Below are 116,187 nucleotides of genomic sequence, written 5' to 3'. Positions count from 1 at the left end.
AGCGAGCGCGGCCCCGCCGTGCCGGAGCGCGCCGCCCCCGCCCCCGCCCCGCCGCGCCCGGGGGGGGGGGGGGGAGGCGGCCGCGGCGCCGCGCTGACGGCTCGGTGGGCACCGCGGGGCCGCGATGCTGCGGGCCGCGGCGGAGCGGGGCTGAGCGGCGCGGGGGGGGGGGGGCGGGCGGGCAGGGGAGGGGAGGGGGGGGGCCGCGGCGGCGGAGGGTGGAGGTGGGGGGGTGGGGAGGGGGGGCGCGGCGAGCGATGGATGAGGACAACATGACGAGGAGCGAGGAGCAGCAGCTGAGTCTGCAGAAGGCGCTGCAGCAGTGCGAGCTGGTCCAGAACATGATCGACATCAGCATCTCCAACCTGGAGGGGCTCCGCACCAAGTGCGCCGCCTCCAACGACCTCACGCAGAAGGAGATCCGCACCCTGGAGGTAGGGGCCCGCCGACACCCCCCCCCCCCCCCCAGTACCCAACACCCCCCCACCCCCACCCCCCCCCCCCCCCGGGCCGCGCCGGGCTCCCCCGCGGCGCTGCGGTGCGCCCGAGTGAGGCTGCGCGCTCTGCAGGTGGCCCCGAGGTGGGTCCGGCATCGCCAAACCCTCCTGCCGGTAGCGCCCGGAGGGGCCCGGTCCCGGTCCCGGTCCCGGTCCCCCGGTATCCCCCCGGCCCGGCCCCGGCCCCACAGCATCCTCCCGGCCCGGCCGCATCACTCCCCCCCGGGCTCCTACCACCCCGGCGGGCTGCATCCCCTCGGCCCGCCTGCATCCCTTCCGCCGGGCTGCAGCCCCCCGGCCTGGCCGCAATCCCTTCCATGGGCTCCCACCTCCCCACGGGGCTGCATCCCCCCGGCTCGGCCGCATCCCTTCCACTGGGCTCCTGCTTCGGCCGGGCTGCATCCTCCTGGCCCAGCTGCATCCCTTCCATGGGCTCCTACCTCCCCACCGAGCGGCATCCCCTCAAGCCCACCTGCATCCCTCCCCACCGGGCAGCATCCCCGCCGGCCCGGCCGCATCCTTCCCCCTGTGGTCCTACCTCCCGAGCAGGCTGCATCCCCTCGGCCGGGCTCCGGCCTCTCGCCGGGAGGCAGGCCAGTGTCCTCGCCCCCGGTTCCTCCGCCGCGGCGATGCAGCGCCTGCTCGAACCCTCCAGCCTTCCCCGGCAGCAGGGAGAGTCCCGGTGGGAAGGGGAAGCTTTGCCAGCTGCAGCCTCGATGCTGCCGGGGGCAACGGCGGCGAGGCCGTGCCAAGGGGAGCAACAGCTGGATTTATTTATGTTTCATAGATGGGAAAAATACGTATAAGTAAAAGCTGCCGAGCGGGGCCCTGTCTGTTGTAGCCCCAGAGGAAGAGGTTCCCCATAGGAAGAGGTTCCCCTTGGAGCGTGCTGGGACTTGGCTGGGGATGGATTTGGGGTTCAACAGGAGGTTGGCAGGCCGGGATGGGCAGGGAAGGTCTGGGCGGGCTGGGATGCCCCGGGGGTGAGCAAGGCCCCACACCGGTGGCAGAGCAGGGAGAAGCGTGGCCGCGACGGTGCCGTGACCCCTGCGGAGACGCCGGCAGGGCCGTGGTGGCGTGGAGGTGGCTGATGCGGAGCCGGGGCTGTGGGTGGGGGGATTTCAGAGCCCGGCCCCGCTCAGGCCGTTTGGCTGGTGCTTTCTAACCTGGCCGCGCTCACCGAGAACCCGAACGTGGTGGCACAGCGGTTCCTGTGCTCGGCTGCACAGGACCCTGCTGGGGTCCCGCAGCCCCTCTGTGGGGTGGCTTTCATCTCTGGCCCACGACCGAAACTCCCCATCCCGCTGCTTTCGCTCCTGAAGGTCCCGAGCGCTGCGGGAGCAAGTGGGACATCGCCGTGCCGCTGCTGTGCCGCTCACGGGGGGGGACCCCGGGGTTGGGGTGCAGTTCCCACCTCTACATCCCAGGCGCTGACTTGCGCCGCGTTCCTGCACCAATCCTGCCGTCGCCTCTCCTTGATCCAAGCCCTGTCCCGTCCCACCTCTCAGCACGAGGGGCTGCGGGCTCAGCCTGGAGCTGTTGGTCCACGCGTGGCCCCGGAGCAACCTCGGAAGAGGGACAGGGAGGCGGGGATGAAGCAGCAGCGGTTTTCGGGTGTGCGGGAGACTTTGCGGGGGGCAGGCAGGCTCAAAGACCCCCCCAGAAGAGCCGATGCCCGGAGGTGCAGGACTACAGAAGTTTATCCCACGTGGAGTGACCTCCTCGTTAGGGTCAGCACGGCTGACGAGTTACTGCCTCCCTCTGCGGACGGGAGCAAGGGGAGCTGAAGAGCGTGGTGAAGCCATCCTGGTGGGATGCTCCTTCCCCGCATTCCGTGACGGCGTGTGGGCGAAGCAGCGTCCTGGTGTCGCTGGGGCAGCTCAGCTTGGTCCGGCCGGAGGGTTCGGAGGTGGCTGTGGGGATGCCACCCCGCAAATCCCGGGCGCTCACAAGGGAAGCATCTCTCCAGCCCCTATGGATCGTGCTGCGCCCGCCACGGGGAGCCCTGGCATCGCCTTCCCTAAAACACCCCCAAACCGGGGCGCCTGCTGTGTGTCTCAGCGATGGGCATCCCTGCTGACGCTAACCCGTTGCATTTCAGCACAGAAACGGGGCGATTCCCAGGAGAGGAGTGACAACGGGTGAATCCGGGGCCAGATTCCCGATGCCGGCACATCGGTGTAGGTCTGGACCGGCTCTCAGTGGCGTTGTCCTGGGTTGCCGCCAGCGTAAGCAGGAGCCGAGCTTGGCCCTGAGTCCCTGCCGCCACCGCCGCGTCCCAAGGACGTGATGCAGACGCAGAGGCCCCACGCTCGGCACTTCTTCCCTTCCCATCTGGCGGCAGCAGAGCCGGGCCAGGCACCGGCAAGGTGAAGGGGACGGTGGCCAGGGACGGGTGGGCTGGGAGGGCACCTCACCCTGAGTGCCCTGGGGAGACTTTGCACGGCCCTCGCATCAGCGCGAGCCTGGAATAAAACGGGTGAATCCACATTTTTTGCTTAATCCTCATATGCTAAGCCCTGATTTTGCCAGATTAATAGAAGTTTTTCCATTCTTTCTTTTTTAACCCACCCTAAGGTACACACGAGTCCCCATCCCTTGTGTGCTGTGGTTGCGCGGGGAGCTGGTAACAGCATCCCGTGATGCAGCATCCTTCCTTTGGGAGGGGTACCGCGGGCTGCAGCCCGGCTTCGGTGGCAGCCCTCGGGACTGGGAGGCTTTTAGGTCCTGCTTGCGCCTCGGGACAGGCTCCAGCGGAAACCAAGGCAGCGGCTGGGACCAAAACGCCGACCGACACCGCCTGGGGTGGGAGTCGGGGCTGGTTTGCTTCCCACGGGGGTGGCAGCGGATCTGGGGCTGAGCATCGTCGGAGCAGGAGGGTGGGAGCCAAGCGGCCGCTCCCGTTAGCCCTGCCTGGTCCTGCACGGGCGGTTGGGACCGTCTCTCCCCGTCTTATTCCCCGCCTGAGCATGGCAGTCAGGCTTTGCATCTCTAAATTTGGGTTTCGGGGTGTAAATACGGAAGAGCGGCGCTGCTACCCGCCTGTTTGCCAGAGGTGTGGGGGCAGCACGGAGTAAAAGCAAGAAGGAAAAGTCGCTCGGCGCTGGGTGATTTTTTTCCGGCTGTCCTGTGCCGTGTTGCTCTCTGTGTTATCCCAGCGGGGTCAAACCCCCACCCCATTTCAAAGTGTGGGACAGGGCTCCCAGAAACCGGCGAGTGGCTCCAAGGATAACCCAGGATCGGCAGTTCCCCCTCCCCGGGCTGCCGTGCTTCCGCCGGGAAGGGGGAACCCTCTCGGGACGCTTTCGGCTGCCGCGTGAACATGCGAGTGAGGATGGGAAGAGGCACCCGGCGAAGAGCCGTGGCCGTTTCCAAACTTGCACGGGCCGTGGCCAAAGGATACGCTGCCCCAGCGCTGGGATTTTCACTGCCTGGGCGTGTGGATTCTCTGGTGTCTAATACTGTGGGTGCGCACAGTGCTTTTCTCCCTGCGGCATGGTGTCTCTCTGATTGCAGCCGCGTTGTTTCGGACCGACCTGCAGCCCCCCAGGGATGATGGCAACCCCATTCGCCCCGTGCCAGCCGGGCAGCATTGCCCTGCCAGTCCTGGCTCAGCCCTTTGCCAGGGTGGCCGGGAGATGGCAGAGGATGGGCTGTATCCTCCCGGAGAGCCAGGCATCTCCAGGATGCTGGGTTGAGCCATTTCAGCCCCTGTACTCCCGGACAGAGCCCCGGGGACCATTTAGCAGCGCTTGAAATAAATGATGCGCAGAGCCGGAGATGGCACGTGAGCCTAGCAGGGCCTTGAAAGAGCCCTGAGAGGGAAAATATAACCGCGGCGAGGTATTCCCCAGCCTGAGGGTGCTCCAGGTGTCTCTGGAATAACGAGCCCCGTGGTAGGAGTCGGGGAAAAGTCGCTCCGGTTGCAGCTACGCACTGTGGGAAAGCGTCCACTGCGGCCCGCTGCAGTGCTGGGAATATTTGGAGGCACAGAGCAACCTCTCCACTTCACAGCACGAAGGCATCCAGCACAGGCACATGCCGATCCTGCCGTGCCGAGCGGGACGGGCACCCCGGCAGGCGCGGGCTCCCTCTCAACGGCTCACCGAGTGCCGGCGTTGGCGGCGCATGGCCCAGCCCGCCTGAGGTTAATTAACTTTCACCTCGTGCTCCTGCAGGTGGATTTTCCGCCGTCTCTCCCCGGTCTCCAGGCAGGGCTCGGTGCCGTCTCCAGCCCAGCTGACGTCAGGGCGGGCGCAGGGTGCCATGCCGGGGGGTGCAGCCGCCCTCCCGCTCCTTGGAGACCGGCTGCTTCGCTCCCCGTGCCTGGTGCCTGCTCTGCGGGGAGGGGGTGGGGGGTGCGGGGTGGGCAGCGGCTCACCACCGTGCCAGGTTTCGGGGCGAGCGCCTGCCAAGGGGAAATCCTGCTTGGGGTGATGGGAGGAGGCGGGAAATCCCCGTCGGGGGTGTGGAGGGGAGGCAGGGTTTGCACGGGCGCAGAGGGGGCTCCAGCCTCGGGTGTCCCCAGCTCCTTGCCTCGCCGGGGTCGCCCAGGGTCCCAGAGGAGCGACATGGAGTGGGGACATCCCTCCTCTGCCTGCGCCCATCCCCGCTGGGCAGCAGAGACCTGCTGGGGTCTTGTTTTTTAGCGGAAGGTCTCTGCCTCGGGGGGGGACCCAGGAGCCACCAGCCCCTCGCCATGGCCAAAGGGAAGGGGCTGTTCATGGCTTTATCCCCTTTTGTTGGAGCATCGCACCCTCCCTTATCCCCTTGCAGTGCCGGAGGGGGGAGAGGTGCTTGAAAGGGCATGAAAACCGAGCCCCAGCTCCAGGGGAAGGTGTGCGGGCCACCCCGCGGCCCCAGCCCCACCGGCAGCGTATCCCCCCAAAACAGCGAGCAACCCCCCGTGCTGCCGGGACTCCGACCCCGCTTGCACACCCGCCGTCACAGCACTCCAGGGTGCCCCCTGCCATTTCCCAGGTGGGTAAACTGAGGCACCGAAAAGCTGAGGGGGGGAAGGAGGAGCGCAAGGCAGGATCTGGCCTTTGCAGCAGAGCAGCACGTAGCACGTTTGCAAAATCTCCGTCCCGCGCAGGGAGGGCTGAGCAGCGGTGAGCGAAAGCAGCTCCGCAGCCGCGGGATGGGGCTTTCCCTGCGGCATGGGGCTGTCTCAATCGCTTCCCTTTCCAGCCCCGTTGGTGAAGCTCTCAGCAAAACAAGAAGTGCTTTTGGACTTCACGGAGGTTTGGTGGGCTTCTTTTCCCTCAGCTTGAGCAGACCCATGGGCCAGAGCATCAGCCTGCGCCTGGGGGTCCCGTCTGGGTCCTCGTTTGCGCTAACGATGGCCCCTCTGGTCTCTCCAGGGCTGGGTGGGGTGAATTTCTCCCACCTGGAGCCTGGAAATTAAAGTACCTCCCTCCACTTCCCCCATCCTTGCCCTGTTCCCAGCTCGTCTCCGTACGGTGGTGGAGGTTGCCCAGTTCCCCAGCTTTGTCCCCATTCCAGGGTGCTGATTTTCGCACTGGAGAGGCCGTTGTGGCTCTGGCATCCCCTTTGGTTCCCCCTGGGCTCTCAGCCTGGGGGGGCTGGAGGAACGGATGAAGAGCAGGCTGGTGGGGTTGGAGGTGATTTTTTTTTTAAAGAGGGTTTTTGCTGGTGTTTTGCTGTGGTTGTGTGTGGGGAAGGGTTTTTTTTTGGGGGGGGGGGGGGGGGCAGGAGCTGCATCTGTGTGCATTCAAGGTGCCTGCTGCTATTTCTCCTCCAAGGGCCTGGGGTGCGTTTAGGATGTGTGCTCGGGGCTGACCCCGAAACCTTTCGATGGTCTGCGTTAGGAGAGTGGTTTTTCTTAAAAAGCAGACCTGGCAGCTCGTCGGGGCGCAGCTGAGCCCAGTCAGCCCCACGGGGCTCCCTGCAGCCTCCCTGGCCATTCGCTTCGCTAGCCCCGGCTCTCTTCTGGGTACTAATTTTCGGTAATTAATCTCCGTGGCCGTTAGCCATGTCGGGAGAAGCCGCCTGGTCGGGGTGTCTGGCTCCTGGCAGAGCTGTCACCCGCTTGGGTGATGCTGGTGGCGATGCTGGTGGGACATCGCGGCGGGGACTCGCTGCTTGCGAGGGGATGGGGACCACTAGCCTCTCCCACGTCTGTGCCGCCTGGTCCCCCCCCCCCGCAGCAAGGAGAGGGCTGGTTTTGCCTGTTTTTCATCTCTCTGGGTGCACCCAGCTCACCCCAACCACGATGGGTGGGCGCGGGGGGGCTGGTTTTCACCCCCTCCACTCACATGCGTCTCGTCATGCCAAGCCCCGTGGCCATCGCCGCTGGGTACCACCGAGGGAAGGGATTCAGGAGAGATGGGAAAGCTCTCCCAAACGCCGCGATGGCGCTTCTCCCCTTGCTTCTTTATTCCAAACCATTGCGTATTTTGCTCATCTATTTTTGGGGTGCGCGGGAGCCGGCAGTGGGCAGGGGCACAGCACCATCTAGCGCTGCCGGTGGCGGGGAATCACCCAGCTGGAAAAGCGGGAGCAGGAAATCCCAGCAGGTTTCCAGCGAGCTGGGCTCTGCTCTATATTTCCGAGAAAGGAGGCCAGTCGCTCAGCGTCTTTATTTTGGGAGCTGTCAGGCTACGGTTGCTAACGCGGCGTCTTTGGCCTCGTGGTGGGAGGGCTTGGGGGGGGTGGGGGGGGGGCGGTTGGTGGAGGGATGGGGGCCACAGCTGAGCAAAGAGGGGTCGATGGCTCCGGTCGTGGTGATGAGGAGCAGTGGGAGGAAGGAGGGCTGGGGCAGACGCGGGCTGGTGGGGGTGGAATAAGGAGCAAATGTCCACGTCCCAGCCTTGGCACTGTGCGATGCTGTGGCTGCTCCCAGTGGGGGATGCTCGGGGGGTCCCTTTGCACCGAGCCGGGGTATAAGAGAGAGGAGCGTGTCCTTTGGGTGCTGGGCAGTGCTGGGAGGGGGTGGTGTTTGTGTTAGTGTGTGGGAGAAGCGATGCCTCTGTGTCCCCTGTCCTCTCTCCTCATCCACCCACCCTGGGGTCCCCGGGGTGGCGAGAGCTGTCCGTTATCTGGACAGCAAGACCCCAGCACTGCAGCACGCTGGCCTGGGGATAAAGGAGCTGAGAAAGGGCTTTTTTGGGAGGGAAATGCCCCCCTTGGACACCCAGCTTGATGCCAAAGGAGCCTTTGGCTGCAGAAGCTTGGCAGCAGGTAACAGGGGGGGTGTTTTGAGGGCAGGAGGGGCTGCGTGTGCCCTGGGGATGGGGCAGAGGGAGGGCAGAGCCCAAGCTGCCTGTGGTCACCCCCTCCTGTGTCCCCCTCTTGCCGCGGGGTGGGTTGAGGGGGGGGGTCACAGCTGGGGGTCCCACGGGGCTTTCACCTTCTCTTCCAGAGCAAGCTGGTCAAGTACTTCAGCCGGCAGCTGTCCTGCAAGAGGAAGGTGGCCTTGCAGGAGCGTAATGCCAAGCTGGAGGGCTTCCCCCAGCTCCTGCACTGGTTCCGCATCGTTGACATCCGCAAGGAGGTGATGGAGGTAAGGGCTGGCCATCGAGTGTGCTGGTGTGGGAAGGGAAGGGCCCTGCTGTGGGTTTGGGTGCTGAACCTCTCTGGTAGCGTTTTGCCCAGGGGGTTGTGGGATCCTGGAGCAAAACTAGGCAAGGGGGGTGGTTTTTTCTGAGATGGAGACTGGCTTGAAGCCATGGGTTTGGGCCCTGGGGGCAGGCTGGAGGGGACGGTGCTGGTGGTGGGGAACAGGGTGGGAGACCAGAGCAGAGGGACCAGGTTGTTTTACTGCATGGAAAGATGCTGCAAGCCCGTGGTGGGACGTGCTGGCCAGGGTCACCCCACAACTCTCCTCCACCCACCCGTGGGGACACCCCATTGCTGTTCCCAGTGAAGGACGTGGGTGGCAGGGGGACCTCGTTGGGTGCTGCCCCCACCCCCAGTGGGGGTCCCCCATGTCCCTGTCACAGCGTGGTAGTGCCACGACAGGTCGTAGCATCCCTCTGCCATGTCCTGGGCTCCTGCAGGCGATGGGCGCAATGAGGGGGTGGCACCCCGAGGTGCTCCCATAACAGGCCTCCCCCCCCGCCCCGGGTAAGAGGAAAGCCTGTGCCGAAGCTGCCAGTCCCCATGTGCGCTCAGGGCAGGGGCAGGTTTTCATGGTGCCCCCAGATGTCCCAGTCTTGAGCTGGGTTTTGATATGCCTCAGACTGTGCAAAAACTTGAGATAAAGCTGAGGCTCAAGCTGTGCCCTCCGGGTTTTCATGTGGACTGAGATGGGAAATGAGTGGTTTTGGGTCTGTGACCCGAATGGGGCAGCAGGAGGGAACGGCTTCTCACCTGCGTGCCCTGAGGTGCTGGTTTAGAGGATGCTCCAGGATGGTTTATTCCTCCCTCCTCACTCCTGCCCCATTCCTCCCGTCAGGAAATTGCCCCCGGGCAGCTGAGCCTGGAGGAGCTGCTGGACATGACCGACGACCAGGTCTGTGAGACTGTGGAGAAGTTTGGGGCCAACAGCGAGGAGTGTGCCCGCCTGAACGCCTCCCTCTCCTGCCTCCGCAGCGTCCACAAGTCCGGTGAGTCAGGCACCCTTGTACCTGCTGGCTGGGAACCCTCGAGCCGGTTGGGGTGAGTGGCACCGTCCCGTTGCGGTGACACCGGGAGCACGGCTCTAATGCATTGGAGGCGTTTGCAGAGTCTTCTCCATGGGTTGCAGAGTTCCTCTGTCCCTGGGGGATGGCCGGGTACCCACTGCCCGCAAGGGACGTCTTTGCTCTGGTGCATCCCTGGGGCTCGGGAGCGCACGGGAGGGCTCGCTTCTCTGGGAAGCGATGAGTTGTTAGTTCTCTGCAGGGAGGCTTTGCCCAGGGAGGGCGCAGCATTTCTTACAGGGTCCCCCCCGACCCCTCTTGCTTGCAGGAGCACAGCCAGCAGACTCAGGAAAAGCCCCTGAGACTCAGCAAGCTCCTGCCACTCAGCATCGCTTCCCGGCTGGCTGCACCCCCGCAACCCAAAACCCCTTCCCAGGGCGCGCACAAGCCCTGCTTCCCCTTTCCCCAGGGGTGGGTGCATGGGTGCCTCTCCGCAGCGGACGCCCCGGGGGATGCTGGCGGATGCCCCGGGGGATGCTGGCGGCCCCAGGCGAGGGTGCTGGGGTGCGGGTGCTGGGCTGGTGGGTCCCCGGGCGGTGGCAGCAGAGCTCTGTGCTGCAGAGGCAGCTGAAGGAAGCAGGAGCTGCCGCGGCTTTATCTGCGCTCGCAGCCTGCGAGCGGAGCGGGGCTGGAGCGGGGGGCTGGGGGCTGCAGGAATGGCTGGGTTTGCGTGGGGAAGGGGCGAGCAATGCAGTCGTGGCTGTGCAGGATCCGGCTCTCCCGGCGTCTTGTCCCAGGCCAGCTGAGCCTTGCTGGATGGTGCTGTCCAGAGGCCGAGGGTTCCCTTCCTGGGGCCGCTGTTGGTGGCGTCTGGCCCGAGAATTGGGGGGGCTCTTCTCTACATGTGTGCCCACCCCTCACCCCCCCCCCCCCCCCCCCCCGCCAAGGAGAGGCCCAGCCTCACCTCCCCACGTGCAATGGGGACTGTATCCTGCTGACATGGCTCTTCCCGCGGAACCGGTGCTTTGGTGCCAGCTCGGGGGAGCGCTGCCAGCACAGGGTGCTGCCCCGCGGGATGCGTACAGGCAGCAGCAAGGTGGGGGGGATGGATGTTCCCTTTCGGAGCAGCTGGGGGGGAACAGTGAAACCCCATTTCACAGGCTGAACCCCCCGCTGTCCCCTTCCCAAGGGCTCCCTTCCTGGTCTTAGCCTGGGGTGATGGTAGCGGGCTGATTTAGCGGTGGTCCCTGCTGGGAATCCTGGCCTGGCAGGACCCTTCTGTAGGAAGACCCCAGTCCTGCCAAACCCCTGGGATTTGGGGACCCCAGACCCCTCTGCCTGGCTCCTGCCATCTCTCGGGGGCTTCTCCAATGTAGCTGCATCCCAGGAGCTGGGGGAGATGGGAGATGAGCCCTGCTGGGGTGTAGCTGCTGGGTTTTCGGCTGGGCTTTGCAGGTCCAGAGCAGCCCCTGGGGACAGGGCTGGCGGCGAGGAGGGTGATGTGACTGTGGTTTCAACGAGGGGCAGCTTTCGGGGACTGGCAGTGTCCCCGCATTACCATTGCTTGGCGCAACATGTCCCAGGCAGGGGGTTCCCGGCTCCTGCCCTGGAGGGGTCTCGGCCTCATCCACCCGTTGTGGATGGGCTTTCCCTGGGCTTCCCGCGTGGCGTGGCACGGCGTGGCGGTGCCAGTGGACGGCGGCAGAGGGGCCCCGCCACCGCACGCTGCCACCGGGCTGGTGCAGCAGCCGCTTCCGCCCCTGTGCCGGAGCAGCGAGGTGGGGATGGCTGATCCCAGCCTGACATTTCCTGCGGAGCACATGTCCCCCCCCCATGCTCTTTAACTCCCTAAATCCGTCTCCCGCCTGTGCTCCTGCCCTCCTTCCCTTTGGCATTTTCACTAAGTCTCTCCGCTATTTGAGGAAGGGCATCGATGCCTCCTTCGGAGCCCGGGGAAAGCTCTCGGCCTGCTCTTTGTTTAAACACCTTTGACTTTTAAAAGCCCATTGCAAACAAATACTGCTTTACCCGCCGTGCTGCCTCAGCCCAGCCCCTGCATCCCCCCCTCTGGCCCCTCCAATCGCTCTGCAAAGGGAATTCCCCTGCGCCCCGGTGGGACCCGTGCTTTGGAAAATCCACGTGAGCCTTCAGTTCAGCAGCTGCAGTGAAGACGCTAAAACACTTTCTGCCCCTCTGGTAGTTTCTAGCTGGCAGAGATGGGGCGGGTACCGGGGGGGCTGCGGGATGCTCGCTGCTCGATTTGCCTTTTAATGGGGCAGGTGATGGGGCTGCCAGCCCTCCTGGCGGGACGTGGTTTGGTGGTCCATTGGGTCCCTGCGGGAGGGAGTTTGCCGCTATCCAGGCACCGCGTGCGTTTGCCTTCCCCAGAGCTCCATTTAACTCCATCCGTCATCGCGCCACTCCCGGGGGTGCTGCGGGCTGGGCTTTGCGGCGAGGGCTGCTGGTTTTTTCCCCTCTGGCGTTGCGGAGATGCTGCAGCCGCCGTCCCTGCTCCGTTGGGGCCAGAGACTTGGGCTCCTCGGTGCAACGGTCCCTGGCATTGCCGGCCGGCGTGAGTTCCTGCTGTGCTGGCACCGTGTGTGCTGCAGCGGAAATCCTTGGCACGTTGTCCAATGGATGGCACCAGCCTTGGGGACAGGGAGGGGACAGGCAGCTTGGGGCACCGTGGAGCCCCTGCCAGCCTGGAGGGATGCAGGAGCTCCCCGGGCAGCGGAGGGGACCAAACGTCCCTGAATTTCCAGAGGATTTGCGTGCAGAAAGCGCCACCCGGGTTGGCAGATGGTCTCCTTGTATCCCGCTCCGCACAACCGCGTGTCCCCTGCCTCTGCACTGGTGTTTCCCTGCCTGGAAGAGCCTTTGCCAGGTCAAATGGCCCCATCTCAGCAGTCCCCCTGCTTTTTGCCCCCCCCTGGGAATAGGGGGACGACAGCCCCTGCCCCTCTTCTGCAGGTGGGGAGATGAGAGTGGTTGGTACCTCTGGCCGGGTCAGGGCGAGATGCTTGCTGGCTGCCCCAGGCTGCGGTTAGGTGGTGGGAGCAGATCGTCCCATCCGGCTGCTCAGGGCCGGGTCTGAGATGCACCATGGTCCAGGCAGCGCGTTTCGGTGGGCCGCGGGGATGGGGAATTGGCAGAGCAGCATTTCTGGTATGTTGGCAACGTCCCCCCCGTGCCGTTGGGGGCAGCTGGGAACGAGCAGCGATAGGGCTGTAGCTCTCCCATCCGGGGTGCATTAAGGCAACGCCGTGCTGCTTCCGTCCACCCGCCCATCCGTCCCTCCGCTGCATTTCGGCAGATGCTGAGCTGCTGGCTGGCTCCACGTCTCGCTGACTGGCCACCAGCTTTGCCCTGTCTGCAAGCTCGGGCAGGGAAGGTCTACGCCGGCTTCGAGAGCTGGCCCGGCTCCTGTAGCGCCTGGCAAGCGTTACGTCCCGCTGGTGTCCCCTTGTCCCCTGGTGCTCCATCCGACACGCCACCAACCCTCCGTTGAGGGTTCTAGAAATTAGCTGCTAGACATATTGCCGTGATCCTCGCAACCCCTGGGAGCGGTGCTACGCCTGGCTGGGCCCCGCCGGCCGGGTGCCTGGGAGGTTTGCACGGCCCCGAGGAGCTGGCTGGCTGGGCGGGGGTTTGAAAAGCGTCTCAGGAGGGCAGCGATGAGCTCTCGGGATGCAGCGCTGGGATCTCGGGTCCATCGGGTTATCGCAGCCCCTCCGGAAGGAACCCCAGATGTACCACGCTACAACGGACATGGCTTCTTAGCGGCTTTTTATCTCCTTTTAAACCAAGAGTCGGTCCTAGTCTGAAAATATAATTAACGAACAAGTTGCTGCCTCTTTAAAACATCATGTAATTTCTTCGCAAGTGCGGTAGTGGTCGATTTCTAGAAGCCAAGATTAGTATTAATAAAGCAGGAATGAGGTACAGTATTAACCTTTTCCATCAATCTCTATTTATTGAGTCGTTAATTAGAGACATCTAATTTCCCAGACCAATTCTGCCTGGCCATGGGGGCTGGGGAGGAGGCAGGGAGGAAGCAGGATGCTGTTTTATTGCTTACACGCTGATGAATCTTGCCAGGACGGGGTCTGACGGCGGGGAAGGAGCCCTTTGCATACCGAGCGTCCTGGGGGCAGCTCCAGCAGCAGGGAAAGCCCCGGAGCAGCTTATAAACCAAAAGCACGTTATATTTATCAAATACAGTGGCAACCCGATATTAAACCCCTGCTTTATTGTGTTAACAAGTCTGTATTGGATTTTTCTCGGCTGCGAAACCTTACACTTGGCAGCGGTATTCTATTAGCAGCCAAAGCGTCAGTTTTGAACTCGAAGCGGGATTCATTTATTATTAAGTAAGAGCTGAGTGGGGCCGCTGTGGATTGAGGAGTTGATGGCGTGTGACTAGCGAGTTATGCGTGGAGGTTATTAGCTGTCCTACGGGGCTGAATATTTATGAGTCGTCCCGGCTGCGGGTGGCTCGGGGACAGCGTGGGGTCAGGCAGGGCGAGAGGAGCCCGGGGAGGCTGCGTGTACCAGGGATGGGGTGCGCGGGCTTGGTCCCGGCCTCGAAGAGCTGCAAGGTCCTGCTGGGAGCTGTTAGGTGGTGGGAGAAAAGCTTTGGCTTCGGCGGGGGTGAGCTTTTTCAAAAGAAAATTGGATGCAGGGTGGAGAAGGGCAATGTAAATGATAAAGTGGCGGGCGTCCTCGTTTGGGGCAAATTCGAAAGCTGCGCTGGCCACGGTGTAAAGGTTTGCAGAGTCGGTCCCTCCCGGTGACCGGTGTCCCCATGCCTGCAGAGCCTCCCCTCCGGCGCGGGATGGGGCCGAAGGGCTGGGTGACGCCGGGGTTTATTTTGCCCCACGGCGAGGGTGCGATCGCCGGGACGCCGGCGCTGGGAGAGGCGGCTGCAGCCACGGGGGTTTCCCTCGCTGTTGAAGCAGGCCAAGATCTTGCTCTGGTTTTGTGCGTGTCTCCGTTTGGTTGGAGATGCCTTTGGGGAAGGAAAAAGAGCGATTGGAGCATCCCCCAAGGAGCGGTCGGGGTGCAGGGCTGCTTCGGGTACGGCTCCTCCTTTGGACGGGACCCGCCGCCCCCAGCTCCCTAAGGGCAGCAAATTATTCCCAGCGTTTTGTTTTAGGAAATCAAAGCAAAACTTGCTTTTTGTCTTTTGGAACAGGGGGAACACGGCTTTTCTGGCGACATTTAGCCATCTCTCTGCATCCCTCCATCTCCGCTGCATCCTGACGGCGGGTGCTCCTCTCCGCCTCCTCCCAGGAGTTTGTTTTCTTGTTTATTTTAATGGAGTGGGTCAGAAAAAGCTTCTTCCCTAATGAAGCACGGTGGAGTGAAGGAGGCTGAGCTAAGCGGGGAGGCAGCGGCAGCACCGAGGGGATTAATAAAGCCAAATTCGGCCGAGGGGAGCATCTCTCCCTTTGTGCCGGTGACCGGGGGGCTGGGTGGCAGCTGGGAGGGGAGAGGTGGCCCGAGGGGTCGGAGGGGCGGTGGGCAGCCGTAGCTGGCGCTCGTTTCAAGACGCAATTAATATTTGCTCTCTAAACAGAACAAATAGGCTTTTATGAGCAAACAGGCAGCCTTGCAGCGCCGTCGAGGCAGGCAGAGCTCGGGGAAAACTGGGCAAAGGGGAATTTGCTTTTGTGCGAGCTCTCCCCTTGCTTTTCCGGCTGGGAATCGGCTCTGGCAGAGCAGCAACACCCGGGGGAGCCCTGCGGGGGGGGCGAAATCCGAAAGCGTTTAACACGCTTTGCAGAAAGAAGAGCTTGGGGATTTTTTTTTGTTTGTTTTTGTTATTTTTGCTTTCAAGTGTGTTCTCGGTTTAAGCGTGTCTCATCAAGCGGAGTGCCCGCTACCTGCAGCACGCCTGTAAGCAACTGTGTGTTGAAAATACATTTCCCCAGCTTATCCGGGATATTTTTAGCCCTGACGCACCCACCAGCCCCGTAACGGGTTATTTTCGCTCTCGAGTGCATCAGTCGTGTTACGACACAGCCGAGCGTCGAAGGGGACAGCAACGGGGCGGGGGGGGGGGGGGGGCGATGCGGTGGCCGCGATGCCACAGCCGAGCTTCGGGTCGCGGGGAGGAAGCAGCCTCGGCTCTTCTTCTTCATTAACTGCTGCTAATTACCGCTGGGAGTGGGAGCGCGGGGACGCTGCCAGGCCCGCAGCATCCGGGCAGTTTTGAGTTATGTAAATCTATGCATGCCGAGCAACCAATGGGGGAGCACCTTGACTGGCGTACGCGCCTGCTGATTTGCAAATCCCTGGGTGCGGGTTAATTAACCGGAGGGGTCGAGGGCTTGGGGGCGGATTGAATTCCTGGCGTTGCGTCCTCCCTCACCTACGCCCCTGCACGGCCACGGCTGCACCTTCCCCAGCCCCGGGCCGCGCGTGAAGCTGGGTGCCACCGCCCCGGGGTGGCCTCGGGGATGAGGAGACGGCCCGGCTACCCGGCGCTGGGCCGAGCACCCAGCTTTGCTGGCAACGTGGGTGCAGGTGCCGGCAGGCAGGGTGGCCTCGCTGGAGGTGACGCGTCCCCGTGCAGAGCTGTGTTTCGGGGGAGCGGGGTGTGTGTGTGTGTGTGTGTGTGACACGCCCCAACCTGTCACCCGCCGTGTCCCCGCTCGGCCTGGGCTGTTTTGGTGAGGAGGGGGCTCGTGTGTGCCCGCGGTGGCTTCGGAGACGCACAAGCGTCCTGGCAGAGGCGAGGCTTTCCTACGGCAGGACTTTTTCCTTAATTAGTTAAAACATGAGGAAAGGTGTGAACTTTTTTATGAGCTTCTTGCTGGGTTGAAGGGCTTTTTGTGGCAGCTGGAGAAGCAACTGTAAAAGCAGCTGGATAGGACTTGCTTTATTTTTTTATTTTTTTATTTTTTTATTTTCTGCTTTGGGAGAACGATTCAAGAAAACTTCTCGCTCCCCTTTTTCCCCAGAGCTTTCTCTTCAATCCAATCCTAAAGCTTTCATTTCCAAAGCCCCTTCCTCCTTTACTTTTCCTCTGGAGCTTGAAATAAAACATTCCCCTTGAAAAGGCTGGGGAGAGAAGAGGCCAGGCAATTAATAATCAAAAAGGGATGGGGAAGGAGCCTTTTTAAAATAAAGAGATTACGGTTTTACGTTGGTTTTCTTAGCGGAGGCGATCAAAAGGAGTCGGCGAAGGGACCTTGAATTGAGTCTATCACTTCGGTGCTGTGAAGTTGCTGCCGACAGCCCTTTGCTCATCTCTGCGCTGGTGGAGATGAATAATTAGAAGCGGAGAGGGGCCCCACTTAATTTCAACCCCCCTCCTTTATGCAAATGGCACAACTGGCTGGCACGGAGGGGTTTTGCAGGGGTGAGATGGGGGCATCAGCCTTGGCCAGGCAAGGGGTGTCCCATCCCCGTGCCGCGTTTTGGGGTGATGGTGGGAGGACACGCACGGGGGGCTCAGTAGGTGGGGAAACACGTGGGCAAAGCGCCTCTCTAACCCTTGCAAAGCGTTCGCTTGGCTTTGCATCTGCATAACGTGGAGAAGCTTCTTGCTGGTGTTTCCGGGAGGAATGTGGTGCCGGGGTGGGAACCGTGTGGCTTCTGCCGCGCCGCATGGCTGTGTCTGTGTGCTCTGTCGCAGGTGGCAGCCTCTCCAAGCAGGATTGGACCATCCAGTGGCCCACAACGGAGCCGGGGAAGGAGAACAGCCCCGGGTGCCAGCTGGAGCCAGGGCAGTGGGGCAGGACGCACCTCTCGCAGAGCCCCAAGGTCCAACCCAAGTGTGGGCAGCATCACTGCCACGCGGGCTCGCCCCACGGACCCATGTACACCCACGTGGACCGGCTGACTGTGGAGGGTCACCCGGGGCTGTGCCCACCCGTGGAGTCCGGCCACCGCTCCCTGCCGCCCTCCCCGCGCCAGCGACACGTCGCTCACACCCCTCCGCGTACCCCCAACATTGTGACCACGATGACGCCGCCGGGCACGCCGCCGGTACGACGGAGGAATAAACTGAAGCCCCCCGGGACGCCGCCGCCCTCGTCGCGAAAACTGATCCATCTCATCCCCGGCTTCACCGCGCTGCACCGGAGCAAGTCCCACGAGTTCCAGCTGGGGCATCGCGTGGACGAGGCGCACACCCCCAAGTAAGTGGGTGCCCTGGGGTGCCGGTGCGGTGATGAACCCCATCCCAGCTCCTTTGGAAAGGGGTTTTGGTGCCTAAATGTCGGGGCGCGGTGTCTTTTTTTTTTTGAGCTTTGAGGTAGAAAAGCCCTTTGCAGCGCTAACAGGCAGCGGGGATGCTGCTGGGACAGTGTCTACTTTGCTCCCCTGGGATCTCATTTTGGGAGCGTGGGGTGGGTGGGGAGCACCGAGGGGCTCCGGGGCCGCTGCTCGGCAAAGCCCCTGCGTGCCGGCGTGTGGCCCCGGTGGCGTGGGTGGGTCGGACGGCGGGATTTTGCAGCCGCAGCACGGGGCTGCACAACCCGGCCGTGAGAGCTGCGCGTGGGTGTGAGCGCGTGTGAGAGAGAGATGGGAAGAATCCTCTTTCAGCTGAAACGTGGGTATTTTATATACCGTGCTTTATATTCTGGAGACCTCCCCAGTACCTTTTCCATCCCTGCTGGTGTTTGCAGAAGGCTCTTCGGTCCCTGGCCATGCCACGGCTCCTTCCCACTGTTCTTGCTCTGTGGCTCCGGTGCCGGCAGAGGCTGCTGCTGTGCAGGGAAAGGGCTCCCTGGCACCAACATGCTCCCTCTCCATCTCCTTTGGGCCCTTTTGGTGGCCGTGCTCAGAAAGCCCTTCTGCTGCCTCAGCGTGGGGTGGCAGAGGGGGACCGGTGGCCACATTGGGGCATCATCTCCTCTCCCTGAGGATGCATCGGGATGGAGCACGGCTGGTCCCTGCTAGTCTCCCAGAACAGGAGCCCCAGGACAAACTGCACTGCTTGTCCTCAAATTTGGGGTTCTTGGAAAACAAGGCCATGCCAGAAGCCCGGGCAGACCCCCCTGATGGATGTGGGTGGGAGCAGGGGAAAGCCTGGGCACCCTGGCACGGCGGCGCAGACCCTCCTGCCCGGCCCCGGAGGCAGCTGTGATGCTCAGGCAGCTCTGGCAGGGGCACGTGAAGGGTTAAAATCCGCCGCCTGTGCGGGGTGCTCCTGGCTGCCAGACCCTCATCTCCCCCTGTTCGGGCAGGGGCAGACCGGAGCGGGGTTTGGGGTGGCGGATGTTTCTGGTGGCCGCAGCATCACAGTGTCACTTGTTTCCCCGTCGCGTCCCCAAGGCTGTGGAAGCCACCGGGCTGCGGTCGTTACATGAAATGAGGGCGGTCGTACTTCTCCCCCGGGGCTGGGAGCTTTCGGTCTTTAAAGGCTTTTAGCTTTTGGAAATTAATTTATTTCAGCTGGGCGATGCCTCCTGTAAGGCCACCCTCCCCCCCGTGCTTAGGCACCGGAAAGTCGTATTTACTTTGGTCCGTCCCCAGTGAGCATCACCACGTTTGCGGGAGCAAAGCCCTCGTGAGCAGCCTGTCTCCTCTCATACTTTTATTTGCATTTCGGCATCCGATCCAACGCAGCGAGTCTCACCGAGGGCAAAGCGCGCCTTTGGTTCCCCCAAGCCATTTGATCCCCACCGTGGTCGTTGCACACCCCGGGTCACCCTGACATGGATCTGGGGCGAGGTTTGGACACGGGTGTCTGGACCTTATTCCAGCAAACCCTTCGGCCAGTGATTCCCCGAGCCAGCCGGGGACGGGATGCTTTGACTTTCCCGCAAGGGGAAAGAGCAGGGCAGGGCGTGGAGAAGGAAACCGTAAACAGGGTTTGCGTGAACACGGTCACGTCCCCTCTTCCTTCATCGGTCTCTGCTTTCCTTCAGTCCCTGGCCGACGGTGTCCTGTTTGCCCAGCATCTCTGGTGCTCCCCTTACCGGCGGTGCTGGGCCACCTTAGGTGATGCAACTTGAATTCACGGTTACTGAATTAATAGAGGAAAGAAAGAGCCAATATTAACAGGGCTCTGTTGTGCTAGCATCCTACCGGGGGTTCATCGTGTTGGGGCGGAAGGACCCAGGCTCCCGAAAGCGGCTCGGAGAACCGGGGTGGTTAATTTTCTCTAATGGCACTTAATGATTTTTCAGGAGGCAACCACTAAATCCTGCTTGCTAATCCCATTAGTGTTTCGGGATAGTAATTAGTGCATTAAAGGCGGCTTCTTCTTTTCTCTAGCAGAGGCGTGCTGAAGTTTTAGCTGTTTATTAGCCTGAATGCGGTGGCTAATGCTTTGCCTGGCGCAGAGAAAAAGTGGCTTTTTGGGGCTGTTATCAGCTAATTCTTGTTTTATGGCAGGGTCCGTGCAATGCACGTGTTGTAGAGTAGGTTTTTGTTTTTAGTGTCATAACTTCTGCCGTGTCCGAGTCCTCTGTGCTCTCTGCAGGAGGGAGGTTTCCTCCTGACCTCAAACATGAAATGGAGCTCATCCCTGAAAAACTATTCCAAGCCTTCTCTGATCAACCCCTTCTGGTTTTAGCTGTGCCAGTGAGCTCTTGGTTTGCTTCGGATCCTGGCTTCCTGTTCCTTGTATCGTGTCCCAGCGTGGAAAGAGGTGCTAGACCTGCAGAGCTGATAGTCTGGGGACACTGCTGGGGACCCCAAGTGCTGGGTGGGATCTCCTGGGGCGATTTTGGGTCTAGATTTACCCCCATACTGCATCTTTGCAGACTGCTGTCTGGCCGGACCCGTCTGAAAGTCTCCCAAGGGGGAGGCTGGTGTCCCTCAGGCTGATTTATCTCCTCACCTGGCGTCCTTCACCACCTCAGGATGGGGTGAAATGGGCTCTGGGGAGCCAGGGATGCCCTTGGCAAAAGCAAAAAGCTCTCTCGCTATGAGCTGTGGGTCAGTATTGACGGAGGGAAGCTGTCAGGGTGCTGCAGGGCTGCCCCCACAGATTTTTCCATCTCGGTGCAGGCACAGAAGTAAACCACCACCATATACCTGGGAGAGCAGCAGCAGCGACCAGGTCCTCTCTGGAGCAAGGCCACCGCGTACCACTTGACTCTTGATGACAGCTCATAAGTTTGCTTGTGTTTTGTGTTTCGGAGCTTATTTCTAGGGTTTAATCCATCGTTTTTGTATGCTGAAATCTTCTGAAGCAGGGGTTAATTTTTTTGAGCTTACAGCCTCAGATTTTCCTGCACGGAGCCTCCAGCTGTTGACCGTAACTCTGGGGTACGGAACATTACTCCTAAAAAGATCCCCTGGCTTCCATAAATCCACAATCCATAAACATCTCATGAATGGTCTTGAAACGGAAACAAAACATTTAGAGTGGTTGATAATATAATGCCCATTTAATACCTCATGAATTCCACGGGCCATTTAAATCTTTCATGGATAGTTAATGATTATTCATCAGCAAGAAGTCAGAGAAAAAACAAACTCTGAATGGAAGGTCTTAAAAATACATTAGTTGGGGAACAAAAGCCAAGCTAGTTAAGAGCGAGCTCAAGAGCATGTGTTAACCCGTGGAAGGGTGCGTATAAAATAGCCCTCCGGAGGCAAGATCTGCCCTGGGGTGTCCTGGCCCAAAGCGGTGGTTGGGTGGTCTTCATCCTTAGACCCATGCGAAGGGGAGGTGAGCCCAAAACCTCCTCCGCTTCCTAGTCGTGGTTCCTTTTGCCACTCTGGTGTCCGGCCAAATTCATGAACTCCACGGCCTTCAAGGAATAGCCTCTGGCAAGCAGCTGGGGAGGGAGGATCAGAGCGTATCGATGATGAATTAAAGCAGTGTGACCTGACACAGCTGAGCCCCAGAGGAAATGCTGGACTCTCCCGAGAGCTAAAGTGAAGCAGCTGCTGGAGAGGACGTGCAGTTTTTGTGGTGTACCTAGGTCAGGTTTGGGCTGGGAGGAGGCTCCTCCAGCTCAAGGCAGCTTTATTTTAGTTAAATTTTCAATGAAGTCTCCTTGTCCTGTATCGTTGCAATCGCATTCGAGGCGTGGATGCAGCGAGGGTTAGGTGTTCTGGTGGAAAAGGCTGTTTATCCAAAGCCTTAGATGGTCATCTTCCTTGCCTTTAGCCTTGTTGACGCTGAGGTGGTTTTTTGGTACTGGTTTTCAAAATCAGGATGAGGATATCCTGGATGGATGAAGTCAGATACGAAGTTCACATCTGATCCGGTGATAGAGCACGTACCTATTTTCTTCTTTTCCTTTTCCCTTGTATTATTTCCAACTGTGAACCGACTCTAACTCGACACTTTCTCTGTTGTGGGGTTGGTTTTTTCCATCCCACATAACAGAAACCCCTAAGAACAGGGTATCTCCTGCGGCACTTGGCCAAGTCTAGTGTAAGATCCTACTTGGGGCATCTAGGCGGAGAGGAGAAAGACCGAGTCATAGACTTGCAGAAACCTAGGACCAGAGGTCTTCTCCCCCGTCCCCACCACACCGAGCAGCCTGTGGTTAGAGTGTCCTTCAGAGTTAATCATCTACGCTGGTCTTAAATGCTACTGAGTGATAGGTCATTTATTCTGCTGCTCTGCAACCTTTATAGTAATGATGTTTTCCCTTGTATCAATTCCAATCAACGCTTCTACCAGGTAGATCAATTATTTGATATTCTGCATGGGCTGGATTTGATAGAGCGGCACAGAGAGAGCTCTTGTGCCTGGTGTCTCTCTGACATTTCCCAGGCTTGGAAAGGCACGTGGGCTCTCGGGCTTTGGGGACGAGCAAGAGATTGATGTTTGCAGAGCAGGTGGATGCAGCGGGACACTACCAACAAGTGCAAATAATCCATATGCAGCATCTTCAGCCTTGTGTTACTCATCCTGTATGGTGTCCAAAAACGCAGAGACCCGCCTGGTACTTCTGCAAGGGGGAGAGCATTGAAGTGAGGGAATTTGGAGAGCAAAACAAGCAGCATCTCTCCCTCTGTTTCCAAGTAATCTTTCTGATTAATCTCAGTGCCTTTGATGGTGAGTCAGGGCTGTGGAGTTTTGCACAGGTCCTGGATTGTCTCCAGCTCTCTCAAAGTATGGTCTGCACACCGCATCTTGACAGTGATGGGTAGCCTCCATAACAAACTGGCGCTCTGCTGCAATTATCCCACTGCTCTGGGCTGCGGCTCTCCTTAGGTATGTCATTAATGTTAATTACTGCTGTGGTATTCCATCAAGAGGAGCAGGAGCTTTAACATGCTTGGAGGAGAAACTTTCCACCGTGTCCTTTAATGAGAAGTTGAGCCTCCTTTCGCCACTTTGAAAGCAGAGAGCGTGATTATGAATTTAGATAAGGATTAACGTCTCGGGGGGGGTCGGTGAGAGGCGACAGAGCTCTCCTGCTGCTGGCACCATTGCCTGATTTGCTGCCTCCGCGGTGTCCACGCGGGAGGGGAGGGCATGGTGAGGGCAAGTGCTGTGGGCAACGTCCCGGTTGGTGACCAGGAGATGGATTGACCACTGTTGGTCATGACAGCAGGACATGCTTGAGCTCTTCTCAGCCCTCCCAGCTGTAGCTGTGCAGGAAAGACATGAAGCAGCTCCTCTGTCCTCTTCTTTGTGGCCCAAGAGGTTGGTGAGCGCATTTCATCACCATCCTGCAAGCCCCCACCGACCCGCTGCTGTGGCCAGCCCAGCACCCAAGCAGGTGGTGGGTTGGTCAAGCGCTCCGGTGGCTTCCTTGGCCTTCTTCCGAGAAGGCAGGGAGAGCAGGCTTCCCAAAAAGCCATGAGACTGCTCTGACTTTTTTCTCTTTCAACTAAAGAGCTGCCCAAGCCCACCACGCATCAGCAGCCCCAGATCCAGAGGCAGCCTGCAAGCAAACCGCAGAGAAAAATTGCCCCACGTCTCCGCTGAGATGAAAGGTTTGCAGAGGTTAGTGTAATGAACCTGCACCTCAGGGCTTTCCAGCCACGGGCAGTCCATGCTTTTCCCTCCAGTGGTGTAATTTTTTGAGAATTGCCTCCCAGAACAGGTCCGGGTGTTGGGCCATGCGGGCGTTGCTCTTCTCATGTTAATGCAAGTGGTGTAGGCAAGTGCTTGAGTGGATCGCATCTCTTTTCTTAGTTGAGTTTTGCAAGCACAGAGTTGATGGTGGCTGGAGAATGGGGTCTTAGACCGATGGAGAGCTCTGTGGTCTTCAGTCCACTCCTCTGCTATGAGGACAGGCTGAGAGAGTTGGGGTTGTTCAGCCTGGAGAAGAGGAGGCTTCGGGGAGACCTTATTGCAGCCTGTCAGTACTTAAAGGGGGCTGATAAAAAAGATGGGGACAGACTTTTTAGCAGGGCCTGTTGCGACAGGACAAGGGGGAATGGCTTTAAACTAAAGGGGGGTAGATTTAGACTAGATATAAAGAAGGAATTTTTTATGCTGAGAGTGGTGAAGCACTGGCCCAGGTTGCCCAGAGAGGTGGTGGATGCCCCATCCCTGGAAACATTCCAGGCCAGGTTGGACGGGGCTCTGAGCAACCTGATCTAGTTGAAGATGTCCCTGCCCACGGCAGGGGGTTGGACTAGATGACCTTTAGAGGTCCCTTCCAACCCAAACTGTTCTATGAGTCTATGATTTGATGGGGGAAAAAAAATTGCCCGGAGCTGGTCTGCCTGGCTGAGGTTGTGCTGTCTAGGGATGGAGAAACCCACTCATCTGGGTGCAAAGGGGGGACACCCCAGGGCTGAACCGGTGTGGAAATGGCTCTAGCAAAAGGAGACTCAACCTCACCATCGTTGGTTGGCCGAGTGGTGCTCGTCCACCAACGCCCTTGTGTGTCCCTCAAAGAAACGTAACGGTGGAAACAAAGAAAACAGAAGGAGTTTAATGAGAAACAGGACCTGTTTCAGGATCCTGGCAATTATCTCATCGAGCTCCTTCCACGCAGCAGTCTATGTCTGCTCCGAGTGTCGTTCCTGCTGCCCTCCTGTAGCATCGTCTCGTCGGCGCACGAGTCCCGGGAGGGGGAAAAAAAACCTCTTTGGCTCGAGCTCCCTTCAAAGAATTTCCTGGCTTTATAATTTGCAGCTGTAATAAAAAGTTACGCTTTGTGCTACAAAAAGAGAATAATAGATCAGTAAGACTTGAACCTTAAAATTCAGCCATCCAGGGAAGCGGGGACAGGCACTTGGATAAATATTTAACTGTCGAGACTTTGATATGAAGAACCTGCTTTTCCTCCAGCCGGAGGAGGAGGGGTTTGTTGCCTCTTACGGTAATGAGGAGGATAAATGTAACATCTGGGGGATATTCTCTCTTTTTTTTTTTTTTTTTTAATATCAAGCTAGTATTGCATAAAGCTTGTGCAGATCTGGGTGTATAATGAAGAAATTTCATCTGCTCAGACAGGTTCAAATAATCCACTGGCTTTACCTGTGTGTTTGCCTTGAACCCTGAAAATGCTAAAGCAGCCGGTGCCATCCTTGCTGCACGGGGAGGGATGCGCGACGGCACCGGGCATGGATGCTGTACGTTTATTCTCGTGCGTGAAAGGTGACCTGGTGCCTCCTTTTCTGGCTGTGATGGCTCCAACCATGGTAGTTTTTGGTCCAAACTCCCCAGGCCTGTTGGTTTGGGGATGCTCGTGCTGCTTGGTCAGGGAAGTCGCCTGGATTTTTATGGGGTGGGTTTTTTTTGGGGGGGGGGAATCCCTGAGGAGAGGAGTTGGGTTTTGCCAGCCGTGTGCCAACACGGGAACCCAACAGGAAGGGAGCAGAACTGGCAGCTCTTCTTGCATTAAAAAAATGCAAGAGTAAATTTGTGGGGTTTCCGCCTTTTTTTTTGTGTCATTGCACATGGATGCTGCTGGCTCAGGCTGGAGGCGATTGCCCGGTGCGGATGGGCAGAGCCTCGCGGGCTGCCGAGGCGTGGGGGAAGCGCCTTACCTTCTCCTTACTCTGATTTAATACAGAATATTGTACAATTAAGCCAGTCAAAAGGCCATAAATCTTCTGGGCTGAATCCTGACCGAGGCTGTGCACTTCAGGCCAGGCAGCAGTTATCTTTAATCCTTTGCAGAGAGCTAACTGAAATACCGATGAGAGGATTTTTTTTTTTTCCCCCCACTCTATTTCCCCTCCTTTAAAAGAAACGCTTGCGTTGAAATTGGAGTGTGCTGGAGAGGAGCAAAGCGGTGAATAAAAACATAGTCTGGTGCAGTCAGCTGCAGGGTCAACTAACCTGTTTCGGCTAAATTTTAATTTTAAACCTCTCAATTTTTTTTTATTACAATAATATTGGCAAGTGACAACAAATGCCTGCAGAGCAGATAGTTATCTACCCGATTTCCATCTTCTATTTAAGAAATAGGCATGGAGAAGCAAACGCTGCCGGGGTGCAGGGGACCGGTTGGTGAGTCCCCTTCGGGATGCTCTTCGGGATGGCCGTGGGTCAGCCGTAGCCCTGGGCAGAGCCGTACGCCGGGAGCATTGCGAGGCTGACAGCCCTATGGCCTTTGCATCTCCGCTCCCCGTAACGTAGGTTCCCCCGTGCTCATCCTCATACACCAAATTCTGCTGGCGAGCGCTCGCTTTCCCAGCCCATCCCACTCTTCCAACCTGTGAATCACCTGCGGCCATCCCAGCTGCTCCGTGCTTTTGCATAGCAAAGCTCCGCGCATCCTTGCCGGCTACCTTTCTGTCAGGGACCCTATAGCATCCATACCATCCCCGCATCCTGGCTCCCGCCGCAAGGTCCTGTCAATCCCTGCCCTCCCGCCGGCCTTCCATGCACGTAGCGCCTTGCTGGGGCTGAAAGGAGTGACGGGCCCTTTGTCCTGGGTGTCTGCTCGTGTTTTTCACCGCCTGTTGAAACCCTCTTTTGTTTTTTTTTCCCCCCACGCCGGTGATAAGCATTTGACTGATTCCCCAGAGCAGGCGGGGATGAGCCATTCAGTCTGGGTTGACACCTAAAGGGATTTGCATTAAGCGCTTCAAACTAGCTGGGATATTTTTTTTTTTTCTTTATTTGAAAACCATCATCATATATTTAGCAAGTTCTTGCATGAAATTACGTCCCTAATAGTTGGCATTTACCTATCTGTGCATGGAATCGCTCCCAGCGAGCGGCGCTGACTTTCCTGAGCACCCATGTCAGCCTGCGGCAGAAACGAGCCGGCTTTCGGGGAGCTGGGGTGGGGGGTGCTGTGTCTGGTGTCCCCCCCGGGAGATGCACAGGGAAGGCAAGGATAAAAATGAGGGTGTTTTGGGTTTTTTTTGGGCCATGCGGAGGGTTAGGGAACTGTGAGAGGTAACGGGGCGGAGCAGGCTGACAGGGGATGCTGGGGAGGGTCTGCAGGTCCAGGAGCAGCCGTGGGGCTCGCAACGTGGGGAGGGCTGAGAACCGGTGATCTCGGAAAGGGTTTGGGGAGCCGAGGGCTGCGTGGGGCAGGGTCTGGCCCCGTCTTGCCGGCGGGGAGCCCGGCACTCCTGCAGCGAGGGGGGCCTGGTGCTTACAGAGCCTCCGGGGCTGCCTGGCTTTGCAGCCTCTTGCGGTGGGGACAGGGCTGGGGCGAGCGTGGAGAAGGGACCTGAGGCTCCCGGAGTGGCAAAAAAAAATAGTCGGGATGTTGAGATTTGGGGATCTGCTCTGAATCTGGCAGGAAAGGAGCCCTTGTCCCTGCGGTGGCGCTTTTCCTGCCATCCCTGGGGGTGGCAGGGGCTGGCCGTAGTCACCCCAGGGTGTCTCCTAGATTTTGGGGAGCTTCAAGCTTAGAGGTGGCCCTCGCGTAGTCCTCTTCGCTCCCCGCAAACCCTTTAAAGCACAAATAAAAAAAGAACTGGTATATGACTAGCTCCCTGCTCCCCCTGCCTGGTGCTTCGCAGCCTTCCCCCAGTGCGGGCTGGAGTCTCATTTCGGGAGTTGTCCAGCTGTGACTGGAGGAAAATGGTCCTTCCCGGAGGCTTGGAGGTATCGCCACCATCTAAATAGCCCCTTCCGCAGCCCCGCGGCTTTGCAGAGCTGTGCTGCGCTTTCCCTTCTGCCGCGTTTGCTTCTCCATCAGCATTTCTGTATAATCACCGGGATGTTTTAGGGGGAGTGCTCGCCTTTTCCACACCCCCCCCCCCCCTCCGCCCCAGCCAAGCAGCTGAGAACTTGCCAGCTTCTGGAGAGGTCTGAAATGGTGCTTAATGGGGAGATTAGTGTGGCTGATCCCCCCCCCGCCTCCCCGAGCATTGAAGCGAGCCCGGCTTGCATTGTGCGCTGGACTTTGCTGGTTCCTTCCGATCCATCCAGGGCTTGTTTGTCTGAGATCCCCAGCAGCGAGGTCCAGCCTGGCCCCCATCCAGTAAGGGGGGGCGGGGGGGTGTCTGCTGCTGTCTCGGGGCTTTATCCCTATGGAAAATTGAACTAAGCTTATGTTCTTCCTTGTTTTTAAAAAAAAAAAAAATTTAAAAAATCCCCTTTTTCTCTTCCACTGTCCTTGCTGGGTTTGGGAGCCCGGCAGAAAGGTGATGCCTGGTGAGGAGGGGGCTCCTCCTGCCCCCGGGGTGTGGGGTCCGGGCTGTGCTGGGGGGGTTTAGGCTGGGAGGACCGCAATGCATTTCCAGCACACGCTTTTCCCCCCCTCGTGTGATGCTGGCTTGGGTAAATGAGGGAAAATGGAAATGTTGGCCAGAGATGGGCGAAACCGCTCCCGGGAATTGGAAGTTGAGGCCGGCAGAGGTTAGGAGGTATAGCCTCCTCCGCCCAGGGGATTTACACCCTTATCTCCGCTCACTACCTGAAAAGCGAGAGACCTTTCACTCCCGGAGCGGAAAAAGCCTAATTTAGGAGCAGCTTAGTGCTTGTGGAGGAGGAAAGGTTTTTGCCGTGGGGCCGGGCTGGCGCAGCCCCAGCTGCGTCTCTCCCAAAGGGTGGCGGCTGCGTCTTGCACCGAGCTGGCACAGTCACCGGCCGAAGTGCATCCCTCTAAGAGCCCTTTGAGTTTTACCGAGTCTCCTGTCGGTAGGTTATGGGGAGGGGGCTGTGGCGTATCGTCCCCGTCCTGGTGCTCCTTCCATGGGCTGAGACGAGCATGGGTGGTGCAGGAGCACGGGGTGGTCTGAACGGTTGGACTCGATGATCTTAAGGGTCTTTTCCAACCTAAATGATTCTATGAAATAGCATTCCCAAAAATGTTTCCCTCGGAGCCCTCTCCAAAGCCCCTGGGGAGGACGCCCTGATGGGTGAGGAGATGCTTCCCATGGGGATGGTTCTTGTCCTGCGGCCATGGCTGGTCTTGGGCGAGCACTGCCGGTGTAAGGCCAAGGGTAACCGTCCTGATTTCACTCTGGGATGCTGCAATGCAAACGGGTGGGTGTAGGAGGTTGGTGAGGACTGGGCTGTGACCCCCGCCACGGCAGCAAGTCTCTTATGTGGTGCCCATGGCCGACCTCGTCCTGCACCCCTGCTCTCGCCCATGCAGCAAGGGTGGTATTTGACCCTCTTTTTGCACAAGCAGCCCCAAACGGGGCTTGGTTTGCACAGCAGGGAGGGGTTTGCTCCGTGCCCCACTGGCACCCTGGGTGTCTTGTCCCCAAATTGGTGGTCGTGGCCTCAGGGCTGCTTTGGAGTGGCCAAGAGGAGTTTGCAGAGAAGCAGAGGAACTGCGTCGCGTCTTGGGATGTCGATGCAGCTCGTTGTTTGTGCCCTCTGCCGCTTGCAGGACCCGTCCTCCTCCGGCTTTTGGAGTATTTACCGCTGCCTTTGCTGGAGGACGGGGTCGGGGTTTGCTCCCTGGGTGCACCACCTGACCGTGCACGGTGCTGGGATGCCCGCTGCCAGTCGGGGGCAAAACCAGGGGGAAGCCAGCAAGGCGACAGCCGTGTCCTCTGCAAGCCAGCCATGTGCTTGCCCTGGCCCTGCAGCTCTTCCTGGGCTCCCCATGGGTGCTGTGGGCCCTGTGGCCGTATCTTGCCCCGGCACTGCTCTCCCACGGAGGGGCAAGCTGCCGTTTCAGCCTGTTCGAGAAGGACTCAAAGCTTGGGGGGGGGAAGCACCAAGCGCTTGTGCGCACCCGGGGAGGTGAAGGTGCAGGTTTGCTCTCGGTCCCCCAGCACCCCAGGGTCACCTCAGGGGTCCCTAACAGGTGTGGGACACTGCTGTCCCCAGTTTTGGGGGTGCCTGCAGCAGGATACCCTGTCCCTGTGATCCCCCCCTGCAGCAGGGGATTTGCCAGGGGTGAGGATGCTCCTGCTGGAGCATCCCGCTCCTCTCCTTGGTGGCAGGGAGGCTTCAGTCCCTGCTCCCCCTCTTCTGGGACAGGGAAAGGGGTCGAGGCCACGGCAAGACAGGCAGCCAACCCTTTGCCGGTCACCCAGCTGGATCATGGTGTTTGTGTGTATTTATTAATTTTATTTTTTTTTTTTCCTGAAGAAACAGGGAGAGAAAAATATCTCTCTGTCCAAAATCACTCATCCTTCCTCATAATGAGAGCTGTCACCAGCCCTGCTTGGCGAGGAAATGATGCTCGCAGTAAATATTTGGTCTGGAACTGATTTATGGGTGGAAAAAAATGAGATTAGTGGTTAATCACTGTGTTGCAGGAAGCGCTTTGGGCCAAGTGCCGGGGCCGAGCTCGCGGGGAGCTGGGGCCATGCCCGCGCCGGGGGAGCTGCGCCGGGGGCTTTGGCGGAGACGTCGTGGTTGTGCCGCTGGGTTGGGATCAAGCGGCAACAACAGAGGGGTTGGACCAGCTCTGGGGGACACCAGGCTTCTCCTCACCTTGGTGCTTTGCAGATTTGCTTTAAAGACCGGGGGTTTAGGGTCAGGGGCAGCTCAGGTCCCCCTGGCAGGGCATTGCCCGGGGGGCTGCCGGTGCATCGGACCCCCGTGGGCTCCAAGCCAGGAGGGTTGTGCTGTTGGCTGCGGCTGGAGGCAATCATCCGCCCCATCCCCGAGCCCAGCGCACCCAAAGAAGTCATTACAGCCACCCTCAAGGCAGCAGCAGCTTTTCCTGTGCGAGGAAACAATGAGCTTATTAGAGGGCGGTTTAATTTTCTTCTGCTAAAGCGGGCTGGTGAGTGCGGCAGGATCATTTCCTATCGACTGGCAGGGCCAGATGCCCCTGGGCGTTGCCGGGGCCCGGGGCAGCGGGAGGTGCGTGGCCCCGGGGAGGACGGCTCGCCTGCGGGCAGGAGCGGGTGTCAACCAGAGGTGCACCCGAGTTCGGACGTTACTGGAGCGATGGCAGCAGAGCAGGACCCGGTGCCTGCGGATAAGTGTATAGGTGTTTGCAGGAAAGCAGCTGTCGGACACAAAGAGGAAAGCTTCGAGAGGGAGCCGTGCCTGGGTTTATACTCTCCTGATTTCCACTGTACCAGTGGAAACTCGCGGCGCTGCCCGGCGTTGCCCGGCGCTGCCTGGCATTGCGTGCCATTGCACAGCTCTGGTTTGGTTTCAGGGCCAGATGCTCTAGGTTTCCCTCCCGGGCTGCGGCAGGATGGGCTCAGCCGCTGCTGTCGCGGCAGTGCCGTGATTTGCTCGCCTCTCCCTCTGCTCCCGCGTTGGTTTTGCCTTAATTATAACAATATAACAGGAATTGAAGGCAGCAGGTTGAATTAAAGGCTGTAATTCAGTTGTGCATCGGTGCTAACTGTGTCACCTGCGAGAAAACCATCTCCAGCCATTCGTGAGCTGCGCTGCTGGGAGGGCAGGATGGTCCTTGAAGACCGCGAGCTGTCGCACTGCCCGCTCCATGCTTGGATGGGGATCTCTGCCCCAAACCCTTCAAATCTCCAAAAGGGCTGAGCTGCCTTTCCCAGAGGCTGCTTTGGGGCAGGGCAGATGATGCTCCTCTCTGCCTCGCGCTATTGCGATGTGGCCAGGGCGGGAGCGGCTGAACCAGCAAGGCTTAGCCGTGCCAGGAACCTGCAGCCCAGCCCCTGTGAGCTGCCGGTGTCAGTCTCCGTTGCAAATCTTTCAGATTTGTGTGCTGCTTTGGGCCCATCTGAGCCACCAAAGCGATGGCTGGTCCTTGTCGCAGCGCAAGGCAGGTGGAAAAATGGGCTGATGAGTGAGGGGTGGGTGTCTTGTACCCCCCTGCTCTGCAGCATTTCATTTCTGATGAACCTTCCCCAGTGCTTAGGGTTGTCCGCACCACGGTCCTGTGCCTCGGTGAGATGTTCCCCAGGTTTCTACTGGGGTCACTCACAGCGTTAGCCTTGGGTGACACGCTCTGCTGCAGTCCACCCCTCAGTCATACACAACTGCTTGGGCCCTAAAATGGGTGTAGGTGATGTTAAATGACATTAAAATTGGAGCAGGTGCTGAGTGCTGGTGATCTGGGTGCCAGTGCCTCGCTCCCAGTAGGAGGGAGCCGGGACCAGCGCTGCTGTGCCGCACAGATAGCAACATCCCTCGAGTTTAGCAGCGTCGCGAGTGCCTAAGTCCATTGTAGGTGCTGTAGCAAGCGGTCTGAATCTGCTCCGTAATCCCTCCATGCCTCTGTTTCCCCCATTTGAAGCAGGGCTGGTAGTAATGGCCGGTGTTTTGGGATGCGGATGAGCTCTGTGTGATGGCTGCCTCGGAGAGCAAGCCTTACCCTGTGCTGGCAGCCTCTGAGCCGGTATAAAGAGGAGCCGTGACGGGCACAGCAGCACATCCAGCCCTCCTGGCCCCAAATGGGACAAGGCAGTTACCTGGGGTCTTGCGCGAAGATGTTCGAGGGCTCGGACGTTACCGCAAGCAGGCCTTTTAACCATCAGCGAGGTCCACGCAGGCGGGTTTGCGTCGGAAATCTCTCGGATTGATGCACTGAGGGGTGATGCAGCCCTGCGGAGGGCTGGCGGGCAGTAGGTGATTTTGGGGTTGCAATAAGGCCCAGCAAGGCTGGGGGTGATGGGGCTTTTGGACCAACTGACCCTATTCAGCCGGGTTTTGCAGGAGGAAGAGCTCTCGAATGCAACGTGTTCCTTAATGAAATTTGCCTTTTTTTGATGATGGGGAAGGATATAAAGTTCTTGTAGGGATACGGGTCTAATTATCACATAAGCTCACAGGGCCGTGCAACATCTCCCTGCATGAGCAGCCATCCTACGGATGCCACCAGTCCCTCGGTGCATCACCCCCTCCTCCCCGCCTGTGAGCAAATTCCCCCGCCCCCGATTTCTTGCCCTTTACTTTTCTCTCCTTTTTTCTTCTCCTCTTCCTTCCAGAGTCAAGAAGAAGAACAAGCCCTTGAACCTCAAGATCCATAACAGTGTGGGAAGCTGCGAGAACATCCCTGCGCAGCGCTCCCCGCTCCTCTCCGAGCGCTCCCTGCGCTCCTTCTTCGTGGGGTACCCACCTTTCCTCCCCTCCACCCCTCCTGTCCACACCGAAGCCACCTTCTCAGCAAGTAAGTCCAAGTGGCCCCCTCAGGTCCCCCTTCCATGGGGTGGGTGATGGTTGATACCAAGCAGAGGATGTGACCGTGGGAAACTCGGGGCGTCCGCCTGTGCATCGATGGTCTGGAGGACATTGGGCGAGTGTTGTGCAGTGAGCACAGCCCTCGGGCAGGTGCCTCGCATCAGTGTTTAGAGACATGTGGGTGCTTCTGGGCAAAGATAAGCCTGGAAACTTGGTTATATATGTCTGTATATATACAAAACCACTGTCATATTGAATATTGGTTTATGCAACCGGATATGCTCCCCTATCGCAATAACACGGGTGCAGGAAGGTGGCCACCGTCATTTGGGAAAGCCGAGAGCCTTTCCGTGCTGCCTGGGTTGGTGCCGCCGGCTGGCTGTCACTTGAGAGTGACTTTTCCAAGGGCTCCTTTTGTAAATCCAGCCGTGGTTTTACCTTCACGCACGGGGGCTGCTTTTCAGACCTCTCCTGCTTGCAGGGTTTTGAGCCGATGCAGAGTCTCGGGTGAAGCCGGCCCCGACGCAGACAGCTCTGGTGCAAACCCAACGGAGCTTGATCCCAGCAGCCGGCCCCGGTCCTGCCTGCGGGTCTGCCCGGGGTGGTTTGCCCTCTTCCAGGAGATGCTGGTGGTGGGACTCGATGGGTGGGTTTGGGTCGATGAGCTCACCCAGCGCGTTGCTGCTGGCTGGGGAGAAACAGCCTGACCCTTACTTCCCGATCTCGGACCGGTGCCCTGACTAATTCTGCAGGAATTGAAGCTTTTACAAGCCAGGCGCGGCACTCAGCCTAAACAAAACCCTCCCAGAAAACACGTGGCAGCTGCTGGGAGCTATTTGCATGCCAAGAGCTGTTGTGGGGAGGGCGAGCTCCCCTTGCCTCTTGTTACTCAGCTAAAAGCTTCCTCCAACTCCATATCCAGGCTGGCTTTTTGCCACCTTCCCCTCCCCAGACTTTTCCCTTGTTTGCTTTCCCAAAACGTGGTCTTTTTGGCTCGTTTTGGGTTCTTCCAGTTGTTCTTACTGCTCGGCTCTTGGCTGAAGAAGGGGTTTGCAGGCAACACCCCTCCCTGCCCATCTAGCTCCCCAGCACCGGCAGGTTTTCCTCCATGCCGTGCTTCTCACCGGGGTGGGAAGTAGCACCAGGACAGCTTCACCGTCCGCCCTGAGCACTGGTTTGCAGGCGCTGGGTGCCGGTGTGATGGGGCAGCTCCTTCGCCCTGCTTGCATCCCCGCAGCCATGCCCCTCCCGGCCCCCTGCAAGGCAAAAACCTCGCGATTTCCTTCTTCTTTCCTTCTTCTTTCCTTCTTCTTTCCTTCTTCTTTCCTTCTTCTTTCCTTCTTCTTTCCTTCTTCTTTCCTTCTTCTTTCCTTCTTCTTTCCTTCTTCTTTCCTTCTTCTTTCCTTCTTCTTTCCTTCTTCTTTCCTTCTTCTTTCCTTCTTCTTTCCTTCTTCTTTCCTTCTTCTTTCCTTCTTTCTTACCAATCAGCTGCTCTTTGGGATCACTGAAGAATCATCGAGCCATTTCTGGCATCCTTTCGCTCCCCTTTCTTTGGCTTTGGGGACAGTGGGACCTGGCAGGAGCTCTGCGGGCAGGTGATATTATTTCTAGAGATGTCCAACCACCTGACTCTCACTGGCACAGCCAGCAGATTTGCCTGGAGCGAGGGGTATTTTTGCATTGCTCTTTCCCCCGTGGCATCGGCTGAGTTCAACTTGCAGTCCAGAACGATGGGGACTAGCAGACCAGAAACCAAGAAATAAAACCCATTCCCAGCAAACCCCCGCCGTGTCTAGTTGCATTAGGTTTCCTCACGCATCAGCGTTGGATTACATCCCGTGGTGTGATAACCTGATGTAATGTGGCATCGCAGGAATGTGATGCAATGAGAAGTGATGGGCTATCAAGTGACTAACGCTGCTGGAGAGGTGTCTCTTCTCATTTCCCTCGGCCCTCCAACTTTCTTGGCTGCTGTAAATGTTTGTTTTCTGGGCTAGACGTGAGCCGTGGAGAGAGGGGCTTGGTTGCACCAGCTGGTTGATCCCTGCTGAAAGGTTCTAGCATCAGTGAAACCATTTGGTCCTTGCAGGATCAGCGTCCATGCACTCAGCGGCCCTCGCTCCTGGGGACCTGCGGGGAAAATTTGATGCAAGGCAAAAAAAATCCCACTGGATTGTAGTTTTTCTAGCTCTCCTGTGTTTCTGCATCATTTCTGTACCGGTGGCCTTGTCCTCAAGTTGCATCCCGGGTTTCTGTCTGCTTCCAAGTTTGCTTTCCGGTTTGCAACTGTGTGGGAAGAGTGGCCGCATCCTGCGTGTGGCAGCCGGGTGCTGAGCGTGCCCCCGTGGGGAGAGAGATGGGGTTTAATGGAGCTTGACACCAGGGTTTGTTAACTTGTGGAGAGAAGATGAGTTATGCCAAGCGGTGCAGAGGCAGAGTTATTTATAGGGAGGAGTAGATATCTCTGCAGCTTTCCCCATGCCCCGCGTTGCTGTTATGGGACCTGGGTGGTTTCTCCTCGCTCCGGTACACGGTGCTTCGCGTATCCTCAGGTCCCCAGCTCTCCTCTCGCTGCCGTTCTCGCTGGTCCAAAGTACCAGGGCTTGTAGGTCCTACGAGAAGCGCTGATCGTGGTTTGGGGCTCGCACCTCGTCCCATCTCCTGGGGTGTCACTGTTTCTCATTGCTTTTTAAGTGCAATGGGTTTCCCGTGCGCTGCTGGATGAGCTCCATGGGGCTCACCAAGGGTGTCAGCCACTGCATCACGCCCACCCCGCATCCCAAGGACCACCCTGTCCCCATCCTTGTGGCACGGATGCAGTTTGGCAGCCAAGTTCTCCACAACATCCCATCCCTATGACCACGGGTACCTAAGCTTTCATAAAACCCCAACAGAAAAATGCCTTTTCCCTTTTTCTCTTGTGGGATCAGCCCAGCAGCTCCTGGGATGCTCTGGATTGGTGTGGAATTACTTCCCTAAGCACTGAAACAAAAAAATGTTGCTGTTGTCAAATTGAGATGCGGGAGAGGAGCCCGGCGAGCCCTTGGCGAGACCCCTCTTTCCCCGGCTGTCTCTCGATGGTCTCTTTTCAACAGCCAGTGCGTCTTGCTGCTTGTGGCAGGAGCGTGCTCCCATCTGAATCATCTCTGGTCCTGATTGGATGCGGGTTAGGATGCTTCTTTCTTATTTTTAACAGCCAATTTGCCCTGATGGGAATGGATTTTTGCAGACGTGGAGCGAGAGCATGAGGGCTGGCAGCAAGCTGCGGAAGGACCCTCTTTCTCCTACAGCACAAATCTTGCTGGAGGGGTGAAGTCCCCTTCACGCAGGGCCAGGATCCCTGTGAATTTTGGTTTTGAATTGATTCTTCGTTAGCAGCCCTTGGAGGGGAAGCAGAAGGGGGGAAGTAAAGACTTTTGGGGTGCCCTTGAACTCTAGCTTGGCCCTGAAATAGCCCAGCCCTGTGACTGAGGGACAGAAGATGGTTTGTCTGGCTGCATCCAGGACCCTCTCTTGGTGCATCTGCTCGTTCCTGGCGAACAAGTGACCGCCAGGGACATGTTGTTGCTTTGAATTTAGGACTCGACACCCCGTGACTTGGCTACAGGCACCCAGAAATCAGGTTGGATCTTCTCCTTTTTATTGTAAAGGCTCGCGTCTAGTAGGTCCTGTTTGTGTCTCTGTTATCTGGGTGTCGAGGTGGCTGGCATTGCTCCTGGACTGTGCCCTCTGCCTGTCCTCTCCCTGCTGCAAGGCCAGCCGGAGCACTGTCACCGTGTGCCTTCAGGTCACCTGCTTGACGTTCTCCAGCATGGGTCAACAACGTCGTTTCCATCCTGGACTATTTAAAACAAAAAGGGGTGGAAGGGAAGGACAAAAAAAGGCTGCGTGTGACTTTGCTGTGCTAGGACAGAAAAATGAGCACCTGGGCACGTGGCTGTGCGGGGAATGTCCTTGCTGCTGCCCTTCCTCCAGCTGGTGTCCAACCCTGCAGAAGGAAAGGAGCAGCCAGTGCAACCCAATCCAAGACCTTGCGTGTACCAGGAGAGAAAAACCCATCGCCTGTCCCCAGTGGCCCACAAACTGAAGCTGCGTGTGAGGCCTCTTCATGCACAGGTGTTGCTGAACACCTTCCCACAACACACAGCGGAGAGGCTTTTTCTGTGGCCTGGGAGCACGACAAGAGCCATGGAGCATCCCCTGGTACATGGAGTTATGAGCAGTGACCCCTCAAAGCTTTTGTCTTGTCCCTGGAGAGCCTATCAGGGCTGTTTTAATGTGGTCTCCAGTGATGCCCACCTCCCCTCTGCATCAGCCCAGTCCTGTATGTCAGCTCCGTTGCATCCACAGTTGCCTTCGGTGCTGCTCGGGCCGTGTCCCTGGTGGGTCATTTCTCCTGGATCCCGGTCCTGGCTCTTCCTCTTGGCTTTGCGACCAAGGACTTTGCAGTTTATGGCACTGACCTTCTGCCCTGGGAAGCAGCCTGGCTGTGCCTACCTAGGGCTTGGGTGGCCAACCAGTGATGGCCAAGCAAGCGGCAAGTGCCGAGATGCCACCAGAAGGCTTTGCGCTTCCTCAGCCCCTGACCATCTGTGAAAGAGCCCTCTGAAGGGCTGGCGTTGGGTAGGTATGGCTGGCGGAGAGGGATTCAAGATAATGCCCGGTGGATCAAGCCCTGCGCTGGGAATTCGGGAGCCCTAAATCCAGCCTTTCTGCTGGAAAGGACCAGGCGGGACCCGAGAGCGTGATGCCAGCATTGAAGGTGCCGTGGGACACGTGTGCAAGCAGTCAGTGCCATTCAGACCATGGCCCCTCTCTGCAGGCATCCCGTCCCCGATGCCGGGGGTGGTTTCGTGGGAAGAGACTTCTCCTTAACACCGTCCCGGCCCAAACCGCCTTCAGCAGGGGACTTCCCAAGTGGGACATCATTTCTTTGTGACCATCAGTGGTTTTCTCCTCCCTGAACCTGCCCTGCTGCCAGTACAAGCCATGGTACGAGCACTCCACGGCCGTGTTGGCAGCCCGGCTGGGAGCTCCGGAGCTGCAGCCCCCATCTGGCCACAGCTGGCTGCCTCACCATCGGGCCGCTCCAGCTGGCAGCGAGGCACCGGAGGGTTTCCTACCCCGGCAGCGCCGTGCGGAGCCAAAGAATGCAGCTTTGTCTGGCTAAGCCTAATTGACCCTGCAAGGCTGCAAACCGGGGGGAAAAAAAAATCACAATGCGAGTATTTAAGCCAGCAAAGCAACCGAACATGATATTTCGGCTGTATAAATAGGATTGTCACGCTGCAAAGAGGAACTGCCAGGATTATAAAGTGACTCTGTTTTCTTACTAGAGAGATGCTATGAGGATAGCTCTGCCTTGTTTGGCTGCTTTGGATGATCCCCTTGGCAAGGGCTGAGGTTTTGTTTCTAACCCACCGGATCATCCTTCCACCCGCAGCGGGGACTTCGCTGGGTTTGGACCTGGCTGTGATTGTGTACAGAATATTTGCTGCGTGCATTAATGGAGGAGGCAGGTTGGCTTCCTTTTTAGCTTGAATCCTGCATGGATTTTATATCACTGGGGGGGGGAAACTGCTGCTGCTCCAAGTGTTGCTGCAGCTCCTTTGCTGCTGCAGCTGAGCTATTCGGGGATTTTTCCCATCCTATATCAAAATAGGCCCATTTAGGGCCTATTTTAGTCCTAAAACCAGCTAAAGCGAGGACCGAGGTGTCTCGTGGAGGGACTTTGCACCCTTGGGTGCACCCTTTGCTGCGGAGCAGCTTGCTGGTGCACTTGGCTCCCCAGTTGGGACCATGCGGGCAGTAATCTCTGCCAGCGTCCCCCATCGCCATCGTGATATGGCCCCTGGGCTGTGATTTCTGCCTGGGGGTGGGGTGGTAGAGATACACCTGATGCTGGCCCTGTTGTGGTTGTCTTCCAGGTGGTTGTTGAACTGTTTCGGGAGGAGGCTGCACCTCGGTGTCTCCCCACAATCTCCCTAGGGGACTCGGGGAGCCGGCGCTGGGAGTGCTACGGTGGCTGCCTGGGGTAGATGTGGGTCTGTAGGACGTCTACGGACAAGTGCAAAGTCTCCTGGCCATTCCTCAGCCTCGCAGTGATTCATCCCGGGATGCTTTCCAAGTTCACTTCCATCGATTTTATCCGTCCCATTCATAATGCGAACGTCGCCTGGTGCTGTTTATTGTAGGAGGAGGAGGAGGGTTTGTTTATAAGGCTGTCGCTGTGATGGGTAACACATTCACACCAATTCCCTGGGCATCCGGAAAGGTGCCAGGAGATGAAGAAGGGGAATATGCCAAAACACGGTCCCCATCGGTGTGGTTCAGCACAGCGGTCATGCTCTTGGGGTATTCACTGGGGGTGTTGGGGCTTGCTGCGGCCATCGCTGCCCTCCTGATCTGCGCCCAGGAAGGGTGGAAACCCAAAATAAATGACATAGGGAAGCTCTGGCTGCTCTTCTCCATGCAGGAGATGCCCAGGCTCCCAGGCGGGGAGCGAAGGGGAAACATCCGCACCGGCAGCCGAAAGGCGCCAGGGAGCCATTGGGATGGCAGCGGGGGCGAGGAGGGCGTCACGGCCAAGGCAGCATCCCGGTCCCCGTCACCTCTGAGGCACGCGGGTGCCACTCAGGGACCAGCGGCGGCTGTCACAGCTGCCTGTCACCGCTGGGGAGCCGGGCAGCAGGGCTCTTCTCCCGTGTCGGCTGTCAGAGACGCGCCGGAGGCGGCTGTCACCCTCCGCCCAGGCAGTTTCCCCCCTTCCCTGCTCTCCTCCTGGCACATCTGATCCCCGTCAAGCGCGGGCTGTTGACTCAAGGATAAGTTGTGCCGCGCGGAGCAGGAGCCATGACCTTTGCCAGCACAATGCTGCGGCGAAGGAAAGTGCGGAGGTTTTGGGGTGTTCGGGTGGAGGGTGGCATCCCCTGGCATCGGGTGCCCGGCTGCGGGGTCCGTGCCGCTCTGCGAGGATCGATGTGCTGGGTGGCATCGGGCAGCGTCATGACATTGGGGAGCCAGGTGATGGGGGAGGCAGGAAAGGGGTAGATGCTCAGCTGGGGGGGGGCCCGTTGGGCTGCTCGGTGGGTACCAGCTGCATCCTTCCCTGGGACATTACACCCGTGCCCATTAAATACCATCTCAGAGGAGGGAGGGCGGGGGAAGTCCTAAAACTGCCCTCACACACTTGTGCGAGGGGGATTATGGCTAGAAGAGCTCTGATTTGCAAGCCGTAGATGAGGTTGCTGGTGATAAACATACAAGTAATGACTGACACCCGGGCAGAGGAGGTCAGAAGACATCAACCGTTGCGGGGCAGCTCAGGGTCATTAGCGCGGGGTGGCGAGCTGCCAGCAGCAGGAGGACGGAGGGAGGCGGGCAGCCGGCTGTCACGCTTCAAAGCTCGCCAGGGTCAACTTATCCCGGTGCCGTCGGGGCAGCCGCAGCGCCTCGGGTCTGGCACTCCTCCATCACGGGGTCCCTACGACAAAGCCTGGCCCTCCCGCAGCAGCGAGACGTGCTCCCATGGCCACGAGGGGTTTTTTTTTCTTGCAATTACCTCCAGTTGTGGCAATTTTGGGTTTTTGATGAGAATATTCATCCTGTGCCGGGGGAAGGCTGCTTCATCTCCGCCTTCCCTTTGGGCATCACCCTGATTTAATGTCGCGCGGGGAGAAACACCTTTTCCTCCAGGCAAGCATCTCATATGCACCGGTTAAAGGGGAGAATCACTAATTAACTTCAAAGCCCCCCAAACACTCGGGGCTGTTCCCTGCCATAGTGGGGCACCTTCCCCTGCCCTCCTGCCCCGCTTTGCTTGTTTCCCCTCCTGCAAACGGCAGGTCTATTGTTAAACGCCATGATCCTTCCTGTATTGCTCCCTCTAATGAACATAATTAGCCGTGAATCACGTAGGTCTCATTTTTGTTAGGAGGTTAAAATCCCCGATACACTTTAATACATTTTTGCAGTGAGCACATTTAGAAAGTAATTAAAAGGCTCAGCCATCTTTGCCTATGTCCCCTCTCCCCCTCCCCAGGATGGCAGGATTTAATTGAGGCCAGCTGAAAGTTAGTGGAAATAAATTGTGGCTGATAAAGCGGAGGTTGTAATTTAATTCTGGGAGAGGAGCTGGTTTTGCCCGTGTGTTTAGTTCATCAAGGACCGGTGTTGAGGCGGGGGGCGGAACTTATTTGTGTAATGTGATTTACTGATGTGAAAATGACGTTTAGGGAGGAATAGTGCTTGTGCGTGGAGCGGTCCCACTCTTTAGAGCATCGTCTCCGGGGCATGTGGACATCCCTGGGACGTTGCAGATATTGGGGTAGCGGGAGGGATGCTGGTCCAGGAGCCTGGGGTGGGATGTCTCAAGGGCTGGTGAGAAGCACGGGTCAAAAATATTGCCATGCTGCTGGTGTAAACCAGCCAACCTGGGGCTGGGGGCAGCAATTACCTTAATTGACTTTGTAGTCCTCTGACATCTTAATTGCTGGCTGTGCCCGAGGAGGGATCGGGACTGCGGTAGCGGAGTAAGAGGAGGAGCTGGAGCAGCTGCTGGCAGGAGGTACTGGAGATGGATGCGTTTTAGGATGCTCCCAGGACTTTTTACAACCACCGAGCCGCCCCGGCAATGGGTGCCTCGCACGGGAAGCAGCATGTAAATGTAACCTTCAGAAAGAGAGCGCAATTAAAACACCCTGCCGCCCGCTATATTAAAATGGGATATTAAAGCAAACAGTGGTTCTCCCCACTCGGAGGGGTAATATCGAAAGCGTATTTAGCGAGGGATTTGCTGGCATACTGAGCAAACGGCCGGGCTTGCAGCTGGGCTCTGCCGCTCGGCTCCGCGCCGTTGCTCGGCTCGCATTGTGCTGGGGCTGGTTGCTTGTGCCCGGGAAACCTCTCGAATCCCTTATTGAAAATCCAGCCTTTGAATCCCCGGCACTGATCCCCCCGGGGGGCTGAGCATCCCACGGGGCAGGACCTCTCCCGTCGCTCGTGCATGCCCACAGGAGGAGGATGAGGGTCTCTGCTCTTGCTGAGGCAGGAGATGGAGTCCGAGCGCAGTGCCGGCATGGCCGTGCTGCTAATTACCTGCCCGCTCTGGCTGGCGCTAATGAACTTATCTCTTTTTCCTTACCTGGCCAAGGTCCTGTTACTCTTTCTCCCTCCTTTTCCCTTAGAAGGAGAGCTCCAAGGCTGCTTTTTACTTTGCTCTTCTATTTGAACATGAGCTAAATTGCTTTCCAGGTGGCTGACACTTGGCTTTTTGTTCAGCCGCAACCGCAAGACATGATGTCTTATTAATAAATGATGCAGTTGCCGTTTTGGCTTCGTTTTCCCTTTCTTGTTTGGACATCATGAGGTGGCTCCGATAGATTTGCAACCCTGCTCTGTGTGCAGATGGGTGCAGCGCCTCCCACCTCTCTCCCTGGCCCAAACTGGGTGCTGGGGGCTGTTATGGGAGGACAGGATACCCTGGTTCCACGCAGAGGCAAGCGCAAAGCCAGAGGCCTCTTGCTTTCCAGAAAGGGAGCCCAGCAGGACATCTCTACGGGGAAATATTAGGCAAACCCTATTTTTTGTGTGCGTCCTTTGCTTCCCTCCCCAAAAGCTTGAACCCTTGCTTTCGCCTTTATTGCCGCCTGATGGTTTTCCCTGTCTCTCCTCTCCCCGCAGATACGCTGTCAGTGCCTCGCTGGTCCCCGCAGATCCCCCGTCGAGATCTAGGAAACTCGATAAAACACAGGTACGCCAAGCCTGCCGCAGCGCTGGGTGAATCCCCCCCAGTGCCGGGGGATGAGCATCTCCCTTTCCATCTCTGGTCCGGGACTCGGGGGAGGGGGCTCAGGGTCGTTTCCCGTTTCCCATGCTGGGCTGCGCTGTCCTAGAAGCCCATTTAAATTCCATTTCAGTTCAGATTTGGTTTAGATAAGGCTTGAGCTGCTATCAATAACAGCTGTATACAGTCCGTGACCCTGCCAACCTTCAGCAAATTTCCCATCTCTGGATTATTGCCCTTCCATATCTACCGCAAGGAGAAGCACTAGAAATAGCCTCGGTGCTGCTGTTCGATGGGGGAGCCGCTTCTCTGATGGGCTGAAAACTTGGGTCCCCAGGGCAGGGAGGTGTTTTGGGGGCTCTGGCCGCAGTCTGGGGTGGGCAGAGCTGGGGAGCCGCAGCGAAGCCAGTGGCTAATGCCCATCCTGGCTGGCTTGGACCCCTTTGGAGCAGGCTGTGCCCTTCTGCATAACCAAACGGGGGCTCAGACTTGTGTTTTGGCAGCCCTAGAAAGACGCCTCGGTACCTGCAGCAGTGTTTGAGGGCAGCAAGGAAAGGATAAATCGGGGCTCAGTAGATAAGGCGCGGCTCGGGAGGTGTTTCTGCAGGAGCACGGATGGGGCGGCACAGCCTCGTCTCCCCCCGGCCACTCTCCGTGTTTCTCTCCGCAGGTTTTCCACCAAGTACTGGATGTCTCAGACCTGCACCGTCTGCGGGAAGGGAATGTTGTTTGGCTTAAAATGCAAAAACTGCAAGTACGTTGTGGCGCTGGAGCTGTTTGTGTCGCTCCTTAATGTTGCGAGGGGGATAATTAGGATTTTGCTGCTGGAGCTGAGCAGGGGCTTGGGCGTGGGGAGACCAACCAGCCTCTCGCCAGCTCATCCTTGCAGGAAGCTGTAATGAGACATGAAATTGGGTGAAGAACACCTCAAAACGGGGCTGAGGTCGGGTCTGCATGCCGGGGATGGGAGCGGGGTCCTGGGGGAGGATGCTGCCCACCAGACCTCGGCTCTGCTCGCACCAGAGCTCTGAGTCAGATCCTGACAGCCTCCCCGCTCGCTGCCGTCCTTGGCCTGGCTTTAGATGCCCACGTTATAGGGTTACGTGTGGAATTATCTGCAGGAGGTGGGGGGGATGGATGCGCTGCACCGGGGGTGGCGAGCGGCTCGGACGAGAGCATCGCCTGCCTGCGGGGTAGCTCTGGGCGTCAGATGGGTTTTGCCTACAGCCTTGGGCTGTATCCTCTATTTTTTGCATCAGCAAAAGCCTTGCGGCCCTCTGTTTCCTGGCAATGTTGTGGCACTGAGGAGCTAACCCACCCCAAACCGTAGTTAAACTGTGATGCAAAGGAGAGGGACCGCGCTGGCCATAAAATCAGGCAGGACTGGAAAAAGATAGCGAGGCAGAGGCTGGGGCCACTTATACTGCTTTAGATCCGGGGCAGCCCGTCTCTTACACGGTATCGTGCAGCCATCAGCATTTAGGAAAGCTGCTTCTGGAGACACGATTGCCTTTTCTAGGGATGGGTGCTGGGAATACACCAATCATCTGCGGTTAGCTGAGTTAGCCGGAGCTATGAAGTGATAACGATCGCTGTTGCCGTTGATTAAATGCTGATGAGTTAGCGAGTTGGGATTTAAACCTGGACGAGAAATGCCTGGTTTCTCTGCAGTTGCTGGTGGTTTTCTGGAAGTGATATTATCAAATTATATCTATTTTGAAGTGGTGATTCCTATTGCATTCAACGTTCAAGCAACTGGAGGCTTTGCTGCCTGCAAGACCTGCCTGCTGTGCCTGCCCGGGGCTGGTCCCCGTGTGGGAGGAGGGATGCTGGGACCTGCCCCTGCGATGCTGCGGCTCCGACTTTGTGTCAGTCCTGCTGCCTGTAGTCGTAGGATCATAGAATGGTTTGGGTTGGAAGGGACCTTAAAGATCATCTAGTCCAACCCCCCTGCCATGGGCAGGGACACCTTCCGCTAGACCAGGTTGCTCAGAGCCCCGTCCAACCTGGCCTTGAACACTTCCAGGGATGGGGCATCCACCACCTCTCTGGGCAACCTGGGCCAGGGTCTCACCACCCTCATAGTGAAGAATTTCTTCCTAATATCTAATCTAAATCTCCCCTCTTTCAGTTTAAAGCCATCACCCCTTGTCCTATCACTACAGGACCTTGTAAAAAGTCCCTCTCCAGCTTTCTTGTAGGCCCCTTCAGGTACTGGAAGGCTGCTAGAAGGTCTCCCCGGAGCCTCCTCTTCTCCAGGCTGAACGACCCCAACTCTCTCATCCTGTCCTCATAGGAGAGGTGCTCCAGCCCTCTCATCATCTTCGTGGCCCTCCTCTGGACTTGCTCCAACAGATCCATGTCCTCCTTATGTTGGGGGCCCCAGAGCTGAACGCAGCCGCTCAGAAAAGAGCAAAGAAATTCCCCAGCTGTAAAAAGCTGGGGTGAACGCAAAGTATTTAGGTTCGCCGGCTTTGCCATAGCCACCTGGCCCCAGCGCTGCTTTCCCCAGAAACAGGAGGGGAACAAGCAGGTAAAACAAACAAACAGACCCCAAACCCCTCCAAGCCTCAAATACTGAATTAATCTCTGCCTTTCCCTCTAGGAACGGCTTTGTAATAAAAGCTAACATGCACGGCTCCTGAATTTTCATTACCCAGGCCATTGACTTGTAGCTGCCTTCTTTTTTTTTTCATCCTTTGCCCTTGTTTTTTTTAATCCTTTCCTCCTTTTTGCCTTTTCCCCTGTGGCTCTCTCCACTCCGCCGGGGCCGCCACGGCAGAGCGCGAGCTGGGGACTCATTTCCATCCCTAATTAAGAATGAACGGGAACGTTTCGGGGCAGTGGGGGCCTGCTTATGCCTATATGCATGACCCGGGGGTGAAGCCCTCCGTAGACCCCTGCCCCGGCTCTGCAAAACCAGGCAAAGCTCTGCAGATTATTCAACGTTGCCATAAATGCTCTCATTATTTTTGTTAAATGTCCTGGTAATAAAGCTAGGAGGGAGGGCACAATGGCAGAGATTCATCGGGAGCCAAAGGGGGCCAGGGCAGCCGCTTCCTTCCCCTCCGCTGCCCCTGAATTTAATTAAGCGTAAAGCAGCATTAGCGCTGGATGGTGGTCAGGGGGAAATGGCTTTCCCCCAGGCGCGGGTCTCTGCTCCTTTTATTTCAGCCGAGGCTGGTGGAAATTACAACTTTGGGCATCTTGGAGCTGGCTGGTGGGTGTCTGGTCCCCTGCAGCCGGCGGAGAAAGGGGGGAGCTGGGCAGCCCCCCCCCCCCCAGGCAGGGCTGGTTTGGGGGTTCCTGCGCCCCTCCGTCGGGGCAGAGGCACCCACCGTGGCTCTCGTTTGCCAAGGGCGTGCAGCCTCTGCGTCCTCCCAGCCAGCAGCCCCGATGCTCCGACGACGTGCATCCCGTACCGCTTCTTATTCCTGTGCCCACAGCCCGGGCGGGCAGTTTGGGAATCACGGGTCTTCCCGAGCGCAAGCTGCAGGATTGCAGGGATCCGGGAGGGTTTGCCCATGGGCCCGCTCAGGCAGCGAGCACCCAGGGGCTGTGCGCAACCGAAATGTTACATCAAGTCATCTTTCGGGGTGGAGAAAGGGTCCCCGGTCTGCAGCGATGCTTCCTGCTCTGAGCCACATCCCTTTGGCTGTACCGTCACGCTCCGCACCCCCTTCGCCCTCGCTTCTCACGCCTTTTTCTCTGTTTCCCGCTAGGCTCAAGTGCCACAACAAATGCACCAAAGAGGCCCCTCCGTGTCACCTGCTGATCATCCACCGTGGAGGTAAGGGCCTTTCTTCCCCCTTCTGCCTCCGTGGATGTTGCCACCAGGTAAAACTTTCAAAAGCCCCCCGGGCGATTCGGGAGCCTGACCCCTCGCTGACGGCCGGCGGGACGGAGGCTCCCGAACCGCTTGGGCGCTCTGTGAAAATTTTACCCACCGTTTTTTCCGCTTGTAGGGAGACGAGCCGTTCGGGGCGAGGCAGATTTGCATTGCAAACCACTTCCACCCACCCTTCCCCTGCCTCCTTTTCTTTTCAGATTCCCCACCGCACGGGGTAAGTGCAACAGGTTTTAGCCTTTTGCTACCGTCGAGAGCTTAGGGTGGACGCGTGGGACCCGAAATCTCCCGCGGCGCTGTCGGTGCATGGGGGTCCCTGCCATGGGGACGCGGCCGTGCCCCTGCGGATGCTCGTGGTGCTTTCGGAGCTGCCTTATCCAGCTCTCCTCCGGGAGAGCCCATCCTAAAATCCACAGAGGAGGGAGAACTTTGCAGCAGGACGACGGGCGTCGCTTCCCACCTCTTTTCTTCCAGATTTTGGCCGAGTGCTCCCTGATGGCCAGAGGACTGTGACCGCCTAAGGGAAACGCTTCCAATTACCATTGCCTTAAATTTTGGGCTCTTAAGGCTGTTACTCTGTGTTAAATACCACCAAAAACATGCTCATTGGTTTAATCACGGGGAAATGCATTGCGCTGGTGGCACCTTTCAAGGCGAGTGGGGATGCTGTGGCTCGGAGTGGGGCAATTTTGCAGCCTTCACTCCAGCCCCCATGCCCTCACTTGCAGCAAATTCGGGTGGAAGGGGCTGAAGACCCCTCCGTCATGCTCCAAGCTGCTGCAAATCCTGACCAGGAGGCAGGGAAAGCAGCGTCCTGTGCTGCCGGGGGCAGGTGGGCTCCTGGGATGGGCAGAAATTGGGAATTCTGGCTGCGGTCTGCGATGTTGCAAGAGCCGGAGCTGCCCGCTGTATGTTTTAGCACGGGAGCAAGGAGCAGCGTGGCTTTGGGGTGGCCTCAGTATCAGTGAAATAGCCTCCCTAAAAAGCTCTTAAATGCTTTGCCCTGCAGCCGGCCCGTTCCCAAGTCCCCCCAGGCTGCAGGCTGGCTTTCCCCCCAAAAAACATCTCTGCCAAGAGCAGGCTGCTCTGAGCCGGCTCCTTCCCCCCCACCCTGAAAAGCTGCGGCGAGGAAGAGGACGGTGCCTCCTCCTGATACTGGCTGACCCCCCGGCTCGTGGGGTGGCCGTGATGGCTGCTGAGCCTCCCCGAACTGCAGCCCCTCGGCGGGGGGAGAAGGGTGCGGTTCGCATCCCACCATGGGGGGCTTTAAGCCCCCCACGTCCCAGGGGGGGTTTGGCTGTAGCCTGGGTGCAGGGGGGAGCCCGAAGGCTGGCTGCCATCCTGGGGCAGGAGCCGAGCGGCTGGAGCTGCCGTGGGGGATTGCTTTGGAGAGCAATTCAAGAGCGGTTTGCAAACACAGGGTGACCCCAAGTACTCCTTCGAAGCTTTGATGTCTCTCCATCTCTCTCCCCCTCCTCTCCATCCCCTTTTCCCCTTGCTCCCTTCTTAATCCAGCAAGGTTAGTCCGGACAGAGTCGGTGCCCTGCGATATCAACAACCCCTTGCGGAAACCCCCCAGGTATTCGGACCTGCATGTCAGCCAGACGCTCCCCAAAACCAACAAACTCAACAAGGTGAGCTGCTCCACCCAGCCCTGAACACCCCCTTCGTGCCCACCCCCTGCCAGAGGGGACCGGCCCCGTGTCGCCGAAATATCAGCAGCTTTTGCTGGTTCTTCGCGTGCAGCTGCTGCAGACAAGGGGACCAAAGCCAATGGCATTTTCAAATGCCACCCGAGCTGGGTTCCTTGAGCCACCCCATTTGCCTCGGCTTTCCCAGCGGGGATGCTCCTTGCATGAGGAGCAGCAGCTTTCGCAGGGCATGTCCTTCAGGAGCATCAGTCCCGTTTGCTGGGCGGGAGCACAGCTCGGAGAGTAATTTCTAAAAGAAGGAATTTAAAAGCAAAAGGGGCCACGCTCTGGGCTTGTGTTTGGGGCAGGAGGGGACTGGTGGGTTGTCCCCAGGATGGGGTATCTCCCAGCCCCGCAGCCGTCTGCCAGGACCGAGCCTTGCAGGTGTCTCCGTGGGTCTCCAGGCACATCCACCGCTATAGGGCTGATGTGGGTGTCAGCGCCTGGGTAGGAACTGCCTAGAAACCTGCTTGGGGGCTTAAATTAAAAAAATAATCCCATGGACCGGTGCTAATTCAAGGAGCAGAGCGAGGGTGAGCTTGGTGTTGAGGCAGGATGAGCCATGCTGTGAGCAGAGCTGCAAACCCCTCGCCCCTTGGGTTTCCCAGCGTGGGTTGCGTCCGCCAAGGTTATTTCTTCTTAAAACAAGATGGGATCAGCACTTCCAAAATAGCCTGTGTCCCACCGGTTCTGCTCCACTGTGGCCTCTCAGTCTCCAGGTCTAAGCCGGATTTGGGGTGGTTTGAGGTCTCTGCTACCACCTGAGAATTCCGTAAATAACAAATTTATTGTTACAAATAAAACAAGCCCAGGATTTGATTGTGTCTCTGGCAAAGCTGGTCAAGCCAGACCTGACAGTGCACCTGGCTTGCTTGCTTCTGCCCTGCATTAACAGCGATAAAACCGGCATGGGGTTATTTTTGATGAAATTTAGAGCCTGTTGCCTTCAGTGGAAAATTTCTCGCGGGCGGCCAGAGGTAGCGCAGGGTGAGGTGTTTGCAGGCTGGAAGTGCTTGAAGTGAGGGAAGTCCTCGGTGTGATGGGGAACAGGTCATCAAAACCCTGGCTTCCCAAAGCCTGGCAGGACCCCCAGCTCCTCCCGGACCTCAGCATCTTCTGGCTCTCGGCGAGGCTGGATGCCGGATGATGCTCTCCAGGATGCAGTTTTTAAAGCTAAAGCTCTTAGGAGATCCTTAGCGTAATGATCTGCTTTGTTGTTGTTGTTATGGGGTGTTGCAAATGGCTTTTTGAGGCTGGAGAGCTACTGCAAGAATTCAAAAGAAATTCAAATGCGTTTTTGTTTTAGTGCCAGTCCTTCCAGTGATTCATTTCACATAGGCACTACGCTCTTTCATTTTATTAGAGGGCACTGGGGAAGTGACTCGGCTCACTGATAAAGGCTTTGGGTGCGAAGGTCATCAGCCCTGTTTCTTCTTCTGCCTCTGCTGTGCAGTCCTTTCACCTTTCCTAGCTTTCCTCTAACCAGAGCATGATGATGCACAGTGTGTGTGTGTGTATATATATATATATATATATTTGGCTTTGACCTGAGCACTCCTGAGGTTAAAGTTTCATCTATGAATGTGCTTTATGCAACAGGGGCTCCTTCTTACTTTGATGTTTCTAAAAGCATTTCTTTAGCGATACCCTCTTCTCTGTGAATACCATTGAAATCTCATTGTTAGTGGCCTTCAGAGTTGGCTTAAAAAATAATTTACTGTCCTGGTTTCGGCAGGGATAGAGTTAATTTCCTTCCTAGTGGCTGGTACAGTGCTGTGGTTTGGATTTAATAGGAGAATAATGTTGATAACACACCGATGTTTTAGTTGTTGCTGGGCAGTGCTTACACTAGTCAAGGACTTTTCAGCTTCCCATGCTCTACCGACTGAGCAGGCTGGAGGTGCACAAGAAGCTGGGAGGGGGCACAGCCGGGACAGCTGACCCCAACTGGCCAAAGGGACATTCCATACCATGTGGCATCATGCTCAGCATATAAAGCTGGGGGAAGAAGGAGGAAGGGGGGGAACGTTCAGAGCGATGGCGTTTGTCTTCCCAAGTCACCGTTAGGCGTGATGGAGCCCTGCTTTCCTGGAGATGGCTGAACACCTGCCTGCCCATGGGAAGGAGCAAATGAATTCCTTGTTTTGCTTTGCTTGTGCGCACGGCTTTTGCTTTACCTGTTAAACTGTCTTTATCTCAGCCCACGAGTTTTCTCACTTTTACCCTTTTGATTCTCTCCCCCACCCCACCAGGGGGGAGTGAGCGAGCGCCTGGGTGGGGCTTAGTTGCCGGCTGGGGTTAAACCACAACATCTACCTAGCCAAGATTGTCGTGCATGTCAGGATGGTCTGTACAAAATGTATGTGGGTTTCCTGGAAAGCCCAGCTCATTTAAAAATTAATCAATTTGGACCAAATTACCTGCTGGGGGAGGCTTGTGCAGATTTTCTAACCCTGGAGGGATCTTGCCATGGGTGCACCTGTCTGGAGATGGGATTGCTCAGTGCTGCTGAAGGTCAGAGCCTGTTAAGTGTCCCCAAGTTGGACAGCAAGGTCACGAGCAAGGTGGGAAATTCTGGCTCCAATTTTCCTTTTCAGATCTGATATCCAGGCAGGTCTTCCTCCCCGTCTGCTCGCAGGTGGCCCTTCCTCACCCATTGCAGTGTGCTCTGGAGGGGCGCACCTGAAGCTGTCATCCTGGCCTTGGTTAGGAAGGGTCAACGAAGGGCAAGGGATGTCTTGGGATGCGTTGGCTGATCCTTTCAAATCTGCCTCGGCTCAGCCCCTGTGCCAAGCAAAGTGCTGGGTTTTTGGCTTGAAGGAGGTCAGCAGAAGCTGCCAGGTCCTTGATGTCTCTAAGGACCGAATCCCAGGGATGCGGCCCCCAACTCTGGTCTTGGTGGCCATGGCTCTGCAGAGCCAGCGGGGTTTAGGGAACCCTCAGCTGTGGGTGTGTAGCATGGAGGGGCTGGGAGAGGAACCCCATTTCTGGTGTGAAATGGCCTTGGTGCAAACTATGAATACAAATGGCTTTGGAAAAGGCGAGGCTGGGGCTCTGGTTGTTTTCTAGGGCTTCTGGAAACAGGGGACTGGGATGACCTGAGTAGCTCTCGCTTGTCACCCGGGGTCCTCTGCACTGGAGCACCTTGGGGTGGCACCAGCTGGCACTGCTCTCACTGGCTCCTCTCTTCTTCTCTCCCTCACCGTGTCCTGCAGGACCACATCCCGGTGCCCTACCAGCCAGATTCCAGCAGCAACCCCTCCTCCACCACCTCCTCCACACCCTCCTCGCCGGCCCCGCCGCTGCCACCCAGCGCGACGCCCCCATCCCCCCTGCACCCCTCCCCGCAGTGCCCGCGCCAGCAGAAGCAGTTCAACTTGCCAGGTACCGTGCTGGGTTCCCCATGGGCTCCCCGCCTCCACATCTGCCCGATGAAAGGGGCTCGTGCCCCAGGGTGTCCTCAGGGTAAGGATCTGCTCCATCTGCTTGCCTGCCTGGACTTACACTGGGATGGGGAAAAGTTGGAAGCAGAAATGAGCAACAAAGACGAGTTTAGGACAATTCAGGTTGGGAGGGAGCTTGGGAGTCTCTAGTCCAGCCTCCTGCTTGAAGCAGAGTCAGAGCTCAAGGCTCGATCCAGTTTGGTCTTGAAAACCTCCAAGGATGGAGCCAGCACAACCTCTGTGGGCAACCTGCTGCACTTGAGGCTACAAAAACCTTTCCAGGCATGACTCCTCCGTGGCATGTGCCCACTGTGTTGCCTCAGCAGCAAACGGGAAACAAGGGTAACTTGGGTTGACTTCACTGTGTCTTTGGGGTGATGCTGGCAGCGTGCATGGGGTGATAGTGGGGAGTCGCTGATGCTGGGGGTGTTTGACGTAGCTTGTCCCACCAAGTCTTGTCTGGGTACCTGGGACCCATCTGCTCCTGGAGCTCAGTCTCTTCAGGGAGGGTGGAAGAGGTAATTTGGTCATGGTGGCTGCAGGACACAGGATTTACATTCAGTGGCCAAAAAAGCCCCTCCTGGCCTGAGGACGTACCAGTGCCTGCCCCAGCGCAGCTGCCTTCGGGATGTCCTTGGGGCAGTGCTGCTGCTCCAGGGAAGGTCCCTTCCTGGAGGGGGATGGCTCAGCATCACTCCTGGCAGCGTGGAGGGGATCAGCTGTCCTCAGCCACCCGCCTGCCTCTCCAGCTGCTCCCAAAAAGGGCCTGGCGAGGGGAGAGGAGGGGGAGCCATGGCCCTGACCCATCTCTGAGATCCTGAAACACTCCTGGCTGGCCTGGGGATGGTGACCCCCTGTTTGGTCCGTGGCCTTGAGCTTCTTTGACGGGGCAGCAGCCAGGAGGTTGGGGTCCCTCCGGCATCCAAAAAACCTCCAGGGTTAACGAACTGGTCCAGGTAGGGAGGAGGGTCGGGACTGCTTCTATGGAGGAACCAGATAGCACCTTCATGCTCTGCTGATCTGCTGCACCGTGGTGATTCCTCCCTTCTGTCTTGATGAGCCTTCAGCTAGAGAGGAGGAGGAGGGAGGTGAGGGGGGATTTGACTGGCAGGATCACATCACATCACATCACCACAATAACAAACATTTCCAAAAGCTGGAAAAAAAATAAAACCCAAAGAACACAGGTCCTTGTGTGCCCAGAGAGGCTGCAGCCGCGCACAAGTCTTGCTCACTGGAGTGCCTGGGGCTCAGGCAGGATGCTGGAGGGGCACGAGGAAAACAGTGGAGGAGCTGTGAGGAAGCATTGGGCATTGCGAGGATTGATGTGACCCATCTGGCGAGGAGGGGCTTGGCTCCTGCTCCCCAAGTTGGGATCTCACCAGCCGCAGCCCTCGAGCCTCCAAGTGCTGGGAGGGGATAGTCCACAGCGTGGCTGCAAACCTGAGAGCACGGCGTGGGTTTCTATGCCGGTATGACCAAGTTCACGGTGGTCCAGCCAGAGCCAAAGCATCTGGCAGCCCGATAGCCGGGCTCGCAGCGATTAATGTCCCCAGACCGCTTGCTGGGCAAGCCTGGACCCTGCCTGGGTCTGGGGGGAAGGGACAGAGGGTCCAGCATTTGGTGACCCTGTCATGCATCACTTCTGGAGCAGAGACCTCCCTGCAGATCTTTTGAGACGTGATTTCATGTTGTTTAAAGCAGAAACCACAGAAGTAACCCCCACAGTGGGCAGCAGCATCTCCTCATGGGGACCCGGACATGCTGTCGCTGCCGCCGCAGCTGAGCCAGCGCAGGGAGCCCCTGGCACGCTTGCCCGGCCAGCAGGGATGGAGCGGGGCAGGATCAGACCCCGGCAGCTCTGAGGGGGCTGCTCCCTGCTTTAATGCCTGTGATGAGCGGAGCCCTGTGGCAAACAGGAGCTGATCTGACACAAAGCAGGACTTACCGTGCTTTCATCTTCCTGCGCGGGAAGTTCTCATCTCATCGAGATGGTCATCTTGGGGATTAGGATTTGAGCTTGGAAATTGCAACACGGTGACCTTTTTCTGCCAGAATTACCTTCGAGTCTCCTTTGATCTTGGCTCAGGGCTGCTCAGGTCCCACTGCAGAGCTGAGGTCAGTCTTCGGGGTCTTGAAGCTGGAGAGAAGCTGAGGGACAGTCTTTGAGGTCTTCAAGCTCAAGAAGAAGGTGCCTTCTGAGCTGGTGCTAACCTCTGGTGGCCTCAGCAGCTCTGTCTTGCTTCATACCCATGACCTGCATGCCCTGAGTCAAATCAGCCCTCGGGCTTTGCCCGCTGGCGACAGGGAGACGATGGAGGGTACCACCACCCAGAGCCCTTCTGCAGCGCTGGCTTTGGGCAGCGGCTCCTGGGGCTGCTGCCAGCCGCCAGCTCCTTTTGGTGCTCCGGGAGGGAGGCAGCCAGCCCAGGAAGGAAGCGTCTCTGAAGCATGGCAAAAATGCACAGTTACACGGGCTGGATTGGGCAAAAACGGGCAGCAGCTGCAAATCCATTGCTTGGTGTCTCCATGATGCCGAGCGGTTCCTGAAGGCCGGGCGGGAGCCAAGCACTGCTGGCAACCAGGTGTCCAAATCCCACCAGCAACTTTGCAGATGACATCAACACTCTCCAAATGCATCAGCAGTAGCTGATGGTGGCAAACATGAAGTAATAATCCAGCCAGATCGTTAGAGGGCTAAGGTCTTAATTTTTTGGCCTGGGCACCCTATGTGCCATCGTGGGTGGCATCCTCCGGAGAGATGGAGGTGGGAGAGGTTGGGTCATGCAGGGGGGGGACCCAGACCTGGGGCTGGCATTTCATGGTGCAGGACCGGGAGCAGGTCGGAGCCTCTCCAGCGTCTGGCTCTGCAGGTCGGTGTTTAACCCCCCTTTTCTCTTTTCCAGCTTCCCATTACTACAAGTACAAGCAGCAGTTCATTTTCCCGGGTAAGTCTCTTCGAAAGTCTCTCCTGTAACGTGGGGTGCTGAGATATCCCTTAGGGGGGTGGGTGCACGGCCGGCTCTCCTAACCCCTGGATTTGTGCAGGGGGGTTGTGCTGGGGTGGGATTTCTCCCCAAAACTAGTATATTGTTGCAGGACCGTGCACTACTAAGATGATGCAGGGCTGGGTGGCCCTAAGTTATACCCAGCTATAGCTAAGGGTGTAACTAAATTGGACCTGGGGACGAAGGGAGGTTTTCAGTGGGATTTAGTTCCCCCGGGTGCCCCTGGCACTGGAAGGGGCTCCTGGTGCCTCCCAGCCCGCTCTCACTCCACTCTCTTCTCCCCAGACGTGGTGCCCGAGACGCCGACCCGAGCCCCGCAGGTGGTCCTCCACCCCGTCAACTCCAACCCCATGTGAGTGCCTCCCCCTCCTCCCGGCTAACTTCACCTTCCCCTCCCCAGGCAGCGCATCGTGTGCACCCCACCTCCTCCGGGCACCCATGGGTGGTCCCCTGGCTTTGCAGGACCAGTTTGGGGCTCAGGGATGCCCTTTGGGCAGGTTGGGGTGGATGGTCGTGGTGACCCCCCGGTGCTCCTGCCTCCCTAACCCAGCTCACGGCTCTGGCTTGTGTCTCGGGGAGGAGAAGGGTTGAAAGGAGAGGGCAGGGGATTGATTTATAACCCACAGCAATGCACCCGCCCAGCGCTTCGCCCTCGGAAAAAAAAAAAGGCTCTCAGTCTGAGAAACTAAAGCCCAAGCGATTAATCTTTTACTGAATTATAAGCAAAGAACCAGGGTCTTTGAGATAGTTTTAATAAAGGCGGTTCTTGCAGCCCCACCTGTAATATTTTGAAGTCCAATAAACTTTGCGCTGAAATGAGTTTTGAAATGCAGTATCTAATCGGCGTTAGGACTAGCTCTCCCCAGCAGGTCGGGTCTGAGCTGCTCCGCTGAATCTGGCCTTCACCAAGGTCCTCGCGCCTGTGCTGCCCCGGCAGCATCCCGCAGCCATGTTACAGTTCAGGGTTGCTTGCCGGTCCTTTTTATAAATGCCGTTTGTGAAGGATTTCACAAGCCAGGAGTTTAACAGAGAGGGTCTCGCTCCAGGCTGTGATGGGGTTTGTGTCCGGCTCGCCCATGCGCTCCGAACTCTGTTGGCAACTGCCGGGGGGTCTGGCGGATCTCATCTCTGGGGGAGGCGATGGGAGGGACGGGGACGGAGCCGCTGTCCCCGCCGGTGGCTGGCGGCTGGCGGCCGGGAAATGAATGGCAAAGTGGTGAAGTCAAAGCCTTTTATTTTCTTTTTTTTCTTTCCCTGCCTAAAGCAAGGTATCAGGCGTAGGGCTGGCAGGCTTTGGTGGGAAAATAGCTTTCAATATGCAAAATCTGTTATTCTCCTCTTGCTCGCCCCACTGAAAATAGCCCGTGGGAGCTGCTGAGGTTACCCCGGGCTTGGCTGGGTTAAACAGCAGACTCTGCTTCGGATACTCGGGAGACAGGTATTCGTGCCTGGGTTAAAGATCAGGCAGGAGGAAACTACTGCTCCTGCAAACCGCCTGTGCATCGTGGCGGGCGGCAGAAGCCGTCTGCATCCACCTGGGCTTTCTATGCTGCTTAAAATATCAGGGTCAGCTCCTTTTGTATATGCAACTTGTCTCCCCTGGGATTTATAGCTCTTTAGTGGCAACTGGATGGCACAGGATTCACAGGACCACCGCGTGCGAGTGGCTTAGGGAGTGTTATGCCTCTCCTGTGATCCTTGCTGCCTCTGGGAGGGGACGCTGTTATTTATGTTATCGATAGTAATAACTTATAATATATTTATATTGTGTTCAAAACCACCCGAGCTGCTCCAGCTCATCTTCCTCACGGAATTTCCCTAATTCCCTGTCAACTGTCGGGTGCAGCGGGACCCTGGTCATGGACCTGGTGGGGGGAGGTGCTGTGTAAGCGGAGAAGAAAAAGAGGAGCTCCTGGCCCAGGGAGCTGGGAAACTAGACAAATTTGGGTGCTCTTATTGCAGGAAAAGTCTTTGAAACCTCCACTTCTCAAAAATAATTGAAAAACCCATTTTCTTCTTTTATGGCTGCTAATCAGCCGCGCTTGTTGCTTTGGCTGGTGTTTGTTGGGAAGGTAATTCTGATCTTGGAAACCACCTAAAAATGCCGTGAACGCATGCCCCAGTGCTGCCCCGATATGGTCAAAAGCTGCGAGGGTGTAAATCTGTCCCTTACCCTGGGTTAACCGGGGGTGACGCCTCCCAGGGCGCACAGCGATGGTGCATCCTCCGCGCCGTGCGCTTTGGGCGACGGGATGGGGACCCGGTCGTGTGCTCCCACATCACCAAATCCATCCTGGAACTTCACGCATCCAATATTAATTGATGCAATAATGACTATTGCGCGTTCCTGCTATCCTCACCCCTCCCGTGCGAGCACCCAGGGCCGTCCTCAGGGACGGAGGCAGCCAGGGCATGGGTGGGAAGGGGTTGCTCTCCCAAATTAGCAGCGAGCCTGGTACTTCTCCTCCCTGATCCCTTTAGTCCTGGTGCAGAGCGATGCTGCGGGAAGCAGGACTCGACGCCTGCGTGTGCTCCCCACCTAACCGTGTTTTTACCTGGCGGTAATTCAGTGATTCTTTTAACAGCCTGGAAGGAAACCCATTGCTTCAAATTGAAGTGGAGCCCACCTCGGAGGTGAGATGGCTGGGCTCGCTCCTCTGCTTAATGGGCCTTTATTTTATGTACATCTTGGGGCACATTTCACAGGAACCAGATAAGTTTAGCATCTGTGCGGTGAAATTGCTGATAATTGAATTAATGGCCAGGCCTGATCCTGCCCAGGCATCCGTGTCCCCACCCCGTGAAGAGGGACGCTGATGGGCTTCGCGGCTGCCTTCAAATTTATAATTCAATGAGTTTTTCTGAGATGCATTAAAAATGTGGTGGAGGGGAAGGGGTGAAGGGTGAGGACGGGGATGCAGCTTTTAATGGGCATTGTAAATCCTGTAGAAAGCATATACAGAGCGTCAAGAAAAAACCCAGACCTGTCCCGGGGGGCTGGGGGCTGCAGACTGGGGAGCACTGGGTCGGGAGCAGACGGTATTAGCAGAGCACAGCTCGGCAGGGGTAGGATGAAACGCTGCTTTCAGACAAATGAATTGTGTCGCTTTCTTATATTTAACCCTGGGGTAAATAAACGCCCCCCTGCAAAATCTGGGTTTCTGCTGGCTTTGCATAAAGCGCAGCCGCCCGGTTGCCTTTGGAAGGTACCTGCCCGGTTTCTCTGGGTCTGAGTGAGCAGTAGGTGCATCAGTGGGGTTTTGTCCACGTCATCTTCCTTGGCCACAGTTTTTTTTTCCCCCGTTTTATTATGCTCACCTCCCTTTGCCCCCCCCGCAGAATGAGGAAGGCACTGAGGAGGCGCAGGAGTCCGAGGATGACTTTGAAGAGATGAACCTCTCGCTCCTCTCCGCACGCAACTTCCCCCGCAAGGCCAGCCAGACCAGCATCTTCCTCCAGGAGTGGGACATCCCCTTCGAGCAGCTCGAGATTGGCGAGCTCATCGGCAAGGGCCGCTTCGGGCAGGTCTTTCATGGGCGCTGGCACGGGGAGGTGGCCATCCGCCTCATCGACATCGAGCGGGACAACGAGGACCAGCTGAAGGCCTTCAAGAGGGAGGTGATGGCGTACCGGCAGACCCGGCACGAGAACGTGGTGCTCTTCATGGGAGCTTGCATGAGTCCTCCCCACCTTGCCATCATCACCAGGTAAGCTCCGACGTCTCATGCTCAGCCAGAATCATTTTTTCTTTCCAAAACACCTTCCTGCAGTCAAACATTACTGGGAGGCAAGGCTGGCACTAGCAAAGAGATGTTCTCCATCTGCTGTGACTTGTGCTGCGAAGCAGATAGCAATCCCATTTAAGTGAGTCCAGGCAGATCCATCTCCTGTAGAAGTGGAGCTTGAGACAGGAATGGTTTGTTTTAACCAGGGACAGGAATGATTTGTTTTAACCAGGAGGGATGTAACCTGGTGGGATCAGCAGCTTCTGTTCTGGGGGGTTTGTTTTGTTTTTTTGGTGGTTTTTTGCATGGTGCCCTGGTCAGGTCCCTGGATGGGTGATGGGGTCTGGACCCTGCTGGAGCACTGCCACAGCGTGGAGAAGCCTCTAGTTGCATAAAGCAGCTGGCCACATGTAGACACCAGGTTTCATCAATAACTTGGTGCTGTGAAAACAGCTCGGGTGTCTGAAGGCTTAGCAGGATGCAAGTGTTAGGTCCAATGGTCTGTGAAATGGCCAGAAGAGCAGCAGAGGTGGGAAAACTGGGTGCTTGCAAGGAGAGCTGGTGCCCCATGAGACTGGAGCCTGACCATGGGAGGTCTCCTCGCTCCTGAGGATGTGGGAAACCTTGCAAGATAAGTCACGGTGTCCTGGAGCTTTTCTTCCCTTTCCCAAAGCTGTTGTCTCTATTACAGGTAAAACTGGGTATGGGACTAATAAGAGTGAGTTTGGGACGGGGCCAGGGGAGGGAGGTTGAGGTCTTAAAGATCTGCTGGCTGGGTGGCTGGTGATGCTTGGGGACATTGCAGCAAAGTGCGGGAATGAGACTGTCGGAGGAGGCTTCTTGCAGCTGGTTGGGAAGCAAGTTGGGATTTGGGGTCTCCCAAACCATCCCAAACACTCCAGAGCTGCCTCGGTCTCAAGGAATTGCCACGTACCCGCTGTCACCCACGCGCCTGGCGGGAAACGCAGCACCGAGCATCCCGGCGTACTCCTTGCACGGGTGGGCAATCACAAAATCCCCGCTGGCCTCGAGGCGGGGAGGCTGCAGCCGATCCCAGAGCAGCTGTCGTCATGTGAAATACATTTATTTCTGAATATTCAGTTATTTCCCTCACCTCTAGACCATGTATTCAGCCGCGGGGCTTGATGTGGTGCTGCTTTGCATCCCGCCACGAGTCACCTTCTCTCGGAGAAGTTTCCCCAAGGTGAGGTTGAATTTCCAGCCTCCTCCTGGCAGCGTTTCAAAAAGCCTGTGCTGAAACGGCAACGCTTCTGACAGCCATTAGCAGTGAAATATTGCATCATCCCTTCCTAATGTCCCCTTAAAAGCAGCACCTCCCGGCCCCCCGGTCCCAGCTGGGGCGGCTCTTGCGGGTGCCGGGGTGGGGGCTTTGCTCTGCTCTCCCTCTTGCTTAACAGCAAAGGATTTCAACCCAAATTTGTGGCTCCTCATGCCATCGCTTGCTCCCTGCCCCCGTGGGTTCATGGGCTGCATTTGGCTCAGGAGTTGCATCCCTCGGAGACAGGGTGACTCCAAACGGCGGCTGGCTCTCCCCAGCTGGGGACGGGGAAAAATAGGCTTTTTATTTTGGACCAAAAATAGTCATCTGGGAAAATTCAGCAGCGTTTCAGATCTCCATCTATTAGCTAGCTTCAGGCCAAAAGCTTTTTGAAAAGTGTGCAAACACACGTATTGATCGATGCGTCAGAGACCCCATCCATGTGTTACACCGGGCAGCATTGCCGCCTCTACCCAGATGAAAACGCAGCTTCTCCGTCCCACTCCGCTCCGCGATCCCTTTGCAGCCCCTATTTCCTCAGCTTTTCAATCCTATTCAATATCAAAACCTGGGCAATGTATTCTTTTTTTTTTTTTTTTAGCTACAAAGCATTTTCTATTCTAATGCCTCTTTTTATAAAACTGTAAAGGTGCCATTTTTGACAGTTTGACAAAATAAATATGTGCACTGCGGTAGCTTGATGCATTAATATGAGGTCTGTGAAGCGTGCTGCTCGCCTTGCTTTTCTTCCCAGCTGCACTCGGTCCCTTTTTTTAAGGTCAAAGTACAGCTTTATTGGATTGCCCTAAATATAACCTGTGCTCACGTCGTCTCCGAGCATTGCCTGCTCTTTGCCTACAACTGGCAACCCGCTTTTATCCGTATTCTTCGAAGGCTGAATCAACATCATGATAGTTTTTCAATTGCAACTGGAAACCTGTTTAGTTTTCTTCTGTTGGGATTTCTGGGGCACAATCGGTTCGTGGCCGGTGCTGGTGGTGGGCTGGCCATGAGGATGCAGGAAAACGGAGGGGGGGTGCTGGAAGGGGGCTCAGAGCTCAGTCTCGGGGAATTTTTGGGGAGCCCAGGACTGCATGCGCATCCCTTAGCCCAGAGGTCATTGCCAGGCACGATTTATTCCCCTTTGAGGCTTCCCGTGGGGCTCTGTTCTGCTGGTGCTTCCCCAGGAGGCACCTCTGGGGCTCTCAGGGCAAAGCATCCCTTGCATTTCCCGGGGCGACAGCGCAGGGATGCTCCCTTGCCCTTGTGCCTGCAGTCCTTGTGTCGCCTATCCTTGGTTGAACATTTTTCGGGGCTTCTTGGGACATCTCTGATCATCTCCTGTGAGGAAAAGCCTTCCCGCCATGTGGAGGTGTCCATCCCATGCACGTTTCCTTATCTGGCCCTGCTTTTTGGTCTTTCCTAAGGGATACGACAGCCCTGGGGACCCTTCTGCCACGGCACAGATGGGAGCTGCTGCTCGGGCGTTGTAGGGAATGAGTCTGGGAAGAGGACAATGTGGTGTGAGCTGGACTGGGAATGGTCGAGGATACGGGACATGGTCCAGGACGTGGCACTGGGGGAGGAGGGAGGCTGGTGACCCCGTGCAGGGGAGACCATCGCTCTTCAAACAGGATTTTTCTGAAGGGACTCAAGTTCTCCCCATGGGTTTACGGGAATAACTTTAAACCAGGCTTTGCTTGGAGCGGGCAAAAATCAGTCCCAGCTGTCTGATGGGGCTAATTACAGAAACAAATCCAGGATGTCCAAATTTCCTCGCCCGCTCCTCCCCACGTGCATCCCCGGGGCCGAACTGGCTGTGTGCAGAAGAGGCCCCTTTTCATCTGGGTGCCTAGAGGTGGTTGCTCGAGGACGTTTTTTTCCACCAAGAAAAGAGCAATTTCTTGTAGCTGTTAAAGAAATCTCTGTTTTCCTGCCGTGCGGCATGCTGGAAGCAGCTGCCCGTCCCTGGAAGGGGCTTTACCATGCCGTGCCGCCTGGCACTGCCGGAGGGGGGTTATTTATAGATGGGTTTATTTTTACTTTTTCACGTCCCTACGTTTTCCTTCCTGCTCGCTTGTGATATTCAAGGATCGTCTCATAAGCAGAAAGAAATCTCCCCTCCCAAACACCATGGCCCACAAGCAAAAGCTGGGAGGGGAAACTGAGGCAGCGGCTTGCCGATGGCGTGATGCTTAGGGCTAACGCTCTGATTTTCTCTGCATTAACCATTGGTCTGCCCACATGATTGGGACCAGACTTAAGGCTTAATATCTTCATCAACGACATAGACAGTGGGATCCAGTGCATACTCGGCACGTTTGCAGATGACACCAAGCTGAGTGGTGTGGTTGACACGCCAGAGGGACGGGATGCCATCCAGAGGGACCTGGACAAGCTCGAGAAGTGGGCCTGTGTGAAGCTCATGAGGTTGAACAAGGCCGAGGGCAAGGTCCTGCACCTGGGTCGGGGCAGCCCCCAGTATCAATACGGGCTGGGGGGTGAAGGGATGGAGAGCAGCCCTGCTGAGAGGACTTGGGGGTACTGGTGGATGAAAAGCTGGACATGAGCCGGCAATGTGCGCTCGCAGCCCAGAAGGCCAATCGTCTCCTGGGCTGCATCCAAAGCAGCGTGGCCAGCAGGTCGAGGGAGGGGATTCTGCCCCTCTGCTCTGCTCTGCTGAGACCCCACCTGGAGCCCTGCGTCCAGCTCTGGAGCCCTCAGCATGAGACACACACGGACCTGTTGGAGCGGGTCCAGAGGAGGGTCACGAAAATGATCAGGGGGATGGAACACCTCTGCTATGAAGAAAGGCTGAGAGAGTTGGGGTTGTTCAGCCTGGAGAAGAGAAGGCTTCGGGGAGACCTTATTGCAGCCTGTCAGTACTTAAAGGGGGCTTATAAAAAAGATGGGGACAGAGTTTTTAATAGGGCCTGTTGCGACAGGCCAAGGGGGAATGGCTCTAAACTAAAGGGGGGTGGATTTAGACTAGATATAAGGAAGAAATTTTTTATGCTGAGGGTGGTGAAGCACTGGCCCAGGTTGCCCAGAGAGGTGGTGGATGCCCCATCCCTGGAAGTGTTCAAGGCCAGGTTGGACGGGGCTCTGAGCAACCTGATCTAGTTGAAGATGTCCCTGCCCAGGGCAGGGGGGTTGGACTAGATGACCTTTAGAGGTCCCTTCCAACCCAAACTGTTCTATGAGTCTGATTCTTGAGTCTTCTCTTAATGCAACTGTCTGGGTCGGAAAGGAAAGGAAGAAATTCAGCATCTTTTGGCAATGGGAGGTGGTGACTCCAAAGAGCACTTCTGTCAGAGCCGCTAATAGATTTTCTCTCGGGTAATGAGCGGTGGGGACAGTTAACATTCATCTTAATTAGTCTTGAGCAAGAGCGAATGTGAGCCTTGGTGCTTTGAGCGCTGTATACTGCATGGCACAAAACGGCATCAAAGTCTTCGGCCCGGTGGAAATGAAAGGACTGGAAAAATGCCACGTTTGCTGCATACAGGCAAATGACGGGTTGTTTTTGCCAGTGTTGAATGAGACAAAGCCAGGCCTGGGTAAGCGCACGTCAGCTCCTCGGGGTTCCCGGTCCTGGCCCCCGTCGGTGGCAGCGCGGGGAGGTAAAGCCTCAGCCACCCAGGAGGTCCTTCAAAGGACAAAGTCTAACGGTTTCCTAATGCTATTAAAATGGCTCGAGCCACCCACGAAGGTAATGGGTTGCAGAAACTACCAGGTTTTAGGATTCTGGGTGTTCCTTTTGGGGGAAAAAAATAAAAGGGATTTTAATGGTTATTGATCCTTCCCAAGGCTCCTGGGTCTCATCGAGTCTGTAATGAAAGTGGGGGGGATCAGCACGCTGAGTGCAGCTTTTTGGGGGGACACCGATGGCTCTTGTTGTATGGGAATGTTGTTTGCAAGAAAGGAGCGAGGTTAGCAGGTCTGAAAGGCAGGAGAGAGGAGGTTTGAGCTGGTGCTTTGAGCTCCTGCTGACTTGCGTGGGGGATTTGGTGCAGCTTTTCTAAGAAGATTACTTGGTTTTTAGTTAAAAGCTCAAACGTGGCACTAGGAGGCTGCGCAAAGACCCTGGGATTTGCACCCTGAGATGCTTCTGGCCGGGTTTTGGCCCCTCTCTTCTCACGGTGCGATGCCAGAGCGACTCCAGATTTCCAGGGTGCAACCGGGAGCCAACTTGATGGCTGCTGGCGATCCCACCTGTGGCTGCGTGGCCATGATTTATGTCCCTGCTGTGATGCGCCGGGAATACCAAGGAGAACATTGAAGAACATTAGGAATTAAGCTTGACCACGGCAGGACTATATAAAGAGAATTGATTTGTCGAAGGTGCCTTTCAGCAGAGGAAGTTGGAGTATTTCTGCCGGAGAGGGAGCATCTCCCAAACCCTTCCCTGGAGGTGGTCGTTAGCGGGGGGAGCTGAGCGCTGAGGACGAACATAAACCCATAATCCCTCTTCTCGTGTGAGATACCAAAGGTGAAAAGAGAGTTTTCTCTTTTTTCCTCCGTGGCAAAGCAAACTGGCATTAATAACAGGGAACACATTACCTGCCACGAATTAATAGTGAAGGTGTGAGAGCAAGGGATGGGAAGAATACCCAAGACGCTGCGGCTGTATCTTATAGGATAACTTCCTTGCACCACGTGGGCTAAATGTTGGGGTTTATTTTGATTTTATAATTTATTTCTATGCTGGCTTTTGGCAATGTCTAATGCTTGGCTCCGCTGCCGGGATGAACAAGCCCAGCTCCTCGCAGGGGATCCTCTCCCATCCCCGGACCCCGCTCCCTGCAGACGCTGGGGAGCTCTGGACAAAGCTTGGCTTTAAACGTTCCGCTCTGCCAAGCCTCTCCCCGTGCCAAACCTCCTGACATTTACAGTGTCCCAGCTCAGCTGCAAAGGATTTGGGGCTTGTAAATCTTAACGCTTACGGAGCTGGGGGCTGAGTGGATATTTAACGTGATTTGGAGGATGGGAGTAAATGGGGAAGAGTGTAAGCCATTGCACTTAAGACAAAACAGATGGGGGCTGCTTGGTTTTCCCCCGTGGGTGCTCCGTGGGGCCAGGACGGGCTGCACAAGCCTGTGAGTACTGCTTGCAGGCAGCCTGTTGTTCTCTCCAGGGAGCAATGTTGGCTGTTTGGGCTTTAATGAGCAACAAATTGGCTTTTTCTCCTCACTGCAACCCAACGATCTCAAAAGACATCCATCAGCCTTCTTTCCTGCCCTGGAGAGTTAAGTAGGAGCTCTAAAAGCTGCTCAACAGGAGGGAAACTGAGGCACAAAGCTGCCACATTGTTTTGCTCCATGTCGGGCTGGAGCCACGCATCCCAGAGCCGGGCATTTCCGAGATGCCTTTCAGGTCTGGCCCTTCTCTCCCCACTCATGGGTGTATTTTGGGAGCAGAAGCCATGAGGTCCTGCCTCCCATAACCCTCCCCACGTTCAAGCACCCGCTTTGGGAGCCGAAGCGTCACCTCCTGCCCTGCCTCTCGGTTGTTTTCCCTCCTCTTACTTTCTGCTGCGTTTCCCCTTTCCCAGCAGTTAAAGTAATGGAGCTCGTAGATCATATAATAAATAGGTATTGACTTCATGCCACAGGCTGGATCAGAATTGATTGACCCGTGGGAATACACTCCTTCGCAGTCAATAAGAGGCCATCAGGCTGGATAAATCTTGATAACGACTGACAACAGGAAAGTCGATATGTGTATTAATATATACGTTGAGCGAGTATCTATCTTCCGCCTGGAGACAGCGTTGCTTTTGGCAGCTTGTGGAGCAGGATGGGTTGGGGAGGAGACAGAAATATCCCGAGCAAAGAGGATGGCAGGGATGGGGAAAGGCAGCAGCTTGATCCTCTGCGAGGGTGTTTGATGTCGAAATAAGAGCTGGCTGAGCTTCTCTTACCCATTGTAGCATCAAATCCCCGCCGCCGGCTGTTCGTTAGCACCGCCTTAACGCGCTCCTCTGGCGGGGGATGCTCGAGGGGAAAGTTCTCCTTTGTATTTTAAAAGTGTTTCAAAATGCCATAGTATTTATATTTTGGCCGTGACTTCTTGGGGAAAATACTTAACGCAGCAGGACTCGGCGCTGAATCGCTTTCCTAGAGAGGAAGGGATTTAAGCGGGTGTTTAAGGGAAAGCCTGTGATTAAGTGCCCCGCTGAGAGATGGTCCCACCAAGTCTTTCTGCTGGTGCCAGCTCTTCCCTTCGCTATTGAGGGACATCTCAGCACGATTCCTTGTGTTTTCTGAGCATCCTCAATGCTGGGGATCCTCTTTGGGGCTGGGGAGGGCTGTTTGCTGGGGCAGGTCGTGGGGGACCCGTGTGCTGGCATCCTCCTGCCTAGCCAAAGAGGAGGCTGCCCAGGGAAAGGGATCCCTCCTGTGACAGCGTTATTAATTTTTTATTAATAATTATTATTATTATTACTATTCCAAAGCGGAGCTGAGTTCTAGTGAAGCAGCCGTCTCGATCAAAAGAATTGCTTCTTCCCTCTCTTCAAAAGAAGTTGTTTTTTAAAATTTCTTTTCCTTCCTGAAGTTCAAAATAGCAGGAGGATCACGGCGCAGAGAATGTATTGGGCTCCTTCAAAGGCAAGGAGAGGTCAAAGCGCCTTCGCACATCCCCGTACACCCAGCCAGCCCTCTCGGAGCCAATTACAAGCACACCCTTTCAAAAGGCAGCAAGTGCCACCTGAAGCATCAAGTATTTTCGGATGACTTGTTTGCAACCAGGGCTTTAGATAAGCCACTGGAGCCCGTGGCTGCTTTGCATTCACCTGTCTCTTAGCTCTTTTCCTTGCAGCTGTAGAATAGCTCGTCTCCTCTGACACTATCTCCTTCAAATAAAAATGCATGGGGTTTGCTTTTTCTAAATAACTTGTTTTTTCCGAAGCCGCGATGGAGTTGGAGCTACTTTTCGGGGAGGCTGATCTCCCTCCTCCTCCTCCTCCTCCTCCTCCTCCTGCAGCCCTTGCGGTTTGGCTGCGCTGGCTGTAGTTATCTCGCGTGCCAGCTGCTGGGAGGAAAATCTTGCTTCCTAAGTAATATCCATCAAAGGACGGCGCTTCCATCGGGCAGAGGTAGCGAGTGCGGGACGAGGGGAGCATTGGCTCTTCAGGGCTTTTCTATTTCCCCACGCTAATTTTGCTCTGCAGAGGCTCCTCCGTGCAAAGCGGGAGCCAAGTCGCTGCGAGCTCCGGGCTGGGGACGTGGGCTTTGCTGAGGCCGAAAACGTTGCTCGTGGCAGGTAATGAATTCCCTGCCTCCCCGTTGCGGTTGCTTTGGGAGACTTGTGTAAGGGTTCAATTCGGAGGTGGAGTTTGCTGGGAAAAGTACCAGGATGCCCCCGGAGGGACCAGGCTCCGATGGATGCTGATGCTCGGCATCAGGTCTGCGGGCTCCTGGTCCAGCATTTCATGACACTGCGCTGTCACGAAGCTTTCAGCTGCTGCTTTCCTCCCTGGTCATGGTCCAGTGAGGATGGATGGTGTTTCTCGGTGCCCGGGGAGGAAGGAAACCAGATGTTGCTTTTGTTGAAAGCAATGGGAGCGGAGGGGAAGGTGGCTCCCTGCTTGCCAGCGGGCACAGAAAAGAGAAGGGAAATGAAAGAAAAGTTGTAGTCCCGGGGCTGAAACGTTTCCATGCTAAATCTCAGGGCACTGGGTATGTGTGGCTCAGAGAAGAGCTGCTTCGCTTCACCGGGAGGTTTCGGGGGTAGTAAATCCCAGTGAAACCAGTCCTGAGCACCCCTCGGCGGGGCTGGGGGGACCTGGGGCCCCGGCAGCACTGGATTCTGCTGGCATCCCAGCAGGGATAGCTGGCCCAGGAACCAGCCAAGCTTTTTTATCCCCCGCCCCCGCCAAGCGTTTCATTAGGGGGAAAAAAAAGGTGTATCTGTAGGTGCGGGGTGCGACACATGCCAGCTTTCTTCTTAGACCGAGACCTAACAAACTCGTTGCAGCTCATGTCGGTGTGACCCCGGTTGTCCCAGCTGGCTGTCCCCGCTGTCCCTGGGGTGGTGTTTAGATGCAGAGGGCTTGGGGAGCTCGAGCTGGATGATGCCGCTGCTCTGCTTCACTCACGCCGGCGTGGCAGGGAGAGAGCGTGTGTCAAGGGTGCGGTATTTCTCATTGATTTTGAGGAAAACAAAGCCTAGGGATAAAAATTAACCTAAACCTCTCCCTTTGCTGCTCTTCCAGCCTTGTTTAATTTTCCGTTTTGTGAAACGCATTTGTGGCTGTCTAGTTTCAAAAGCACAGTTGCCAGATGTCAGTAAAAGAGAAAAACAAGCCAATACATGGAAACAGCTTGAAAACTTCCCGAATAACTCGGGCACGTGCAGGCATATGCAGTACTCATTCCTCCCCTCCCTGCCGGGGCTAGTCCTGCTCAAATGAAATCAAATAAGTCCCAGCTCAGCTGCTCTGGTTGCTGTGACTGTATCTTTCTTAATATTCCCCAAAGTTTTCTTCTTTTCTGTGAAATACTAAAAATCAGTAAACTGATGGGGAATGTGGAAGCATCCGAACAGCCCCTCCTTTGCTCTGTCTTTCCTCAAGCACAGATGTAACCTGCTAGCAGAGGTATTTTTATATCAAAGTACTTATTATTAATTCCCACTCTCTCCCGTGTCTCCCCTGGGTGTATAGTGCCGGCTATCACCATGGTATCTGAGCTGGTTCCCCATAAATCAATATACTAGCGAGTAATGAGCTTCCTGGGGTCTGGCATTTATCACTTTGGGGTGTTCAAACGATCCTATTTAATTTAATGGGCATTTGTGTGGATGGTCGGGCAGAGGAAAGAAAAGCACAAAACACCAGTAGGTAACAGCATTGCAACCTGCGTGCAACCGCCGTACCATCAGCTCTGGATTTATTCCTGCTCCTGAGCAGGAGCCAGGCTGAGGTCTTCAACGCTATAGAGGTGATGGCCATCAATATAGAGGTGATGGCCGTCAATATTACGGGGGAGGGGGGGGGGAACCCCCAATGGGTGGGGGATGGATGAGGCTGTTTTCCCATCGAATGGCAAAAATATCAAGAGGCAGCGCTCCAGCTCTTCCTCACTCATCCCTCCCAAATTGTTCCTCTGCAAGTCACTTTGGCTTTGCTCCCGTTGCTGATGTCTTCAGCCCACGCTGGTGAAATGCAGAGTGTTTATAAAGCAATTTGGGATTTGGCTTGCTTGGCTGAACACTTCAAAAACTCATTTTGAATAGAGAGTTGCATCTGCAGCAGGATAGGGCCGCGGGGCTGGGACTTTCGAAGGGGCTGGTGGGGTGAAGGCTGTGAGATGAGGTTGCGCCGTGGGTTGAGGTGCACTCCTGGATGGTGGGGACCCCAGGACGGACCTCTGCATCTCCCCGAGCTGCCTGTCCGGGCTGTCCCTGCTGCCCCTCGGCTCTGGCTGGGGTTTGGTCACCGCAGGGCGCTGGGGCATGTGTCACCAACCTCCTTGCTCTGCCGACAGGTGTGATGGAGAGGTTTAGGAGGAGAAGACAAGTATTTGTTTATGAATACGTACTTCAGCGGTGAATAAGCTGCGATCTGCCTGAAGACGCAAATCGTCTGCCTTTGTTTCTGGTGTCAAGCGTAGGCGGTCTCTGGCCTTGTGATCCGCAGCACTGCTCGCTCGCAGCCAGCTGGGTACCTCAATGCCGCGGTTCAGCGTAGACCTCTTGAAGTGGAAAGGCAGAAGATGAGGTGCGTGCCCCGGGAGCCGCGCTTTGTGCCTGCCGCTCCTGCCCGAATGGGGAACGATTGACGGCAGACGAGGAACGAGAAGAAGCGAAATTGTTGAGCTCTGCCATGAAAAGGTTCTGCAGGTGGTGGCTGAATGGGCTCAGGTGCTGCATAATAGGTATCAACCAGGCTTTATCTCTGCATTGGCAGCTCCTTATCCAGCAAGAAAACTCTAACAAATACCGGTGTGGCAGTCGCTAGTTGAATTCATTCGGAGGAGTTATTCATCGAGGGGAGGAGAGAGGCACCTGGGTTGCCTCGCTAGCTCTCCCGGGGTCTGAGGAGCGGTGGTGGCACGTCCCATGCCCGCGGTGCTTCACCATGTGCTGGTACCACCGCCCAGGGTCTGAGCAGCAGGTGCTCTCTCTGTGCCGGGGCTCGCGCCGGGTGCATCCGCTGCCTCCTTTAATGCGGTTCCTCTGTAAATAGAATGGAGAGATGGGCATCTCGCCAGAAAAGGGGCTGCGGGCTCCGCTCCTGGGGTTATCTCTGCAGTTCAGATAGGCAGAAATTTGAGGGTTTTTCTCTAAACAACCCTTTTCCAGGAAAACAGCTGATCTTAACTCACTTCAGGGCTGAAATCAAACCCCGTTCCAGCGCTAATCTATTCATTGCATTTGCAATGTCGATTCATGACTAATGCAGGCCACAAGCAGCTTTCTGGAATGGTTTTCTCTGGGGGGGAAACAGGCGTTTGCTGGGGGGCAGGGAGGACTGGGGGAACTCCTTCATGCGCAGGCGGGTCATGGGAGGTGGCAGAAAGCCTGTTGCATCGCGGAGCTTAAAGCTTTACAGGGTTATTTAGCAAATTAGTGCAAAAAAACTTCATACTGGAGAGGTGGTCCATCATTGTTTTGCACCCTTTAATACCAGCTGCAGAAACCCAAGGGTTCTCTTTATCACTTATTTCCAAGTAGCAGTCGGAGTGCTTGGGTCCTAATCTTCAGGCAAATTCACATTTCTCCTTGACTGCAGCCAAACTATTGCAGAAGATAGGAAGCGGCTGGTTTAGTTAGAGGAAGATGGTGTTTATAATTGCGGGCGCCTCGGGTTTGCAGTCCAGCTGGTGTGCCCGGGGACGTGCTGAGACACCTGAGCAAGGAAAAGCATTACCGAGGAGGCAGTTGCATGGGTACGAAGATGCCCTAAACTCCCTGCCGTGGCTTGCTTGCATCCAGCAAGGCTATTTCCAACACAACCTGCAAGAAAGTGCTCTGAAGGGTGCTGTTGTCTTTCCAAAAGCCATGAGATATGGGATTGGTCCCGTTCCTGCTTGACCTGAAAACTGTGCTCTCTGCCCACAGAGGGACATGGAGCTTTTGGCTTAGGAGCAGGAGGGTCCTTTGTATCCGTGAGCTTCTGAAGAAGCAAGCAAGGTTTATTCCCAATAAGTGCTATCCCAATCCCAATCAGTTTAATCCCCCAAAGAGCTGCTGAGATCTCAGCTTCCCCTGCTTTCTGGATCACGTTTGAATCGCTTGCGGGAACCTTATTTGCACCCAGGTGATGGCCTTGGCCAGGGGACGTGTGGTAGTGTTGGGGGAACGGCGACCGCCCTGCGGTTTGGGGGGATTGCCGTTACTGTTTTCAATGTCCACAAGGAAAACACGGCGCAGCCTCCTGGAGGTTTTGCCTCATCGTACTGCTCTGAGCCAGCCTCGGGGTAAAAAATAAAAGCGGGGCTTTACTGCGACGTTGAGTTCCTGATTTCTCTGGATTTGCAGCCTGGGGGGAGTCACTGTGGGGCTGGGCTGCTCGCCCCTCCGCATGGCTGTGCTGAGCATCGCTGCCCTTGGTGTGCCTCTTCTTCCTCGCCCAAGCCGGGGGTCTGAACCATCCCCTCTCTCCCCGTCTGAGCAACATGGTACCCAGGCAAACCCAGGGCTGCTCTGTGTGATGCTCCTCAGCCCTTGTAACGAGGCACGGCTCGGGCTGGTTATTTCCATCCAAAAAGGGCAAAGCCTGTTATCTCCCGGGGGACAAATCCAGACCGGTCTGTGCTGGCATTCCCGGGGCTGGAGGAGAGGGGTGAGGGGAAAGCAGCGGAGCTGAGCGAGGATGCAGCGGTGGGAGAGCAGAGGAATTAAAACCTGTAACTTTTTATTTGTTAACTAGAACAGGATCAAATTAACATCTGTGGTTGCCGAAGCCTCTTTAACGAGATGTGTGTTGGGCGCTTTATTTCCCGGGCACAGGTATCCAGTCTCATCTTTCTAAAGTTGCCTGTAATGAGCGTGGGTGGATAGAGAAAAGCAAAAAAGCCCTTTTTTGTGGGAGGGAGTCGAGGCAGCATCCACCCACGTACTCCATTATGATATTCAAATGTCAATATATTTTTAATTGGTTTATATCTCCCCCTCCCCCTCCAGCTGCCTTTGGTAATTAAGGCTCTGTAAATAGATTTTACTGTAATTGGTACGAGAAGGAAAATTGGAGGACATTGTACAGTGCATTGGCGTTTTTTGTTTTTTTCCTCCCTGTCTTTCCTCTTTTGACTCATTACATCTGTGAGTATTGTATCCTCCGAGGGAAGAGGCGGGGACCCGTGGCCAGTTTTGCACAAAAAGTCTGAAGCAAGAGGGCCAGGTGGTTTGCTCGTGGCTGGGATGCGGGGAAGAGCCGGGAACCAGCCCAGGTTACCCCTTAGGGGGCTCGGCACCACGGTGATGGCACCAGCACCCACCGGGGAGCAGCGTGAGCTCCCTCCCAGTGCCAAACTGGGGAGAGCCCCCAGTTTCCTCGCTGAATCTTCAATCTGCCTTGAGACGTAGCCAAAACTCTTGTGGTTATTTATAGTTCCTTGCCAGAGCCGCTGCATCTATAATTTGGGGATGTTTCTCGGCGGGGGTTTATAAACCGTGTTTTTATCTTCTCGCCTTTCCTGTTCTTTCAGCCTGTGTAAAGGACGGACTCTCTACTCGGTGGTGAGAGATGCCAAAATTGTCCTGGATGTCAACAAGACGAGGCAGATAGCGCAAGAAATTGTGAAGGTACAGTATGGTGCTGGGGCAGCTTGGCAGCGATGGGGGTCTGGATCCGGCCGAGAGCCCGGCCGAGCTGCTCCAAGGAGTGGGAGTGAAGAAGCCAAGGAGGCTGGGCAGGATAACACCTCTTGGCTTTAAAATCCAGGTCTCTTAGACCTCCCTCACCCATTTTGAGCTGAACTGAGGTGGCACCAAGGCTTCCCGTGGGCTCCCCGTGCAGTGGTGAGCTTGGGGCTCATCCTGGCCGCAGCACCTCTTCCCCCTTGGAAGTGCAGGTGTTTAAGTCCAGCTTTGCTGCTGCGAGCGAGTTGCTAGTTGGATATTTCTCTCCTCTTGGGAAAAAAAAAAATAATCTGCAGTTGGTCTGAGGTTTCCACGTCTCTGTAGTGAAAGCATCCCTGCAGCCAAGGCGCTCGGAGGAGTCAGTGCCGTGGTGCTCGTGGCAGGGGGCTGTGCGTGCCACCAGGCAGAGCACATGTACATTTTTCAGAGCTAAAAATGCTTTTCCTTTCACAGAGATGACTCAAAGTGCATCTTTGACACTTCAGACATGACCGTATAAATAGATGCTGGGGAGGATCCTCACGTGGCAGGGTCAAGTGGCTGGGAAGTTGGGTCCTGAGCCATCAAAGCTTCCCATCGAGTGTTCGCAACGGCTCGTTTTCCTAAGGGGTGTAGAGCCGTCTGCCAGAGTAGGGTTGTACTGTGATTCCAAACATATTTAGCACCAAACGATACCAAAAGTATTTGGCACGTGTCCTACCGTGGGAACCGCGACACTAACCCTGTGCCCCGCTCAAGGTCAGCCAGCACCTCCAGCCCACAGCAAGACCAAATCATCCGGGGCTGAGCTCACGTTTAACATATTTCTATGGAAAAAAAGAAAAAAAGAAAAAAAAAAAAGTTGTTTTTCTGGCAGATCTTAAACCCGCTTAACTATTCAAATCCATGCTATAAACCAGAATATGTTCTGCAATATATCCTGAATGGGTGCCGTTCCCCTACCTGTGCTTATGCTGTCTCTTATTAGATTGCCTATTTGGCGTTTATTTACACCCAGATTTAGCAAAGTGCATGCTGTTTTTAAAGTAAATTCCTTAAATTCCCCCGAAGTCTCTGGGCGCTGGGAAGGAGCTGGCAGTTGAGCATAGGCTGAACTGCTTTGCTGAGCTGGCGTTGCAAGGGGCGTCTTGGAGCAGCAAAGCTATGGCCTGAATTTGGGGTGTCTGAGACAGCCGAGGGCCTCTCTGCTTCATTTCTATTTTTGATCCCTATTTTCCACTTTTTAAAGATGGATTTTTCCCACTGAGCAAACGTCTGAGGCATCACATAGGTTTGCCTCATGTTTTTTCCCCTGACTACCACCGTGCTTGTGCTCAGGGTTCTTGCCTCCCAGATGTTCACCGCGGGAGGTAATGGCTTGGTTCAGCCCCTTTCGCTGTGCGGGTTGCATTGCTTCGTGTGGGTCGGGGTTTTGAGGACTAGGCTAAGAGACCGCTGTCTTCTGCAGCTGCATGTGCATTAGGAACGGGTTGGAAACCTCAAACTCTTCGTGGTGTTGTGAGGCATCGCCAGCACAGGGGAAGCATCACTGGATCTCTGAGATGAAAGCATTACCGTGAAGAACGTCACCCGTGAGATCTGCTGAAGATCAGCATGAATGCACGTAGGCTTGGCTGTAGTCCCAGCAGCAAGCCAGCTTCCCTGCGTCCTCTCCTCCTTGGGAGTATGGGGTCGGGTGCTCCTGCTGCAACCCGCTGCAGGGCGGAGGGACTTTGGGTCTGACCCAGGTCCCCATAGGAATTAGAAGAGGTCCACAGGCAAAGCTGTGCGGCATGGGTGCTGAGCCCAGGCTCTCCCTGCACACCGGAGGGATTTTAAGGCAGCAGCTTCTGCTTGCAGGAGAGGTCCATCGCACCCCTGTCGCAGCCGCCTCGGTGCTGTGCCCCGGACACGTGGCCCATTGCTGGTGTGCACCAGGAGGAGCAGTTTCTCTGCCTTCCCACCTCTCCGTGTCAACCATCAGCCGATGTTAAGGATGTTTTGGTGGACTTGGAGGTGGCTGGTGTGGAGAAGCAAAGGAAAACCTGGACATCTTGGTTTGGTTGGGCTTGGGGCAGCATTGCCCGGAGGAGCTGGAGGCAGGACCATGGCAGAGACTTCGGCTCCGCTAGCTGGTCGGGGCAGTTGTTTGACTTTATCCTTTGCGTCCCCGCATGCGGTAGGAGAGCCGTTAAGCTTATTGGATTAGCGGGTGCAAGGGCTCTCGTTATGCCGTGATCCTCCGGAGGCAAAAGTTAATTTATTTAAGAAGCGAAGCCGGCAGAGGGAGCTGGCTTTTCACGCATGCCGGGCAGCCGAGCAAATTAAGGCATTACTGGGCCGAGAGTGTTTTCTCACAGATCATCCTGGGGGTGAAGGCGGTGGGGCTGGAATTTGCAGTGGGATCTGTGCGATACCCTGCGGAGCGAGGCGAGGGATTTGGGTTTGCTGAGAGCTCCTCGAGAAATACCTTCAGCAAAGGCTTGGCTGCGTTTGGTGATTGCATGGGAGATGCGTTCCCATCCATGCTGCGTAAGCATGGGTGCAAAGTCACTGCTGCCCGCTCTGAGTTCCCGTCAACCCTGGCCGATGGGAGGGGGCTGCAGAGCATCCCCATGGTGCTGGGTCTCATCCTGTCCCATGGATGTTTGGGGCCCTGTACTGCACCTTGCAGGAGGAACAGGCTCACGGCATTGAAATATGTTCCTTGCACAAGCCTGGCACTTTGTGAAGGTGACAGTGACATTTTAAATCAGCTTTTTAAACCTCATCATTATTTCATGTGCTGGGACCCGGAGACCCCTAATTAATCCTGGTGCCTGGAATGGTCCCAGCATCCAGTTGCAGCTGTGGCATCTCAGGGCCAGCTGCAGCCCCGAATCCTTTCCTTCCTCCAGCATCCCTTAGCAGAGGCTCTTCAGGATTTGAGTGCCGAGGGGTGCAGTTAAATCCCCATGACTTGCTGGGTTGGGGCGTTTGCTGTCCCCAGCAGCACGTTGTCCCTGGCTGCCCCCAGCCTTTCCCGCTGCTGGAGCAGAGCCCCCCAGGTCTGTGCTGCTGGCGAGTCCTTGGTACCTTCAGGATTTTTTTCTAACATCCTGGGCATTTGCATTTGAGGATTTGTGGGTTTTTCAGATTGCTTTCCCAAGTTTCCCAGATCGTTGCCGAATTTGGATCGTGCCTCCCAGCTCCACATCATCTGCAAACTTAAGAACATATTCTTGTTCCACTGCCTGCGTGGTTAATGACAATATGTGAAAAGATCAGACGTAGGATGGACCCCTGTGGAAATCCAGTTAATAAATCCCCTCATGTCAGTGATAGACAACTGATATTTGCTCTTAAGCAACGGTTTGCTGGCCCATTTGGCATTTATCCTTCAGGAGCTTCCTCTAGACCAAGTTTCCCCTAGTCTGCTTATGAGAATGAAAAGCGAGACAGCATTGAAAGTCCTGCTGAAGTCAGGATAAATGGCTTTTATCGCCCTGCCCGTCCCCGGAGCTGGTTATCCCGTTGAGCTGAACGTCCGCCACATGGAGCTGTCAGCAGTCTGCTTGATTTGCCGATGCTAAACAAGCCAGGTGCAGGGGAGTTTGGATTTCCCACCCATGGCCTTTTTTTGCATCATTAGCAATAATTTTAATTAACCACCAAGTAGCTTTTCCTAGGGGAAAAGGATTAAGGCAGGACTCCTGCGAGGCGCTGGTTTCCAGGCTAATGGTGTCGGTGTGCACATAGGAAGCACTAATGGCTCAGCCAGGGTATGCGATAGCGGTGATGGAGAGCTTTGACTTATTACCCTTCTGCTCCCAGCCCCAAACGAGAATGAAGGCGAAAACATCATCATCATCAATTTCTCAGCAGAGGATTTCAGGAAAGCAACTGCCAGTTTGGTTTGCCGCTAATTTTTCTTGCATAACCAATTGATCAGGAAGATGAGTGGGTGCCATCGCAGCCAAGACACCCGCACCACGATCCCATCACCCTCCGTGAGCACCACCCGATGCCCGTCCCAAGCCAGGGACTCCCTGGACACCTGCCCTTTCTGCAGGGACATTTGGGGACGTGCAGCCTTTGGCTGTGGCCCAGCCGTAGCTCGGTAGTCTGGACGTGCTGCTGCAGCGCAGGGATGCTCGCAGCCGGGCTCACCACATCTTGGCAATCGTGGGGCTGCCCCTGCTCTGGCATTATCCTGTCTGTTTGTGCTGCTTTTTCAATTTTGGGCTATTTTTCTCTCTCTTCCATCCTAGGGAATGGGCTATCTGCATGCCAAGGGGATACTTCACAAAGACCTCAAGTCAAAAAATGTTTTCTACGACAACGGGAAGGTGGTGATCACAGACTTCGGCCTCTTCAGCATCTCGGGAGTTCTCCAAGCGGGCAGGTAAGACATGGCATGGTGGAAATACTGGCGTTCCTCCCCATGCCCTAGAGGTCCCCTTTGAGCTGGGAACATGGGGAGGGAGCCCCAAAACCTCCTCTGCAAGTGACTTTCTGGGTCTGTAGCCTCGGTAAGACATGAGGACAAGGGGCCTTTGAGTATCCTGGGGCTGCCACGGGGATTTCACCATCTCACCGCCTGGGACCTTGCTTTTGAGGAGGCTTGCTTTGGGAAAAGAGCAAGATGCGTAGCTCCTGCAGAAAACCCTCTGCCCCACGAGCGGTGCTTCCTTGAAACGCAGCTCCACGCTCAGCGCTGGCGTTGGGTTTGCAGTGCAAAGCCCCAGAGGGACGGTGGGAGCAGGGCTGGGATTTCTGCAGCGAGGTGGGTCTGGGCTCAGTGCCAAGTGGTGAAAACAAACTGCTCTGCTCCTTGGGTGCAGAAGTTGCAGCTCGTTTTGATTTGATTTTGTTTCATTTATTTTTAAACCTAGCGTTTAAAGGCAGAGTTGCTTTTGATTGGTAGGAAGGAGCACGGTGCTGCATGCAAGTTTGGTTCAGGGAGGCAGGACCTGGCCCCGGGCAGGGTCTCTTGGACCCAACCTCTTCCCACGGGATGCATCATTTCTATGGCCAAACCACCCTGCAGCCGTCCGGGAGATGCTCCTCGGGCTCCGTTTCACGAGGGCCGGCAAAGCTGGTTCGTTCCTTGGCCTTTTCCTAACACAGTCGTTATAATCCCCCGGCATCTGCTTCATCTCCTGCCTCTGGGCTGATGAGCGGTGCAGCCAGAGTGGCAGCCTGGGTCGAGCGGTGCCATCCCCGTGGCTGTCCCCCGGCCACTCCGGTGACCTTTCGGGTGCTGCAGACATCTGGCCACGGCGTCTGCGCCGAGCCAGGGCATGGAGCAAGACACAGAGAAAATGAGAGCCAAGCTTGGGACATTTACAGCATTGTGACATTTTTTGGTCTCTTTGGGTTTGGAATCAAGCCCATTTGGTAAATGTTCCTTATTAAATTTTTTTTTTTCCAGTGCTTTGGGAGGTTTTCCAGCTGTAGGCATGGCAGGGCAGGGTTTCAGCAGCCGTGGAAAGGAAGAAAAGCAAAGCTGGGGGCAAAAGGAAACAGAAGAGGGGAAAAAAGAACAAAGATTATTTTTTCCTTTTTTGTTAAAACTTAAAAAAAAGAGCATTGCTGACTTTTCCCAGTGGGAGAGCGCTTTTTCACTAAACCCTTTGTGTTAGAAGCAGCACAGGCCAAGCGCGGCGTTATCTGCGCCGGCAGCTCGGGCAGGTTTCCTCCGGCAGCACGGCACCCACCTTCTGGTCCTTTCAGTCTCCATCACCCCACGTGATGGGGTTTGTCACCGGAGAGGTTGTCGTGGCCGATCATCGCTGTATGGTGAAGATGCTCAGGAGATAAAATGCACCTTAGAAATTATATTTTTTTTTTCTTGCTCCCGTGTGATGAGGTCAAAGGATTAGAGGAAAAGGTGGCGGCCGCCTCTCTCCACCCCACGCCTCTTGCGGCGAGCCGGGCAGCCAGCCTTTCCAGTCCGCTTGTATAAATATCATCTGGTTTTAGCACAAACTTAGCCAAAAGCTTAGGAAGCCCAAGAAATCCAGCAGTGCTGCTGCTCTCCCCACAGCGGAGAAGTGGGCTTCGGCTCTGGTTTAGCAGCTGGGCAGGGGGGTTGGGACTTAGGTCCTGCCAGGATGAGGTTGCAGCTCATTCCAGCAGTGGTAAAAGGATTTGGGCAAAAATGGCCAAATTTTGCCAGGGACCTTTGCTGTGAAGGTCAGAGATGCTCTGGAGATAAAATGAGTGATGAGACGCTGGGGAAATGGGGTATCTGATGGGGTGGACCAATGGGTGGCCATCTCTGCTCAAGGTTGGGGTGTCACTTGGGGGGTAAAGTCCAGGAGATTACTCAGGAGAGGAAGGATGGTGAGAAATGCAAGGCTGAACAGAAATGAGCAGTGTTTAGCTAGAAAAATGGAGAAAAGGGGGAAATTTCTGCCCCAAGAAGCTTTCAGTGTGGCTGCCCTGGACTGGTGGCACATGTCTTCTGCCAGCGGAGAGCTGAGAGGAGGCTTTGGGGATCCACACTCATCGGTCACCATGAATTTTGAAGCAGCAAGTGTCTGCAGGTCTGATTTCCCTTCTCAGGGTGGGTTTTTGGCTGGTTCTGGTTTCTCTCAGATGAAGAAGAACAATAAAGACCCGTTTTGGGTCCTTGGAGGCTTGCACGGACAAGCATGTATGGAGAAGGGAGCAAATTTTAGCAGGTCAAGTTAAGGACGGTGATGTTGCTTCAGATGTGAATGAGAACTACAAACTGGCCTGTTTTCGCTAGGGTCAAAAAAAGACATGGCTTAAATATCCTCCTCGTCCTCCTAGAGCAGGCTCACCTTCGGTTCATGAAAGCGTCTGGCACAAGGAGTTTGCAGTGTCCATCCCTGCCATGACACGCTTGCGCTGCTGAAAAACGAGACGGCTATCGCAACTAAAATACTTTCTGCAGAGGCTTCATAATCTGGTGTCTTATCCTGGCAAAATCACATTTATTTCTCCTTTATTTAAACGTTGTTGGGCTTGGTAGGGCTGCTCTGTAATTAGGAGGAGCGCAAGGTGGGTCTTGAGTTGTCTGAAGAGCTCTTCTGCTCTTGCTTTTGCCTTGGGGCTGGCTTGTCCTTCGGTGTGTTTAGATGCTCAGCTGGTTGTGCTGCTTTCTGCTAGTGGAAGTGGCCAGGTTGGTTATGAAGTCAGGCAAACTTTTGTCATGAGACCTCAAATTGCTGTAATTGAACCGTGTTTGGGATTTCATTAAAGCTCAGCCCTCATTGCTGGAAGCTCGTAAACCCATAGCTGCGTGCTCGGGCGTACGTGAGCTTTGCAGAGGGATGAGGCTGGGCTCACACAGGAGCTGCGCAGCCAAATCCGGTCCCCGGAGCATCCCGAGGCAAGCCTGAATGCCGCTTCTGGGATATCACAACACTGGGCGACTTGAGTGAGCAAAATTAAAAGCCCCAGATGCAATCCTGGTCTTGCTGAGGGCGGTGGAGCAGATCTGAGTGCTGCCTGCTGCGTCCTGCTCCCCACTGCCTGCCTGGAGACAGAGACCGTAGATACAGGGAAGGATGAGCGAGCTTCTCTGCGTCTTTTCTAATTGCCCCGGTGCTTAATGCCGGCTTGTAATTAAGAGTCGCGCAGGGCTGGAGGATGGCTGCGGGATCCGGCTGGGGAGCTGAAAGCCTTCCCCCTGTGCCAAAGTGCTCTCACCTGCAGCTCCCAGGGCCAGAGGGTCCGTGCCTCACCGGAGCCACTGATTGCGGCAGTGGCTCCGACGCAGCAGGGTGAAGAGGAGCTGTCAAGACCCCGGAGGGGGTACGGAGGCTTAATCAGTGATTCCCTGGACCGGCAGCGTCCTTCCCTAGGGAGGGGGTTCCTCCTCCGGTTGCTGCCAGACCTGGGGGTGATGGCTGGGGACGACTTTGCAGCCAGGAGGATCTGGACTGTGTCGGCTTGGGATTGTGCGTGTTGTGTGCATGCAGCCGGGGGCCGGGGGGGGGGGAAAGCCAGCCAAGGAGCAGTGGGAGCTTGTCATCCTGCCTCGGGGGTGGATGGAGATGCCTGTGCCTGGATGGTGTCCCCTGGGACCTGGGCTCTGGGATTTTGGCCCCAGCAACCCCACAGCCATCCCTTACCCCTGCGCATCAGCATCCTCAGGAGGGCATCCAAGCACAAACAGGGAGACATTCCTTGATACGAGATGGTGGGCTCCTCCTTCTCTAGCCCAACGTCAAGTGGGACAGTTTTTGTTACCTCCTGCAAAACTACGCTGCCGAATTTGGGCTCAGACACACGATCAAGCTGCTTAATGTGTTACCACCACCGGTGGTCCCTGCCCATTTCCCTGCCCGGGGACCCTTTTTATGCCAGCGGTGCATCCTAGGTGCCTGCTGGAGGATGTAAAGGATGAAGAAGCAACTAACGTCATCCTCAGCTGTTGGCCAAAGGAGCCTAATGTTTTTGTACCGAGCCGAGCAGGGGGACCTTGAGGAGGTAGAGGAAAAGGCGGCTGAGGTTAGCTGAGGGGCTGGTGAGGGGGATTAAAGATGAAGTGGAATCCCTGGGTGGTAGCCTGGGATTTAATAGCGATGTCACAGCGAGGATCGGCCACTACATATCGCGGGGCAGATGACTGTAACGAAGCCAGGCTGCGCCCATGGGTGATGGTATGGGAGGCTTGGCCACGAAGGTGGGCTAGAGGGGCTGTTTGGGGCCGAACACCTGAAAATACTGATTTCCAGGACATTATTATAGGGTGGGTTTTGTCGGAAGAGACCCTTAGAGGTCTCCAGTCCAATCTCCTGCTCAACCCACAGCGGGGCTAGCTCAGGTGTCAACGCTGGTGGGATTTACCCCAGCTTTGACTGGGGTCTTTGACCCCAGCTCTTTTAAGGTGTTTTGGTGCAATGGTCACAGCGAGGGCCCCGGCAGACCCTGCATCCCCATCAATAGCCCAGCAGAGCCGAAGGTCCCCTTCACCACCATCCTGTGCCCAAATTGTGCCCTGCCGCCTGGCAGGGACAGGCACGAAGCCGCTGTGCCGGCATTTCTCAGAGCAGGGTTAAAATCTGACTTTGCAAGGATGCCTTAGGGAAAACCACGGTTAAATGCCCCGGGGAGAGGGTGGGAAGGCTGGGGGGCTGCTCGCCGGTGGCACGGTGGTGATGTCCCCCGCTGTGGTACCCACGGCTTTGGCTCCATGTTTCGGCAGGCGGGAGAACAAGCTGCGGATCCAGAACGGCTGGTTGTGCCACCTCGCCCCCGAGATCATCCGCCAGCTCTCGCCGGATACCGAGGAGGACAAGCTGCCCTTCTCCAAGCACTCGGATGTCTTTGCACTGGGGTGAGTCCCCGCAGAGTGGGCAGGCTGCAGAGAACTGGCGCAGTTGTGTCGGGTGTGAGCTGCCCTGAGCAGCCGGGAGGGGACGGGGACACTGTTCGCTTGCCACAACGCCGAGGGGACGCTGCCTGTGGGAATCGCTGGGCTCGGAGCACCTTCCCGCTTTGAGAAATTTTGAGTTAAACCCCCCTAAATCCTCAAATCCTCCTGTTTCAGCTACAGACCAGGGTGGCTCCAGGCAATGGGATCCAGAGCACCCTGGGGATGCCAGCCTGGCGTAATCTCTCCCCTGCATCCTCCTGGGGCAGGTACCGACGAGAAGGTGCTCTGGATGTCAGCTGGGGATGCAGAGGGTTGGGGACGCAGGTCTGGGAGCCCCTGGACACCCCAATTCTCCCCACCGGCCAGCTGCAGATGGGCTGGCGGGGGTGGCTGCCACTGCGAACTGGGGCTGCCGGGGGAGGAGATGCCAAAAGGCCAAGAAGAGGAGAATTGATGAGTCTCCTTCAGCGAACCGGCTCACCGCTCCTGCCATTTATCTGAAAGCAAGCCTCCCTTATGGCAGGAGTCCAATCACGCCCCGATAAAACCTTTCTCGAGGCGGACGTAGGGCTGGGGGTTTTACCCAGTGGATTAATTTTCTTGTAGATACCTTAAAGGCTGCGGGGATTAGCGCGCATGGGACTGTTATCAGAGGCGATATTTTCATCAAAACCACAGTAATTACAGCTGAAAGGGTCTGGCTTTTTTTTTCCCTCCCCCAAGGTATAATGTTAGCACAAAAATAAAGAAGTAATTAAGGGATCCTATCGAACTAAGTGAGAGTTGGCTACTTAGACTTAGTTTTTACTCTTTTTATTGAGTGTGAGCTTTGCCCTTATGTAAAGCATAAGTTTCCTTAAAAGATTAAAAGATTTTCCTGCATTTTTCCTCTTTCTTGTTTCTGCTGCCCTCCCCTGAGCCCGGGAGGCTCACGGATGATCCAGAGGGTTATTGCCATCGCCACTTCCCCATAGGGATTTGAGGATCAGTGACAGCAAGAGGAAAAGATCTTTTAAAGACTCCAGAAGATGGCAGAAATGTTAAATTAGAGTGTGTGCGAGGGTGGTGCAGAGCAGGGGGCTGAGCCTGGTGGTGTGTGCTCGCCGAAGCCTGGGAGATCGTGGCAGTAATTAATATTAGATGCATGGTCTTCTCTTCTCGTGCAAAGGGAGATGGAGCGGAACGCCGCTCTCCGTAGCACCATCCATGCCCCAGGAAACGCAGCCCAAATATTTTGGATGCATCTGAAAGCGGGAAGGTGAAAAATTAAGTCCCAAACTCCCAACTAGAAACTTGAATTTAACTGCATTGGATGCATTGAAGCACCTTCAAAATCCCCGCTCCTGCCTGAGCACCTCGTCCTGTGCCACCGGGACCTGCCCCTCTCCAGCCCCCTGATCCCTCCATGCCCGCAGCACCAACGGGCATCTCACATTATTCAAATTTTTGGAGATTTGCAGCCAAACTGCGTTTTTTTTCCAAAATCAGGAGAGCTGATTTCCAAAACCGGGGATCCCCCCTATCCAAGAGTGATCCTTCGTTTATCAGACCCCCTCCACCGGATTTTTCCACCCTAATGCCAATTCAACCTTGTTTCTTTCTGCTTTAACTGGCCGTGACAGCATCCCTTGAACGGAAAAGCAGCTCCAGGGAATTTGCCTTGGAAGTTGGGGCCAGTGCTGTGGGAGTCAGGGCTCATCCAGTCGCCGGGTGCCAGAAAATGAGGTTGCAAAACTCCCAGGCGGTAGCGGGGGCGGAAGACCGCGGGGGCGGCTGCCGGTTCAGCCAGAGATGCCCTTGTTTTGGGATATTCCCTTGGATTTGGGAGTCTTCACGGAAAGGAGGGCTTGGCTTAGCGATAAGAGCGGTGCAGCGGCAGATGGCTGCGGGTTCACGTGTGCCATCACCTGGTGAGGGCGCCGGGGATGGTTCATGCCATGGCTTGGATGGCTTTTTGCGGCTCAGAGTGCTTTTTGCAGAAGAAAAAGGGAAACGTCGGAGCAAAAACGAATGCTTGGGCTCATCCTTCCCCGGCCCTCGCTGCCCCATGCAGCTGGAGCGGGCGGCAGGGTTAGAAACACCGGCCCGGCAGCTGGACCACGTATTTACCCCCTGCATCATCTATTAAGCTGCTCCGCGGGCAGCAGGGCGAAGTGCCATTGCAGCCCGGCGGGAGATTCCCACTTGATGTAACAGGCTGGCTGGGGGCTCTGCCCGTGCCTCTGTTCATGCCTCTGCCCGTGCTTCCCATCAACCTCCATCCTCCTGCCCACGGGCCAGGTTCTTCCCTGGTGTAAACTGAGAGCTGCAGCAGGCTGGTGGCTTGCTCTCGGTCGAGTCGACAGCCTCAGTTTCCCCATCTGGAAAATGGGAGAGGTGATATCTCTGTAATGAGGGCTGAGCACCTCTGCTTTGTCGTATCTGGGACGAAGCACCTCCTGGATGTGGAAGATTTTGAAGCAGGGAGAGATGGTGGATGTGGGTGCAATGGCCAGATGTCCCCTCTCAGGATGCCTCCCCATCCCCTGACCCCCACTGTCTCCCAACAGCACGATCTGGTACGAGCTGCACGCACGGGAATGGCCCTTCAAGACGCAGCCAGCGGAGGCAATAATCTGGCAGGTGGGAAGAGGGATGAAGCCAAACCTCAGCCAGATCGGGATGGGCAAGGAGATCTCGGTAGGTGGTGTGGGGCAGGCGCTGGAGCCCTGTGTGTGTGTGTGTGCGCGTGGGGGGGGAACGTGCCCCACTGGTGCACACCCTGGGTGGAGGGTTCCCTTTGAAAAACACTCTGTGCTGCCCAGGATCTGCCAGCAAAAAAGCAAGGGGTCCGTCCCTGCCCAGCCAGCGAGGCTCAGTCCTGCTGCCGTGGCACAAGTATCGGCTCAGCTTGCACATCCCCTCCAGCCCAGCCCTTCACAAGGATGCGGTGATGGAGACAGGGTCCTCGCAGGGTGGACATTGGGCATGGGGGTCGTGGTGGGAGAGGGACTGGCTCGGTTTGCTCACGCGCTCGCCCTGTGTGGCTGCAGGACATCCTCCTCTTCTGCTGGGCCTACGAGCAAGAGGAGAGACCCACCTTCACCAAGCTCATGGACATGCTGGAGAAACTGCCAAAGCGCAACCGTCGCCTTTCCCACCCTGGGCACTTCTGGAAGTCGGCGGAGTAAGTCTCTGCCCCTGCCCGTCCTTCCCCGTGCTGGCAGGCAGCTCTGCCTGCACTCCTCAAGACCCCACTGTCACAGCTGGATGGCTGGTGTTGGCGGTGGGGGAGCACGGGGACAAGCTGTGGGTATATTGGTGCCACGCGGGGGGCAAGAATGGGTAGGAAGGGTGGTGACAGGGTGCTGTGCCCATGCCAGCTGTCACTGCGGTGCTGGCTGTCCTTGTTGGGGTGAAAAAGCCGGTGAAAGTAGTTGCGGATGATAAGGAGGAGCCTGGCAACGCGCTCCATCAATGCCGGGAGGAAGAAACAGGGTAGGTCCAGGGGCCGGCTGGAGCCAGGACCTTGGGGACATCTCCTTCGGGGACATCTGCTTTGAGGGCATCGGCCAGGGCTCCGGTGCCTGCCTGTGCACAGTGCTCAGAGCAGCTTTTCCTCCTGGGAAGGTGTTTTTTTCCTTCTTTTGCCCAGATTTAACCGATGGGGGGGATGCCTTGCCCAGGGTCCCTCCCCAGACCTGCAGCCTGCCTCAGCCGTCGCAGCTTCCAGCGGTGGGAGAAGAACATGGTCTCTTCTTCGCCTGCAGACAGCTCGTGGCCAAGTCCTGCTCCGTTTCATTGCTTTAGCTTAGTCACATCTCTCTGCTTCAGCAAACGCAGCGTAAATGGGTCCCCAGTCAGGGTTTCAGGATCTGGCCTGTTGGTAACAGCAGGAAAAAGGCAGAAGAATCAGTAAGAAACTAATTTTCTTCCCTGGAATTCATCATACTATGACAAATAGGACCAAAAACCTAACCCACGCGGAGGTTGCATGCACATGGGGGGATTTTTCCTACTCCCGGCATGCATCCCCAGCCCGCGGAGGCTGGAAACCAGGAGGGGGGGGAGGGAAAGGTGAGCTAAGGGAGAGAAGCGAGGGCACTTTGGACTGCTTCAAGCATCCCTCTTGGACCCCTCCAAGGGTTAGAGATGCTGATTTCTCCTCCTGCACCAAACCTCCTCGCTTCCTTATCTGTGCGGCAAGCACGGGCGGCCCCAAGGTTATGGGCACAGTGAAAGCTGCTGGAGCGTCCCCTGTGCCACCTCCCGTCCCCATGTGCTCGGGGCTGACGAGGGGCTCCTGGGAAGAGCACAAAGCCAGCGGTCAGATGGCCCCCAAATCACCCGGAACATAAGCCGTTAATCAGGAGGGAAGTTAATTACCAATCTGTGCTCCGAGCAGGCACCAGGGTGGCTCCGGCAGCCGGGCAAGGAAAACTGAAGGTTGATGAACCCCAAAGCAGCAGGCTGTGTAATTGCTCGGTTGGGTTTGGGAAGGTTTTTGCAATCACCGAGCCACGCTCTGCCTGCCACTGGCTTTGGCTGCCCGGCAGCTTCCCCTTAATTACCGGCCCCCTCTTTTGCTAAGCGTGAGGGGAGGGAGGATGTTTCAGCTCGGCACTCGCTTTCCATCCGAGCTGCCTCCTTCCTTAGGGACTCGGCTCTGGCCTCTGTTCCTGTGTTAGGCCCCGGCTTCCCCGCGGGGTTCCTGCTTGCCCAGGAGCCCCGGCTGCGCGCAGGGATGAGCTGACTGCGGCACCCGGGGGCTCTGCCATCCCTGCATGAAGGGGACAGGGGGCAAAAACCCCTCGGAGGTCCTGCTGCTGGGAGAGCTTGCGTGTACGTGGATGGGGCGAGGTGTGTGGTACCCAACAAGCCCTTTCCTCTCTAGATGATACTAAATCTGAGAGCTGCCTGCACCAGGAAAACCCAAACTAGGCTGGCGGGGAAGTGCAGAAGCGCACGGCTTCCCACGGTGCTGCTGCATTTGGGGGCAGCTCCGTGGCAAACTTATTTGGGGAGGCTTTTTGCAATGAGCTGCCCTGCAGAAACCCACGGTGCCGTGGGACGAAGCGCCCAATGCTGACTCTGCCGTGTTGTGTCCCTTCCAGGCTGTGACGGGAGGAGTTAAGGGACGGTGCCTTCCTCCCCCTGCGGTTCTCCTCTTCCTCTCCGCTTCCCAACCCGGCGCTACAGAGGAGCAGCGGGCGCCGCGGGCCGACAGCGAGACAGGAATGAGCCTCTTCCCCTGCAGCGTTTCACCCCGTGAAACCTCTCTGCAAGGGCTGGAGGAGCCGAGCCGGTGGCCGAGCCCCGGGGACGCCTGGCTGTGGTGGGATGGGGACGGCGGGCGGCTCTCTGTGCACATGGGGTCGGGCTTTGGGCCGGTTCCCCACCGAGCAGGGGCAACCCATGAGGCAGACGGCAGCAATTTAATCCCAGGGGTCCTCTGATCCCAATCAGCATGGTCAGTGCTCATGATGCTCTGTTGGGGAGGGGTTGCTTCTTGATTCTCGGTGGGTTTATTTAATTTCCTTTTTTTTTTTTTTTTTTAAATGAAAAAAAAGGGGGAAATGTTGCTGATTCATGAGTTTAGTGCTGGAGCCTGCCGGGGCCAGGGAGTGCCGCTGCTATTAGCTGCCCCCCGCGGGGAAATGCATCTGCAGAGCTGGAGCTGGAGGAGCCCTGCTCCCCCGCGCCTTGGCAGCCCCTTCATGGGCAGTGGTGACCTTTCACAAGTGGCTTCTCTACCTCCCGGCCATGCCCACTTACGCTCCCTCCCCAGGTCTCCCTCTCGGCAGGGTGCATCTCCACACTCCTGTTAATTTAGCCGTTTGCCCCGGTGCGTATCTAATCAGCGAGCCTTTCCCTCTCGCCCTCCCCGGCGCTGCTTTGCTCTTGGCTTCGACCCTCGCTCCCGAAGGCGCCGCCGAAGCCCCGGGTTTGGGGATGCTCTGGGGCCAGGCAGAGCTGAGCGGCTGGGGTTGGGGTCCTTCCCCTCTCCCGTTGCCTTCCCCAGGCTCATTGCCGGAGCCGGGGATGCAGACAGGCTCTGGTTGTACAGAGCATCTCCTTTCTCAGCCCCACACACGGGAGCTGCGGGCGTCTCAGCTGAACAAGCAGCCATGACCAGGACCGTTTTCCCCTGCATATTCATCTTCCATCAGCCAAATCCTGGACCTCCCCGAAGAGATGCTCTTTGGGCAGCGTCTCGGAGCCGGTGTTGCCATCTGAATACTGTGTGCCGGTATTTCCCTCTCCCCATCAGCTCGGATAGGCCCTCGAGCCCATTAGATGAGCTGTCAAGCGACAGATGATAGCAAATTGCGTTTTCAGGCCCTTATTGAGCGTAATTGCTTGACAGGAACCATCCTGAATAATTCAATCGTAGTCTAAGTTAGCTTTAATTTGGAGACATGACGAGGCTCTGCAAACTAACCAGCTCTGGTTTGTTTGCTGCTCCTCTAACTCCCCCTTGCCGGTGTTTGAACCGCTTTAGCATAAGTAAATGAAGATTAGAAACCTAATTGCGGCTAGGAAGAGATGTGACTTTAATTGTGGGGGCGTGTAAGGAGGTGCTTTTATTTCTTAAAATTTGCACATGTATAAAGTCTGAGGTGGGCGGGAGCAGGGAGGGTGAATCCGGCCTCCAAGCGTGCTGGCAGAAGGCAGGTCTGGGTGAGTCTCCTGGTGATGCTTTTGGGGCATTTGCTGTGCCATGCGGTCGCACCTCGCTCTAAGATGTTTTGCACAAAGTGGGGATGAGGCAGGATCACCCGCATCTGCTTTCCATGCTGAGGCCGAGTGGGATGAGTGAGCAAGGGCAGGATGAGCCCTTGTTTGTGCTAATTGCCCCCTCCACCGGGAAGCACGGGCAGTTTGTGGTCCTCTGGGCACGATGCTGCAGAGCTCAGCATAGGCGGCTGAGCATCACCTCGTCCCAAAGGATGCTCCATGGCTGCTCACCCTCTGCCTCCTCCGCATCCCACCTCTTCCCTCGCTAACACGCACCGGCTTCTTCATCCCACCCCGGGCCGCAGCAGCGATGTCCTCTGCCGCCCGTCCTCCCCATCCCAACCCCTCCCCGCTGCCTCATGTCCTCTCCATCCTCTGCGCGTGTGCGCATATGTGCCATAAATGTTGCACTAAGCCTCAGAGTCTCTCTGAGTTTTCACCAATGCCTTCACCTGCGGTGGCCCCGGGGTCTGTGGGAGGGAGCGAACCCCCACCGCTGGAGGTCTCTGCTGCCAGGAGGGGCGCGGGGAGGTCTCACCACGAAATCACCGGTCCCCAAACCACGTTCAGATGGAGCGATCGCTGTAGAAAGATGGTGTCCTTCTCACTTGGTGGTTTTAGTTTCTAAGTAGGCGTGAGCTTCCTAGGTGTGCAGTAGCCAGTGGAGCGTGTTGGAAAGATGAAGGAGGTGATGCCACGGGTGATGCTCAGCACCAGGGGTGGCAAAAGCGCTGTAGCCTGATAGATGTTGTGCAGATTTTTGGTAGAAGGTACAATGTCCGTCTTGAAAGACTTACTGTGGGTTTGCTCTCTGTGCCCCAAGTCCTCTACTTGCCTGGAAAGTCTCACCTTGACATATTCCCCTGTGGGGTCTCACCAGCCCTTGGTAGGTGCCTGCTCTATTTTATCAGCTGAGACTCAAGGAAACAAGTGAGCCGATGAGCATGTTGGTCTGGTCCTCGTGGGAGCACAGGGCTCTCTGCAGTGGCCTTGGCCAAGCGTTTCTCCCCTGGATTTTGGGCATCCAAAAGGAGCTAAGTGCTCCTATAGCCAACAAATCTCACCAAATCTTCCCTCATCTCCCTTCTCTTTCTCCCCCGCTTCCCTCACCGTAACGTCTCAGCCACGAGCAGAGCCGTTGCACAATAGTATCGATGGAAAAATAGCTGCCCTGTATTTATCGTAAATGAGCTCAGAAGAGCAGCTCCTTCCCTTCCATTCAGCGCAGCAACGGTTGTTTATGCAGCCGTGTTATTTGCATCATGCCTTCTTATTTTTGAAAGTCTTAATTATTAAAAAAACCCCAACCAACAAATCTTACTCTTTTTTTTTGTTGTTGTTCTTTGTTTTTTGACTCCAGCTTTGTGCGGGTTTTTTTTTCCCCCAGTTTAAAAATATCCAGCCCTTCAGCAGGGAGAGAATGTAGGAGAAGCTCTCCACAATGCCCTCTAATAGGAGATCCGAAGGAGCGAGAAGGTCCATCCGGTGACTCAGTTTAGCTGCGTGAGCTAGAGGAGAGACAGGGGTTATTTCCAGATGCGCCGGGCGAGAGCGGAGCTGGTTTTAGCACGGCGGTGTTTTGAGCGGCAGCTCGAGATGTAGGGGACCAGCCCCAGCCCCAGGGTACATCCCCGGGCTCTTGCAGCGGAGCAGCCCCAGCGATGCTCTCCTGGCCCGGTCCTCCAGCTCTCAGCTGCTTCATCCTTTTGGTCACCCTCCGAGGCTCTTCCCTGAGCTTCCCGGTCCCTGACCTTGCCGCTGTCTGAGTTTTTTTTCCAGTGTTTCAATGCTCATGGGGAACAGAGCGTTTGGGGCTGGGTAGTGAAGCCACTGCCAGCGATGGAAGCGGTGGCGCTGCACGGCCCCAAAGCACTATGTCCTCCTTCGGCTGCTAAATTATATCCCCCGGTCCTGCTTCTTCTTCTATCTACCTTTCCCCCCAAATTACCCAAATCCTTGCTGAGCCATGACTGGGCGGTTCCTGGGGATGATAAGCTCAGAGTCCAGCCCTGATGACTTTTTATCCGGTACTTGACCATGGCAGGAGCCGAGATGGTTAAGATTTAAGACAGGCGGTAGGCAGAAATGAAGGTCTTGGAGGTGGGGGAGCTGCTCAGCCTTTGCTAGATGCTATGGAAGAGTTGGTGCCTGGGGCTTGGTCTCTTTGGCCGTGCTGAGGAGAAGGGGTCTGCATTGGTGGTGCCATGAGATGCTGTCTGCATCCCCCCCGAGTGCCGTGGGGAGCCCCGGGTCGAGCCCGCCGGCGGCCAGCGCTCTGCTGGGCAGCTTCGCTTTCCTTCCTCCTTTCTTCGCCATTTATTTATTTTAATTTATTTCAGGTTTTTTTTCTTTTTTTTTTTTTGCAAATAGTGATTTTTCGGGAAGCTTGGTCAGCTGCAAAAGCCTCCTTTAATTTCCAGTCCCTGTAAAGTACGCTGTTACATTTTCTTGTACATAAGGTATATATAAATATATATACATATCTCTATATGTATGTATATAGATATATACATATATAACGAGCTCTAAATCCTGTACAGTTTCAAACTGAACTCGATGGCCTGCTTTGTTTTCTCTGTGTTAGTTCTGACCGTTGCAGAATGAGCTGACTTTCATTTCCCTTTTCCTCTTTCCCGTTTCTTTTTATAAATATATACATAAATATATATATATATATTTTGTTGTCGTTGTTGCAAAACTCTCGTCACTGGAAAAGAACAGTTGATTCTGGTGCAAAAAAAAATATCACCCACACACCGACAAAAAAAATCGCTGAGAAAGGCACGATGGATATCCCCGATGTAAATTTGTACAGTAACATTTATAACGTTTTCTACACTTGAAGAAAGTATTTATAATTTCAGCTGTCTGACTGAGTGCGAATCTCTGTGACCTGCAGAAATGGATAGCCATTTGTTCCCGTGGTTTCTCGTGCAGTGTTTGGTGAGGTGACAGTGTATGAATTATTTATGCCAATAAAACAAACAAACAAACAAACAAAACCTTTGAAAACCATTGCACCCCTGTGCTGCTCTGCGTCCCCGTGCCGCCGGCCGCTCCCTGCCCTCTCCTTGCTCCACAGTGGCATCGCATCCCGGTGATGGGGTGGGAGTATTTGTCCTTGGCGGGGTCTTGACCGCTCTCCTCCATCAGACCCCCCGGGGAGCATCTCGCTGCCAAGCTCTGGTCCAGCGATGCTCAGGGGGGAAACACGGCGCTGCCGAACCCCCCCTTTTCCTCTCTCCCACCGTGTCAGCTCGCAGCCCAGCCCTTTGGGGACGATAATTCACGGCAAACATTTGGATGGAAGACGCAGGGAGACGCAGCAGCCGAAAACATGGGAGTTGGGCAAATTATGGGGCGGGCAGCAGATAAATCTCCGTGCGGCTCTGCTCGGCGGAGGGGCTGGGGCCGGGGTGGGGTGCGTGCCGGGGGGGATGCTCCTCCCCATCCGGACCCCCGCGGGGACAGCTGAGCCCGGTGATGAAGCGCTGGAGGCTCTTCGCATCTGCTGCTTTGTTTGTTTGCTTCTCCCATGCTGTTTTACTGGGGGGCCACCATAAATCTGCAAAACAGCCCATCGGAAAGCAGCGGCGGCGTTCGCTTGTGGGGCTGACGCAGGCGGTACCCGATGGTAGGAGATGGAGAAGAAAATCACAGAGGGTTTGTGTTGCTTCCCCCCTCTCCTTCCCTCCTCGCTATTGCCTGAGCATTTGAAAGGTAAAATAACGATGGCTCACCATTAATAAACCATGAACACTCAACACTTCTCCTCTCAAGGGCTTTTCATCTTTCAAAGCCTGCAGGAGCCAGTAACCAATTAGACCGGGCACATCCCGGGCGGGGAGCGGCGGTGGGACCAGCCGGGGGGATTTTCCTGGGAAGGATGGGGAAGGTGAGGCCGGGTGGAAGCGGGCTGCTGTGTTCAGACGTGGATGTCCCAGCGGAGAGAAAAACAGGGGATTTGGGGGTAAAGAGCCACCACTTGATGCCCTCACCATGCCGGGGACTTTGCCACCCCCCTGGCTCCCTTGCAGGCTAAATGGGATGCTGGCTGCATCGCGGTGTCACCATCTCTTGCATATATGCAATAAACAGGGGGTTAAACCCTGCTGGTGGTTCCCCTGGTGTAAATCTGGAGGGCTCCAGCCAGTCTGGAGCGTAACTGGTTGGCACTGGTGTGTAACTGGGCAGCCACGGCCCTGGTGGCTCCAGTGCTCCAGGGACAGAGCCACTAATTGAAACGCTGGCGGCAGCACCGAGCCCCCGCTGAGCCCAGCGCAGGGATGCTGAGCTCGCTCCTGGCTTGTGGCTAATGAGATGCCAGCACCAGGATGGGGATAAATGTGCAATATATCCCCAAAACAGCCTTAACACCAGCGTTGGCAGATTAGAGGCGTCTCTGAATACATATCTGCATATATACGCGCGTGCGCGTGTGTGTGTGTATCGGAGAGCCACACGAATACTCACACGTGTCTGTAATCTCCTTCTTGCTGTTGATGAATCACAAGCCATTAATATTTCACAGGGGAAGAACAAATGCAGGGAGTGAAAGAGGAGCTAAACCCCCAGGACGCCGGCTCTAGCCCTCCTGCCGCCGCTTCCGGGCGAGCCCGTGGCAACGCTGCGGGACCGCGGGTCGGGACTCAGGGTGGGCATCGCTCCCACTTGAGTGCTGGGTGCTGGCGGCATCGGCACAATGGGGGTGCAGCCAGCCTGGCTGGTGTGAGAGGGTACCATCATCAAATGGGGCTGTTCGCTTTGGGCTAGTAACCCTTTTGGGGTCAGCTACCTTGATAGAGAAGGAGGAGAGCAGAGGGCATCTGCGTTTTCACCAGGGAGGGTGGCTTCAGAGATGTCCCCCTGTGTCCCGGGTGCTGCTTGGATGATCCACCCTCCCTCCGGGCTTATTATACACATGTATCTTCCTTGACTGCTCCCAAAATTAAGCATACGCTGAAGCCTCTTATTGACGTGAGCTTAAAAAATCAGATACATGGGCACCAAAATGGTGCACCCGGCTGTTAGACCTGGACGCCGGCCACAAGCCTCTGCCCACTGTGGGGACCGTGCTGTCACCGCAGGGACGGCTCCAGGCACCGTGTCTGCTGCCGGCGGGTTTGGGTTCCCCTTTCTGCTCTGTATCAGCAGAAATGGGAAGAAAAAAAGGCTGGCGGGGAGCCGAGCCCTGAGCCCGGAGGGTGAGAACCGGCGGTGGCCCCAGCCGGCGCTCTCACCAGTCCCAGCCCAGCGCCGGGGGGGTCTCGGGAGGGGCCGGGGCTGCACAGAGTTTGCAGGGCAGGAAAACCGCTGCAGATTAACGCAGTGCTCATGCTGCAGCCAGAGCCAGGATGGGGCTAGCGGGGTCCTGCATCACTGACCCGGGCCCGGACCGTCCTGCTGGTGCCAGTCCTCCCCGGGACGGGTGCAGCCCCGGCGCGGGCTGGGGTTGTGGCAGTGCCCGACAATGGGGTATTGTTCGGCCGCTGTAATTTATGTTTCCTCCCCAGGCTCGCCTGGGCTTTCTCAGGATCCTCAATGAGCCCTCGCTGCTCGAGCACAGGGCTGGTCCCTTCTGGGGGGGGCCAGGGGTGGGCTGAGCCCCCCGCAGCCACCCTAGCAGGGACTGGGGGGGGCCCTGCCCAGGTGACGCACATGGGGGCTGGGGGATAAAGCCCAGCTCCAGCCCTTCGTTAGGGCTTGATTAGCTCATCAAGGGCTGTCCTGCCCCCCGGAGCAGGACACGCTGGGACAGCCCGAGCCTGCTCCACCACGGACGTCCTGAAGAGCATTGCGGGGGCTACGGGGAGCCCCGGGCGGACGGCTGACGATGCACAGACTAATTGGCCGCTTCTGTCATGGCCACCCACCCTTTAACAGGATTGTTGCTCTGAGCCGTAGCGGAGCTGATCCCGCTTTGCAGAAAGACCTGGCTCGTTAGTGGGATTAATGCCAGCCAGGGCATATAAGGGGGCTGCCCAGCTTTCCCTTTGTGCTTTGCTCTGGGGTTTCTATCCTTCCCTGCTGGGGAAGGGGCTGCCCTGGCTGAGCTCCTCGTGGTCCTGCTGTCCCATTGCTCAGCAGATTTCCTTTCCTCACCTCTATTTTTATGCTGCCCTCCGGGACAGAAACCTGAGCCCCAGCTGCCTTGCCCTGTGCCCGGAGATGTTATGTGAGCTCCTGCTTGGCTCCCAGCACAGGACCCTTTCCTCCTGGCAGCCCTGGGAAGGAGCAGCAATTCCTAATTCCCAGCTTTTTGCCCTAAACTTCACACCTGCAGCTTCCTCTGAGGGTTAAAGAGCCGTGTCCTCAGCAGCACCAGGTAGAAAAACTGGCTGAAGGCTTTCCCATGCCTCGCAGCTATTTATGTATTCTGTGTTTTGTGGGGACAGGGCAGCTTTCTGTGTCTGTGCAGCAAACCCTGGACCTGGGGGGGGGGGGAGTCAGGGCACCCCCTTGCCGTTGGGTGTGCTGTGAGGTCCCTGTGGTGTGGAGATGGGACCGTGGTGCCGAACGTCCCTTCTGAAAATAACTCTGCAGCCCAGAGTTTGTGCCGAGGCACCTGGAGGGCTGTGCTCATCCAGGTGGCATTTGGGCCGCTGGCACCGAGAGAGCTGGAGGAGAGGTCATCCCACTGGGGCGCAGGCTGACCTTTTCGGGCACTTCAGGGTGCCAGGCATCACCATGGGTCTCCAGAGGGCATGAGGAAGACCCTGTGCCCCCATCCCAATGGCAGGCGCAGGGTAGGGATGCTCTGCGGCACCCACTGGCTCCACATCCCCATTTCTAGCTGGTGGAGAGAAACAGCCCAGCAACCTGGCTGGTACCAGGTACTGTGGGTAAAGCCTTCGGCCTCTCCTCCCTTCCTCCTCGGCCAGCAGCCCCTGGGGGGAGAGCTCAGCTGGGTGCTGCCCCCCGCAGTCTCCTCCAGCCCCACGGCAATAGGCAGGGCGAGGGCACCATCCCGAGCTTGGCTGGCCGCAGGCAGCCAGACCCGGGCAGAGCCTGCCAGCACAGGGTGCCTGGGCGGGTTTGCTTTCTGGGAACGCCGGGGTGCTGCACGGGGGACCAGAAACCATTTTTTCCCGTGAGTGTGAAAGCAAGCGCTTCTGCCCACACCTCCACACGGCCGGGGCAGAGGGATGGCTGGGCCAGGGATCCTTCCCGGGCTCTCCCCTCCATCTGCAGGGGAAACCCACACTAGCTGTGATCTGCTGGGGCAATAGAGCCCTTCTGTGGGGCAAAGGGACGCGGCTCCTTCTGCACCGGTCTTACCATGTTTACACCCAGTCATGCAGCAGCTCTAGAAGCTCACAGGGGGATTTGTGAAGGTCTCTTGGAAAATCATGCTCCATAGATACCTATTTATCTTGGGGTGCTTTTGCAGCGCTTGGTTTGCTGGCCGCTGTGGCCACAGGTGCTTGGGGATGCCCCAAGCTTGGGGACCGGCTGTCCATCTGTGTCTGCTGGCACCATCGAGCTGACGTTGCACCAACAGGCTCTCATGGCCTTGGCCGCTGCCCCGTAACTGCGGGGACACGGGAGGGGACGGCCACCCCCAAGCTCGTGGACACTGAGATTAGAGCGGTGCCGCTGCGGCGGCCGAGCCCCAGGTTGGGTTTCACTCGCTGGCAGCTATTTTCAGGCCTGCAAATCCAATGGGTGATAGTGCTTGCAACTGTGTGTGTGTGTGGTAAAGTCATCCTTGGAGCAATGGGTCCTTCCTCAGCCTGGCTATGCTGCTTCTTTTTTTTAGGATCTAACTAATATACTCTTATTTTCAGCTGCTTGCTCCGTGCAACCCATTTTCCAGCATCCTGGGTGGGGATGGATCCTTGCTTAACCTTTGCACGGGGGGTTTGCTGCTCAGATTAGCCCATGGCATCCTACCATGTGGTGATCGGTCCCTGCTCCCTACCCAGAGCCCCCCAAAAAAACAACACGTTGGGCTGCTTCTGAGTTTGTTTTGCATTTACGGCAGCGTATCCATGCTGGTCCATCAACCAAACCATGGCTCTGCCAGGTGGCGTTGGCTCTCCAGCCTACGCATCATGAATCCTGTTTGTATCCCTAGGGATGCGGAGAGGTTCCGGGCAGGGGAGAGGAAGACTTTGGCAGCGGGGACCCCTTGCTCTGTGGCTGGGCAAACACTCTCAGCAGTTTCCCTCAGGTCCTGCCCCTGGGCTTGGCTTGGAGCAAACCTGCCTCGGGTGCTGGGAGGAAAATGGATTGCCCCATTATCAACGCTTTCTCCCACACCTTAAATACAATGCATCTGGGAGGAGAGGGGCCCCTGGGTGCTGCTTGCTCACACTTGGTGGGTGCAGGGGAGCGGCTCGGCCACAGCCTCCCAGGGAGCACCTGTGGGACTGTTTTTCTCAGGGGAACAACGCTGCGGCTGTCCCCGGACCCAGCGGTGAGCGAGGGCTGGGCTGGGGCTGGTGGGTTGAGACCCCGGGCTGTGTCCGTGCGTGCCAGGGCTGGCACAAGGGCTTGGGGCGATGCTGGATGGGGCCCTGCTGTGGAGACACGTGCCACGAGCTACATGCTGGGGTGCCCGTTGTGCTTGGTGGAGGGGAATTTGGGGGCTGAGTGGCTGGGAAGGTCGTGCTCAGCTCCTAAAGGGGCAGATGCAAACCGTTGCGGAGGCTCAAAACACTCTTGCCTGCAGAAATAAGGTGGGGAAGGCAAAGGGCTTGCCTTCAAACACTTGGGAAGCTGATAAAATAACAATTGCCCCAGCGGGAGCTGCTGCCTGTTCCCGTCTGGCTGCAGCCCCAGGGCATCCCTCCAGGGCTTCCTCCTGCACCGCTGGAGATGTCCAAGCCCCTTCTCTAAATGCCTGTAGTCGATTATAAAACATTTCCTGTAAATCAGTGCGCAGCATCTTTTCCACCTGCCTCCACCTTGTTTCCATGAAGCCGGTTGATGTGCAGGGATGGATCCTGCTTCTCCCCCAGCCTGAGCTGGGAAGCTGCAACTGGGGGTTTGAAGGCAGAAACACGGAACTGCCCCGATGCCTCTGCTGCGAGGTGGCTGCTCAAAAGTCTTTCTCATGGAGACTTGTTGGTAAAATGGCCCCGGTGCAGAGCAGTAGGGACGGACTCGGGCTTTGGAAGAGGAAAATGCCGGGTTAAACTGCTCGCAGCTGGGTAAAAGCGGGGTTTTGCAGGCAAAGAGTGAGCAACTGGAGGGCATGCAGGACAACATTCCTGCTCTCATGAGCAGCATCCGAGTCGCCTTGGGGTGGGAAGGACTCATGTGAAGTACAGCAGGGACCTGATCTGTAGGTGTTGACAGCAATCAGGGCAGGATGTCACTTTTGAAAACTGTTTTTATTTTACAAGGTTTGGGTTCCTTGGGGTTGAGCTGAGGCTTCTGGGCAAGACAGCCACGTTCGTGCTGGCGCAATATGCGGGTCAAGCGCACCCCTCCCTGCTCGGGGCTGGAGGGCTCTCGCTTGGGGTTAAAGTCTCTTAAACTTAAAGAAGGAAATTGCCTCTGCATCAGCTGAGCTGGGGAAGCTCAGGGGCTTTGCAGCAGCTGAACCTGACACTGAATCAAGGTGCAGCTCTCCCATTGCTGGGCGGAGGCTGGATGGGGCAATTGGAAGGGGACAGGAGACAACAGGGTCCCTGGTGATGATTTAATCTCGAAGCGCTGGTTTAATTAACGCAGCAGCCCTCGGATGCATCCTAATTCTCTGGGCACACCTGACTTTGCAGCACTCAGGGGCTGAAGTCGTGGTAAGGAGCCTGCATGTGCCTTTCTGCTCTCCCTCAGTTTGTAGCTGAGAAAAATCGATGCAAAACCCTTCAAGATGCCCGGAAAGACCCGTTATCTCCCGACTGAGCAGGGGAGGTGAAGTTCAAACAAAACCCCACTGCTGCATCAAGGACGAGAGCTCCTTGCGTGCTCTTCTGGGAGTGGGTTAAAAAACCAGCTCCTTCCCTATAGACTTATACAATTCCCTGAGTTTAAGGCAAAAAGAGCCTTGTTTGCCCTGGCTGTGGTGTGGAAACAGCCTTTTCCGTGCCTCTGCACCTTGTTCTGCTTTGGCAAAAGCATTTTGCAGAGGGGAAGGGCCCGATCCCCTGTGCACGTGTCCCCGGGAAGCAGGGGACAACCTGCTGCAGCCTTTTTCTGCAGCAGTGAGGGTCTGCTGGGCTTTCTCCTTCTAATTTTTCCCATTAGTCGGGTGTTTTGAACCCAAAGCTGTTGCTTTCTCTCATCCTTGCCCTCCCTCCTCCCAACCCCACCAGTCGGTACAAGGGAGAGACAGATCCTAAACCACTAAATGCCTGAAAATTAGCTGGAAAAAGCAGCTTGTGTGATTAGGCAGGCTTAGAGCAGCTTCCACCTGGGGAGGTTAAAAGTTATTGAATAACTAAACTCCTCTGTCAGCCGCCGGTCACTGCTGCGGACTCTGCGGCTGCGCTGGTGCTGGGTGCCCCGCGGGTATTTTGGTCACCCAAAACCACGAGCAATTTCCCCCTCTCCCAACCCTGGGGAGCCCAAGGGGATGCCCTGGCTGGGGTGATGGGCAGAGCGGGTCCTGGGAGAGCTGCACGGTGCTGAGCATGGCCTGGGGAGGGGACGGGGACACTGCTGGGCCCCGGCGAGGGCGAATGCCACCGTGGGAAAGCTGGCTGGGGCCGCGCAGCCGGCTCGGCATCGCGCACGCAGCCCTCCTGCGGTTCCACCGTCCCCTCCGCCTGCTCCACTGCAAGCAAAGCCCTTTCTCTCCCCCTGCTCCGGCCAGCCCCCCGCCTCTCGGACGGCTCCGGAGCGATGGAGTCGGTGTGTACCTTTTGTTTGCTCTTTCTTTTGGGGCTGAAATCCTGCAAGTGGGGGTGGGGGGGAGCGGGGCCTCGGCCAAGCAGCATCTGCGGCGGGGGCAAGCGGGGCACGATGCCCGATGCCCGGCTCTCTCCGGACACAAGTGAGGCTGGGGGCAGCGGGGACACCTGGGGGGTCTGGCTGTGGAGTGGCAGGGGGGAGGCTCGGAGTGGCTTTGCATGGCCGGGGGGGTGTGTGTGTGCGACCGTCTTTGGGTCCCAACCAACTGGGAGGTTTCCAGGCATGGGAGCACCGTGGTTTATTTGGGCTGGGATCATGGGGTCAGCTCTCCCCCACCTCCCCGTCCCCTGCTGCTCCCTTAGCCTGGGAATCGCAGGGGGATCACTTCTCGTCTCTAACCCTCCGGGTGCTTCACTTGTTACACCCCTTGGGTGCAAACTTGGCCTTTTCACGGCGGGCTGGGGGCCGGTGCTGCCGTCAAGATCCCTTTGGCTGGAGCAGGAGGTCGGCAGCTCCCTCCCGGCTCAGCGGGCCGATGAGCTGGGGTCCGCAGTACCGCTTTATGCACTGGAAGCCTTAAAAATCCCTCCCACGTGCATCTTGCTGCTCTTTTGGGACCTTTAGCTTCTCCTACGTGCCACGGGCTGGCAAGGCGTGCTCTGCCTTGATTAACCACAGCAAATTTTCGGCACACGTTAGCATGGGCGAAGCGATGTGGGGCACAGAGGGGCGGCCGCGGGGCCTGGGGAAGGGAGGAAGAAAAGCAGCTGAAGGGGAGGGGAGGCACCTCCAGCCTGCGCAGCAGTTTCTGGGGGGAGGCGTGCACTCCTTCCTCCGGCAAGGACCTCATCCTGCAAACTGCGTCGGCACGCAGCTGCTCCGGCTTCCTGGGAAGTCCTATTGATGCCAAAGCAATCCTTGGGGGGGGGGGGGGGGAATGACTAAAGTTATCTGGGGCCGCGTGCGGCTGCAGATGTGGGGTCCTTACCCCCCTCCCCCTCCCCCCCCCCTGTTTTTCGGGGAGGGGTTCGGAGACTGTGATCAAAAGCTGGAGCTGCCGTCCATCTGCTTCTGACAACCTGAGCACTTGCTGGCAGCTTCTGAATTCAGAGCGTTGAATTCCTCAATAATTAGAGGGGTTTTTGCAAAAAAAAAAAAAAAAAAAAAAAACCATCTGGGCTTTTTCATTATGGGAATGAAAAGCCAAGGTGGGTGTGGGAGGGGGGCAGGTGGATTTTCAGCCTTAGCAACCCCAATCTTGAAATATTACATCAGCAGCGAAGAGGTGTAATTAAGTAGGAAACAAATGAGCCCAGCTAATCTGTTTTGCTTGTTTGAGCTTAGTGGAGTGCAGAAAACAAACAGAGGCTGAATGATGAATGAGACTTTTTTTTTTTTCCCCTCTCTCTTTTTCCTTAAAGGGTTTTTCTTTTGCCGAGCCCCGAGGGGGGGTTGGGATGTGGGTCAGGAAACTCGGCCGCTCTCCCCCGCTGCTCGGAGGCCACCCGGCCGCGGCAGCCGAGGCTGCGTGCCGGCGCTCGCCGCTTGCTTGTTTCTTGCTTTAATTGGCTGCTTTGCCAAGCTGGCTCCCTTGGACGCCTTCCCGGAGGGATGGGGATGGATCTCCACGCTGCTGTTCCCCCCCGGCCGGGGGGGGGGCATCAAAGCCGCGGCCCCGCGGGTCGCCGTGCGAGTGCCCTTTAGCGCAGGCTCCGCTGCCACATCCCTCCCTCGGCTGTAGCCCCAGGAGCTTCTGCATGGCCTCAGGAGGATGAGCCCCTGCCCGAGGTTATCTCTCGCCATTGGTGTTTCCGCCACCGTGGGCGCAGAGAACCGATGCTGTCGGTGCATCCTTGGGCAGCAAAAGTCGGGGGGGCTGGGCAGCCCCCGCATGGGGAACCCCACAGCGTCCCTCCAGCCGCTCCCTGTCCCTCCTGCTGCTTCCCCCAGCCTCACCGCCACCGGCCATCCCGCGAGGGATGGGGGGACATGTCCCCGGCTGTGAAGCCACCAACGCGGGCAGCGTTTCGCAGCCCTTTAAACGCCCCAAAGGGTTTCGGCAGCTTGGCCCGAGCAGGCCATGCCGCTGCTTCTCGCTGCCCAGCCATGCCCCAGCTGCCTGCAACTCCCCCCTGCCTGCACCGAGCCCACCAGTGCAGGCTCACAGGGCTGCCGGCTGCTTTTGGCCGGCCGCGGCGGGGAGCAGGGCTGGCTGCGGTTTGTTTTCTCCATGCACTCGTGTGCTTTCAGGCTCCGGCAGTGGCACGAGGTGCCAGGAGCAGATGGCAGCCATCGGCCGGGCTTTCTCTCAAATCCCCGTGGCTCCTGGCACCGTGCTGGGCAGCGGCTCCCGGTAACCCCCTCGCTCCCGCACCACTCTCCGGGAAAAGAGTTGGGGTTTTTTTCCCCTCTTCTTTGAGCACGTTGCATCTAAGCCTCTTCCACCACCCGCCGAGGAGCTTCTTGCTGTGGTTGTTGATGTGATGCCCTGTGCCGGGGGCCAGAGGGGACCTGGCGTGGATGGGGGTTGTGTTACAGGCAAATGAGTCTGAGCTGCTGCCCATCAGCCGGTGTCAGCGAACACCCTGTTGCCCCAACACCCTCCGGCCAAACCTTCCAAAAATGGTTTTAAAAACAGTGGAAATGAGCAACTCGCTTGGCCCCAGGGAGCGGAGTATGCCGTGGGGAGGAGCAGGGGCTCGGCTGGCTGTGAGCAGGGCGTGCAGGGTCCTGGCGAGCAAGTGGGGTCACCCCGGGATGGTGAGCTTGGCCACCACCCTGCTGGCGCTGAGGTCTTCCCTGACCCTGGGTACACGTCTTCCCGGGCTGTAGCGTGACCCCAAAATATTGCACAGCAGAGGGGATGCTCCCAGTGTGCTGGTGATATCTGTCCTGGTCAGCATCCCCCCAAACCACCCTGGTGCTTCCTTTGCACCCACCCTCTTGGTCCTGCGCTTTTAGGCTGTTTTAAGCCTCCTTGACGGGGTTGTGTCCCCGCTGGTGTCTCCAGCAGTCCCCCCTTTACCCGCAGCAGGAGGATGCTGAGCCCCCCGCGCACACATCTGGCTCTCCCTCGTGCACCTCCCAGCCCTGCCCTCGCCTCCCCTCCCCTCCACCCTCCCTCACCCTCCCCTGCCAGCCACATCGCATCTCCTGCCCCCGGAGGGGCTGAGAAATTGGGAAACAGCCAAAATGAAACAAGTTTTCCCCTCCCCTCCTGGGTGACAATTTCAACCCCGCAGGAGCTTGGTGGCCGCCAGCTGGCTCCTGCATCCACACCGGCCCCCAGCAGCCCCCCCGGGGGGGAGCACTAGCCCCTGCCTCCCGTCATAACTAGCACAAGCATTCGCATTATTATTATTATAATATTTTCTTTTAAAATATATTTATTATATTTTTTTTAAATGTTGTTTTTTCTCTGCGAGGAAAAGGGTGGTGCTATTTATTTGCAGGCGTTGCAGTCGGCTGCCTTGTTTCAGCAGTGTTGTGGCTCTCTCCAAGTAATAAGAGCATCTCTGGAAGAGAAAATTAAGCAACTTGGTAGCAGGCGGTGTCTTCCTCACCGAGCGAGGGTGTTTATCCTCCTCGTTTTGTTTCAGATTAATAAATTTGCCAGACAGCAATGATATTAGCCTCGTCTCAAAGACTTTATCAATTTGCAGTTGTCTCTTCGACGATAGTTTTTTATTGAGCTGTCTGAGATGATTTCCAAAGAGAGGACTGCAATTTAAACTATTAAGTAATTTGGGAGAGCAATTAGTGTTAATCTGGAAACTCCCTGTGTTGCTCCCAAATAAATCAACCTCTCCGTGAGAGCCATGCTGAAAGAGCCTGGGCTGATTTATGTAAAGGGGGGGGCTTTCGGCCAGGAAAACAAAGAGGAGCAAGTTTCCTGCCCGGAAAACTTTAATACTTTGACGGTGCTGTGGTTCAGAGGGTGTTGGGGACTTGTGGGAGCCGGGCTTTGCTCCTGCTGTCTGCCAGCATGCCGGGGTGCCCTTCCATGCATCCCCATCTCCGAAATGCTTCTCTGCCGGCGACTGTGCACAGCCCTGCGGTGCTCCCTGGAAAGGTCTCGGTTCGACCCAGCGCTGGGGTTTTGCTTCTGGCCTTGTCTCTTCCAGGGGAGATGGAAGAGGGACGGCTGGGGGGGGGGGGGGGCAGGGAGATGAGGGAGGGCAGAGGAGACCCCTGCTTTAATCATATTTTATTAATCATAGAATCACAGAATCATAGAATCATTAAGGTTGGAAAAGACCTCTAAGATCATCGAGTCCAACCATCGACCCAACACCACCATGCCCACTAAACCATGTCCCTAAGCGCCGCATCTACATGTCTTTTAAATACCTCCAGGGATGGGGACTCCACCACTGTCCTGGGCAGCCTGTTCCAATGTTTAATCACTCCTTCAGTAAAGACATTTTACCTCAGGTCCAATCTAAACTTCCCCTGGCGCAACTTGAGGCCGTTTCCTCTCGTCCTATCGCTTGTTACTTGGGAGAAGAGACCGACCCCCACCTCGCTACAACCTCCTTGCAGGTAGTTGTAGAGAGCGATGAGGTCTCCCCTCAGCCTCCTTTTCTCCAGGCTAAACAACCCCAGTTCCCTCAGCCGCTCCTCATCAGACTTGTTCTCCAGACCCCTCACCAGCTTCGTTTCCCTTTCTCCCTTTCTGCACGCTCCCATGGGATCAGACCTGGCTCACGTCTGCCCAGAGCACTGCATTGCACGTCAGATACTAGAAACACTGTGTGGTCCCATCAGGTGGAGCCTCTTCCTCCTCTGTCTTGTTCTTTGTTGGCTTCTGCTCAAAACCAGCCACCAAAACTGTGTGCAAGGTCTCCAAACCTAGCCTGTACAAGCAACCTCTGTGCTCTGCTTTGCACCCTGCCTTGCACCCTGCCTCCTCTGCCTGCGCCATGGGTGTCCTTGCTCAAGGCAGGGCTAGAGGTGGTTGCTCAGGGCCATGACCCAGCCAAGTTTCAGATAACTTCAAGGATGACAATCCCATGTGTTTGACCACCCTCATGGGGAACATTTTTTCCCCCCCTAATAGCAAGTCAGAATTTCTCACGTTCCAACTTGTGCCGTTGCATCTCATCCTGCTGCTGGTGACCTCCAGCTGCCTATTCCCCGGCTTCCACTTAGGTGGTTGCAGACAGCCGTTAGGTCTCTTCTTCCCCTCCTCTTCTCTGGGGAGAAGAAGCCCAACTCCTGCAGCCTCCCCCTGTGCATTATGTGCTCCTGCTTCAGTCCTTGATCAGGTTGGTGGTCTCCACTGGACTTCCTCCAGTGTGTCCATGTCTGTCTTATCCTGGGGAGCCCAGAACTGGACACCGTCCAGACCTGCAAGTACCAAATAGAGGGGAATAACACAGCCCAGGGAAGCAGTTGGCTTTGGCCAAGCTGAACCATGGTTCTTCTTGTCCACCAGGATCTCCAGATCCTTCTCTCCAAAGCTGCTTTCCAGCCATTTGGACCCAGCCTGTCCTGTTACTTGGGGTTCTCTCGTTCCAGGGGCAGGACTTGGTGTTTCCCTTTGAATTCCCTGAGCTCCTGTTGGGCTGTTTCTCCAGCCCATCGTGGTCCCTCTGGATAGCAGCCCTGCCTTCCAGCATGTCAACTGCTCCCCCCTATCTGGTATCATGTGAAAATGAGCCGAGAGTGCACCCTGTCCCCAATTTATCTGCTTATCCACAATTTGGCCACAAAGATACTGCAGGAAACTCTGTCAAAGGCCTTGCTGAAGTGAAGTAATACAGCTTGCATGTATGCTCTGCCCTGGCCCACAGAGCCCATCATCTCACCCTGGGAGGTCACCAGGTCTGCTGGCCATGATTTACACCCAATAAATCTCTGCTGGCAGTTCCTGATGACTTTCTTGTCCATCATGGGTGAAAACAGCTTCCAGGAGGATTTGCTCCATCACCTTCTGAGGCAGGCTGAGCAGCCTGTGGTTCCCTAGATCATCCTTGCTGGCTGATGGGTGACATCTGCCTTATTCCTGTCCTCCGGAAACTCCCCTGATCCCCACTATCATTCAGTGACAGAAGCAGCCTTGGGCAAGAGCAGAGCCGGAGGGGCGAAGGCAGCCCCGGCACAGTAGAGAGGCCATCACAGCCCTCCTCTCCCCCACCTTGCCTTTCTCCTCAAGGTCATCCCAAGGAAGATACTTCTGTTTGCAGGGAGCATGACGGCACCTTGTGAACGGCAGCCTGGAGAGCCTCCACCTCTCCGGACGGTTGCTTCTGTTTGGAGCTATTGCTGTTTTCTGGTGGCTGCTGGTTCCCCATTCAAATACCTTCGTAATCCACTAAAGGGCCTCACATCTCCCTTTCTTTCTTCTTTTTTTCTTTTTCTAAAACAATTAGCTTGGCTCAAGCCCTCTGCAATACATCAATTAATACAAGCTGCGGCAGTAAATTAAAGGGAAACAGGAACAACTATGCTGGGATTAGGTCACTGAAACTATAAACTTTGGAACAAATCAGATTTCCTTGGGAAGGGAAATGGACAGCGGTGATATGTCAAGTCATGAGATGAGACAGGCTCAGAGCAACTTTCCAGAGTCTCCTGACTTGGCCGCTGGATGCCAGAACTTCTTCCCTAGGGAAAGTTTTGGGTTGCCAGACCCTGTTGCTGCTGATAAATCCTTGGATGGCCAAACAAACAAACAAGAAGAGAGAGAAAATGGAAAAGAGGGTGGGGGAAAGCTGCGTGGCCGCTTTGGGCAGTGTATGGTGTGTAGTTGTATCAAGACTTGCTGCCAGCCAGGTCAGGCCCCGTATCCCCTCCTCTGCGGTCGTTGATGCTCTTGGATGTTGTACGTGGCTGTGCTAGAAGGTCAGATTTGTTCATTCCCAGCTCACCAAGTAACGTTTCTGTCCTGCGCAGCGGTGGTAGGGAGCAGTGCTGGGAAGGGTGACGGTGCTCAGGGGTCCCTGCAGAAGTGCCAGCGGAAGGCAGGGCACTCGCACCTCTGTGCCAGCTCAGTCTGCAGCCAAAAGGGGCTAAAAAAATCCTCCCAAAAGCCAAGGTGACAGGTACAACGGAAATTTCTGCACCGAGGGAGCGAGAGCATCCTTGCCCTGGTGCTCCGGCAAGGTGCAGGCAGTCCCTTCCCCTGCCCGTTCTCTGCACCTCGCTGCCGGTACCCAGGACAGACAGACTGCTGGACAGAGGTCATCTGTCGTCCCCCTTCCCAGGGAGGATCCACTTGTGTTCCCAGTGATCTGAGGTTGGTGGAAGGGCAGGAGTGGGGGTTTACACCCTCCTGGGGCACTCTCGCCAGCAGGGATGATTACAGCCCGTGCGTTCTCATTAGCCGCATAAACGCCTCATCCCTTTTGGCCTCTTACTCAATTCTTGGCTTCAGTGAGACGCTGCAAGCTGAATTACACACTGCGTGCATGAGCGAAACTTTTCTTATTCTCGGCTCTGCATCATCCCTCCCTCCTCTCTTCCCACAGCTTCTGTCTTCACCCCGTGCTTTGTCCCCCGAGCTGGTCGTGCAAAACCCATGAGGTCCCCACCGCCCTCGCAGGAACGTCCCTCTCGCCCTGTGAGCACAAACCCCTGCTTGCTGCTGCTATCTGAGCACCGGGCTGACCCCCAGCGCTTAACCCCTGCCCACGCAGCTTTGTTAGCAGCGGTGTGAAGGCCACCGCATCCCTTTACCTCCAGACAAAAGTCTTGCTAATGATGGAAACATCTGCTGGTGGAGCTGGAACAGCGTGGGAGCTGCGGGGACAGGGATGAAGTGCTCTGTCTTGAAAAAACAACCCTACGCGGCCTTTTATTTCTTCCAGCACTAACGATGTTTCTCAGCCACCCCAGCTCATTTGGAGCATCAAAGTTGGGAGCCAATGCTCTGGGCTCTTCGTGTTGTCAGAAAGGAGAGGCATGTCTGGAGGTGGGGCTGCGGTGGGCTCCAACATCTTCCAGGGCTTCCACCCCTCACTGGAGAAGGACCGTAGCAGGCTATGGTCTCAGGGGACCACAGGGGACCTGGACGTCTGCAGGGCTGCACCTCATGGTGGTTGGTGTGGACTTTTGCCATGGCAAAAGCTCCCTGTAGCAGATGCGTGATGGAGTAAGGTAGTGGTAAGAGCACGGTCTTGGCAAACTTGCTTAACCAACTTTCCTGCTTCTTGCTTTTGGTTAAACCAAAGCTGTGCCGCCTCTCCCTGCTATAAGGGAAGGCAAACCAGGCAAATCCTGCCCGTGTTTTGCACTCCTTTCCGAGGTAACACCTAGAGGGATGCCACTGAGGCAATTCCCATCGTCTTCATCGGTCGTTGTAGGCAGAAATATTTTGCAATCATTTGCAATAGGGCAAATACGGCTCCTGCCGCTGCCTCCCTGCCCGGGGCCAGGCTGCCGTGCCAAGCACACAGCCAGCTCCAGGCTGTGTTGGGAAAGCTGGCTTTGCCATCCTCAGCCTGACGTCTCTGCCGGCTGCTGCCGGGGACAGCGTTTGTGTTCTCTCCGTGTATAAACGGGTGCGGTAATGAAACACCGGGACCAGATTTGTGGCGAGAGGCAGATGTTCACCCCTGTGGCATCACAGAGGTGGTTTCATACGCAGTGCTATATCCAATTCATTGCTCTTTCACCACCTCTTCCTTGTATTGAGTGGGGACAGGGATGGGAGGAGCAAAGAGATTTCAGCATTGCTGAAGGCAAAACCTGGTCTTGGCTGTTCTGGTGGCCCCATATAGTTTGGCTTCTTTCTTGATCTTCTCCTCTGAATTATTTTTTCCTAAGCCCTCCTACCTTCTTAATGATAGAGAGCTGATCCCAGAAAACGTGTTACCACGCAATGTGATGCCAACCAAAAACCTTCATGTTCATGTAGACTCCAAGACTGACGTCAGGAGGACCCTCAACCAACTTACACGAACATCTCGGTACTGGTTCAGGTGCAGCAGACAGGGTACGGCATATTCAACGCTGTAGCAGAACTGGCATTACTCCAGTGTCTTGCTTGTGTCTCTGAAGTGAGTATCCCCAGTCCCCTTGTGGAAACCAACACGCACCGTTGAGTGAGAATGAGCCATCAGGCTGGAAGAGGCCAAGACAGCAAAGCAAAGTGGGATTTGGGGCTGGAGAGCCTGGGATAATGTCTGCTCAAACCTCTGCTAGCAGTGCCCACGTTCACACCGACAAAGCCTCAGTCTTCGGCTCCCCTCAATTTTTCCCTCTCTGTGTCCACCTGCCTCTTGGGTTTCTGTGGTTGCTTGGGGTTTTCTGGGGTCCTCGAGCCTGTTGTGGGGAGTGGAGACGACTGCAGCGAGATCGGGAGGTTCAGACACTGGCTAATCCTGTTAGGAAGCCAGTGGTTATTGCAGGGCTTCCAGTGGGACCTGCTAAATGAACCATAATTCTGTAATGAGATTTCCTTTTCCCGGCCAGACTAAATGTTCTTGGCCACTGGGAATAAAAGGTCGGGGGGAAGAAAAAATAAAGAGAGAGAAAGAAAAAGGGGAGGGGGAAGCCTGTCTCAGGCTCCGTCTCTCTCGATTGTATCAAAGATTTGAAGAGCTCTCAGATGTGCCTGGTTATTGCAGCTCACTTCTGCGCCCCGTGAGTGCAGCTCAGGGCAATAGGCTGCCCTGTCCGCCTCTGCAGGGGGTTGATAGGACCCTGAGAGCAAGAAAAACACATTTGAGGTTGTGATATCACTCCAAAATTCAGAGACGGCGAGAGAGACTTCTTTACGAACCAGCAGGATGCTGGAGAGGGAAGGGGAAACAGGCTGTGGGGCTAGCGAGGAGAAAACACACCCTAGAAAGGCAGCGATTTCTTTGTAGGAAAGCTGAATTACACCAAGAATTGTCCAAGGTGTGTTTCATTCTGACTTCTAGCGGCAACGGGGAAAAACCAGCAGCCTCCTGCTCTTCCCCAGGAGGTCTCTGGAGTGTGATTGCAGGCAGAGTCTGAAGGGGAGGGATGCTTTGGGCTGGGGCAGCTCTGCACCGGTCCCGTCCCGATTCGGCGCTGGGACACCCATGCCGCTGCGGCCCCGCTGCTTTGGCTGGGATAAAGTCAGGGCAGAGATGAATTTGACCTATGGTCTTTGCAAACAGTGGGGTTTTTTTAGGTGAAAACCCACGGTAGAGGCTGGCGTTAGCTCAAAGACCATCCGCTGTTCGTGCTGGACCGTTGGCCCCGTGCTCTGCCGGCAGCGGATGGGGACGGCTGCTCACCCCAGGGCAGCAAGGGCACGTACTCAGCCCGGCAGGGACGGCTGCATTAAACACCGCCTCACCATAAGACAATGTGTTTCTGATTCAAACAGCTCCTCTTGCTCCTGGCGAGGGGCTCCGGGGAGCACCGACGTGAATCCTTGCTCCCTGACAAGGCAGGAGTCCCAGCTGCCGAGCCCCGAGGGGTGGCGTTGGTGGCAGGAGTGACATTTGGGTCACACAGGGGACATACCTGGGTACAGGGCCAGCGCCACCTCGGTCACAGGGTCAGCCACCAGTAATGCACCCGGTGCAATCGCAGCCTCTGCGAACGCCACATCCCCTTCCTCCTCCTCCATCAGCTTGCTTGCAGGTGTTCCCAAACTTCCCAAATTGGCCTCATTTCACCCCGGGATGAGAAGCCAGCCTCCTTGGGGAAGGGCCGGCCTCTCTGCTGGGGAGCGGTTTGGGGCTGGGAGCTTTTGATGGAGCCCAAGGAGCAGGGAGAGATCTGCCTGCTGTGACTTGTTGTTTTGCAACAGCCCTTTTCTTGCTTGATCTTGATCTTGATCGTTTTTTTTTTCCTTTTCTTTCTGGTCTTTCTTTTTGAGCGTCTGAATCTCTAATTTATTTCTGTCTAAATGATGAACGGAACCTTTTGGTTTGCCAAGTCCTGGGCTGGGTTTCTCTGGCCACGACTGGTGCTTTGGGGTCAGCGTTTTCCAGCCTTCCCCTGCTTGAGGGATTCCTGATGGTCCTTTAACCTCGCAGTGAAAACCCTGAGCCCTGTCTCTCATCCAGCAGGCAGGTGAGGAAAAAGAAAAGTGCTTTGATCTTTTTTTTTTTTTTTGCTTTGAAATTTGGCCCCAGGGGAGCTGCAAACATGTCGGCTGACCCTGACCCCTTCTGTGCCTCACTTTCCCCATTTGTAAAATGGGGATTGGTGAGAGGGGCAGTTATTTTCCACTGTTTCATGGGGTAGTGCTTTGCATGTCCAAGGTGGCCTCTTTATTTGTTAGGCTGTTTTTCCTGTTTACTATGTTTTTAGCCTCAAAGCTCTCCCTCGGGCTGTGTGGATGGGTGCCTCCCGCTCTTAACTCAGAGCCTGTTTCCAGGCCATCAGCTGCTCTTGCTGCAAAAAACCCTCAAATGAGGATGGGAAAATAACATTGCTAAAAATAAAACAAAAATCTGCGTCTTCTGGATGCCAGCTCTCCTGGTATCTTCTGAGCACCTCTCCTCCCTCCTGGCCCACGACCATTCGATATTGGTCTCAGCGGGGCAGAAAACATTGCTGGGCTGGAGATGGGTGCAATGGGGCTGGGTCTGTCCTGCTCCACCAGCTGCGGTGCTTGGCCAGCACGGGGGCAAAGCCCGTGGCTCTCCATCCTCCTGCCTGGGTTCTTCCCCAGTATTTAGTGGCGGGGTGCGAGGGGGATTCAACACATCTGACGTGCAGCGGTGACAGCCTTGTCTGGGGACACTGATGAAGTCTCGAGGAGTTGCAGCCACAACCAACTTCCATCGCCAAAGAGCTTCTGCCAGTGGCCTGATGGTGAAGGGACCGTCCCCTGTGCTGAAGTGGCCATTGAAGGAGCCCGAGGGCGATGGCAGCGCTGCTCCTGCTGGCACCTCGCTTCCCCAGCTTCGGGGGCAAGGTGGGACCCATGACCTGCAGGTCCGGAGCTGGGCTGGGAGCAGAAGCTCAAGCAGATGGAGCTGGAGAGCTGCAGAGCAGCGAGTCCTACAGCTGTCACCCCTGGGCCGGCAGACAGATTACCAACCAGCTCTGCACAAAGCATTACGGAAAGGCGAGGATATCTGCAAGCTTGTTAGGCAAAGCCCGAAAGCGCACGGCTACGGCTGGCTGTAGTCAAAACCCTAGGTCAGATGTTAATGTCGCAGCAATCATTTCAATCCAGACTTAACCGAGTCATCTCATAAGAGCCAAAGCGTGTTAAGATGCAGCAGGGAATGCAGGAGCCTGGAAACAAAAGCAGTCGGGGCCCCTCCAGCGTTTCCCTGGCACGGAGAGCCAGGATTTCCCGGGATTTCACCTCTTCCCTCTACAAACTGGGCAGGATCCCGGGTCCGGGCGGTGGGAATAGGAAGGTCTGTGTGTGCCCGTCAGGAAACCTCTCCTTGCCTGGGACTTAACCATAGCCCAGCCTGGGAGGGTAACTCCAGCTAGAGCGCGAGGAAAACGTATCTTAGCCTCCAAAACAGCTGGTTTGGGTTTTGTGGACAGCGATGCCACCTTTGGTGGAGTTACCATCACCTGCCGGAGGTATCAAGAAGTGGAAATCCTCCAGTTTTTAAACACAGGCACAATTTCCCTTCTCCAACAGCACCGAAACACTAGAAGGTTTGGGGGGTTGGTTTCCTTTGCGGGGGTACCTTTGGTACCACTTTCCTAAGGAAACAGGGTTCATCCAGCTGTGCTCTGGTTTATCCCTCTGCCTCGTCCTAACAAATCCAGCTAATTTTGACCAAATTTAATGGGCGGGTTGAGACCTTAAAAATAGGATGCTTTTGTGAGTTTCATGAAAATGGGTCCCAGGCGGCTGGAATGAGCGGGATGCCGAGCAGGTGGCCGGGATTTGGGCTGAAATCCATGCGGCATTGGTGATCTCACAAGGAAACATCAGGGATGCTTTTGACCGCAGGCAAAGTCTCCGTCAACCTTATTAGAGCTGACGTCAGCCCCGCTGGGGGATGGGGTCCCCGGTGCTAACGAAGCTCTCACGGGTGACACCGGTGAGCTGCTCAGCCCCAATTCCCTCTCATTAGTGGGGTCAGCCCTGCTTCCAGGAGCCTGAAACCAGAGGGGCTGCACGCGAGCCAGGATTCGGCCGTGGGGAGCCTCTTGCAGCCTGGACGAAGGTGAATCACCGAGGCCAAGCTGTGTCTGGAAGTAGCCAAAAAGCTGTAAATTGTGAACTCGGGGCCTGGCATGTTCAATCCTGCTGCCGGGGCTTTGCATCGGGCTGCCGAGCTCTCCTGGCCATGCTGGTGTTCGTCGCCTCAAAGCAAGGTGGTTTGTGGAAGGGTTTGCTTCATCTTGGTTTAACTAGAAGAAGCTGTTTAATACCTTTAAATTACAGCAGCGTTTCAATATCCCATTAAAGTCATTCCAGAAATAAATCTAAATTCCTGGCATAGCTTCTGCAAACTTCTCCCCAGTCAGCGGGAAGGCTGAGCGCCGTCTTTCTTTTGTTTGGTTTGTGGAAGGAAAGGGGGGGAAAAAACACAGCTCTGTCTCTCGACTTCTTGTTTTTCTCCCTTTTTTGGGGGAGCTGCTGACTCACGTGTTTGGGCTGGGAGAGATCCTCGGTCGCTGTTTGGCCGTGGCCAAACAGTGCTGATTCAGAGGTGGGTGACCAACATCTTTGTGTCTCCCTACGCTTGCACAACCCCCAGGGCTTTTTTTTTTTCCCTGCCGGAGCTGTGAGTAATTTAGGGGCTGGGATCAGCTTTCCACGTTATCGCTTTCCCCTTGGTCTTTGCAGCTGGGGCTGTATCGCTTTGCTGCTCCATCCAGGCTGGAAGAAGCTGGGGTCGAGGTGCTGGAGGGGCTGCACAGCTCGTGGGGTGCCCCAAATATGCTGCTTCACTTACGTGGGTCTGGGGGGGGGGGACCAGAGATGCTGGAGCCTCCTTCCCCACCCACCCTGCGGGGAGGCATGCGAGGGGCTTTGCGTTTCTGAGTATTTCAGAGTATTTCAGCTATGTATTTCAGAGTATTTCTGGCATTTTTTTTTCTTCTTGCTCTTTTTTAGAACTTAAGAACTCAACAGCAGCTGTTTCTCTGCTTTTGGGTTTGCTTTGTGTTCTTTTTTGCGATGAATGCTTTGCAGATTTGGCTTATCAGGCTCGTCAGCCCGCTCCAAGCCCTCCACTCTCCTCCCCGTCCCTATTTACCCAGGGCGCTGGCTGACGCAGGGCCCTTTCCTGTGTTTGTCACCACCCACCCCAAGGTCCTCCGGTGATAACTTTTCATTTAAGATTAGGGATTTAGGTCTTTTCGAAAGAGTTTTTAACCTACAGTCCTCTGAAACGTGTCACTTAATAGAAAAAAAAATCTCTAAATAAACTGTTTAAGGTTGACGCAGAAGTGATTTTTCTAATTTGTAATTACCCCGATAACTGATCCAAAGGTTAAAAGGTACCATTCGGGGGCCTGATCCCACTAGAAAGGAACAAGCTTGAAATAGGGACTCAGATGATATAAAATACTGAGAACTGGCTGGTTTTAGCTGGCTTTAATGATCTCGATTCTGCTGATTTCAGTGGAGTGGTGCAGCTCCGCCGCTGCCGAGCATCTGCCCCCAAACTTACAGCTGCTGGTGGATGGCTCAGGCACTTGTGTTTCAAAACAGTGTTTGCATCTGAATAACCCAGAAGTAACTCGAACCCCTTTCAGCTTGTGAAGCAAGGCCTTAAAGCAGGTTTTTTAATCTGTCTAAATTAGACCCTGGATTTACAAGAAGTCCTTGAACTTTGGTGTGTTTGCTAGCCCTCCAACGTGTCCTTAAAATGATAATGAAAGCAATTTTGATTTTGATGGAAAGGAGGTAGGGCTTGGGCTGGAGGAAACGTGCTACCGTGACTTTTAAAGGTAGGGGGTTCACATTTTGAAGTACAAGAAAAAGAAATGCAAGGGAAGACAGACTTCTCTGCCCTGTAATAGCGATGAAACACTAATTCATCCCCCTGGAATTTCTTGTTTGTGTGCTCCCATAATTTCATTTCTTTGGTGTCTGTATGAAGCTTGGGTTAGTTGAATGCCAGAAGCCAAATACTCTTCGACTGATATCCTTTTATTAGATTTTGTGTGTGCGTGTGTGCCCACGTGTACGTGTGAGAGAGAGATCACCCTTTATAACCCACTTTATACCCTTGGAGGCTGTGAGATGCGCTCCAAAAGAATCTTTCCAGCAGCACGTTTCGAACTCTAACCCCCAGTGCAGGGAGGTTTAAGACAAATATTTGGCTTTTGGTGGGATTTACAGGTGTCTTGTTGGAAGGGTGGGCAGTTTTGGGGAAAAGCTGACATTGGTGTTTGTGCTGGAAGACTTCACGTTGCCACGTCTCTGTGCCCGGTAGCTCAGGACTTGTTACAGCTCCTGAAAGTGGGGAGCAAAGAGCTTCCCCCCAAACATGTCCTGGAGCTCGTGGGCTGGTGGAGCGGGGAGCTGGCACAGGGATGTTTCTAAAAGCGAGCTCCCTTGGCCATCTCCTCCCAGGTTTTAAAGGCAGTCTGGATTTGACCAAACCCCAATCTTTTCCCCTCGCAGAGGGGAGGATGCCAAAGAACGGCCCCGAGCCTGTGGCGTGGGTGTGCACTACACGCCCAGAGGACAGAGGAAGGAGGCAGCGGGACTCCTCCTTGCAGGTCCCGCCTGGGATCTGCCGTGCGCCATGGGGGCACGGGTACCCGTATTTATGCCCACAGCAAACACTTCACCTGCGGCCAACCCAGCAGAGAGTGCAAAGCTCCAGCTCAGCTGGGGACTTCCCAGGCCCTCCTGTGCTGCTCTGCTCTGCTCAGGGAGAGGACAAGAGCGAAGGCTCACTGCCACCTCTAGGCAAGCACCAGCATAGGCACTTGCTCTAAACTAGAGCACAGACAATCCTGGGATTTGTCCCAAATCGCTGCAGTCTCTGTGCCAGACCCCCCTATCAGCTGGTGTGTGTGTGCAGTTACATAGGCTCCTTAAGCTTTAGTATAAATATGTTTAGCCGTTTCTTTATTCCCCGGGCAGTAATCCCTTGAACACATTTCGAGTTGCATAGAAATAGCAGCTGAATAACTCCAGAGCCACGGCTGCCGGGGATATTGTGTGTGTGATCTGTGCCGAGGCCACGGTTTCCTAAGGATCTTAGAGAGCCGAGCATCCTGAGCGGCACGTTCCCGCCGGCGGGCTGCGAGCCCCGGCAGCAGAGCCGGCTGCCGGCCACCCACCCCTCGAGAGAGACCCATCGCCAGCTCCTTGACACGCACCCAACCTCCCCGTTGGAGCCCACAGCCACCGCCGGCCCCCAAAAGAGAGGTGGGTGAGGATGAACGGCAGCAGGAGAGGGGAAAGAGCCCAGATTCGGGGGCGGGGGGGGGGGGGGGGGGAAGGAAACTTGGGTGAGCATTAGCTGCTGTGTTTATATTTGGCTTCTCTAACCGCTGGCAGCATATGGCCAGAAGCAAGCAGCGCTGAGCTGATTTCAGAGGAGAGGGGGAACTGGGGAGCAGCTGTGCGAGGGGCAGGGAGGAGGCTATTCCCTCTCCCGAGCAGTTTTGGGGGATGACTTGCTTAGTAGCACCGCTTACATTTGCTCCCAGCTGGGAGAAGGGGGGAAGCAACTTCCACGGACGAGGCTGGCTCGGCAGGGCTGGGCATGGGGGGGCTTCTCCAGAGCTGGGGTCTCTTCTCCGGGGCTCTCGGCTACTCAAGTAGGATGAGGCAGGATTACAGGAACATGCTCCTTGTGGCAAAAATCCTGTCCACAAATGCTCTTTGCTGGAGGAAGGAAGGTGCAAACGTTTGCTGTCACACCAAGAGCTGTGTGGGAATGGGCTCACTGGGTGCAGATGGGCTGGAGAGGGTCTCTCTCCACCTCCTCCATTCCCAGGCCAACATCATCAGTTGTTTATGAACCTCCGAGCCTTCTTCTCTGGGCTGACTCATGGCTACCATGGCTGGAGGAAAAGGTTACCGGGGGCTCCTCCCTGGCTCAGGGGGTTGCACAGGACATGCACAGTCCAGCAGCTCCCTTCTCGTACTGACACTTTGCTCCTGCCTTGCCCGGATTTACGGGCTTCAGCAAAGCTCCAGATGATACAAAAACGAGCATTGTCCCATTAAGTTTTCTGCAGGTGAAGGAAATGCTGCCGTGCCCTGGTGAGGACGTGGCCCACGGGTGAGAACTGCTCATCTGGTTCCCTTATGCTCTGGGCTAGTGGAGAAGGCTGGGATCCTGCCAAGGGTCCAGCTGCAGGGTGTGATGGGGGGGTGGATGAGCCACGCTGCCAAAGCTGTGTCCCGGAGTAGCACAGGGAGCCCCACTTGCCTGGTTCCAAGCACCCCAGCAGTCAGGGCTTTGCTTCCCCAGCATGGTTTTGCCTCCTGCAGATCCGCCTCACCGGCAAGAGGGCAGAAGAGCAGCGAGGTGCTGGTGGC

At 56.2% G+C, this 116,187-nt stretch overlaps 1 protein-coding gene across 3 annotated transcripts; it reads left to right on the top strand.

Annotated features, from left to right (window-relative positions):
* Nucleotides 1-254: 254 nt before the first annotated feature.
* Nucleotides 255-90,689, top strand: KSR2 (kinase suppressor of ras 2). Of its 3 annotated transcripts, XM_076352870.1 has the most exons (21): nucleotides 255-434; nucleotides 7,882-8,022; nucleotides 8,917-9,067; nucleotides 16,725-17,229; nucleotides 32,210-32,391; nucleotides 42,084-42,153; nucleotides 42,857-42,940; nucleotides 45,909-45,976; nucleotides 46,152-46,250; nucleotides 47,549-47,667; nucleotides 50,940-51,108; nucleotides 54,074-54,115; nucleotides 54,461-54,527; nucleotides 56,761-56,809; nucleotides 57,515-57,882; nucleotides 71,836-71,932; nucleotides 76,219-76,352; nucleotides 81,132-81,263; nucleotides 83,852-83,981; nucleotides 84,335-84,468; nucleotides 86,396-90,689. In XM_076352870.1, the coding sequence occupies exons 1-21, from the start codon at nucleotides 258-260 to the stop codon at nucleotides 86,400-86,402; spliced, it is 2,925 nt and encodes a 974-aa protein (XP_076208985.1). In that variant the 5' UTR covers nucleotides 255-257; the 3' UTR covers nucleotides 86,403-90,689. The 3 variants fall into 3 exon arrangements, with proteins under 3 accessions (XP_076208985.1, XP_076208987.1, XP_076208986.1); XM_076352872.1 differs by lacking the exon at nucleotides 46,152-46,250; XM_076352871.1 differs by lacking the exon at nucleotides 86,396-90,689 and having other exon boundaries at nucleotides 84,335-84,472.
* Nucleotides 90,690-116,187: the final 25,498 nt, after the last annotated feature.

The sequence above is a fragment of the Aptenodytes patagonicus genome, chromosome 15 (assembly GCF_965638725.1).
Source record: "Aptenodytes patagonicus chromosome 15, bAptPat1.pri.cur, whole genome shotgun sequence".
NCBI lineage: Eukaryota > Metazoa > Chordata > Aves > Sphenisciformes > Spheniscidae > Aptenodytes > Aptenodytes patagonicus.
The sequence above is the reverse complement of the archived record's forward strand: the minus strand, read 5'-3'. Positions and strand labels throughout refer to the sequence as shown.

Coding starts and splice junctions, on each gene's coding strand:
- KSR2 (XM_076352870.1), top strand. CDS start 258: ATGGATGAGGACAACATGACGAGGAGCGAGGAGCAGCAGCTGAGTCTG. Junction 54,528..56,760: donor CCCGTCAACTCCAACCCCAT/GTGAGTGCCTCC, acceptor TTCTTTTAACAG/CCTGGAAGGAAACCCATTGC. Junction 57,883..71,835: donor CACCTTGCCATCATCACCAG/GTAAGCTCCGAC, acceptor CTGTTCTTTCAG/CCTGTGTAAAGGACGGACTC.